Source organism: Urocitellus parryii, chromosome X (assembly GCF_045843805.1).
Source record: "Urocitellus parryii isolate mUroPar1 chromosome X, mUroPar1.hap1, whole genome shotgun sequence".
Lineage (NCBI taxonomy): Eukaryota > Metazoa > Chordata > Mammalia > Rodentia > Sciuridae > Urocitellus > Urocitellus parryii.
The window spans coordinates 30,027,307-30,171,485 of NC_135547.1; the positions used below are offsets into that span (position 1 = coordinate 30,027,307).

The window sequence follows — 144,179 nt, forward strand, 5'->3', positions numbered from 1 at the left end:
ATACCAACGAGAGGACACCGCCAGCGTCTAGAGCAGCCCGGCTAGGAGCGGGACTGAGTAGCAAGAACGTGAAAGGAAGCCGTGCCTTCCTATCCCCAAGCCATTCTAGACACGGGTGAGTGCCAAGGTCTACCTCCCCACCCCAAACTCACCCCGGAGCGGCTGGCCCCCTCCGTTTCTCCGGGGGAGGCCTGGGCCCTAGCTTGTTCCCAGCATGCTCTATGCGGGATGCCCGGGCAGGTGCTGAGGGAGGACCAGTGAGTTAGAGAGATGGAGAGCCACCTTCTTGGTGGCACTCCCTTAGCACTAACATGGGGTCTTGGGGTGACCCTGTCCTACTCCTCACTTCTGCATTTTGTGGTCCTCCCTTTTACATAATCCACCTCACCCACCTTTACCTTCTAAAACTACCACTTGGGTAGTTTTTGCCTTGTTTCCGTGCGCAGTTTTAAGTTTCCGTCTGTCATGTTAAAAAATTCCTATCCTGTGCAGCCCCCAGTGTTACTTTTTTTTTTTGCCTCCCCAAATAGGAAAAAAAATCCTGAAATAATTGGTGAAAATAATCTTGTAAAATTTGTAGATTTATTGCGTTTTAATTAATATTTTCTCAGCCAGAAGTAGGGTCCCCACCAAGAAGAATTCCGACACACGTATGCCATAATCAAGCAAGAGGCATGTGAATTAGCATATATTGGCCAAATGAAAACTGTGTAATACAAAATGCCAAAATCCTATATAAATTAAGTTTAGAGTGTATCTGACAATTCTTTAATTAAGCAGACCTTGTTTTTTGTTGCTTCTCACTTCTTGGAATTGTTTATTGATCAAGTTCTGTGAATGATACAAGAGAACCAACATCCTTCTTCTTTCCCTACCTCACACTCAGGAATTACATCTACTAATCTATTCCACACCTTGGCCTGATAGCAGTCAAAGTCCATTTCCTTTAGAAGAAAACCATGGGAATGGTTTCCTTGTAGCAGTGTGGTGGTGTTGGGTGTAAAACGTCATCAGAGGGCTGGGGTTGTGGCTCTGTGGTAGAGCACTTACCTTGCATGCATGGGGCACTGGGTTTGAGCCTGAGCACCCCATTAATAAATAAAATAAAAAGGTATTGTGTCCATCTACAACAAAAAAAATTTTTAAAGTCATTAGATGCCACATTTTTTAAATTTATAGGAAAACAAGGTTATTCAGGAACTCATTTATTAAATTCTCAATAATATGGTAGAAGCATTGTTTAGATTATTAGTCTTTAATTGAAAAAGAATTAAACAGGTCAGGAGATCTGAGTTCTAGTCTGCTAACACTGACTAGCTTTGTAAGTTTGGGTTACTTAACCGTGCAGTCCTCCATTTCCTATCTGTAAAATGAGAAAAATGCCATTATGTACCTTCTAAGGTTCCTTTCAACTTTGAGAAACAAGGGGGAAATCTAAATAGCTCACTAGAGTATTTTGTGGAGATAGAGAAGAGATTGGGGGAATTTTCAGCCTTTGGTAGCATAGACGTGTGCATACAGTTTTCTCAGTAGTTATATTTAATGTTTTCTTTTAATTTCTAATTGAAATGTATGTGTAGACTTTTCCCATTTTACTTCCCCAAAGAAGAAAATGCCTTTTGAGGAAGTACTAATGTTTATCAATGATCCCTATGCCTATATTTATTCATTTTTTCATCTAGATAGCTTCATTTTCATTGGGGGCTTTTATTCCATCATTAGTTGGGATGAGGCGAATCACAACCTCTGGGACAGGAGTCTCCTGTTTCTCCTTTGCTAGCAAAGCAATCAAACTTTTTCCTTTTTCTCAGAAAGAAAATGGCTGGGATGACTTATTGGAAACCCATAATCTTAGGAACGGGAGGGTAAACATTAACAATATACATTGAAATCTATCAATCTCAAGAAACTTGATTTAGATGTACTCAAAACACATAAGACATTACCCATCAGTTAAACAAAGCAAAGGTTGAAAAGAGAAATGTTAGCACAGATGCCATTGGTGATTTGCCAATTATAGGTGATTTATCTGTTCAATCTAAAGTATTGATCTAAAAGTCCATTTATATCTTCAGAGGTACTTAAATAATATAGTGCAAGATTGGGGTACAAAATTATTTAAAGAATGATGGACAGATAACCTCTGTAACATTGGTTTCCAGGGCTAATACCTCGATTTAATGCTTGGTTAATTAAATCCTTATAGATAAAGTACAAAAATAACCTTCCCACAGCAAATCCTCCATAGAGGAATTTCTGCAGAATTATATTCTATACTGAATAGAAGTCAGATACCATTGAAAACTAAAGATTCTGAAAGTGCTTAATACTGACTGCAACTAAATTGATTTCAAGCTTGGGATTTTTTTTTTTTTTTTTTTTTTTTTTAGCATTAAGAGCAAAATGTCAGAATAAAGTAATACCAAACCAAATGACTAGACTAAGTGTTTTAAGGGTCTTTTTCTTCTTTATAGGAAAAATGCTTTCTGAAAGCAGTTCATTTTTGAAGGGTGTGATGCTCGGAAGCATTTTCTGTGCTTTGATCACTATTCTAGGACACATTGGAATTGGTCATGGAAATAGAATGCATCACCATGAGCATCATCACCTACAAGCTCCTAACAAAGAAGATATCTTGAAAATTTCAGAGGATGAACGCATGGAGCTCAGTAAGAGCTTTCGGGTATATTGCATCATCCTTGTAAAACCCAAAGATGTGAGTCTTTGGGCTGCAGTGAAGGACACTTGGACCAAACACTGTGACAAAGCAGAGTTCTTCAGTTCTGAAAATGTTAAAGTATTTGAGTCAATTAATATGAAAACAAGTGAAATGTGGTTAATGATGAGAAAAGCTTACAAATATGCCTTTGATAAGTATAGCAACCAATACCACTGGTTCTTTCTTGCATACCCCACTACATTTGCTATTATTGAAAACCTAAAGTATTTTTTGTTAAAAAAGGATCCATCACAACCTTTCTATATAGGTCACACTATAAAATCTGGAGACCTTGAATATGTGAGTGTGGAAGGAGGAATTGTCTTAAGTATAGAATCAATGAAAAGACTTAACAGCCTTCTGAATATCCCTGAAAAGTGTCCTGAACAGGGAGGAATGATTTGGAAGATATCTGAAGATAAGCAGCTAGCAGTCTGCCTGAAATATGCTGGAGTGTTTGCAGAAAACGCAGAAGATGCAGACGGAAAAGATGTATTTAATACCAAATCTGTTGGGCTTTCTATTAAAGAAGCAATGACTAATCATCCCAACCAGGTAGTAGAAGGATGTTGTTCAGATATGGCTGTTACTTTTAATGGACTAACTCCTAATCAGATGCATGTGATGATGTATGGGGTATACCGTCTTAGGGCATTTGGACATCTTTTCAATGATGCATTGATTTTCTTACCTCCAAATGGTTCTGATAATGACTGATAAGTGAAAAAAGAGCATGTATTACTACAGCGGTACATTTTTTTTTTTTTTAATCTGGTGGCACTGGTATAATTAGACATTAAAGTTTATTAGTATGTTTTTAAATAGGGTGGTATTTTTTCCTTAAAAGACAATTTAAATGTGTTAAAATGTTTTAAGAATAATTTTGCAAATAAAGGACATATTTATAAATATTTATGTGATAAATTCTAAACATTAAAAATTTGACATATTTTTGCTAATTGGTTAGAAAAATTTAACATGTCTTTTTAACTTTCTAATATATTCAAGTGACATATCTAGTTGTGAATTTGTGATTAAAGCAAAACTTTTAGCTCTGTATTTCCTTTACTCCTAATGTAGATTTATGTTCTAAGCCACCTCAGGTGCCAGTGGATTTGCCCTCACAGAATACACAACCAAGCAACCAAGGAAATGTTCCTATCCACTATTAAAGAAAAGTTGAATTCTATCCTTTTGAGAAAATTTAGTGGTATTCCTCAGCACACACAGTTTCTATGTGACTCTGTATTTTGGCATGCAGATACTGAAATTGGAGAGGTGACTATAAAGAATGTAATGTCATTTAGTTCTCGGTGGACACAACATCTTTGTTGGTATGTGGTGCTGAGGATCGAACCCGGGCCGCACGCATGCTAGACGGGCGCGCTACCGCTTGAGCCACATCCCCAGCCCAAATGTAATGTCATTTAACTGTTGTTTCAGTTAATCAAGCTCTGAGTAGAAACTTAGATAAAAGTGAATCAGTTAAAATTTATATATTACTGTTAGGCAAATGAGTTCTGTGGAAGTCTGCAGAATTTGGGCCACCTGATAGTTTCATTTTAACTGAGTCTGTCATATTTTTTATTTTTAGTTTTTTTGTACTTGCTCAAATTCTGAAAATTTTCTCATTTAGTGGTTGCACCACACATAACTGTTTTTGCTGTGGAGGCCCTAACCTTGCATCCACATTGCATTACCATACCATTTACCTAATATCAGTGGCTACCCAAAATCTTTACACAGTGGTACCAGATACAGTTGTTCCTGCATTACAAATGTGTGAAATACGTGGAGCAGATTTGTCCAATAATCTGGCCAGCACATGCTGAATTAAGTCAGATCAATAAGCCCCCATAGGGGCTGGGATTGTGGCTCAGTGGTAGAGCGCTCGCCTAGCAAGAGCAGGACCCGGGTTCGATTCTCAGCACCACATAAAAATAAAGGCATTGTGTTATATCCATCTACATCTAAAAATAAATAAATATTTTTAAAAAGTAAGCCCCCATAGGGTATGAGACCATTACATTTTAGGTATCAGTATTTCTTGTAGGGCTGAGGTTGTGGCTCAGAGGTGGAGTGCTCACCTAGCCTTTGTGAGGCACTGGGTTTGAGCCTCAGCACCACATAAAAATAAAATAAAGTGGGTGGGGGTTGTGGCTCAGTGGTAGAGTGCTTGCCTAGGATGTTTGAGGCACTGGGTTTGATCCCCAGCACCACATAAAAATAAAAACAAATAAAGGTATCATGTCCATTTACAACTAAAAAAAAATAAAGTTATTGTGTCCACCTATAACTAAAAATTAAATATTAAAAAATATTTCTTGTAGCAGACATCATGATGCTAATGGTCTCCCACAGCTTTAGCAAACTAGAAAGAGAATTTCCTCAGGAGGGCTATGGGCTTCAAATTATTGATCCTCATAGTAGTGTGTCAAACCCTTTGTTTTAATTACTCTGATCTTCCTCACTGGGACGTTTGGTTAAGATGAAACACTAAAAAAAAAAAAATTAAAAAGATGAAACAATAATTTTGAATAATAAAACTTTTTTATCAAGCACCCTAATAATATGTGGTTCAGTTGAATTACTACTGATCAAAATCATGCTCAGCATGGGTACAATGATAAACAATCTCTCTCTGAATGTGACACCCTGCTCCCAAAACAAATACATTAAAATTTCCTAATTTTTTGTGTTGCCTTCCCTAGAACAATACTATGTTAAAATTTTTCATCTTAGTTACATAAGTATATCAATTTATTATAATAAATATCAGGATGCATTTATTATTTGATTTGCTAATAAGTGCTAAGGTAATATATTCTTCAAACCAAATCGAGGATCATAATTTTGAACATGAGTATTTTTGTACACGTAATTCTTTGATATTGCCACAAATAATGTGCTGTCTCAGCTGGGCATGGTGGCACACACCTGTAATCCCAGTGGCTTCAAGAGGCTGAGGCATGAGGATGGTGAGTTCAAAGCCAGCCTAAGCAAAAAGCAAGGCATTAAGCAACTTAGTGAGACCTCGTCTCTAAATAAAATACAAAAGAAGAAGGGGGCTAGGGATGTAGTTCAGTGGTCAAATGCCCCCGAGTTCAATCCCTAGTACCAAAAAAAAATTGTCATTCAACTCATGTATATACAGATAAAATCTGAATCACTGACATAGAAAATACTACTACTGAGGTCATGGTTACAGATTTGATTTCCATATATGTTAGTTTACACAGAAAAATAATACATTCAATAGCCAAAAACCGACCCTAACCCCACTCTGTTAATGGGCGAGAATTGGGAAGAATAGATGTTTAATAGAACTTGAGTATGTAAATATACTTCACATATGCCTAGTGGCAAACATTAAACAGCACAGGTCTAAACCAATTTTAGAAATGAAAGACACATCGCCTATCCTTTAGGTGAGATGTGAAGGTGAGAAAACTTGAAGTTTCTTCCAAAAATTATTTTTCACCTGTCTTGAATGCAGTGGAAACTGCAGACTGAGTTTAAGTAGGCCCCAGGCCATCTCCTTGAATGAGTTCAATTATTGGATTTTCCTTCTTAAAATTAAAACACTGGATCTGGGGAAAGATAGATTAGACTCCTCAGTGTTTTTTTTATTTGATGTAGCAAAAGGGTTGCCGTGTATCAAATCTGATTTATGATGCCCAAATTTTTCTATAATGCATTTAAAGAAACATGTCTATTGGATTTTCTCAAAGCAGAACACACCTATGTTGGAAACAATGCTGAAAGCAGTCTAGTGATCATGTATCACTAATTTGCCCTTCATTTGTTGGTAACATTCTGTTCCTTTTGGTACAAGCAGACTTAGATGCATTCAGTGCATGCCTGAGTGATTATGTGAAGAGCATATGTTTACAGAAATTGACTTTCTTTTGGCATACAAAGAATTCAGGGGGCTGGGACTGGGGCTCAGAGGCAGAGTGCTCGTCTTGCATGCGTGTGGCCCGGGTTCAATCCTCAGCACCACATACAAACAAAGATGTTGTGTCTGCCGAAAACTAAAATAAATAAATAAATAAATATTTAAAAATTCTCTCTCTAAAAAAGATAAAATGCGCTCTCTTCCTTCCCCTCTCTCTCTTTCCCTCCCTCCCTCTTTCCCTCCTTCTTCCCTTCCCCTCTCTCTCTCTCCCTCCCTCCCTCTCACTTTCCTCTCAGCCTGGACACTCTGCAAGCTGAACCTTCTCCTGACTCAGTCTGGGATCTGGTAACTCTGGCTGTCCTAGCTGTCCCCGTCTGAGTCAAGGCAGGCCCTGGACACTGAAGGGTCTCACTGAATTGCCCAGGATGGCCTCGAACTTCTGATCCTCCAGCCTCAGCCTCCCAAGTATCTGGGATTACATCAGACCCAGCAAAACAATTGATTTTTAAAAGTGTACAAGAATGAACAAGTGGAGTAACGAGGTGAAAAAAGAAAAAAGATAAAATGCTTCTGGGCCTATAATCCCAGTTGCTTGGGAGGCTGAGGCAGGAGTATCATAGGTTCAAAGCCAGCCTCAGCAAAAATGAGGTGCTAAGCAACTCAGTGAGACCCTGTCTCTAAATAAAATACAAAATAGGGCTGGGGATGTGGCTCACTGGTTGAGTGCCCCTGAATTCAATCCCCCCCCCCAAAAAAGACAAAATGCTATAAAACATTTAAAGGGTGATGGGAAAATGACTTGTTTGGAAAATAAAAAATGGTGTTTATCTAGGGCTCATATAATTTGTTTGTGTGGTGCTACAGATTGAACCCATGGCCTTGTGCATAATAGGCAAGCATAGTGCCATTTGGTTACACCCCCATCATAATTTTTAAAAAGGAAAATCCAGCTGGGTGTGGTGGTGCACACTTGCAATCCCAGCAACCCAGGAGGCTGAAGCAGAAAGCTCACAAATTTGAAGAAAGCCATTTGCAATTTAGCAAGACAGAGTACTGGAGATGCAGCTTAGTAATGAAGTGCTCCTGGTTTCAACCCCCATATCAGAAAAAAACAAAACCAAACAAACAAAAAATATACACCTTTATTAGTATGGAGCATATACACTAATTTCCTTGTATATCTATGAGTTCAATACAAGGCCTGGTAATCACTTGGTATAAGCTTTGCATGATCATAGTTTATTAGAATACGGTGGTCCTTTTGCCTTAAAATTCCTAGATCTGATAAATGCCATTTTTAACTTGCATGATTTCCATTTCTTTGGTAGTTTTCATTAATTCCATGCAATAATAATCACATTGGTTATGCCATTGCTTTGGCAGTTGGGCAAAAGTGCTAGTGGTAGGAGGGCTTAAAAATATTTAAAATGCTTTGATCTAGCAAGTGACTGATAGAGACATTCACCTAGGTACTCAAAAGTACTGAATTAATGGAAATATTCTAGTAGAACACCAGTCGTGTACCAGCTGAAGGGGAGAGGGGAAACTTTCTGGCTTCATGTAAGACTTTGATATGTTGAACATGTGAACCACACATGTAATTTTAAGTTTCCTAGTAACCACATTAAAAAAGTAAAAAGAGGGGCTGGGGTTGTGGCTCAGTGGCAAAGGGCTTACCTTGCACATGTGAGACACTGGGTTCGATCCTCAGCACCACTTAAAAATAAATAAACAAAATAAAGATACTATGTCCCTCTATAACATTTTTTTTTAAAGTAAAGACAGGTAAAATGATCTTAGCGAATATATTTTATTAAGCCCAATATATTTAAAAATATTGCCATTTCAACATGTAATCAACAAATAGTTTACATTCTTTTAATTCTTTGAAATCCAGTTTGAATTTAACAGTTACACAACATCTCAATTCAGACTAGTCACATTCCAAGTGCTCAGTAGCCATATATAGCTAGTGGCTACCATGTTGTACACCAGTTCTAAACAATTCCAAAAATGTGAGAACCAACCGCCTCCCCCCTCCAAGGGTTAAATGTGAATGGGAGAAAACAAAATTTTCTTCTACAAGTTGTATTTATTTTTCTGATTTTCTTGAATGTAATGGAAACTGCAATCTGATTAAGCAGGCCCCAGGCCATCTCCTTGAAAGAGTGCAATCACTGGCTCCTCCTTCTCAAAATTAATCATTGTACTTTGGAACAAAATATAGACCTCTCAACTTTTTTACCTTGAATTATAACTGAATCAAAATTGCTCCTCTCATTAATTTTACTATTCACTAACCTCCCCACAACTATCTTCAAAGCAACGTCAAGTCCCGTCCTTGCGTATTACACTGTATATTGTATAGACTCGTTACCCCACTTCTTAACAAGCCCTCCCCTTTGTGTTTTATAGATCAAGCAAAGGCTTTTAACCTTTAAAAAGTCACAAATCACCTGGCTCAAAGGTGAATAATAGGAAAAGTTCAGACCTGAGGACTGTTCAACTTCTAAAGATTCTTCTAGCATGCCCTGTTGAAGAGGGAACAGAAAAACATTGCCTCGGCAGCACAAGACTGTGTGCATTCCACGACCTGCATGCATCCCACACATCTCGCTGAAATCCTATCCATATTTTTCCCAATTTGGAACAGAGGCTTGCCAATTCACACATCTCTCCAGTAATCCAGAAAGATGGAGATTTAACTGTTGGTCGAGATTAACACTTTACAATATACAAAAGAAGAGATTTCTGCAAGACAGGCTTTGCACTCAGGTGGACCTAAGTTCAGATTCCAAACCTGTTATTTATTAGCTAACTTCTCTGAGCCTTAGTTGTTTCTTCTTCTTTTTGTTTGGTGTGTGTTTATTGTAACTGGGAATTGGATCCAGGGACAGTTTACCACTGAGCTATATCTCCAGTACCATCTTATTTTGAGGCTGGTTTCAACTTGTGATACAACTGCCTCAGCCTCCTAAGTCTCTGGGGTTACAGGCATGCATCACCATGCCTGGCTTAGTTTCCTCGTTTGTAAAATGAAAATTATAGTCTACCTCATGGAAGCATCATAAAGATTAAGCAAAATATGTAAATAGAACTTGAACACATAGTAGGCACTCAGAGAATGTTATTTCCCTTTAAAGAGTTAAATATCAGACCTTTGTATGAAATCTCTTGATGGTAAAATATTAATACTGATGTAACAGCTGGTAGTGAATATTCAAATTCACAGGGAAACACCTTAATAGTTTTAAGATAACATCTGTACATTTAATCTGTGTTGTGTGATAAAACAGCTTTTTTATAAATATTTGGAGAAATTTATGAACTGCTTTTTAAAGGACATTAGCTTAGAACATCCACCTTTCACAGTGGATATTACTGGAGCCAAAATGCCCAAATCAATATGGTTTCTATCTCCCCACACTTTAACCAAGATGTTTCTCTTCATGTTTGGGAAAAAACTGCTTGAGTGAGACTCCTGCATCCCAATAAATGCATCTGGGCATTTGGTACATGAGGGAGAATTGTGTTTGACAACACCCGGAGGCTAATGAGATCATGTGCCTCCTCTCAGACCTTTGCATTCAGGAACAAGAAAGCAAGATTACTTTTTGGACTCCTTTCCAGACATTTTACAAAATATAGAATTTTAACCTTGTGAAACACAACATGAAATAGTGCAGTATAAGCATCCAAGTTTTAAATAACATTTCAGTCCCTACTATTTTTAAAACAATAAAGCAATGCCAGTGAAAATTTTTTCTAGTCATGTGCTTTTTGAAAGCTATTGAGGAGATCTTAATGGGTTCAAAATAGCTATTATCCCATTAAGTAAAGCTATTTCTATCCTATATTCAAATATATTTCAAGTTGAACTTTCTTAAATCCAAAATGCTTATAGCAGCAAACTTTATAAAGAACTTAAGTCATACAAAAGCATACATCTCCCTAACCTTGTATAAGTCAACTCCCTAAGAAAGTAGTCAGGAGCCTAAAGTACAAAAAAGACTCTCCCCCACCCTGACCAGTCAGACAAATAAGAGTGAATTCTGGCTTCAAAAATGAATTTTGAATGGAGCAGCATTCGCATTGATAAATACTGTATTCAGACTAAAGTACATGCAAAATCTTTCAGATAATGAGAAATTAAAACTTAGTTAAAACATCAATATGCAGAAATAAACATTTCAAGGGAAGCAAAATGAAAAGTACCTGATATTTTCCAAAGTTGCCTCAAGGCTGAGGGGTATTGTTCAGTAGTCTAGTGCATGCAGAGCATGCATTACGCCCTGGGTGCCACCCAAGCACAGCAAAAAATAATTAAAAAAAAAAAAGGTGCCTCAAATTTAAGCTCATTCAGGACTATTAATAGACAGTGTCAGAACAACGTGCAGTTTCATCATGAAAAGCATCTTACTTGTTTATAAGCCTCAGGGCTCCATCAGGCATCAGTGTAGGACAACCAAAGATTTTGGGGACAAAGACAGAAGGCATTCCCTTTCAAAACAGAAGTTGGTAAGAATAAAACTGGGTTGCCAGATCTCTGAAGACTCCCCAACATGGCTTCCCCTGAGGCAAAAAAAGAACTGGATTTGTTTTCAAGACACGTTTGGAGAAATGACACTTTCTCCAAACAAGTGCTTAGTTAGAACCAATGATTTATTGCTGAAAACCAAGTCTTTTGCTTACATGCTTGTAAAAACTCAGAAGAAATCACTTGTTTTATCATCGGAGATTACATGATAGTTAATAAGTATCATTGACAATCAAGTCTTGTGATTAAAAATTAAAATAAGAAAAAATAAATCTTGGTTATCTTTCTTTTTTTTAAAATTTATTTATTTATTTATTTATTTTGTAGTTGGACACAATACCTTTATTTTATTCATATATATTTTTTTTTAATGTGGTGCTGAGGATTGAACCTAGGGCCTTGCACGTGCTAGGCCAGCAGCTCTACTGCTGAGCCACAATCCCAGCCCCAGCTCCTGTGTGTGTGTGTTTTTAAAGAGAGAGAGAGAGAGAATTTTAATATTTATTTTTTAGTTCTGGGCAGACACAACATCATTGTTGGTATGTGGTGCTGAGGATCGAACCCGGGCCGCACGCATGCCAGGCGAGCGCGCTACCGCTTGAGCCACAGCCCCAGCCCCTATCTTTCAAATCTTTATGTTCTTGGCGGAGTTTTGAGAACATTTACAATAAACTTGAAGGAAGTCAAGTAATTCATTATGCTTTTTAAGTCTTCCATGTTCACATACTGGCTGAAATTAAAGTATTTGAAAAATTGGGGAATAAACAAAAGTAATAAAAATTATGATATATAAATTATGGGGTTTCCCCTATTTTTAGAATGTGATTTTAAAAAAGGTTTGAGTGGTTTGGTAAATTTGATTTTTTTTATTTTCTGTTTTTGCCTAAGAGATAAACCAATTTGGTATATGGGGACATGAAGAAGTTTGCTATATTTTGGAAATCATAGCCTGTTGAATTACAATCTTCCACATAAGACTGATGCCCACAGCCCAATTTTTAATTAACTACTTTTAATGGTTACCCATCTTTTACTTCGTTCCTCTAATCCAAGTCTAAATTTTAGTCATCTGAAACATCAGTTCTGTTTGGAATATTTCACAAATTGCCAAAACAATCCATCTAATTAATAATGAGGCATGCCATTCTTTGTTACAACTAGGATTTTAAGTATAAACTACTTTACTAATGCATCTCTCATTTCTCAAAGTCTTCAAGGATAAAATTTGGAATTCTTTAATTTTCACTTCAAGAGGCAAATATTAATTGTACTAATGAGTTTTTCTTTAACTTTTCCTCCTCACGACCTATTCTTAGTAAACATGATATTATTAGAAAAAATTCCATTCATCCTTCTTATTTTTTCTATGAATAAATTATATTCTCTAAAAGGCTAGCCTCTTAAACAAAGAAACCTGCCTTATAATCTCAACATTGATTTAAAAACTGGCTTCAAATCTGTTCATTCACCCCTGATCTGATGGCCTTGTGGTCCTTTACTAGTACTTAATTGGTTTTAATCAATATTGAACAAATTGATGTTATTGTTGGTCTTTCAACTCATTATTTTACCTGCCATTAAAAGTATACATACAAAGTATAAAATACATACAAAAAATAGAATACATTTACATGCATCAGCCTCCATGTTGTCAGGTATGGTTTCTTTAGGAACTGCTGCTTAAAGGCTGATATTAAGAGTACAATTATATTTAGTGTAATCTTTACTGCCTTGATACGACTAGTAACATATTAAACATAAGTGTTCTATAGGGCTTCCAAAATATTCTAACTGCCTAATTCTTATAGTTATTGAATAACTTGAGTAAGTTTCTGATTGCTTGAGACCTCAGATGTGGTTATATTGACATAGGATGCATACATTTTCACTGCTTTTCTTTCATTACAAATCTGTTTTAGTGGATACTCCTTTAGATATTGGAATCATTTTGAGTTTCTTGAAGAGCTTGAGATATATTCTCAAAATTAAGGAACCTAGATAAACAAAGTTAAAATATTTACCACATTTTGTTTGGGCATACAGTCATTTCCATTAATATATACTTGCTACATAAATATTTTCATGAATAACAAAAAGTGAATTATAATGAAATACTTCAGCAAATTTAGTGAATTGCCATTGTTATGTCTTCTTCTGAAGTACTGTACTTAGAAATAATGTATCCTCAGTTGCTGATTTGTATAGAGAGGGAACTTGGCTGGATGTAATCATTGTTTGATAAACACCATATGAACTTCTGTTTGGGGAATATCAAATCCCTCAAATTGGAAATGTTCACAATTACCCCTGGGATAAACCCAGCTGCTTTTGTTTGGGGTCCAGAAAACACAAAAAGACAAGAGAGAAAATGAAAGAAAAAAATGCAGCTGCCAACAGAATGCCACCAAACCACTGTTAACAGTCTGCCAGAGAGGACTGGTCAGGCAGAGGCTGGACAATGGGACAACCATCAGAACTGGAACAATGAATTGTTGCAACTACAAAATATTCGGACTTTTTAGCCTCATATTGAGTACAACCTAAGGACTATTTTTGTGTTTGGTTCATGTGTAATTTGCAAGTTTTGGTGACTGAAATTGTAAAAGCATTTATAAATTCCTACTGACTTCATACTGGTGTTAGGCTGCCACCATTACCCAGATTTTTTTAAAATATGAATTTTCTTTCTTTCTTTTTTTTTGGGGGGGGGGGTAACAGGGATTGAACCCAGCGGCACTTAACCACTGAGCCACATCCCCAGCCCTTTTTATTTTTAGACAGGGTCTCCCTAAGTTACTCAGGGCCTTGCTAAATTGCTGAGGCTGGCTTTGAACTTGCTCAACCTCCCAGCCACCGTGCACAGCTTAAATTTTCTTTACTAACTAGACTGGAAGCTTCTTAAGGGCAGCTACTAGTGTATTATTCATCTTTGTGCCACATCACCTAAAATCTAGTAGATAATAAATACCCACTGAGCTAAATTGACATTGGCTAAGTAAAAGTGATTAAAATACATAGGCATGGCTAGCTGGTAAAGTGGTTTGACACAAAATTAATTTTGAAACTTAAAATGAACTGGAAACACATTGCTTGAGAGAAAACAGGCTCTCCCTGTATTCCTACTCTTGGGGATATGGGTAAACAAGTTTCCTTCAACCACAGTATCTAAAGAGGCTGATATACCTGCTAGTTTAACCTCTCTGAATCGGCTTCCATGCATGACCTAATGTTGAGAAGCTGAAAAAGCCTGTACATTTAGAGTGATAACCCTGATTAAAACAAATGGATGAGCTGAGGACTCAGACCCAGGGGAGGTAGGGAACATACATATTTAGTACACATCACCAAGGCAACATATTCAGTGTACCTCAGCATAGTAGAAAAACAAGCACAGATGTTGATGTTGAATATTTAAAAAGTGTTCTCTATACCTCACTGTACTAATGGTTAGATACAAGGATAAATCATTTCAAAAACCAGGCAATAAAAAGTTGTAACTTCTCCAATATGTGTTTGTGTGTACTTTGTTTTTCATTGCTAACTCTTCACAGGTAATCTTGGCCAATTAATGTTATCTAAGCATCAAAAACAAAAGTTCAGGGCTGGAGTTGTACTCAGTGGTAGAGTGCCTGCCTGGCATATATGAGGCCCTGGATTCGATCCTCAGCACTGCAAAAAGATACAAGTTCAAAACTTGGCTTTGATACAAATGATACATATATTCTTTTTAGGAATATAAGCTACAGATCTCAAATAGTGTGTTTCCTCCCCCAAATGGGGAGACAACAGATTCTGAAACCAGTAAGCTGGCATATATCTGATGAAGACACCTCTCCTGAGAGATGATTTCTAACTATATTACTGATGAGACTATTTATACTTTTATATACCAGGAATAATAAACCAAAACAATATGCTAAGTTCAAGAATATAACTGGTATACCAAAAGGAAAATATTATACATAGAACTTGAAAAGGATACAGGAAGTAAAATATCAGGGCATTTTTACAGAAATATCTTAGAAAAGATGAGACTTTAGCAGATAAGCATTCTAAGTAATAATGAAGCAGGAAAAATTCTCCAAAACTTAAACCAGCCCAGATGAAATATTATCCCAAGTTATCAACCTTTGTTTACTTTTTCCATGTTTACCAAGAAATGTTCTAGTTACTACTGTTTACCCTAGGTAGACCTATTGCTATAAATCAATACATTTACATTCTACCTGGGAAATCTCCAAGTCTTACAAGTTTCATCAGTGAGAAATGATTTCTTAATCTGAGGGTCAGACTCTGGATCTATATTCACCTATGTGAGACCCAGAGAGGCTGAGCTGGAACAGCCAGCAGAATAATCTCTCTCTTTTTACTATCCACCCTCACCTTTCTCACCAACTTCTAACTGTAACACGATTCACCAAAATCTTGTAAATGTCTGTATCCATCTGAAAAATAAAATCACATGTCATCTATTGGTAAACAACCAAATGCAGATGGCTGAGACACTAATATAATAGCAAGGTTATGAGGAGGAAAGGCCTTTATCACTAAACAAATTCACAGCTGCTTTTTAAGCTCTCAAAACAAATTACTATTCTTATTAAAGTAGATCCATGGCCCTTAGGAAAGGAGATTCATAGTCTTTGGGGAATAAGGTGGGGACCCGAATGTGGAAGTTGTGAGTGTCCTTTGGTATGATTTTACTTAAGGCACTAAAATAATTGAACCTTAATCTGATTCAGCCTTCAATGTGTACATAGGATACATAGGGGACATAAAACTTATGTTATATGACTTCATAGTGCTACAAAATCCAGAATGTATGGGAAAACTTTACAAATGAACTACACTTCTTAAATAATTACTTCAATGGATAGGGCTGGGAACAGAGCTCAGCAATAGAGCACTTGCCTAGCATGTGCAAGGCCTTTGGGTTTGATCCCTAGCACTATAAACCAACCAAACAAACAAAAAGCTGAGATGTAATTTAAAGGATAAAAGGAGAGGAATTTACAACAACGATATGCAACATACACATCTTATCTGTTACCTACTTCAAGCAAACCAACAACTAATAAAATTTAAAGAGAGACAACTGAGGGAATTTGAATAGTTTAGATGATCATATTAGGAAATAGTTAAAATTTTTTAGGTGGGATCATGCTATTATGGTTATTTTTATCTTTTAAAGATACATATTAATGTAGTTATTGATGGCCAAAAATTAAAGCTGGGTGATGGATAAAAAGGGCCCATTATACTATTTCCCATGCTTTTGAATATGTTAGGAACTTTCCATAATGAAAATTTAAACAACAACAAACAAACACACACAGGAATACACACACAGACACAAAAGTACTGCTGGGTGACCTGGGATAACAGTATAAAATTCCCAGTCTGGCTTTTAGCCCCATTAACTTGACAAATTATTTGGGGGTCACCATAAACTGGCAAGTTCAGTTACCAATTCATCTTCTATCATTAACCTTATAGGACATTAAGTTGTCTGTTTAGTTAGTTACCAAATACCCTTTAATGTCCAAGTGTGCTACCCAATTCTGAGTTTAAGAAAAATTAAAATAATTTCTGAAGCTAACAGAATTTTAGCATCTGTAGAATTTATTCAGCATAACCACAGAGGCATTGTCTTCATGCTGTCACACACAGACACAAACACAGATACAGCACAATATCCATATTTAGCCCAAGTGCATTCCTTCTGAGGATCACTTATATGTCTTCATATGCCACAGCCCATCATTTAAATAATGGATATTTTCAATGCCAATTCCTTTGTTGACTTTCTCGCTGTAGAAGGGGAAAAACACATAAACACATTTTTATAGTTTTATTCATGGCAAACAAAGTGCAATGTTATTTTCTAGTTATTGAGACACATGTAGGGAATTTATTTTTGTTACACTTATTATCTATTTTAGGCTCATTACTCTGCTTCAGTTCATGTTGTAAAGTGATTTAAGCAATCTAACTAGTGAGCCTATACAAACTCAGTAATCATATCACAAGACCAGGAGAATATCAAAGTATTAAACCTTAAAACAAAATTAATAGTACTAATTTTGCTCATCAAATGGGTTCCAAACTTTTAAAATATATTGCCTATATTTTGGTAAAATACATTTAAAAGTTCTAATATTCTACATTTCATATACTACCAAGTTAGAATCTAAGACAAATATTACATAGTGCTGAACTGTGTCACTTTTAAAAGCTAGCAGCAAAACATATTTTCCCCTCTCAATTTGTAAGATATTAAATAAAAATTCCTAAAGTACCATATATACATATAAAACACCTGTGTAGGCACATGGGTTCTTTTCATAGTACTTAAGAAAGAATGTGGGGGCTGGGGATATAGCTCAGTTGGTAGAGTGCTTGCCTAGCATGCATAAGGCCCTGGGTTCAATCCCCGGCAACACACACACACACACACAAAAAAAAAAAAAAAAAAAAGGAAAAAAGAAAGAATGGGGTTGGGGATATAGCTCAGCTGATAGAGTGCTTGCCTCACATACACAAGGCCCTGGGTTCAATCCCCAGCACCACAAAAAAAAAAAAAAAAAAAAAAAGAAGAAGAAGAAGAATGCAATACTGAAGACAAAAGAGGCTTCAGTGGCTTTCTAAATGTTAGGAAACATCAAAAATTAGGCTTCTGTGCTTAGTAATTTGTAAGATGTGGTATGAATGAGCAAATTTCATCTGTAATTCTGATACCTCCTAGGCTCCATATCTCAAAAGCTAAGGGGGCCTAAAGTGAGACTTACATATCTTCTGCAGACATCTTCATGACTCCAACACATAGAGCATGCTGTTTTCCTTCTGCCATGATTGCCTGAAAACACATAGCTAAGAAAACTATCTCTCAAAATGCCTTGCAGGGAGGGAAATGTGTCAAGTATTACTTGTGTTAATAGTTAGCCACTTTGAACCCATCTTGTGTCCTCTCCTGACTACTGACTCCATGAGGGCAGGGGATATGAGCACATTCAAGAAATGTTAAATAAAAATGTTCTTAATTATCATTTTGGTTAAGTCAAATATTAATACTACATACCATGCTAACAAAACCATGTCATACAAAAAACGATAAAATTTCTTGCACATAAATAAATATCAATTATTTTAGTGTCTGTCTTGTTTTTTCTTTTTTATTGGTGCATTATTACCAAACAGTGGGATAACTTGCATTCTACTATTTTGACCATTGAATGGTGGCTTTATGTAAAGTACACATTGAAGTAACAATTGTAGCTGGGTATAGTGGCACGTACCTGTAATCCCAGCTACACAAGAGCATCACTAGAGCCCATGGAGTCCAAGATCAGCCTGGGCAACACAGTGAGACCTTGTCTCAAAAAAAAAACAAATAAAGTATTAAGGAGCTGAGGATATACAGCTCAGATGGTAGAGTGCTTGCCCTGCATATACAAGGGCCTGGGTTCAAATCCCAGCACCCCCACCCACCCACCAAAAACAATGTCTAGTACTAGGAAAATGTTCCACTTAAAGGAAAGTCCAAAACTAAAAACCTACCAACACTTAGAGAAATCATACACATGAAAAAGAATACTTTTCTCCATTAGTTTTCAATTCATTCAATGTTCCACAAATATTTGAGCACCCATTATGTGAATAGTATCTATAAAACACAAGTTGTTCCTAAAAGAAAACACACAACTTATTCTAACCTTTAGCTAAAACTGCCAAAACAGAGGATAGCCTCTTTTGAGCACAGGACATACTCAACAATTTCCCTATTTCTTAACCTGAGGCAAATGGCCACTTTGCCTATGGCAAAGGAGATGACCTCCTGGTACAGACTCGTTGACAAAAATCTATTTAATCCAGAATATAGTTGAAATAGCACTACATAGAGAAATACAAATAATGCAGAATTATTCAACTATGTCAGGAGTTGAATAGATCCTTATATCTACTTGGGAGCTAGGTGTAGTGGTGCATGCCTTTAATCATAGCTTCTTAGGAAGCTGAAGCAGTAGGATCACAAATTAATTTGAGGACATCCTGTGCAAATTGGTAAAACCCTGTCTTAAAAAAAAAATTAAAAAGCTAGGGACAGGGGGCTGGGGATTTGGCTCAAGCGGTAGCACACTCGCCTGGCATGCGTGCGGCCCAGGTTCGATCCTCAGCACCACATACAAACAAAGATGTTGTGTCCGCCAAAAACTAAAAAATAAATAAATAAAAAGGCTAGGGACATAGCTTGGCGATAAAGTGCCCCTGGTTTCAATCCCCAATAAGAGAGGTAAGTTAATGTCCAAAATACTAATCCACTCATATCACCTGTATTCTTCTGATTAGTAATCAAAAGTTAGATTGTATCCTGAATCTAGTAACAATAAGCCCTAACTGGGCTGGGTTGCAATGCAGCTGTGATTTTTGTTTCTCTGCACTGGGGAATGAACTCAGGGGCACTCTATCACTGAGAAACATACACCCATCCTCTCCCCAGACACATTTTTTTGGGGACAGGGTCTCCCTAAGTTGCCAAGGCGGACCACCTTGTGATCCTCGCACCTAAGCCTCCCAAGTAGCTGAGATTACAGAATGCACTGCTACCCAGCAGCTGTGACTTATAATATATAACTTGATTCCATTTAATTTCTATGAAACTACCTCAAATGAAACAATTTCGAATCAAGAAATAAAAAGTTACTCTCATTACTTCTACTATAATCAGAAAGGCATGAACAACAGGAACAGTATCCTCTAAAAAAGTACATATAATGTGTTCTCTTAGATGATAGATCATTCATTAATGACAAGAACACAATGAATACATTTTTTAGCAGTTAGAGCCTGGGAAGGATACAACAATGGTATCTACTGCAGCAGGGTAAAGCTTAGCTCCAGGAGAAGTTAAGCCTGGACACATGATATTTGCTCCACTGAGTACAAATTTGATGGCTCCTTTATCAACCTGCTGGTGTGGCAGAATAAAAGGATCTAGAAGAGAAGAAATAAATTATATAAATTAATAAGACTGAAATAAACTGAGATCAACCTAAATGTCTAACAATAAGGTAAAGATAAATGACTTAAGGTATGTCTATGAAAAAGTCATACACATATATAATAGAACATTGTTTTTAGAGAACACTGAATGCCCTAGGAAATGTTAATGATAAATGAAGAAAGCAGAATAAAAAACTGAAAAATACCAGAGGTTACTAGGGGTCAGGGTAGGGGAGAAGGAGGAAGGATGAATAGGTAGCATACCAGGAATGTTTTACTATATGATGCTGTAACACTGGATACTGGACACTATGTATCTGGCAAAACCACAGAACTGAACAAAAGGAAGAGTAAACCTGAATTTAAACTATAGACTTTCATTAATAATAATGCATCAGTATCCGTTCAGAAATTGTAACTGTATAGTACCAATGTAAGATGTTAGTAATAGGGGAAACTACATTTAAAAAGAGCCCAATCTTGGGCTGGGGATGTGGCTCAAGCGGTAGCGTGCTCGCCTGGCATGCATGCGGCCCGGGTTCGATCCTCAGCACCACATACCAACAAAGATGTTGTGTCCGCCGAGAACTAAAAAATAAATATTAAAAATTCTCTCTCTCTCTCCCCTCTCTCACTCTCTCTTAAAAAAAAATTTTTAAAAAAAGAGCCCAATCTTAAGAGGACAAACAGGCTGGGGGTATAGTACAGTGGTGGAGTGCATACTTAGTATGCACAAGGCCTCAGGTTCAATCCCTAGCACCAAAATAAGCATTTACACATATTACAGAAAATAATTGGATGTAAGTAATAATTGGATGTAAGTAATCCAACATGCTAACAATAGTCAACTCTAGGTCATAGAAATAAGTAATTATTGGTTATTTCTGTATTTACCAAAATATGTGCACATATCCTCTTGTAATCTTAAAAAAATGCATGTGTGTGATGTCTACTAATAACTCATAACCAAGTAGTTAAAGGATCCCTAGAGGGTTTCAAACAATGGGAGAAAAACTTTTTAAGCTTTTCAGCACTCTCTAGAAATGACAATAATAGGTAAAATTTCTTAATTTTAATGTCTTACCACTAGATTTCTCACTAGTGGAAGAACAGATTAAGTCTTTTTCTTATTAAGATCACAGATTAGCCAAGCGTGGTGGCACATGCCTGTAATCCCAGCAACTGGAGAAGCTGAGACAAGAGGATAGCAAGTTCAAAGCTAGCCTCAGCAACTTAGTGAGGCCTTAAAGCAACTTAAAGAGACAACATCTCTAAATAAAAAAATAAAAAGGGCTGGGGATGTGGCTCAATAGTTAAGCACCCCTGGGTTCAATTCTCAGTACTAAAAACAAAAACAAAAAAGATCAGATTAATTTAAACATAGCACCAAAGTAATTGAAATAACTATTGTTAGTGTATTGGATTACTTACATCCAATTATTACTAAAGTACAAAAACAAGGGAACCTGACTGAATGTATTCACTACTCACAAACCATAATTTGTTTCTTAGATCTTCAACCTCATTAATAACAGTCCCTTGATGATGATGATGATAATCATGATAAGTAGTAGTAAACACTTATTGAACAATTACTACTTCACTGTAATAGTTGTCATATAATGAATGCCTGCTGCTTTCCAGGCATTATGTTAGGTATATTATATGCACTGTCTCATTTAATCCTCACAACCCACAGGAGATACACAATTTTTTTAAAAAAATATTTATTTATTTAGTCAGTCAGTCTTAGGTGGATACAATATCTTTATTTTATTTTTATGTGGTGCTGAGGATCGAACCCAGTGCCTCTCACGTGCTAGGCAAGTACTCTTGAACCACAATCCCAGCCCAGGAGACACATAATTATAGTATCCGTTTTGTGTCTATGTGTGTGGGACTGGGGATTGAACCCAGGACCTTGTGCATGTGAGGCAAGCACTCTACCAACTGAGCTATATCCCCAGCCCACTTTAGTGTCCCATTTTTAAAGATAAGAAAACAAAGCTTGAAGAGGGTAAGTGACTTGCCAAATGATATGTACCCGGAATAGAATCCATGTTCATGTTTTAAACCACCATATTATTCTATTTTTTACAAAATATTTTTAGTTGTAGATGGATACAATATCTTTATTTATTTATTTTCATGTGGTGCTAAGGCTCGAACCCAGTGCCTCATACATGCTAGGCAAGTGCTCTACCAGTAAGCCACAACCCCAGCCACTTATTCTACTTTTTCTTTTTTGGGAGGGTATCAGGGATTGAACTCAGGGGCACTCAGCCACTGAGCAACATCCCCAGCCCTATTTTGTATTTTATTTAGAGACAGGATCTCTCTGAGCTGCTTAGCACCTCACTAAATTGCTGAGGTTGGCACTGAACTCGCAATCCTCCTGTCTCAGCCTCCCAAGCCACTGGGATTACAGGCATGCTCCATGGTCCCAGTCCTTATTCTACTTTTTGCATAAAAATAAGAAAGATGTTCTAAAAGGCTGATCCCATACAATACTATTAAATAGGAACATCCTTTTCCCCAAATTTATGATAATGCTCAATTTATAGAAAAATTGAAAGAATAGCTGGACACTATCCACCTACATCTAATAATTATTCATTAACACTGTGCTTTATTCGCTTTATCTCTATTTATACACACATATTTTCTTCTATCATTTGAAAGTTAGTTCAGACATAATGCCTCATCATAAATAAGCAAACCTAAGAATAAAGCCATTCTATACCACCACAATTCTATCGTCATACCTAAAATTTAATAATTCTACTTTACCATTTTAGAGCCAAACCATATTCAAATTTCCCCAATAGTTCAGGAAAGTCTTTTACATTTTGGGGGGAGAGGCTTGAATTTTTGTTGGTTTTTCAAAACAGAAATACATCTGATTTTGTCTCTGCTCATAGTTTAATAGCCATATCAAAATGTCTTAATGTCCCCAAAATATTCTCATTTAAAAATTTTTCTTTGGGCTGGGGATGTGGCTCAAGCAGTAGCGCGCTTGCCTGGCATGCGTGGGGCACTGGGTTAGATCCTCAGCACCACATAAAATGTTGTATCCACCGAAAACTAAGAAATAAATGTTAAAAAATTCTCTCTCTCTCTCTCTCTCTCTCTCTGTAAAAAAAAAAAAAAAATTTCTTGTTGCATCAAGACTTGATTTCACTCCATCAGTTTTTTTGTAACCTGACAAAACCAATACTTAATCAAATAATTCTAACTATTCCCTTGGTTTTTTGTTGCTATTTTTGTTTTTGGTACCAAGGAGTGAATCCAGGGGTAGTTAACCACTGAGCCACATCCCTAGCCCTTTTTTGTATTTTATTTAGAGACAGGGTCTCACTAAATTGCTGAGGCTGTTTTGAACTTTGAACTCAGGATCCTCCTGCCTCAGCCTCCTGCTGGGATTATAGGCATGCACCACCACACCTGGTGTAACTATTCCCTTATAAAGACTTGCCTAACAGATTTCTCCTGACCTCTGTACCACTAAGTAATTTCAAATTTATCTCCTCTTACCAAAAAGCCAAATTCATTCAGTCAACAACAACAGAGCCTGCCATTCATTCCCTTTCCTTCTGCCTCTTGGCCAGAATACCAGACTAAAAAACAGAAATTTTGCTTCCCATTTTGAAAACCTCTTATGTACACTGACATTATATCTTCCATGATTTTCTTCTGTAATATACTCAAATAACTATAAATGTGGGTATGAAATAAACAGTATTTGGTTTCACAACATCTGATCATGACACTCAACTAGTAATAACTGGGACTCCCACATTTAGCCAGTGCTCTCCTATATACAGAATTATCTCTACTGACCATTATCACAGTTTATGGCTACATATTTGTGTGATTATCTAATTGCTGTCTATTCTCTCAGCTAGCTTCATAAGGACAGGACCATGTTTGTCTTTGCTTCAAGTAGTATTCTCAGATCCTAACTTAGTGCCTGGCATATAGTAAGTTCAATAAATATTTGTTGAATGAATGAAGGCTTTTTTCTTGGGCTTTCTGGAATGCAAAATTGGAGATTTTGCATTTTTCTGATTTACCGCAAGATGGGCATTCACTTTAGCTTTATATTCCTTATTATTTAGTATTAATAAATAACAAATTAACTATCAGCAGTCACTTTCAACACCTTTCAAATGTGCATTTCTAATGAGACTTACATTTGTGAAGTAACCTTAGGGTTGGATAAAAAGGTCCTTCTCTTTGTCTAAAAAATAGTAATTCTCCGTTTACTGTAAGGATTTCTATATGTTCATGGCTATAAGACAAATGTCACAAAGTACCAAGTTAGATATTCTTTCGAAAACGAATGTAAATAAAATATCCTTTAAAATTTACAACATGAAATAAGCATATACAGAGATATAGTAAACTTTTAAATAAAGATCCTGGCCAAAAAACATTGTTCACACTGTTTTTCCTATAGTATCAGTCCAGTAGAGAAAATATGTCCTGCTACAACCAATTTTATTTTACATTTTATTATTTGAATTCTATTGTTAGATAATAAAACATATCTCTAAAAAAAAACAAACAGGAATAAGTTCAACTCTAAATTTACAATGTAATCCTTTAATAAAACAATCAATACATAAAACCACACTTTTCATGCATATAGGAAATATCTGAAAATACAAATACATGATATTTTATTGTCACTGTGTCTATTATTATCATTAATCTATCAATAGTTAATGTGAAAATAATTTCATTTAGAATAAGAGCAACATAAACATTAAACATTCAGCTACTCTAAGCTTTACACAGAGAAAAGCAAAGACTTACCATCGCACTATTTTGACAGGATCTTTCTTAGGCATGATTTGATTAAGCCATGGTTCAATACCTGGAAATTGCTCTATCAACTGGTTCTTAATACCCTTAATAACAGATGTTTTCAGCTGGATGCAGTTGGACACATTTTCTTTTTCATCAAACCTGCCAAGTGATTTTTGCAAGAAAAAAAAAAAAGGCATTGCTAAGCAAAACTATTAGAATATCTAAAGATTACTGTTCTAATTGGGTAATCTATTGGCCATCTATTCCCAAGATAGTATTCAATCCTTAGAATAACTATGAAATAAACTGTTTTTTGAAACACCATTTCCCTTTTTTGCCCAATACAAAACCATGTTTTAATAATAAATTGTCACATATATAGCAATTAGCTGGGGGAAGGGGTTATGGATAAAACACAGTTTGCACTATAATCTGTAATCAGCTACCTAATCTTACTCAAAGGAAGAAACATATTCCCATAAATAATAAAACCTGTTAAGAAAAAAAAAAGCCTTAAGCATTAAGTTGCAAAAGGCCAAAACCAAGCATAACACAGAAAAATCAGCTGTTCTTAGGCAGTGTAATCTGCTAACATTTTTTTAAAGTGGTGAAGATGATATAATTTTTAAGATCCCTATCTATTTTTCTCAAATTTTCATGCACAAAACCCACCTTCCTTTGCCCATGTTCCCCTTTGCTTTTTGCCTCTACCAAATGTGGAAGGTAAACCCACTAGGTAGGTTCCCAAGGAATTCTGTCTTCCTTACACTGAATAGCCTACGGGGCAATCACGTTATTTCCAAGACAAGGTTAATCTGGCAGCTAGGCAATAGGCATGACAGGCCGCTTGCTTCCTGTCACCCACACTCCTTCACTCCCATGACCCAGGAAGTCAAGCCTTCCTTTATTCAGTTCATAACTAATAAACATATGGCAGCGAGTGCAGGGCTCCCCTCTCACCTAAAGAGGATATGCCCCTAAATCACAGTGCAAGAATGTGATTGGTAGAACCCTAGGAATGGCGATAGATTGGGGGGGGGGGGGCAAAAGAAGAGAGTTAAGGAGAAAGAAAATGGGAGTGGAGGGACCGAAGCCAGATTGAGGATTAGGGATTGAAAATTTAAAGAAGTGTTGCAAGTTGCGAGTGAGAGCATATACTATAGAAAACCTTAGGGAGTCAGGATGGCAGGGGCGGGGGAGAGAGAAAGAGGATTGTTGCTCTCGCCCTCTTCCCCACCCCACTCCCACCGCCTTTGTGAGCAGCCTATGGAGGCCACACATGTCCTTACTTCTTGAACATGATCCAAGGTGAAGGGGGCGACGATAGGGAAGGGCCCGGAAAGGGAAAGAAATTGAATTAGCAAGGGTCCGGCAGATCCCCTTACACGAGGAAGGCCGGCACTGAGAGTCGGAGCTGTTGTCGTTATCCGGAAGGTGAACAAGCCAGACGCGCTTTACGGCTCTCAGTGAAATCTGACGACTTCCGCTCCTCTGAACTCCACGTCGGCACTCTCACAGGCTCCTTTTGGGTAACCGATTCTTCTCCATTGCGGACAGCTGAAAGGGCGGGACTTGAGAAGGAAGAAGTGTTAGAACAGTTCTTTCTTGTTGCAGGAAGGAAGAATGGAGGAGGCGGGGAATCCACCAAAACAGCCTTTATAACAGTTGCGTCAGTTACGGGTTCCTCAAAGGGTCAAGATTCGTCCACGCTTTGGTGGAACCTACGTTTAACTTCTTTTTTTTTTTTTTTAAAGTGGGTCTGTTTTTTTCCCTGAGACACCCAAATGGATTACTGCATACCAACCAGCACAAACTCAAGCAAGTCTCATAGCTTCATGTTAATATACTGGTATGGTTTTCAAGTTTAGCAAATAAAAATGCAAGACTCCTAAATTTGAATTTCAGATAAACAATGAATACTTTTCTAATGTAAGTATATCTGATATTTGAACATACTTACACTGAAAATATATAGTACTCAATTGTCTTAATCTAATTGAGCATCCTGTTTGTTATCTAGTAACTCCACTAACCACAGTAAGGTACCCCCATTGAATTTTTTTGGGGGGTGGGGGTACCGGAGATTGAACCCAGGGGCACTCAGCCACTGAGCCACATCCCAGCCCTACTGTGTATTTTATTTAGAAACAGGGTCTTACCGAGTTGCTTAGCACCTCACTTCTGCTGAGGCTGGCTTTGAACTCACAATCCTCCTGCCTCAGCCTCCCGAGCCGCTAGGATTACAGGCATGCGCCACCACGCCCAACCCCCCATAGAATTATTAAATAAAAGTCACCAGGTTCCAGTCCTCTACCTCCCCATACTTAAAAGTTGAACTATAAACCAAGAGAGATAATTTACTTGAAAGATAGACAGCCTCAGCTGGGCATGGGAGTGCACACCTGTAATCCTAGCGGTCTGGAGGCTGAAACAGGAGGATCTCAAATTCAAAGCCAGCCCCAGCAATTTAGCAAGGCCCTGAGCAATTTACCAAGATCCTCTCTCCAAATAAAACATAAAAAAGAGCTGGGGATATGGCTCAAAAGCCTTTAGGTGAGCACTACTGATGTAATCTGACACAGCTAAAAAACACATTTTTGTGTGTATGGTGCAGGAGATTGAACCCATGGCCTTGTGCATGCAAAGCAAGCACTCTGCCAACCCCAGCCCTAAAAAACACATTTTGATGATGTAATTTTTAAAAGAAAAGCTAGTTGAAAACAAAATTATGCCAGTTTGAGGGTTTTGGTCATCAAAGAAAGCATAGAAGAAATTGTCTAAAAATCTGAGTTAGGCACTACTCAAGAAATGGGATAGCTATGCTCTGATCAATAAAACAAATACACAAGGGAACAAATACTCTAGTTAATATTGGGGAGACGGATAATTAGAGCAATCATAGCAAATGGTATTATGCAACTAACTTACCTTGTCTTGATTCTATGGTACCAATAATCTTCAGATTGTAATTTGGCTTCCCATGAAGACCCTCCCACAGGGAAAAACTTTGCTATTTTCAAATCTGTGTAAACAAATATGTTTGTCTTTATAAAAAACTGGCCTTCTGATTTATATATCAATCTCTTGTGAAAGTCCTTAGTGTGAATCCACATTCCCAGCATCAATCAACTCTGTGACATTTACAATATTGAGTTTATGAACATACAAAAAAGCCCAGACCCCAAGCTGTCAGGTTTCTTACCAAATATCCTTCCTTTCCTGGCAATACTCACATTACCCTGGGAGCCTGTCATTTAATAACAAATACATTATAAACAGATATTGTTACAGTTTGAGATGAGTGAAAGTAGATAATATGCTTTAGATTATATACAGTGCTCCTTGACTTACAATGGGATTATGACCCCTAAAACCTGTTCATCATTATTTATCATAATGTATCATTAAATTGAAAATGCATTTGACACACCTAACAAACTTCATAACTTACTAACACAGAACTTGGTGGAGTATGGATTATTTCCTTATACCCCTTATCACATGGCTGACTGGAAGCTGCACCTGGCTCACCAGCATTGCCCATCATAGCTACAAACTATCATACTGCATATCACTAGCCTGGGAAAAGATGAAATTCAAAATTAGGTTTCCTACTGTATATGTATTTTTTTGCCCTGTTATAAAGTAAAAAAAAAAAAATTTAAAGCTGAAACATTATAAGTCAAAGACTGTCTGTATATGCTAACACTATATGTAATAAGTATATATTCCACTAGTAAATAAAAGTTAATTTTATGGACCCAGAAATTAATAACACCTGGATGGTCCTCCTAGTTTCTTGAGGTTATTGTTTCTGAAACCTACTAATTTTAGACTTATTAAAAAGTATTGAGGGGGCTGGAGTTGTGGCTCAGCTCTAGGCTGGGGTGTAGTTCAGAGGTAGAGCACTTGCTTAGCCAGGTGCAAGGCCCTGGGTTCCATCTCTAGCACCAAACAAAGAAACCAAAAAAAGAAAAAAAGAGAGAGAAGAAAAGAGGGGGAAAAAAAGAAAATTTAAAGTTGAGTCTAATTGTAATCCCTGTATCATTTGGAATCTTCACTTGTTCCTCATTGCTTACATCAAAGATTATTTCCCTGCCTGGTATAGTGGTACACCCCTGTAATCCTAGCTGCTCAGGAGGCTGAAGCAGAAGGATCATAAGTTCAAAGACAGCCTCAGCAGTTTAGAGAGGCCCTAAGCAACTTAGCGAGACACTGTCTCTTAAAAAAATATATGGCTGGGGTTGTGGCTTAGCAGTAGAGTGCTCACCTAGCACATGTGAGGCCCTGGGTTTGATTCTCAGCACCACATAAAAATTAATAAATAAAGGTACTGAGTCCAACTACAACTAAAAAATAAATATTTAAAATAAAGTATGGGGTGGCTGAGGTTGTGGTTCAGCAGTAGATTACTCATCTGGCATGTGTGAGGTCCTGGGTTTGATCCTCAGCACCACATAAAAATAAATAAAATAAAAGTATTGTGTCCAACTACAACTAAAAAAATAAACATTTAGAAAAAAAAAAGTATGGGGGGCTGGGGTTGTGGCTCATAGGTAGAGCACTTGCCTAGCATGCATGATGCACTGGGTTCAATCCTCAGCACCATATAAATTAAAAAATAAAGATATTGTATCCACCTATAACCAAAAAATAAATATTTTTAAAGTATGGGTGCTGGGGTATAGCTCAGTTGGTAGAGTGCTTGCCTTGCATGCACAAGGCCCTGGGTTCAATTCCCAGCACACACACACAAAAGTATGATGAAAATTTGTACTGCTAGAAATAATAGCTAACTTAATTCCATAAAATTATACATAGCTAGGGATGTAGCTCAGTGGCAGAGTACTTGCCTAGCACGCACCCTGAGTTGGGTCCCTAGGTTCCGATTTGGATTCCCAGCACACAAAAAAAATTATCTAAATTATAAAAAATGTAATACACTCTTGATGTTTACAGAATCTAATATGAATTATGAGAAATGCCCAGTTAGGTCCTTAATATTAATGAGATATTCAGATCTATATGTGTACATAAGTATGTTCATTCATGATCCACCTACACAGATACATTACCAGTGCCCACTTTTCACTTCAATGAATTTCTAGATATTGTGTTGTAAATGGTATAACTTTAAAGTGGATTATTTTTCCAAGATAATTATTGGGGCTTTGCTCCCAGAAAAGATTCAACTTTAAGTAAAATCATGACTACAACAAACCATGTCATAAAATAAATAAATGTCTTCACAAATTAAAAATGAACTTCATGTATTCATGTAATAAATAGTTATAAAGGACCTTTATGTCCTAGACATACACATTCTTTATCCTTCTTTTGTGCATAAATGTTTTGTGCAACTTATAAGGGCCCCCAATGCACATGTAGCACAAGATCCAGAAACCCCAAGTCTATCATACACTTTACTAAAAGAAGTAACCCAGGTATAAGAAACATTAAATGTTTAACAATTGTGTTTATCTTCTTGGGATTTTGAAAGTTTGACACAAGGCTTTAAAATGCTGCCTAGGGAAGTTTGCAGTAGGTCTCTTTTTCTTTTTTATAAACTTCTTGAGCACTAAGCATGGCACCCAAACCCCTTAGAGAGTGCATGGAAAAAAGGTTTCTCTAGGAGCTGGGCCACAGCTTTGAACACTGGAGTAGCTTCATTCACTGCAAGAAAGATTTGGGCCACTACCAGATCCCTGCTGGGCCTCACATCTCTCAGAATCTACAGCTTGTGAAGTCTTTGAATAGGCTCACATTTCCCACAAATTGCCTCTCAGCCTAACACTTTAGAGGTAGCTGCAGCCTGGCTTTAGATCCACTATCACTGCAAAACATACCTGAGAATCAAACCACTCCCCACCCCCACCCCCAAAAATCAGTCTCAGAGCAAAGATGAGAAAATGCATTGGTCTGTCCAATTGCCTGGCTCCTTTCACACCAACAAAACAGCTGCTCCCAACTCCAATCCCAAATATAGCTAAAATCTGGGACCTAAGACCCTCTTTTTATCAAAAGACTATCAAGATTAACCATCTAGACCAAGTTAGTAATAAGCCAAACCCACTATCCCTGTTTTCCTCTATTATTGCCAAGCAAGTAAATATCCAGTTTGACTTATTTGTTTTGTGACCACGGGTAACTTATTTAAACATTGTCTGTATTCTCAACTGTACTCTACTCTACTTCATGAGGTTGTTATGAGAACTAAAGATAATCCATGCAAAATACTGTTAAATTGTTATTTTTATCAAGATGGGGAGATGATACCTCTCTAAATTCATGGTTGCTGGCCTCAACTGAACCTTTCATTTATCTGGAGATACATATCATGTTTTTAGCTCACTTTCTCATTCTCCCCAGTGACACTCCCCAAGCTTCTCCATTCTTCTCAAAACTCCAATTCCTGCCAGGTGTGTTGGCTCATGCCTGTAATCACAGAAGCTCAGGAGGCTGAGGCAGGAGGACCACAAGTTCAAAGCCAGCCTCAGCAATTTAGCGAGACCCTGTGACTTAGTGAGACCCTGTCTTAAAATAAAAAATAAAATGGGCTGGGGATGTGGCTCAGTGGTTAAGTGCCCATGAGTTTAATCTCTGATACCAAAAAAAAAAAACCTCCAATTCCTGGACAGCCCTAAATTATGGACACTCTAAAAATAAGATAGAAGTCTCTTGATAGACAACCACTTCCTACTACCAAACTAGAAATATTTTCACAGCCACTCTTTCCTACTGTTAAAAAGAAAGATATCACTTTTCCAATCTAGGTCTAACTCCTCCAGCTGCATTCCAAATACCAACCAAGTATGGGTCTCTCAATAACCTTACTTAACCTATTATTATCTCTTTTATATTTTAAACTTCTCCCTCTCTATGGGCTTCAGCTTTTTCAAAGGAAACGCTTGATGATTTTCACATTATGTAATGTTCAAACAACAAAGAAGTATACTAACAATAATAATAGCTAATGTTTATGGAGTACTTACCCTAAGCCAGGCACTGTTGCAAATTCTTTCATATATTAACTCACTTAATTCTCAAAGTGATGTAAAGTCGATGCTAGTTAGTATATCCACTTTATAGATGAAGAAACTGAGGGAGATTAAGTAACTTGGCCCAAGATTACCCAGTTATGTAGTACAAGAATCTGACTTTGAAACCAAATACTTACAACTTTCTCCTCTCTACATTACAACACTTAGTGCATTGATGCAGGCCTATAATCCCAGTGACATGGGAGGCTGAGGCAGGAGGATTGCAAGTTTGAGGCTAGCCTTGGCAACTTAGGGATACCCTCAGCAATTTAGAAAGATGCTGTCTCAAAACAAAAATAAGAAGGGCTGGGGATGTAGCTCAGCAGTAAAGTGCACCTGGGTTCAATCCACAGTTAAAAAAAAATTACAACATGTAATCCCCACCTCTTCCTTCTATGCCCTGCTCTTCTATTCCTCATCAGCTCTTCCCTTCCAACCCCATAGGTAATCAATGATAGTTTTATGTATAACCTTCCAGAAACTTTTTGGTGCATCTACATATATATTATACATATTTGATTTTAAAAAAACATAAATTAGCAGGGCACAGTGACACATTCCTGTAATCCCAGCTATTCAAGAGGCTGAGGCAGGAGGATCACGAGTTCAAAGCCAGCCTCAGCAACAGTAAGGCACTAAGCAACTCAGTGAGACCCTGACTCTAAATAAAATACAAAATAGGGCTGGGGATGTGGCTCAGTGGTCAAGTGCCCCTGAGTTCAATCCCTGGTACCCTAAAAAATAAATAAATAAATTGGATCATACTATGCATGCTATTTTCCTTTTGCTTTTTTTCACCTCATGGGTGAAATTCATATTGGAGATCTTTTTGTGTCATATAAGAAATGGAGAGAGAGAGAGAGAGAAAGAGAGAAAGAGAAATAGGAAAGTGATAGCTTTTGAGGGCTACAGCACACCACAATTTATTTAACCATTCCTCCTCAATCAGAAATCATTTTGTCACCTATGGGTAGATTGATGGGTAGAGTAGAGCCATGGAATTTCAGTGCTCCTCAGACTTTTGACTAGCCTCCCATCATCAGGTATCAGAGCCCTGTGCTCTAACACCTATCTTACTTTAGAAGTTCTCAATTGCATCAACAGAGGATTCATTTGGGACCCCATATATAGCCCTTCCCCTGGAAGAAGTCAAGAGCAGAATAATACACTGAGACTAAAACCACAGTTCCTTGTTATTCTGTCAACAGCAGTCAAGAGGGGGCCCATGCATCTCAAGTAAAAGCTCAGAGTGGAGAAATATCAAGCTTCCTTAAACCTTTACTTCTATCAACAAGAATCAAGGAGGACCCCAGGTGCCCACTCCTCCCTATTACCTGACTATCACTACCTCAAGTCCACAAGGGACTATTCTCATTAGAACATTTGTCCATTTATGTCAGACACTATAAGAAGCCCCAGACTCTTAAGCCAACCCTCAAATGGAGATTAATCTCCATTTGGCTTTGTACATTGGCCATTTTGACCCCATCTCTCAGGTTTCCCCAACTAATGAAGCCTTTCCATCATACCTCCTGGAACTCTGGACCTTCTATATTCTTAGCCTCCTTTCTGTGCGCTCTCTTCTTCATCTTCTGATTTTAAAGGAAATCTGGATCTTCTGTGAAAACATTTCTTTCCCTACAGACCTCACATAATGGCTGTTTATCCTCCCACAGGGTGAGTTGGTTGTCCAACTTGTTCCTTATCACATTTCTAGACCACTCCCCTCCCTAAACTTCCCTGTTCTGAATTTCATAACACAGATTATATAGTATCCATCCACTGCCACTCATTGCTGCTGTCATCTTATGGTCTCTGGATTATTCCCCTTCATTGCTCAATTTTAACTCTAGGATATAGTCACCCCAATAAAATACTATTATAAATTCTGAATCTTTCAATATGCGTTTGCTTGATCCTTCCAACACCCTTTTCTTTTTTTATAATTGATTTTATTTTTTAAATACATGTCAGTGGAATGCATTACAATTCTTATTTCACATATAGAGCACAATTTTTCATATCTTTGTATATAGAGTATATTCACACTGATTCATGTTTTTATACATATACTTTGGGGGGTTTTTTTGCATTATAATTTTATTACACACATATACCACCAAAGTACATGTATGAAGTCACGAATTGGGTGTCAACATACTTTATATACAAACAGGGATATGAAAAAATTGTGGTATATTATGTCCAACACGCTTTTCTCTTAGTTCCTCAAACTCCATTTTCCCAATGATCTTGCTTGCCCTCTACCTTATCTCAGCCACTCTCTTCCTTGGTCATACCCTAGTCTTTGTCTTCAGCAGTAATTGAAACCCCATTGTTATCTCATTTTCATGTAGGCTATTCTGTTTTTTAAAAATTTATTTATACATAACAGTGGAATGCATTATAATTCTTATGCTATTCTGTCGTTGTTGAGATAAGGCATCAGACATTGCCTGTGCTGGCCTCAAATTCCTGGCCTCAAGCAATCCTCATGCCTCAGCCTCTCCAGTAGCAGGAAGTACAGATGAGTGTTGCCACACAGTGCTCATATTTCACATTCCGCACCACCTCCTTTCTTTATATCTCATTCCCTGTATACCCTAATGCCAACACTCTTTTTACACCACACTTAAAGCTCTAATCCATTGATCCTACCAACTGTCCACTGTCTCTCACTCTTCTCACCCTCTGAGTTCCCTCCTTACCCAGCTTGTATTCCGTAGTCAATCCTTGTAAACACTTCATTCCATATAGCCTCAATTCCCTTACTTCCTTCACTGTCATATACTCACACAGCAAAACCTTGACCTGAGTTGAACCCAATCTTTCTGCCTTTATCCATTTTCTGTCACTGTAACAAAATACTTGAAACTAGATAATGTATAACAATTAGAAGTTTATTTGGCCCACAATTCTGAATGCTGAGAAGTCCAATATCAAGGTGTCATCATCTGGGGAGGACCTCCCTGCTGCATCATGGCATCAACATATGACTTTGGACATTGTTTCCAACACATGAATTTCATGGGACATTGCCTGCTATGATTTAAACACATCTGCCAAATTTCATATATTGGAATTTTAATCCCCAGAGTCAAATATGATAATGGTACTTGGATATGGACACTGAGGAAGGTAATTAGGATGAGATAAGGTCATGAGAGTGGCACACCCATGATGACATTTGTGGTTTTATAGGAGGAGGAAGAGAGGTCCAATTTAGCCAGCTTGCTCTGTCTCACCATGGGATGCTCTCGGCCATGACATACATGACACAGTGGGAAGTCTCTCACCAGATGCCAAGCACCATGCTCTTAGAATTCCAGAATGATGAGTTAAATAAACCACTTTTCTTTATAAATCATACAGTCTGTGGTCTTCAGTTACAGCAACAAAAAATGGACTAAGACATGTCTAAACCATAGCATCTGCCTACTCGATTCTCTCTCTCTCTCTCTCTCTCTCTCTCTCTCTCTCTCTCTCTCTCTCTCTCTCTGTGCTGGGGATTGAACCAGGGCCTGTGCATGTGAGGCAAGCACTCTACCAACTCAGCTATATCCCCAGACCATCTTTTTTTATATGTATTTTTTTAATTGTAGGTGAACACAATACTTTCATTTTCTTTTTATGTGGTACTGAGGATCGAACCCAGTGCCTCTCATATGCCAGGCAAGAGCTCTACCACTGAGCCACATCTCCAAACCTTGTATTCTATTATATCTTGTTCCAGACTGCTGAATGTGGCTGGAGAAAAACCCAGAAACAACTTGACTGGCTTCATTTTAAATTCATGAATGCTAATCTTAAATGGAGCCCTTAATGCTTCCTGGTAATCATGTTATATATTCCCAGACTAGTGCTTCCCAATACAACTTTATGAAATGATGAAAATATTCTATAATGTGTGCCATTCAAAATGGTAGCCATTAGCACATATGGGCTACTTATATTTACATTTAAATAATTGAGTGGAAATTTTAAGTGAGTTCCTTAGACATATTAGCCACAATTCAAGAGTCCAGTAGTCACATGTGGCTAATGCTTAAGTGTTGTGCCTCCCAGCACCAGCAATCCTTTGATCCCTACACAAACATCCAGTCCATTGATCTTATCGACTTGAAAGAAATTCATTTGGCCCACATTTCTGGAATTCTGAAGTTTTGTGTTTTTTTTTTTTTTTTTTTTTTTTAATGTGGTGCTGGTGAATGAAACCTGGTGCCTCATGTTTGCTAGGTAAGCACTCTACCACTGAGCCACAACCCCAGCCCAAGGATTTTTAAAAATATTTTTTTTAGTTGTCAATTGACCTTTATTTTATTTGCTTATATGTGGTGCTGAGAATTGAACTCAGTGCCTCAGTGCCTCACACATGCTAGGCAAGCACTCTACCACTGAGCCACAACCCCAGCCTAGCCCAAGGATTTTTTTGAAGTTTGATGTCAAGGTGCTAGCATTTGGTTAGGTCCTCCCTGCTTCATCCCAGCATGTATATTATAACCCACATAAATAGCATAGGCACTTTCTCACTCCTCTAGCACATTATTTCTCTTCTAACCCCCAACATCTTCTAAAGACTCCCACTCCATCTACCCACTTACACCAGCATCTGTACCCATATACTCTGTCTTCTCTACAGTTGCTATGAATAACTGTTTCTCACGGTATGATCTGATCAAGAGGTCTTCCTGTTTCCAACTACATATGTAGAGGTTTGTGTTTATCTTAGTCTATTTGTGCTGCTATAACAAAATATCTGAGACTAAGAAGTTTATAAATAATAGAAATCTATTTCTCACAGTTCTGAAAGTTTAGAAGTCTAAGACCAGTGTGTCAGTGGGTTCAGTGTCTGGTGAAGCCTATTCCTCATAGATGAGGACATAAGTGTCCTCAACCTGCAGAATAGATGGAAAAGTGAAAATAGGCCTTCCCTCCACCAAGCCCTTTGATAAAGGCACCTAATCCTAGCTAGGCAGGGTAGCACATGCCTGTAATCCCAGCACCTTGGGAGGCTGAGGCAGGAGGATCACAACTTAGTGAGACCCTGTCTCAAAATAAAAAGTAAAAGGAGATGGTGTATAGCTCAGTGGTAAAGCACCTCTGGGTTCAATCCCCAGTACCAATAATAATAACAATGACATATCATCTTTCATACATTTGATTCAAGTGAGTTATGAACTCCCATTTTTACCCCAAATACAAATTGCAGAATCACATCAGTTACACATTACAATTTTTACATGATGCCATATTAGTGACTGTTGTATTCTGCTGCCTTTCCTATCCCCTACTATCCCCCCTCCCCTCCCCTCCCATCTTCCCTCTCTACCTCATCTGCTGTTGTTCAATTCTCTCCCTTGTTTCCCCCCCTTTCCCCTCACAACCTCTTATACATAATTTTGTGCAACATTGAGGGTCTCCTACCATTTCCATATGTTTTCCCTTCTCTCTCCCTTTCTCTCCCCCCACTCGTCTCTGTTTAATGTTAATCTTTTCTTCCTGCTCTTCCTCCCTGTTCTGTTCTTAGTTGCTCTCTTTATATCAAGCTTTGTAATGTTTTGAACAACCAATAAAAAAAAAATGTTTGAATCAGTTCCACTCTCCCATCCCTGGGGAAAGGGAGAATACTGGTAGACTGAGTTAATACCATGTATACTGGAACAGTAACTCTGCTTTAGACATGTTCAAGCCTTGCCTTATATACTTCTTCATCTGCCTGTCCATGTGTATTCTTTGTAATATCCTTTATAAGAAGACATTAAGCACAAGTAAGTGATTTGCTGAAGATTGTGACCCACTCTAGCAAGTAATGAAACCCGAAGAGGAGATTGTAGAAACCTCTTATGTTCAGCTTGTTGGTCAGAAGCACAGGTAATAATCTGGACATAGGACTAGCACCTTAAGTCAGAGACAGTCTTATGGATCTGAAACATTAAACTGTGGGTCTGCACTAACTTCAGGAGTATTCCATCAAAATTAAATTGAATTTAAAAATTATAAATACCCAACTGGTATCAGAGAATTTGCTGGTATTGGAAAAATCCACACACTTCTGGTGATAGAAGTAAAGGTGTTCTGAATGCTTATAATTATGATATCTAGATGGAGAAGCATGTTTACCTATATATAATGTACTTTTTCATCTTAAAACTCTTTTTATTTAAAGTTTATAAAAAAATAATAATAACAATGATAATAATAATAATACCTAATCCTATTTTTAATTTTTAAATTATTTTTAATTTTTTTATCTGTTCTAATTAGTTATAAATGACTGTAAAATGCATCTTGACACATCACCTAATCCTATCAATGAAGTCATAGCCCTTATGATTCAATCACCTCCTAGAGGACATGCCTATTAATATTATTGCATTGGGGATTAAATTTCAATATGAAGGATTTTGTTGTTGTTGTTGTAGATAGATACAGTAACTTATTTTATTTGTTTGTTTGTTTGTTTAGTTGTAGATGGACACAATATCTTTATTTATTTTTATGTGGTGCTGAGGATTGAACCCAGTGCCTCACACGTGTGAGACGGGCACTCTACCACTGAACCATAACCCCAGCCCTTAACATAAAGTTTTGAGGGGATTAACAACATTGAAACCATCATATATGTCATTCACACTTCTATCTAAAGTAATCCCTTCAGTTTATAGAAAACAACATATTGTGACAGGTTGAATAAAGAAAATATAAAAATTCAGCTTCTATTAAGTCAGATATTAAAAATATCTGCAAAACTGAGACAATGCCCCTCTACTCAACAGGTTTGTTTTATTTTGGAATTATTTTTTCATTAAAATGTATTGTTTATCTTAACATTTAATAGTTTATCACTGCTGTTTTGGAATTGCATTAGTCCATTTTCTGTTGCTAATAACACAATACCACAGACTGGTAAGTTTTAAAGAAAGGAGGTTTATTTTGGCTCACAGTTCTAGAGGTCCAAGGATTGAGGGGCTGCATCTGATAAAGGTCTTTTGGATAGTAGAGTCCCAAAGACAGGGTAGGACATCACATGGCAAGAGACAGGGAGTGTGTGTGTCTGTTTGTCTTCTGGTCTCTCTTATAAAGCTTTGGGTATTCAATCATGGGGGCTCCACCTTAATCACTTCCAAAAATCCCACCTCTAAACACCATAAAGTCAGATTAAGTTTCCACCTGGCTTAATTTAATAAACTTGTTAAGAATATTTTGAGGGCTGGGGATGTGGCTTAAGCGGTAGCGTGCTCGCCTGGCATGCGTGAGGCCCGGGTTCGATCCTCAGCACCACATACAAAGAAAGATGTTGTGTCCACCGAAAACTAAAAAAATAAATATTAAAAAAATTCTCTCTCTCTCTCTCTCTCTCTCTCTCTCTCTCTCTCTCTCTCTCCCCCCTCTCTTAAAAAAAAAGAATATTTTGAGAGGGCTGGGGATATAGCTTAGCTAGTGTGCTTGCCTTGCACACACAAGGCCCTGGGTTCAATCCCCAGCACCACACACACACACACACACACACACACACACACACACACACACACTCAGTTTGACATTTGCAAAAAAAAATGAAAGTATTGTAGAGCTTGCACACACTGTACACCAAATTTCTCCTGTTATTAACATTGCTATGGTACATTTGTCCCTACTAATGAACCAATATTGATTATTCACTGAAGTCCATATTTTACTCAGGTTTCCTTAGTTATTTGCTGACTGTTCTTTTCTCTGCTCCAGGATCCCATGCAGGACATCACATTATATTTATTCATTGTGTCACTTTTGGCTACTTTTGGCTGTGAAAGTTTCTCAGACCTTTCTCATTTTTGATGACCCTGATAATTTTAGAATCTGTTGAGATGTTTTATAAAATTTGGGTTTGCCTGATGCCTTTTTGATGGACAGGGCTTATGGATTTATGGAAGGAAGACCAGGAAGGCAAAATCCCATTATTATTACATCATTTCAAGGGTACTTGTTATCCACATAATCTATCATGATGATATTAACCTTGTTTGTGAGCATTGACAACTGTTGCCAGGATTGTTTCTATAATGGGAAGCAGGGAACTTTAACAGAAGCGGTTACAACATTTTGTTTATTCATTCAACAAATAGTTATTGACTATGTACCATGTGCCAGGAACCTGAATACAATAATGAACAAATCAGGCAAATTAGGCCTGGCATGGTGATGTACACCTGTAATCCCAGCAACAAACAAAGCTGGAAGGAGGATTGCAAGTTCAAAACCAGCCTCGGCAACTTAGTGAGGCCCTAAGCAACTCAGGGAGACTGTCTCTAAATTAAAAAAAAAAAAAAGTGCTGTGATGTTGCTCAGTGGTTAAGAATCCCGGGTTCAATCCCTGGTACCAAAACACACACATATACACACACATACAAACAATGAAACTTTCTCTTTTTTATGTGTTGCTGAGGATTGAACGCAGGGACACTCTACATTCAACTACATACCCAGCCCTTTTAAATATTTTGAGACAGGGCCTTGCTAAATTGCTGAGGCCCAGGTTCGATCCTCAGCACCACATACCAACAAAGATGTTGTGTCCGCCGAGAACTAAAAAAATAAATATTTAAAAAATTCTCTCTCTCTCCTCTCTCACTCTCTCTTTAAAAAAAAAAAATTAAAAAAATATTTATTTTTTTTAGTTTTTGGCGGACACAACATCCTTGTTTGTATGTGGTGCTGAGGATTGAACCCGGGCCAGACGCATGCCAGGCAAGCGCGCTACCACTTGAGCCACATCCCCAGCCCTAACTTCCCATTCTTGTGGTTGTACCTGATGTGCAGTTACACTGGTTATATGTGAACACAGGAAACTTATGTTCAATTCATTCTACTGTCTTTCCTATTCCCATCCTTCTCCCTTCCCAATTTCTGTGCTTTTAAAAGAAGTGATTCCCTTTTGAAAATGTTCAATGGATATTTGCAAAACATGATTCTATGTATAAGGTAACTTCTTAATTTATATATGACATATGTGTATGTATTGTCAATTTTATTAAGTAGTGCTATGAATTGGTTTATTTACTTGCTTATTCATGTAACATGTTGATTTTTAGAGAAACATTTTACTTCAAATGTGCCAAAAAGTCTGTCTAGCTATCCTAATTCATATTATGGCAGATAACAATATATTTGGTCAACAATATCTTTTTTCATTCTATACTGTTTCAAAATTTCTCCATTTTCCTCAACGTACCCCTGCCCCACATTACATACTACTTTATACATAAAATGGAAGAGAAAGTGGGATTGGCCTCATCTACTTGTTGCTTTTTAAGTTTTCTCATCCTTATAGCAATGGAAGAGCTGTCTGAGACCAGTTTTCACACCTGGATTCCATACTTTTGATTTCTATACCCTTTTACTTTCTCAGAAATCATAACAGTGATTTATTTTCCCCTCCCCTTATGTCCCCTCCCCTCTCCTCTCTTCTCTTCTCCTCTTCCATTGGAGTCTAATTCCTCTTCTCTTCAGTCTGGGCTGCTCTTAGGGACTTGCTTAAACAAAATACAATAGAAGTGATATTCAGGGATTTATAAGACTTCATCATAAGAATCCTGATTAGCATCCACCTGGGCTTTTTGGAACACTCACTATGGTACCTTCAAGGCACAATATAATAACTCTCTGCTCAGAGTCTGTCATTCTGTGAGGAGACTTTAGCTAGCCAGATGGAGAAGCTGTCTGGAGAGAGATGTAACCAGTCTGCCCAGAACTGTTCTACCCAGCCTGGGACCCAGAAAAAAAGAAGCAGAAATGAGCCATCTTTTATATGCCATGTCTGAATTCCTGACCCAAATAATTGTGAGATATAATAAGAATAAATTGTTTCAAGTCCCTAGGTTTTGGGATTGTGTTATGCAGAACTAAGTAACATTACCATCCAAAAATGACCTTCAGGAACTGGTGGGTATAGCTCTGTGGTAAAGGTTCACCAGCATGTGCAAGGCCCTGGGATTGATCCCCCAGCCCTGCAAAATAACAGTAATAAAATGATCTTTATTTTGCGAAATTTAATAGACACATTTTAATCTTCATTTGTTTGACCTGTCGTAATTCTGCTACAATTAGCTATTCCCTTTTTTTGTAGCATTCTTGTCATGTGGCATATCTGATAATCCTAGTTTTCCCCATCTATCATTCTCTGGTTCTTCTTCACTTTTTTTTTTTTTTTTTTTTTTGGTAGTAGGGATTGAACCCAGGGGCACTTAACTACTGAGCTACATCCCAGCCATTTTTATATTTTATTCTGAGACAGAGTCTTGTTAAATTGCTTAGGGCCTTTCTAAATCACTGAGGCTGGCTTTGAATTAATGATCCTCCTGCCTCAGTCTCCCAGCCACTGGGATTATAGGCATGCACCACTGTGCCCTGCGCTCACTCTCCTTACTCAACAACTGAATGTTAACAGTCAATTTGATTATAGATTCTCCTCTCATTTTGTAATTTCTTTTTAGGAGATCTTACCCATGGCCTATTTTTTTTAAATACTGGGGATTGAACTCAGGGGTGCTCTACACTGAACTGCATCCCCAGCCTTTTTTGTGTGACAGGGTCCTGATAAATTGATGAGAGTCCTACCCATTGTCCAGGTTGGCTTTGAACTTGTGATCCTCCTAACTTGGCCTCTCCAGGCACTGAGATTATAGACATGTACCATTACACCCTCCATAACTCCAGCTTTTCCTGAGTTTTAGATATTTTTATCCAAATACCTGCTATATAACTTGTGATGGTTAATCTGAATTGTCAACTTGATTGTATTAAGAGATGCCTAAGATTAAGAGACTTCTGAGTGTGTCAATGGTTCCAGAAATGATTGGCATGTGGGAAAGCAAACTCAGGGGGAAAACCTGCTCTAAATGTAAACAGCACTGTCCAATAGGCTAGGGGCCTGCATGGTACAAAAGGTAGAAGAAGAGGAAGCCAATATAGATACGAGCAATATTCATTCAAGTGGGTGCTTCAATTGCTGCTGTGATCATTCAAGGACATTGGCTCCTTCACTCTTTCAAAGAACACTCTGACCAGCGATTCTCACATATTATGTGTACATATGCATATATATGTATGTATGTATATGTATGCATATGTGTGTATATACATGTAAATATCCTGTTGGTTCTGTACCAGGAGTGGTTCTAGAGAAACAGAATTGTAAGAATGGATTTTCATTTTCTCCCTTGCTTTTGTAATTTTTGGAATTCTCTCTCTAAATTGGTTGTGTCTAAAGTTTCTAAAGTCCTGCTGGTAGTAAGGAGAGCACTGATAATTGATGGTGTGAACTATTTAAAGGTATTTGTGAAAGGGTAAAGTTTCTAAGCTGCAAAGCCTGAGTTAAAATGTAAAGGACCAGGCATTGTAAAGCTGCTTCTAAGCTGCAAAGCCTGAGTAAAAATGTAAAGGACCAGGTATTGTTAAGTTCCTATGCTACACTCAAAACCTGAAATTCCTGTAGCTGTTAGGACAATTCCCGGGACTGCCCAGTAGATATTCCCCCTGACCATTTAGTTGTTTAATAACCTAGGACCCTGTGCAGCTTGGCACGTAGGCATCTCAGGGCCCAAACCAATCAGTTTGAATGTACCCCCCTTCTTAGGAGTGACCTATCACCCCCGCCCAACCTGTTCCCGCCAATGAATGGACTAATCATGTGTGAGAGTTGTTGTTCAATTTTCCCACGCCTCATGATGATTTGCTCTGATGTATGCAAAGCCCCTGCCCTTCCCAAAAAGTTACTTAAGCACTGCTCAACCCCTGCTCGGGGCTTTTTGGCCACTCTCCCTTCTTGAGTGAGCCTGGAGCCCCAGCGCGCTGGATTCTCAATAAACCCCCTTCTGCGGTTGCATGAGTTGGTCTCTTGGTGGTCTCTTCCTCTGACGACGTTCGCCAGATCCTTACATTTGCAAAGTAAATGCATTTCATGCTCCTAATTCACCACTTGTGAGAAGTAAGTTGTTTAGTGACTATGCATGATACTTTTGAATAGTTCTAGAAAACTAAGGAATATAATTGTTGCCAAAAGCTCAGTCCTTATCCCTGATGCTAATGTAATAACGAGTACACGGTTTTGAACCAAAAAAAAGGAAAAAGAAGAATTATTGTTCTGCTAGCAAAGGAGAAACAGGGGACTCCTGTCCCAAAGGCTGTGACTCTGCTCATCAGCAGGAACATGGGGCTTTTAAAGAGGTGACTCAAAGGCTACATTCCACGTGATCTGTTAGAGTTGTAATTCACATGTTAATTTGCTAAATAGTCATTTCTGAGATCTTCTTGTGCTATTCTCAAAGTATGGATTACTTCAGTCCCATGGTGGGTATTCTCAAAGATAGATAACTGCCTAGGATGGGGAAAAAAAGGTAATCCTGATTCTCCTGAGATTAGGGAGGAGCAAGGAGAGAGGAACAGAAAGAAACATGTTCATTTTACAAATAAATTGCTGTGGCAGAGCAGCAAGGGCTACATTCAAAGCATAAAGTGGACCACTGTTACATAATGATGTTGATTGGTTGCTTCTGGCTTCACTGGACAAAGAAACAAAGGAGAAGGAACAGTTCCAGATGCACATAACTAATCTAAAACTGCTCAGTGTGCTGTGAAGGAGAATTTATTTTCTCTAGCCATAGGGCTGAGGTTACCAAAAACCAAACACAGACCTTCATTTTGCAATTTGCTGAATTAGGATGCCAGCTTAACTCTCAGCCTGAGAGGGTACCTGCAGTTATAGAGTGAGGGCACTGCTTGGAAAAGAATGGGATCATGTAATTTGGGACGGAAATGTGTGGGAGGACCTCAGAGACTGCAGACATTAACTCCTACATTCAGATGAGTTTATTTTGCCTGAAAAAGTGGCCTTCCCACCTTAAAGGACACCCCACCCCCACCCTCTGAGAGTTAGCCCCTCAACCTGCCCCTGAGGGAACTAATGCTTCATTGCCCTTACAAACAGTTTGACCTTTCTTAATGAGGTTGCTGAGCATGACAATGCTGATACTCTTCAGGATCCACCCTTCCCATCCAAGTTTGCCTCTAGGCTATAACTAGGTGCAAGTCTAAGCAGGACCTTAAAGTGAGGTACTCAGTGTGACCTAGGAGGAGACTGCCCTACTCTCCAAAGGAACTTGGGTGAGTTTTCTAGTTTTCTAATTCATACCAGTAGAAGTCTTGGGGTACAGATGTGATAATGAATTTTAAGGGGTTGGGATAATGGTGGAAGAAACATAAAATTAGTGCAGGCTGAATTTATTAATATGACCCCATTCAGCAGAGATTCTGGATTTAATGTAACAGCTTGCAATGTAAAGAAAAAGGTATTAATATCCAGGTGTGGTGGTGCAAGCCTGTAATCCCAGCAGCTCAGGGCTGAGGCATGAGGAACTGGTGATCCTCCTGCTTCAACCTCATGAGCTGCTGGGATTACAGGCATGCAACACCGCACCTGGCCATCAATAGAGTTTTGGCCAAGATCCAATTCACGGTGTGTCCAGTGGGTCCCCCAACTCATCCTGTGGTTATTTTCCCAGTCCCAAAATGAATAATTGGGATAGATTTACTTAGCACTTGGCAGAATCCCCACACTGGTTTCCTAACCTGTAGAATGAGGCCTTTCATTTGGAAAAGCCAAATGAAATCCATTAGAGTTGGCTCTACTGATAGACCCAACCTGATCTTTTCTTAAAATCGGGAGCCATCTCGCCACAAAGCCATGAAAGGATAATTTTGGCTTTACTATAAATTACTGCAAATTCTGAACCTGCTTGGAATGCCTGCCCGTGCCTTGAACTCACCCATGCCTGGCTCTCTGACCAGATAGCAGCCCTCTCTGAAACTTTAGTGACACCTCATAAATATTGGCCTTCCCTGGCCAGATAACGACCCTCTCTGAGGCTCTAATGGTCCTCATAAATTCTGATGTTGGGGCCAGCAAAAAATGTAAACTAACATTAGTGTGATGCTTGTCAGAGTTCTGTTATCTGTAACTTTCTGGGCTATAAAGCTGGGCTGCAGGAAAGCTGCTGCAGCTGTCTTGTTTCCTGCAGTTTGGGGTGGGAGAGGCAGCCCAGCCGGTCGAAATAATAAGCTTGCTTTAATTTGATTGTAAATGGAGTCAGTGGTCTTTTCTTGTGTCCTGGTCTAACATCTACCTGTGAAAAAAACAATATCACATCCCTTGGAGGGATCACAGAGATTAAAGCCATCACCAAAGATGGAGTCAATAGCCGGTCAGAAGTTACTTTAGAGCCCAGCATGGTGGCACACACCTATAATCCCAGTGGCTCGGGAGGCTGAGGCAGGAGGATGGCGAGTTCAAAGTCAACCGTAAAAATGGCAAGGTGCTAAGCAACTCGGTGAGACCCTGTCTCTAAATAAAATACAAAATAGGGCTGGGGATGTGGCTCAGTGGGTCGGGTGCCCCTGAGTTCAATACCCCATACCCCTCCCTGAAAATTCTTCTATTTTCTACAAACTAACTACTACTCTTTGTTTTCTCATCTACTCTGGAAATAGTTTTTAAAAGATCCTGAAGTAATTTAAAGACCACTTGTGACCTTGCCTGCATTTCCCTGCTCATTGCTAGCTACTACCTAAAGGTTTCTTTGCTTGAGCAGATTAACACATGTCCTGATACCTGATAAGCAGCTATTGATCTGGTAAATCCTTTTTTCCATATCTATTCATAAGGCCCTTTGTACCTATAATAATATACCTGTTCATAAGCAGTTTGCTTTCAGCTGGAAAGGCCAGTAATATACTTTCACTGACCTTCCTGAGGGGTATATCCACTCTCCAGCCCTCGTCATAATTTAGTTCACAGAGACCTTTATTCCCTTTCTCTTTATTTTTTTTTTATGTGATGATGAGGATTGAACCCAATGCCTCACACATGCGAGGCAAGCACTCTACCACTGAGCTATAGCCCCAGCCCTTGATCCCCTCTCTCTTCCACATGGTATCACACAGGTCTATTACATAGACAACATTATGTTGACTAGACCAACTGAGCAAGAGGAAGCAACCACTCTGGACTTTCTAGTTAAGCATTGGTATGTCAGGGGACGGAAAATAAATTCCATTACAATTCAAGGGCCTTCAACTTCAGTAAAATTTCTAGGAATTTAATAGTGTGGGGCCTGCTGGGATACCCCTTCTAAGGTACAGGATAAGTTGTTGCATTGGCACCTCTTATAAACAAGAAGAAAGCTGTGGCACAGGTCTCTAATCCCAGTAGCCCTGTAATCCCAGTGGCTCAGGAGACTGAGGCAGGAGGATCAAGAGTTCAAAGTTAGCCTCATCCATTTAGTGGAGCCCTAAGCAACTCAGTGAGACTTTGTCTTTAAATAAAATACCAAAACAAAGGGCTGGAGATGTGGCTTGTGTTTAAGCACCCCTTAGTTCAATTCCTAATACAAAAAAAAAAAAAGAATCACAATATATGGTGGGCCTATTTGGATTTTAGAGACAGCATGTTCCTTGCTTGGGTGTGTTACTCCAGCCAATCTATCAAGTGACTTGAAAGGCTATTAGTTTTCACTGGGGCCCAGAACAGGAGAAGGCCCTGTAACAGGTCCAGGTTGCTGTGCAGGTTGCTCTGTCCCTTGGGCCATATGACCCAGCAGACCCTATGGTACTTGAAGTGTCAGTGGCATATAGGGATCTTGTCTGGAGCCTTTGGCAGACTCCCATAGATGAGTCACAGAAGAGGCCATTGGAATTTTGGTGCCCAACCACTTAGTAGCCAGTTGATTATATTTGACCACTTCCATGATGGAAGGGACAACAGTTTATCCATACTGTGATAAACACTTGTTCTTGCTATAAGATTTGCTTTTCCTGCACATAATGCTTCTGCCAAAACTATGATCTGTGGACTTACAGAAAAATCTTATCCACCATCATGGTATTGCACACAGCATTCTTCTGACCAAGGAACTTGCTGCACAAAGAAGTGCAGCAATGGTCTCATGCTCATGGAATTCACTGGTTCACCACCATCCTGAAGGAGATAGTTTGATAGAACTGTGAAAGATGAATTTTTGAAGATGAATTTTTAAAGATGACTTTTGAAGATGAATTTACAGCACCAGGGGCTGGGGATGTGGCTCAAGCAGTAGCGCGCTCGCCTGGCATGCGTGTGGCCCGGGTTCGATCCTCAGCACCACATACAAACAAAGATGTTGTGTCTGCCGAAAACTAAAAAATAAATATTAAAATCCTCTCTCTCTCTCTCTCTCTCTCTCTCTCTCTCAAAATAAATAAATAAATAAATAAATAAGCAAAACACAAAGAATTTACAGCACCAGCTAAGTGGAAATACCTCACAGGGTTGGGGCAAGGGTCTCCATAAGGCTGTATATGCTCTTTTAAATTTTTTGGTAGTGGGGATTGAACCCACAGGTGCTTTATTAAGCTATATCCCCAGCCCTTATTTTTATTTTTAGACAGGTTCTCACTAAGTTGGTGAGTCTGGCCTCAAACTTGTGATCCTTCTGGCACAACTCTCAGCCTCTGGAGTTGCTGGTATTAAAGTTGTGCACCACTATGCCTAGCTTATATATGCTCTTAATCAGCACCCACTATATGGTACTGTCCTATACTTAGGATTCATGGGTCCAGGAATCACAGGGTGAAAACAGGAATGGTACTACTCACTATTACCCCTAGTATCCTACTAGCTAAACTTTTGCTTCCTGTCCCCAAAGTTTTATGCTGTTCTGGCCTAGAGTTATTGTCTTATTTCCAGAGGAGAAATGCTTCTACCAGAAGGCACAACAATGATCCCATTGAACTGGAATTTAAGACCTCCCCCTGGCCATTTTGGGTTCCTCAAGACTCAGGCTAAGAAGGGAGTTATGGTGTTGGGGCTCTTGATCTAGATTACCAAGCGGAAATTGAATTATCACTCCACAATGGAGATAAGGAAGAATACTCCTGGAGTGCAGGAGATTCCTTGGGGTGTCTCTTAGTATTAATCATGTTCTGTTATTAAAGTCAATAGGAAACTACAAGGTCCCAGTCCAGGGATGATTTCAGATGTCTCAGACCCTTCAGGAATGAAGGTGTGAGTTACCCATGCAGGTAAAGAATCAGAATCTGTCGGGGTACTTGCTGAAGGCAGACAGAATACAGAATGGGTAGTAGAAGAAAGTGTTTATAAATATCAATTATGGCCATGTGACCAGACACAGAAATGAGTATTGTAATTGTCATGGGTATTTTTTCCTATTTTGTTAAGAACATGATTGTGCATATATATATACATGTGTTAAGTGGATATGTTTGTTTCCTCTTATTCCTTTATCATATAATATAATATTGATTAACTTAATATCAGTAAAGTGATATCAAATAGACATTATAGTATTTAATGCATTAGTTATACTATTTAAGAGTAAGGCATCATTTAAGTTTTTCCTCCTATTTTGGGGAATGAATTAGTATATTTTTGGTTGTACGAAGGACAGTTATATCATGTTAAGTAGACTTATGACCTTGCTTTTTGATTTGTTTGTTTTTGGTACTAGGGATTGAATGAACCCAAGGGTTCTCAATCACTGAGGTACATTGCCAGTCCTCTTTATTTTTTTTTTTTTTAATATTTATTTTCTAGTTCTCGGCGGACACAACATCCTTGTTGGTATGTGGTGCTGAGGATCGAACCTGGGCCGCACGCATGCCAGGCGAGCGTGCTACCGCTTGAGCCACATCCCCAGCCCCTCTTTATTTTTTATGTAGAATTAAATTTTTAAAAAAGTTGCTTAGGTCCTTGCTAAGTTGCTGAGACTGGCTTCAGATATGCAATCCTCCCACCTCAGCCTCCTGAGTTCCTGGGATTACAGGTGTGTGCCAACATAACTGACACTTAATAGAATATTAAGTAGGATTTTTAAAAATCAGTTTGGGCTGGATACAGTGACCCATACCTGTAATCCCAGAAAATGGGGAGGCTAAAGTAGGAGGACCGCTTATTATTGTTAAATTAACAAAGGGTAGGGCTGGGGATGTGGCTCAAGCGGTAGCGCACTTGCCTGGCATGCGTGTGGCCCAGGTTCAATCCTCAGCACCAAATACAAACAAAAGATGTTGTGTCTGCCAATAACTAAAAAATAAATATTAAAAAATTCTCTCTCTCTCTCTCTCTCTCTCTCTTTCTAAAAATAAATAAATTAACAAAGGGTGGACTTGTACTGGTTAATCTGGATTGTCAACTTGATTGTATTGAGATGCATAAAATTAAGATACGGGCTGGGGATGTGGCTCAAGCCATAGCGCGCTTGCCTGGCATGCGTGCGGCCTGGGTTCGATCCTCAGCACCACATACAAAACAAAGATGTTGTGTGTCCGCCAATAACTAAAAAAATAAATATTAAAATTCTCTCTCTCTCTCTCTCTCCCTCTCCCTCTCTCACTCTCTCTTTACAAGAAAAAAAAAAGATTAAGCAACTATTGAGTGTGTCCATGGTTCCAGAAATGATTGGCATGTGGGAAGGCAAACTGAGTGGCAAGACCTGCCTTGAATATGGATGGCACAGTTTAATAGGGTAGAGGCCTGGATGGAACAAAAGGTGGGAGAAGGAGGAAGTCAACAAAGGTATGAGCTGGATTCCTCTCAATTGCTGCTGTGATCACTCAAGGACATTGACCTTCACTCTTCCAAAGCACACTCTGACCCATGATTCCCCAGGGAGTTTCCAGGCCTTCAATCCCAGACTGAGGCTGCCTTATCAGTTCTTCTTCTTAGGCTCCAGCTTCATGGACTGAGCAGTTACTTGTTCTTTGGCCCTCCATTCTGTATATAGACACAATGGTATCATCTGGCTTCTGATCCTGTGAGCCAATCTAATAAATACCTTTTTACAACATATATATATATATATATTACATATATATCTATCTCTTGTTGGTTCTGATCCTTTAGAGAACACTAATACAGACACGTAGCAACGGGGCTACTACAGGGTCTGGAACTGAGTTGGGGGTTATTTGGGGCCGCTGGAGGTACAACTGCTTCCGCCGCTGCCGACCCCGCGTTTGATCATTTGCAATGTCGGGCTTTGAGAACTTAAACACGGAATTCTACCAGACAAGTTACAGCATCGATGACCAATCTCAGCCGTCCTATGATTATGGAGGAAGTGGAGGACCCTATAGCAAACAGTATGCTGGCTATGACTATGCGCAGCAAGGCCGATTTGTCCCTGCAGACATGATGCAGCCACAACAGCCATACACTGGTCAGATTTTCCAGCCAACTCAGGCATATACTCCAGCTACACCTCAGCCATTCTACGGAAACAACTTTGAGGATGAACCACCTTTATTAGAAGAATTAGGTATCAATTTTGACCACATCTGGCAAAAAACACTAACAGTGCTACATCCATTAAAAGTAGCAGATGGCAGCATTATGAATGAAACTGATTTGGCAGGACCAATGGTTTTTTGCCTTGCCTTTGGAGCCACGTTGTTACTGGCTGGCAAAATCCAGTTTGGCTACGTATATGGGATCAGTGCAATTGGATGTCTAGGGATGTTTTGTTTATTGAACTTAATGAGTATGAGGGGTGTTTCATTTGGTTGTGTGGCAAGTGTCCTGGGATATTGTCTTCTTCCCATGATCCTACTTTCTAGCCTTGCAGTGATGTTTTCTTTGCAAGGAATGGTAGGAATCATTCTCACTGCTGGGATTATTGGATGGTGTAGTTTTTCCGCTTCCAAGATTTTTATTTCTGCATTAGCTATGGAAGGACAGCAACTTTTAGTAGCATATCCATGTGCTTTATTATATGGAGTCTTTGCCCTAATTTCCGTCTTTTGAACTGAACTTACTGGGATGTGGACGTCAGTGGGCCAAATACACAAAAAGAACCTTGAACTCTTAAATTGGACCAGCACACTGCTGCAACACAATTCTCGTGCAGATTTACAATAGACTATTGGAGCAGTGGAAGTAAACATGTATCTTTTGTTCATTTTTATAGAACTTTTGAATACTGTATTGGATTTACCTGCAGTGTGACTAGCTTTAAGTGTTTGTGGTTATACAAATAAGAAGTACTATTTCTTTCCTGTTCTGCATTCTTTGAAAAACAACTTTTCTTCCTTACAAATTATATTACGATGTTTTTGATAGATTTTTATCAACTGTGGGAAACTAACCACAAAGCTGATAATCTTTCTTAAAAACAACCCAGTTATATATAGTAAACAAGATACAAAACTTATTGCAGAAATATTTTTCCAAGGAATTAGGAAAGAAAAATTACCTGTATTCTCAAATTAAGTACAGTGAAACAATAAAAACTGGATCCAGGCAGAGTGTTGTGAGTTTGCACTCCAAAAGAATTGACAGTCCTGTAAATTATCTCATAAAAATTATTTGCTAAAATTCAAAGATATGGGAAGTTCACAATAGACATGAAACATGAACGGCTGTGTAGATATTAATATTATCTAAACTTGAACTGACCACATTATTGCTTAGTTGGGTCTCCACATTTCCCAGGAGAAAGAAAATTGCTAACTTTTTTTGAGAAAAATATTTAAAATTTCACAATTTGAGTATTGCATTTATCAATGTAAAGTACATTTGATGCTTAATAATTAAAGTTTTCCCAATTAAAAAAAATAGAGAACACTAATACATACTTCCTGTTAGATGTCTCAAAACTTTCTCAAATTGAACATATTGGAAAGCAAACTCTTGTCGGGCGCGGTGGTGCACACCTGTAATTCCAGTGGCTCGAGAGGCTGAGGCAGGAGTTCAAAGCCAGCCTCAGCAAAAGTGAGGTGTGAAGCAACTCAGTGAGACCCTGTCTCTAAATAAAATACAAAATAGGGCTGGGGATGTAGCACAGTGGTCGAGTGCCCCTGAGTTCAATCCTCAGTACCAAAAAAAGAAAAGAAAGCAAACAAGCAAACTCTTTCTCTTCTCCCCAAAACTAAACCCAAACCCATAATCTGGTCCTCTTGCAGTGTTCCTTAACTCAGTAAGTGGCACCATTTTTTATTTCTGAAACATTAAACACAGGGGTGCTCTACTAATGACATACATCCTCAACCCTTTTTATTTTATTTTATTTTGGTGGTGTAGGGAATTGAACCCAGAACATTGTGCCTGTGAGGCAAGTACTATACCAACTGAGCTATATCCCCAGCCCTTCACATTTGTATTTTGAGACAAGGTCTCACTAAATTGCTTAGGGCCTCACTAAGTTGCTGAGGCTAGCCTTGAACTTGTGATCCTCCTGCCTAAATTGAATTTCTGGGGTTTTGTTGTATACCACTGCACCTGGATTTCCTGGTATTTCTAATAGACTTTGTTTTATATGTCTCTAAGTCATGTTGTTGTATGCATAAAAGTTTACAACATGTTTTTGATGGCATACTATGCTTTTTATGAATATTAAATATCCATTTATCTTTTTTCATATAATTTTTGGCTCTGAATTATATTTTTCCGATTCAAACATTACTTCTTTTGCTAGCATTTGTATAATTCAAAGTTTTACTGTTTCTTTGCTCACCACTATTTCTCAAGTTCCATGTTTCTCCTTTCAGATTTTTTTTTTTTTTGGTACCAGGGATTGAACCCAGAGGCACTCCACCTCTGAGCCACATCTCCGGCCCTATGTATGTATGTATGTATGTATGTATTTATTTAGAGACAGGGTCTCACTGAGTTGCTTAGGGCCTTGCTAAATTGCTGAGGCTGGCTTTGAACTCGTGATCCTCCTGCTTCAGCCTCCAGAGCCCCTGGGATTGCAGGCATGTGCAACCATGCCTGTCTCCAGATTCATTTTTTATTTTGCAGTAATAAATACTTGAGCAGTTACTAGAGGTCCTGAATATGTGTGAAATGTGTTGTGAATCTGTCTGAAAATTAGAATTGGGAAATCAGAGTTTTGTTCCTCCCATCATTTCACTTCTTCACCCCAGTGCCTTTTCCCCATGCAGGGTCAACTGTTCTACTTATTAGTTTTGTCCTTCTCTTTTGTGCTGTAGATTTTCTCTACATATTTCTGGAAATCCTTTGTTGACTGTGCCTATTAGTGAAGAAGGGACAAACTGATGAGTAAACATAACTTGCCTAGTTCCTTTCTGCAGTTCTGTCAGCCTGTGTTCCTGGACTGGCCTGTCTGCTCAGGGAGAGAGCTTTGTGTAAGTGGATTGAATGTGTTGACCTGTGAGACTTCACTTTAAAGTGGGTGGATACAGAGGAGACAGAAAAGCCAGTCCCTTCCCTCCCTGCAAATTGCCCAAATAACTACTGTGGCAGTGGGAGGACTTCAGTATATTTCTCTTCTGGTCAAAATTGTGTCTATTTTTTCCCGTACATTTTCTGCTATATCCAGATTTTATTGAAGTTTGTTATTTTTTTCCCTAGGATCATACACTCACACTAGCAAACTTTGGAAAATATTTTACTTTCTTTAGTGTGAAATTCTAGAATCAGTTGGGGGAAGGTGGGGCAGGGCAGTCACAGAGGCACCCAAGTGGCCTTTCTTTTCTGAATGCAATTCTTTAATTATCTACAGGGGTCCCTTGATCTTTGCATTTATTCATTCTGAGATTTGGTTTTCTCTGGATTTGCTCCAGTGATTTGTTCTTGTAGGTTTTGGACTGAAATCCTCCTCCTCTCTTATCAATATAATTCCATCTGATTTCTATCCTCAAGGTATTCTTTATACTTTCTGGATGGCTGATGGTACACTTTCCTTAGATGATACCATTCTTGTTCATTTTGCTTTTCTGATATTTTAAGGGATTTGTGGGGGTAGGATGGGAACAAAGTTACAAGTGTTTATACTGCCATCTTAATCTAATCTGACAAAGTAATTTTCTTATTTCGATTTGCCTGTGTCAAGGACACTGGCCAGGGCTCACAAAGGAGGAAAGTGATTTGAGGTCAAGGGTATAGCACTTGGGTAGAACACTTGCCTAGCATGCACAAGGCCCTGGATTCCATCCCCAGCACCTTCCCTTACTCCAAAAAAAAAAAAGAAAGAGAGCAAAGGGGAAATCCAGTGTCACCTGATTTTAGGACTTCTGATAAAGGACTCTTCTTACTTAGAAATCTAGTATCTGTATATCAGTGCTTCTGAGAGCCAAATCTGCAGTTAGAACATAAGGCCCCTTGGGGCAAATTAGAAAAGTGCATGACCCTCAGAGCAGAAACTTTGCAAAACATAAAAACATAGTTCCCCCATCTCTGAATTAGAGCTAAAGGCTTGGTTGACCAGCAGAGTATAGGCTAAATTTCATTCCCCTACAAACACCCCTTGTGTAGGGCTGAGAGTGTTGCCGAAAGCTCAGTCCTTGTCCCCAATGCCAATGCAGTAATGAGGACATGGATTTGAGAAAAAAGAAAAAGAAGGTGTATTGCTTTGCTAGCAAAAGAGAAACACGGGGCTTCTGCCCATTGGCAGGAACAGGGGGATTTTATAGAGGTGATTCAGAAAAAAAATAAGCTTAGGGAGAAGACATCAGGAAGGAGAAGATCAGGGAAAAGAAGATCAAGGGGGAAAAGTAGATCGGGGGAGGAGAAGTTTAGGGGAAAGAAGACTGGGAAAAAAAAAAAAAACACAAGGGATATAGTCAAAACATCAATGAATCCCTGTTACAAGAGGGCAGATTGCAGCTCAGAGAGACTTTGCTAAAGTACAAAGTAGGCCTCCTATGATCACAACCTTTGCTGCCCACCATTCACCACACAAAAAGAGAGGCCACTGACCTCGCTAAGCCCTTGCAGAGCAGCCTAAGACCATCCTTCCAACAATCAGGGAAATTGGGTTTTAAGGACTAGACCCACGGGACACAGTGGCACATGCCTATAATCCCAGTGTCTCAGGAGGCTGAGGCAGCAGGATTGCATGTTTGAGGCCAGCCTCAAGAACTTAGTGAGACCCTGTCTCAAACTAAAAAATAAAAATAGCTGGGGATATAGCTCAGTAGTAAATAACTCCAGGGATTAATCTCCAGTACATAAAAAAGAAACTAATTAATTAAAAATTAGGGCCTTGGGGTTGGGGTTGTGGCTCAGTAATATAGAGTGCTTGCCTGGCATGTATGAGGCACTGGGTTCAATTCTCAGCACCAGATGTAAGTAAGTAAATAAATAAATAAATAAATAATTTCATCAACAACTAAAAAAATATTTTAAAAAATTAGGGCCTTCTCACTCAGGCTTCTAATAGAGTCACTCTGGGCAACAATAAGAGTTTTTGTTTTTTTTTTTTTTACTTGGTTGGTTGGTTGGTTGGTACTGGGGATTGAACCCAGGGGCACTTAAATACTAAGCCACAACCACAGCCCTTTTTTTGTATTTTATTTAGAGAAAACTCTCTGAGTTGCTTAGGGCCTTGTTAAATTACTGAGGCTGACTTTGAACTTGCAATCCTCCTGTCTCAGCCTCCTGAGCTGCCTAGATTACAGGCTTGCACCACCACGCCTGGCTGAACAGCGTTCTTTAATGCAAATGACACCAACATCCCTCAGCAATCATCAACCTCCACTAGGCCTCTCCAGGAATTATCTTTAATAACCAGAGACAAGGCCTCTATCCACCTTGCAAGAATACAACCTTACACATGCCCACCCCAACTTATCCCAGTGGCCCATCTGGGCCATTCACCAAAAGACAAATGCTTATCTTATTTATACTTTTAAAGCAAAAAAAAATGGGATTATTCAATAGACATTGGGCTATAACTTGTTTTAGTTCCCAATTAACACACCAAGACACATTTTACATAAAATTATGTTACTTTCCTGGCCCCCAGGGCCTTACACATGCTAGGCAAACACTAAATTATACCCCCCCAGCACATTTTATTTTTATTTTGAGACAATGTCTTACTAAATTGCAGAGGCTAGCCTCACACTTGCTATCTTTCTGCCTTAGCTTCTAGAGTAGCTGGGATTATGTGTATGTGCCACTATACATAGCTACATTTTCTTTCCTTTTTAAAAATGTTTCCTTTTCCTTGGTTTAATCATTGTTTCTCCTTTCTATTTACTTAGAAAAGAAAAACTTTTTTTTTTTTTTTTTTTTTTTTGGTACCAAGGATTAAATTCAGGAATGCTTAACAGGTGAGCCACATTCCCAGCCCTTTTTTATATTTTATTAGAGACAGTTGCTCAGGACCTCACTAAGTTGCTGTGGCTGGTTTTGAACTCAGGATCCTCCTGCCTCAGCCTCTGGAATTGCTGGGATTATAGGCGTGCACCACCACACCTGGCTATTTAGATTTTTATGATCCTCTTTAAAGTCATGTACAATTACACACAGCAGTCCTATTTGTACCTATGGCTAAATCTTCCCAAACTATCCAATATATTTGGTACCAGGGATTGAACCCAAGGGTGTTTAACCACTGAACCACATCCCCAGTCCTTTTTTATTTTTTTATTTAGAGACAGGGTCTCACTAAGTCCTTAGGACCTTGCTAAATTGCTGAGACTGGCTTTGAATTCATGATCCTCTTCCCTCAGCCTCCAGAGTTGCTAGGATTACAGGACTGCACCATCACAGTTGGCTCAATATGTTTTTTTTTTTTTTTGAGAGAGAGAGAGAGAGAGAGAGAGAGAGAGAGAATTTTTTAATATTTATTTTTTAGTTTTCGGCGGACACAACATCCTTGTTTGTGTGTGGTGCTGAGGATCCAACCCGGGCCGCATGCATGCCAGGCGAGCGCACTACTGCTTGAGCCACATCCCCAGCCCCTCAATATGGTTTTGTATGCAGTTAAAGTAATAGATAATCTGAAAGTTCCTTTTTTTTTTTCTCAGAGCCCTCTGTCCTCCTACTCTCATCTCCTAAGTCAGTTCTTCTCCCATGCTTCCTCTTTCTTGGTTTACTCTCTAGTTTTAGTGGAACATGCCCTCTAGTTACTTCCTGAGAGTGTATGCATAGGAGAAAAAAATTATTAAAGTATTTTTTCTTTTTCTCACATTTTTATTGGCACATACTGATAAGATTTTTTTGTTACATATTCATATATGTACACAACACACAATATATAACATAATTTGGCCAATATCACTCCCCAACACTTGGGAGGAAAAAAAATTTGAGCACTGTGTGTCTGAAAATGTATTTGTTTTACCCTAATAATCAATTGATAGGTTAACTGAATATAGAATCATATGTTGTAAATTACATTTACTACAAATTTTGAAGGCATTGTCTTTCAGTGTTACTGATTTCTTTTTTTTTTTCCCTTCATACTGGGGATTGAACTCAGGGGGCACTTGTTCACTGAGCCACATCCCCAGCCCTATTTTGTATTTTATTTAGAGACAGGGTCTCACTGAGTTGCTTAGTGCCTCTCCATTGCTGAGGCTGGCTTTAAACTCACAATCCACCTTCCTCAACCTCCTGAGCCACTGGGATGATAGGCATGTGCCACCACGCCCAGCTCCTGATTTCCTTTAAGAAGGCCAATGTCATTCCTAGTCCTGATTCCTTATATGGAACCTTTTATTTTTTTTCCACCCCTGGAAGCTTTTAAGGTCTTTCCTTTAACTCTAGTATCCTGAAATTTCACATTGGTATGTCTTTATGCAGGCCTTTTCTCACTCATGTTTCATGTTTTACAAATAAAACAGTTTCTTATTTCTCTGACTAAGCTTATTGGAATAGAAGCACAGTGGGTTTTTATTTCATTATTTCAGTCTGTTCCCTTCACTGCCTATTTTCTCCAAGTTCCCCTTTTCTTTTTTTCTTTTCTTTTTTTTTTTTTTGGTTGGGGGGAATGGGGTAGCCTCTGGCTTTCATGCTGAAACTTCCCTTGAATTGGCTGAAGTCCCTGGTGACTAGTTTATTTTTAAAATAAGGCACCAAATACCTGACTGGAAATTCTGTGTACCTGTGAGAGGGGATGGGCTTGGTTGTACAATGAGTGGATGGCAGGAATGTTTTGTTGGCTATTAGGGATTGAACCCAAGGACACTTTGTGCTGAACTACATCCCCTGTGCTTTTATTTTTTATTTTTTAATTTAAAGCTAGGGTCTCCCTAAGTTGCATAGGGTCTCACTAAGTTTCTGAGGCTGGCTTTGAACTTGCAATCCTCCTGCCTCAGCCTCTTGAATCACTGGGATTACAGTTGCTAGTGCTTTTACTGGTGTTAGCTACTCTCATTCAGCTTCCTATCAGCTTTCCATCTTCACAAGTTGTGCTTTCAGGTAAGATTTTTCTCCTAGTTTCATGGAAGTTATCTGTCAATCAATCAGTAGGTGTTTAGCATGTGAGAGGACCTGGATTCAAACTACAGCACCAAAAACAAATGCCACTGATTATTCCATTAAAAACTCTAAGTACAATGGGAATAGAAAAATATTTTCTAGCCAGATACAGTGGGTGCACATTTGTAATTCCCACTGACTCAGAAGGCTGAGGCAAGAGGATCTGAGTTCAAAGCCAGCCTCAGCAAGTTAGTGAGGCCCTAGGCAACTCAGTGAGACCGTGTCTCTAAATAAAATATAAAAAGGACTTTTGGGATGTGGCTCACTGGTTAAGTACCACTGGGTTCAATTCCTGGTACCAATGACAAAATAAAGAAAAATACTTTCTAAACATAATAAAGGGTATCAAGAGGCCATCTCCAATGATTGTAATAATGTCATTTCTCCTGAAATTCAGAAATAAGGCACAGATAGATGTCCACTATAGTGTTATGAAGGTTCTGAAATATAATAAGACAAAGAAATGAAATACACTATGTAAGTTTAAAAGAAAAAAAATGCAATTATTTGCAGATGATATGATTATATGCATTCAGAATCTAAGAAATGCAATTCCAAAACATTAAAACTAAGTCTATGTTGTGGATATCTGTTGTTTGTATTTACTCAGCATTCCTTCCTCTCTGCTTCTAGCAATAGCTCTCTTCTTCCTTTGATTTTTCTGCTCCTACTTCACTGTCCTTCTGATGTAGTCCTGATGGAACAGGCAATCAATTTCCCCTACTCTTCAGGGCAAAGCACCTAACCTGCAATGGATATATATAAAATATGAAACCTTGCTGGACCCAGTGGCAGTTTCAAAAGGTAGGCATGAGAACCAGACAGGAGACATAAGACTTTCCTTGGAATTTTCCAAAGCAGAGGTAGAGAAGTAGTGTTTCTCTCTCTCTCTCTCTCTCTCTCTCTCTCTCTCTCTCTCTCTCTCTCTCTCACTCACTGTAAGGATGTACAGAGCAGTTAGAAGCCATGTTGTGTCTCTACCAAATAGAAGACTCTTAGAGAATGAGGCAACACAAGAGAGAAGTTGAGATGAAAGAAGAGATGGAGAACCTAGAGAGTATTTGAGTCCCTGGATCCAGTTGCATCTGCAATCTGTCCTGACCTTCCCAATTACATAAATCAGTCAACTGCATTTTCCTGTTAAGTTTATTCAACCTGGGTTTCTGTCACTTGCAAAAAAGCGTTGTAACAGAAGCTGGGTGTCAGATAAATATACAGATTCCCATAGCTTTCATTTTTTTTTATTTTTTGAGGTATCTTTTCAAGTATTATAAAATAGCCCCTCTCTTTTTGTTTCATTTTCCAGCTTTTTATTTTTTAATTTTTAATATTTTTTAGTTGTTGATGGACCTATATGTTATTTATTTGTATGTCGTGTTGAGAATCCAACCCAGTGTCTCACACATGCTAGGCAAGCACTCTACCACTGAGCCACAACCCCAGCCCTCATTTTCCAGCTTTATTATAAAATTTTTCAATCATTCAGAAAACATCAAAGTGAACATCAGTATACCCAATACCCTTTTACTGTTATCATTCTATTATTATATTCCAATAAATTTCTCTTTTTCTAGTATAACAGAAACAAAACCAGAAATATTATATCCCATTCACAACAGTGATATGTGAAACACCAAAGGCACAAATAAAGTCGCAACAAAATTCTCCTTCTAGACAAAGGAGTAGAAAGGAGCAACCTAGCAACACAGAATTCTAATTTTAATTGATCTACCGAAGCCAAGTACCAAGGAAATAATTCACCAATGCCTGCAATGGCCTAGTGGGGAGCCTAGATTTTCACTCTTGGCAGTCTCTATGAGACTACCCTTTGTGTCCCCCCAACCCTAGACTTTCACCCTTGGCAATCCATAATGAGACTCCCATTTTGTGTTCCCCCAACCCCTCAGTAGAGACCACTTAGTGAGCCTGATGCCCCTCCCCCTCCTGGGGTGGTGTCAGAGAACTTTCATTACTTCTGCCCCCACCCCACAGTAACAGAGTCCTCCCCTCCTCAGTAATGCCAGTTTAGGAACTGTGCCAGTCAGCACAGAACAACCTTGGCTTACTAGTCGACTTGCCATAGACTCTGGGAAGTATATTGCTATTAAATCTTTTTGAGTTTTTATTTTATGCTTTTGTTGCCAAGCTGCGAGCCAACTGGTTATTCCCCTGCGAGGATTGGTCAGGCCTGCTGTCAATCATCTAAAAGTCTGTTAACTGGTCGGCCTTGGTGGGCGGGACTAGAACAAAGGGCTTTAGGTATTAGCTTCTTGTTGGAAGGTCTCTTCAAACCTCTGGTTTAATTGAAGGGATCCGACGTTAGATGGAACAAAACAACAAATTCCTGCGGTGAGAGTGAGCCAAACCACCTTTCTGAGATTGTGAAATGTGGGGAGGGTTATCATTTAGAAACTTCCTGAAGGTAGGCCTGGTTTGGGGCCACAAAACTAAGGGAAGCCGTGTTATTCTCATGTTCTCTTTCTTGTACTAAATTTCATTGTTCCCAAATATTTAGAAGAGGTATGTTAAAAAAAAAATATAGGCCTTACTCACCTGTGATGTGAAGGGAAAAGCATATTAGAATCGATTGTAATTACATATGGCGAGAACTACCCAGTAAAGTGATCACAGAAGGCCCCTTAACCAATGGTACTGTGACTTGAAGAGTTTGGCATAAAACAAATTTAGAGACCTGGTTCAGCTTTCATATGAGATGATATTTTAGATAACCCGGATAAATAGCTGGAGGACACTTTGAGGGAAGTCAATTTGTTTGTTTGTTTGGTGTTTTGGGCATTCAAACCAGTGGGGGCTCAAGCCATTGTAATTTGAAATATCATTTCAGGCTTCTGACTTAGATGTTAGTCTCAACAATGTATTTTCTTTCCCTGATTAGCTTCAAATGGAAGATGAAAAATATAGGAATAGTGCTGGGGGTGGTGGCGTCTGCCTTTAATCCCAAAGGCTCAGGAAACTAAGGGCATAGCAGACTAAGGCAGGAGGATCCTGGGTTCAAGGCCCCAGCCTCAGTAATTTAGCGAGGCCCCTAAGCAACTCATTGAGACCCTGTCTCTAAATAAAATGTAAAAAGGGATGGGGATCTGGCTCAGTGGTTAAGCGCCCCTGTGTATGTACAATCCCCAGGGGGTAAAAAAAAAAAAAAGCCGGTTGTGGTGGCGCAAGCTTCCAACAGTTCAGTAGGCTGAGCCTGGAGGATTCTGAGGCTCTGGAGAGGCGCTTAGCCAATCAGTAAGACCCTGTCTCTAAATAAAATGTAAAAAGGGATGGGGTTGTCGCTCAGGGAGTCAGCGTCCCTAGGTACAATCCCCAGTACTAAAAACAAACAAACAAAACAAAAAAAAAAACAAACCGGCTTCGGCGCACGCTCCAAACGGCTCCGGAGGCTGAGGCTGGAGGATCCGGAGTACAAAGCCAACCTCAGCAACTGGGGAGGCGCTTATCAACTCAGCGAGAGACCCTGTCTCTAAATAAAATGTAAAAAGGGCTGGGGATATGGCTCAGTGGTTAAGCGTGCCAGGGCTCAATCCACAGTACTAAACAAACAAAAAACAAAAACAAAACAAAAAACCGCCAGTTGCTGTGGCACAAGCTCCCAACGGCTCAGTGAGGCTGAGGCAGGCGGATCGTGAGTTCCAGCCAGCCTTAGCAACAGGGAGGCGCTTAGCAACGATGAGAATGTAAAAAAGGGCTGGGGATGTGGCTCAGTGGTTGAGTGCCCCTGAGTTCAATCCCTGGCACCAAAACAAACATGGCAGTATAATTAGAAGGGGTAAAAGAGAGGAGTGTGATTAGCAATCAGTTGGTTCAGAAATTAGTCAATGAATCTATAAAACCATTTAGATATGTGGGAGAGGATTGCTCCAAAAGTGAATTCTCTGTTTTCTAACATAGCCCTAAAAGATAGAAGATGTCTCACTCATCTGAATCAGGAGAAATGAATGAGGATCGGGCACCTTCAGAAGGCAATGGTGAGTAAATTGGCTAGTAAAGCTTAGAGTTAAATGTGAAAATTGTTGACAATAGGTTTAGGAAGCATAAGTAAATTATAAAGAAATTATACCTAAGAAGATCAAGCACAGTGAAACAAACATAGCAAGGTGGAAGTAAATTTCTCCAGAAAAATTTGGCATGAGGCAATGGTGGTCAAGAGGGCACTTTTTGTTTTATAATGAGTTATTCTTGTTTTACAATGAGAATGAAGTCATGTAACATTTTGGCAAACTCAAGTTTGATAAAATTTAGTGTTGCTAAGGGTGTGGAGCAATAAACATTCATTCAGAAGATGAGATTACATATTGGGACAATATTTCCAACAGGTGTCATGGCAGTCAAAATTTTAAATATATATTTCCCTCAAACAAATTCTACTATTTTGAATATATGCTCAGAAATACTTTTGTACATGCACATAGATAGATGTTGCAGGATACTCATTGCAGCATGTTTATAGTCACAGAATATTGGAAATAACCAAATATCCCCCAATAGAGGAATGGTAAAATAAAATGTGGTATATCTTTACTATGAAATAATATGCAGCCCTTAAAAAGAATGAGGTTGATCTCTATACACTGTTGTGGAAATATCTTCAATTTCTATTAAGTGAAAAAAGCAAATGATATAGCTATATATATATAGTAATGTTACCATTTTTATCTAAAAATACCAAAGCTTCCTGTTTGTGTATGAATACATGTGTATACACACATATATATGCACATGTATATAAATGCCATAGATGGTGAAGGAAATGCACCAAATTTAACAGGGAAAGGACACTTATGCTTTTTATCCTATATTCTACTTTTTTTTTTTTTTTTTTTGTAGTGGGGATTGAACCCAGGGTGCTTAACCACTGAGCCACATCCACAGCCCTTTTTATATTTTATTTTGAGACAGGGTCTCATTAAGTTGGTAGGGCCTCACTAAGCTGCTGAGGCTGACCCCAAACTTGTGATGCTACTGCCTTATCCTCCTGAGTCACTGAGATTACAGGTGTCCACCACCATGTCTAGCTTTGATTTTTTTTTCTTACAAGAAGAATGTTTATGCATCATTTGTACAAGTAAACAAAAGTGAAAGGTATGTACTATGTAGGAAGTATATACTATGTAGCACTTTCCAAACACAATTAAAAGGGAAAGTCAGTTCAGCAAAAGTAAAGAAAAGGGGAAAAGAAACAATAAAATTTGATAGACTTTTATAAAGTGATAATTTTTTAAAAAGTGATTGGATAGGGCTGGGGATGTGGCTCAAATGGTAGCGCGCTCGCCTGGCATGCATGCGGCCTGAGTTAAATCCTCAGCACCACATACAAACAAAGATGTTGTGTCGGCCAAAAACTAAAAAAATAAATAAATAAATATTAAAATTCTCTCTCTCTCTCTCTCTCTAAAAAAAAGTGATTGGATAGGATACATACACACACACACACACACACACACACACACATAGTATGCTCTCCCTAGAAATAATAAGGTAGATCTATGTATACTAATAAGGACAGATATTTGTGATAAAATATTAAGGAAGGAATAAATAAATAAAGTCATAGAACAGTTCATATAGTGTGAAATCTTTTAAGGGGTGCCAGAGATTGAATCAAGGATCTCACACATGCTACGTACACATACACTAGCCCCCACGCCTTGTTTTGACAATTCTGGGGATTAGACCCAGGGGCACTTTATCACTGAACTACACACCCAACCATTTTTTAAAAAATTTGAGATAGGGGCTGGGATGTGGCTCAAGTGGTAGCACGCTCGCTTGTCATGTGTGCGGCCCGGGTTCGATCCTCAGCACCACATACAAAGATGTTGTGTCCGCTGAAAACTAAAAAATATTAAAAATTCTCCCCCTCTCTCTCTCTCTCATATATATATATATATATTTATTTATATATATTTATATATATTTTATATATATATTTATATATATTATATATATATTATATATATTTATATATATTTATATATATTTTATATATATATTTATATATATATATATAAAATCTCTTAAAAAAATTTGAGATAGGGGCTGGGGATGTGGCTCAAGCGGTAGCGCGCTCGCCTGGCATGCGTGCGGCCCAGGTTCGATCCTCAGCACCACATACCAACAAAGATGTTGTGTCCGCCGAGAACTAAAAAATAAATATTAAAAAATATTCTCTCTCTCTCTCTCTCTCTCTCTCTCTCTCTCTCTCTCTCTCTCTCTCCCTCTCTCTCTCCCTCTCTCTCTCCCTCTCTCCTCTCACTCTCTCTTAAAAAAAAAAAAAAAGAAATATTTTTGGCTCTGCGGGGTATATTTGATCTCCATTAAAACTCTGAACTTGGGGCTGGGATTGTGGCTCAGCGGTAGAGCACTCGCCTAGCACAGGTGGGACCTGGGTTCAATCCTCAGCACCACATAAAAATAAAGGCATTGTGTTGTGTCCATCTACACCTAAAAAATAAATATTTTAAAAAAATAACTCTGAACTCTGTTGTTTTAGCACAAAAGCAACCACAGAAAATATGTACATGAGGGGGTTGGGGATATAGTTCAGTTGGTAGAGTGCTTGCTTTGTATGCACAAAGCCCTGGTTTCAATCCCCAGCACCACAAAAAAAAAAAAAAAGAAAAGAAAGAAAGAAAAAAGAAAAGAAAATATGTACATGAATGAATATGGCAGTATTCCAATAAAACTTTACACAAACAGGCTGGGATTGGTCCATGGGCTATAGTTTCCCCACCGCGGTCTAGTTCATGTAAATTTGTATAGTATTGTCCAGTATTATGGTCATATTATCATCCTTGTCTTAATTTCCCATGTTTCAGCACCTCTTCCCTTTTGTGGGTCTCAGCAATTTCTTTTTTTTTCTTTCATTTTTATTTTTTGTAGTTGTAGATGGACAGAATACCTTTATTTTATTTATTTTTATGTGGTGCTGAGGATTGAACCCAGTGCCTCAGGCATGCTAGGCAAATGCTTTGCCACTGAGCTATAGCCCTAGGGGGGGTGTGTGTGTGTGTGGGGGGGTGTCTCAGCTATTTCTATGGCTGAGCCCACCCTTAAGTCTATTTCTTAAACCAGTATGGCTCAAGGCAGGAAGTATTATCAATAGCCACAGCTCCAACAGCAAATATGGTATGAGTAATATTTGGTACTAAGAGGCCTAGGAATTGATGTGCAAGATTTGAGACTTGGATGTTTTCTTTTTAAAATTTTTTTTTGTAGTTGTGTATAGTCAGCATGCCTTTATTTTATTTGTTTATTTTTATGTGATGATAAGGATGAAACCCAAAGCCTCAACATATGCTAGGCAAGCACTCTGTCACTAAGTTACAGCCCCAGCCCTTGGATGCTTTCTTTTTTTTTTTGGGGGGGGGGGTTTACCAGTGATTGAACGTAAGGGCACTCCATCATTGAGCCACATCCCCAGCCCTATTCTGTATTTTATTTAGAGACAGGGTTTCACTGAGTTGCTTAGCGCTTCGCTTTTGCTGAGACTGGCTTTGAACTCGAAATCTGGCTGGATGCTTTCTTTATTTTCCTCTTTAGCTTTCCAGAGTCTGGATAGGACTGAAGCTATGTCCTAATAAACTGGTCTCCTTACAATTTCCTGAATATGACTCTTTTACCCTTAGGACTTAAATGCACTCCCTGTCTTCCTTCTTTGTGCTCTAGGCTCCATTTCACTTCCTTTACTTACCTCTTTAGCTTTCCAGAGTCTGGATAGGACTGAAGCTATGTCCTAATAAACTGGTCTCCTTACAATTTCCTGAATATGACTCTTTTACCCTTAGGACTTAAATGCACTCCCTGTCTTCCTTCTTTGTGCTCTGGGCTCCATTTCACTTCCCTAGCCTTCTAATTCCTGCCCACCCTCCAGGCTTAAAATTGAATTTCTTTTTCTGGAAGTAATTCTTAACTCCTTTCCCTTCCCCCCCCCTTTTTTTTTTACTTTAATTTAATTTTTTTTATTGTTGGTTGTTCAAAACATTACATAGTTCTTGATATATCATATTTCACAGTTTGATTCAAGTGGGTTATGAACTCCCATTTTTACCCTCCCTTCCCCTTTTCTGCCCCACCCTCTCTACTAGGCTGGGCCAGGTGTCCTCCTTTATGTTCCCATAGTAGCCTTTATTACTCTGTCTTGTAATTGTCTGCCTCACCCACTAAGCTAATTGAGAACCATTGAGGTCAAGGGTTGTCTCTGTATGCTCAGCGACTGGATCATAACGGGTCTTCAGGCAAGGTTTGTTCAGTGTTTGCCTGGATTTAGCCAGGAGAAGGAGCTGCTTTCTATGTCCTGTGAAGATCAGCCACGGAATGGACTGATACTCTAGAAACTGATACTCCAAAATGCTCCTCTATCCTGAAATGTTCATTGCCTGCTACTTTGTCCTGCCTTCTAGATGATGGCCTGAACTTCATCTAAGCTTGATTTCCTTTTGGGCCTTGTGATTTGGCTCATCTCAATAAAGGATTTACTTTATTCCTCATTTTTGTTCTCCTGGTGAGTGGGGCTCTGAATGCCTTTTCCTAACTTTCTGCCACTTAAGACTGTTATATGACATGTCTTATTAAATTGTAAGCTATGGAAGGCACTATATTTGAAGTTAGTGAATAACTGGATTTAAGACTGTACATTGCTTTGTGACTTTGGTAAATAATTTGTGTGTCCTTTGCTGAACCTGTTTCTCATCTGTAAAATGGGGATGATACTTCACCTTATCTCATGTGTTACTATGAGGATAAAATAAAATTGTATGTGAAAGTGCTTTGAAAAACTAACATCAACTACCAACGGAATTTTGTATTGGTTCAGTATTTCCTCATGGCATCTAACACCATGCCTTGCTGAGAGTACTTGCTCAATACATTTTTGTTGAATGACTAAATGAATTGGCAAGAGAAATAATGCTGTTTGTAGGAATAAAGGGCATTTAACAGAATCAGGAAAAATAGATAACTTGGTAATGGAAACTTCCATATGGTGAGTGGTAATTCAGAAGGTGGGCATTTATCAGAGAGCTCTAAACCTATATTCCTAATGTCTATTCTTTGCTTATGAAAAATATGTAAAATTTACTTTAATTTTGGCAGTTGAGATAAGCTGTCAGACTTGACTAGACCTTTAAGTGTATACTCATTACAGAGCAGGCTTGGCACTAGGCAGTAATACTGTGAGGTTAGCAAAATGGACTCTCAGAAATCCTTCCTTCCTTGTAGGTAATCTTACTTTTCTCCACTCTCCATTGCAGCCCCTTCTACTAGGGTTTACCCTCAGGCACTCAGGACTGTTTTTCTAAGGGGGTCTCACAAAATTGCCAAAGATAACCTTGAAATTCCAACCCTCCTATGTCAGCCTTCTGAGTAGCTGGGATTATAGGCATGAAGGCTGTCCAAATATTTAGAACTTTATTAGCCAAGAGGCATTCACCTTAGAGGGAAGAACTAGGTCCCTTGGCTAATTTAAATTTGAGAAAGATTCCTAGAGAGGGAGACATTGTTTTACCAAAGGGGTGAATAAGTAATTGTGAAATTTTGGGCATTAAATTATGAAGTTTTAGGTGTGAAAGGGTTTATCAGCCCCACCAGGTTTTCTTATTTCACCTGCAGCTTTGTTCTTTCAACCTTGGAGGCACATGGAATCACCTGGCATTCTTAATACTGATAATTGAGGCCCTACACATAAGAGATTCTGGTTGAATTGGATAGGTTTGGACCTGGGCATTCATTTTTTTTTAATACTCCCCAGGTGATTCTATTGTGTAGTGAGAGTTGGGAACTACTGATTTAAACCTAAATTGGCCTTGCTTTTGAGAAAAAGACCTTAATGCCATTAGAAGATCAAACATTAAAGCAGGTTTCGGGGAGGGGGACTGAAAGTCCTTGATAAAGTGTACAAAAGGTTAAAAATAGGCCCTGCAACTCCATAATAAGTGTTTGGTAGCACCAAAGTGAGAAGTAATCTGTGGCTGGTCTGGTTCCCCACTCCCAGACCCCTGGGGAAAATGGCCTTTCCCTAATTTTTAGTTTTAAAATCTGCTTTCTAGATGGTTCAGAGGTATAACAGTTAAAATCTCTGAGCTAAAGGTCTAAGTACTCAAATGGTTGATGTACCAAGTGAGTCTTCAGTTGATGCAGTAATTTTCCATAGACAATAAAATATTTTATTAAATATGAGTTCTGTGTTATGTTTACATTTTATTTAGTACCATAGGTTCAGTATTTGTTCCTTTTTATAAAGCAACCTCAGGATAGGAAAATGATGTTTGACTTCCTCAGCCATCTCATAACAGTCCACTGCTGTTGGTAGCACATAACAAACCCTTATTTTGATATACTATCTCAGTACAGCTTGGTTACCGTCTGTATTTCCAGGCTTTAAAGATGGTCCTTCAGAAAAATTGATAGCGAAACACCAACTACCTTTTACCCAGCAGTTCTTTTTATCTTGACACATTAAGTAACTGGGGATTGAGCCCAAAGAATCCAGGGGCATTTTACATTAAGCTACTTACACACCCAGGCCTTTAAAACATATTTTAAAATTTTGAGACAGGGTCTTGCTAAGTTGCTGAGGCTGGCCTTGAACTTGCTATCCCCCTGCCTCAGCCTCAGATTTGCTGGGATTACAGCATGTGCCACAGTGCCTGGCTGTCTCTCCCATTTTTAAGGAAAATCCCACTCACTGGATAACAAGCCTTCCAGGAATGTCTGTTTGTTTTAAAACCTGCCATGAGAAGTTTGGAGAAGAACTAAAACCTAACACCCTGGGGGAATCCCTGTGATCAAAAGAGGAAAACATTTTGTACTCTGCCTTTTTTAGGGAGATGCTTATAGAAATGGACATCAGGAAAACCAGTCCTCATTTGCATTCTTTCTTTATGCAGATATTTACCTTTATAAATAGGTTGGTTAAAAGAGAGCCAATAATAACTATGCCTCATCTGGCCACATTGTAAACTTTAATTAATGTTTTTGAGGTATGAGTTGAAATCACAAGATGAAAAGATTCTATATATGGAATATGTATTAAGTGTCCAATCTGCTTTACTCTGATAATGACTATAATTGTATGGTGTTCTATATTATACATCTTGATTATTTGTGGGTTCATGGGTTAAACCTTGAAAAATATATTTGAATTTGAGTGTTGAGAATGCATTTAAGTCTATTTGGCAAATGTTTGGGTATATTGCATATATGCTTATGTGTTTGCTGGCCCCAAGCAGTTATTCTTGATGTAAAAGGTGTTTTCACAAAACAACATGGGAAGTTATCTTTTTAAATTGGTTTGAAAATATAAGAAAAAAGTAAGTTCTGGTCCTCACACATGTATCTAAGTTGTTTTGTGCCACAAAATGTGAATGTTAAATAAAAATCATCAAAATTACATAAATTAAATAAAAATCATTAAAATTACATAACTCATAAATATGTGAAAGTTGATCTGGAATGAAATAAAGTGAGCTTGTAAAATGTCAAAAGGAATATAATTATTAATCATTTGAGAAAAAGAGAAACAGTTATTCTTTCTACAAAATTCTCCTAAGGATATTTCATGGAGAACTTAAATAGTAGTTTACACTACTGGGTTGTTGAAAGTGAGCTATAGCTCAAGAGCCAAAAGGATCCAGGATTTTCAAATGAAGATGTAACTCAGAAGACTGAAAGGGCTTTGATAATCATTTGAGTTTGGGAGCTATTATTACTAGAATATGTTGAATATTAACAAGACTCAGCTATCCTTTAGGTCAATATAAAAGCTTATCTTTGTATGGCAAACACAACTTTCTCTCATCTTTGTCCATTCCCTTTCTTTTTTTTTTAAATTTTAATATTTTATTTTTTAGTTTTCAGCAGACACAACATCTTTGTTTGTATGTGGTGCTGAGGATCGAACCCGGGGCGGCGCGCATGCCAGGCGAGCGTGCTACCGCTTAAGCCACGTCCCCAGCCCTGTCCATTCCCTTTCAATTGCACCAATACTCATAAATTTAAAAATAGCACTTCCATATGCCCTTCTAAGGAATATAACTACATGATTTAGAACAACCTTGTGCAGTAGGTCCTGAAAATTAGACAGTTAATCCTCCTTTGTAGAGACACAGCATTATTTCTTTCTCATTCAATAAAGCATTTAGTAAGTTTTTACCCTGCATTTACACAGTTGTTCAGCATTATGTGAAATGTAAGACACAGCAAAGGGAGGCTTAATGTTTTAGGTCATCTTTCCTGGCCTTAAGAGCTTACCATCTCATTTTGGGCAGCAAGAACAACATGGTATATTCAAAACAAAAGTGCTTCCATATGTCCTCTTTCTGGCCTTTCTCTCTCTCTTCTTCCTGGGCCTAAGTTCCTTTAGAGCCTTCCTCTCAGCAGGCTGTCACAAACAATACAAAGGTAAGGGCTGATAATCCCCAAGGTATAACTTTCCAGGAAGATTTGCATTTTAACCAGGACTTTTCAAGACAAAAACATAATAATAATAATAATAAATAAAAAAGGTGAGTCTGTTTAAACAAAGTTGGAAAGGTGATTTATTTGCAGTATTCAGATTTCCCTGTCACATGTTATACCATGTAAGCTGCTTTTGGTCTACCACAAGCCTATCACTTCCCTTACAAAAGCCCCACTTGCTTGTCTCCCTGTTGTCTACCTCTGCCTACCAGGTAGACTCCAAAGTTCTTGGCTTAGTGGGCCAGGTACCTTGCAGCCTCTCATCTTCCTCACTTCCAAAGAGACATCCTGATTTTTAGCCTCCCTGCTCTTTCCATGTACCCATAAACAGGCCAAGCCCTTTCACAATTCATTGCTCTGCCCACATTTTCATTGTCCACAGTGCATCCTCTCCCCTTGTTGTCCTTTTTTTTTGGGGGGGGGGACAATTCCCATTTTGAGACTCAGCATAAACATCAGCTGGATGAAACCCTGACTATTCCAGATTTCCTCCAAACTTCGTTTCCCACAGCACATTGTACTTTTGTACAATGTTGTGGAAACTAGTTTGGAGACTATCTTCCTCCACTGGCCTCTCAGAGGCAGGGTCCTGGAATAGCATCTGGCATATAAAGCCTTTGGATATGTGCTTATTCAATGTTTCTGCAGCTAGAATGATCAACAGGTTAGCAAAATTTACTTTTGACATTATGTTCTCTCCCTCTGAGGATGCCCTAGGATTAAGTAGAAACTTCCAAGAGGGAATTTACAAGGTTTATTGTTGCTAATTTAACTATGTTTCAAACTTTTTTTTTTTGGGGGGGGTACCAGGGATTGAACCCAGGGGCACTTAATCACTGAGCCACTTCCCCAGTCCTATTTGTTTTTTGAGATATGATTTCTCTTGCTGAGGCTGGCCTGGAATTTGCAATCCTCCTGCCTCTGCCTCTTGAATCACTGGGATCACAGGCATGTGCCATTGAGCCCAGCTGTCCATTTGATTATTGATAAGAAAAAAAAAAATCCCCCCCCCCCCCCCCCGCGGATTGTAATCCCCGGCCCGGGTAAGAGGATGGCAAGTTAAAAATCAGCTTCAGCAATTTAGCAAGGCCCTAAGCAATTTAGCTCGATCCTGTCTCAAAATAATAAGGGCTGAGGCAGTGGTTCAAGGTTTAAGCGCTGCTGGGTTTAATCCCTGGTACCAGAAAAGATCATCAAATGTACAACTTTGGCTCATGGAACACATTGAGCTGTGGTGTTTGTTTTGTTTTGAGACGGTCTTGCTAGGTGCTTAGGGTTGAGAGCTTGGAGAATTTTGCTGAGGTTGACCTGGAATTTACAATTCTCCTGCCCCAGCCTCTGAGTTGCTGAGATTACAGGGGTGCACCACCACTCTGGGCTAAAACATTGACTTTTGCCAATATTGTTCTCCTAAAAATGTCTTTTTCCATATGGCGTATAAACTGAGATTTGGTAAAAGAAGTGGGTCTTAGCTTAGGTCTACAAATTGCAGAGTTAATGACTAATGGGTTGGGAGTAGGGAGTGTTCCTTGGATTTGGGCTGGGTGGGGGCTGTTTCTTGGCCTTAGATCGCACCTTTGACTCTGGTCGGCCATGTTAGAAAATGTTCTGGTAGGAAGGTAAAAGGATTTATGCCTTTATCACAGAGAAAAGAACAAAAAATTCAGACTCTATTCAGCATTGGGTCTTTGGTGTCCTTGACACAAAAGAGAAACAATTTGTTGCTACATGGAATCAAAAACTCCTTTGCTTCCTAAGATTTTCTTTCCTATCTTAAAATCGTGACGTTCTGTAGCAGCAGGCATAATAGCATGATTATGTTTTCTTCTATTTCGGGTTACTCCCGTCACCTTGCAACCCCTCCTATTCCTTTATCTCTTTCAAAGTTTCCATTCTTCCTTACTTTTTACTCCCTACCTCCTCCCTCTCTTCTCTTTTTTCCCAGCTAGCTTACCCCGCCCCTCGCCGTCACCAACTCCCCTCCTCTCCAGGCTCCTTCCCGCTCCTTCTCCCGCCACCCCCACCCCTTGCTCCCGCCCACCTCACGGTCAGAAATCTCCAATCAGGAGCTCTGAAGGTGTCTCAAAGGCCCGCCCCTCCTCCCTTTCCATTTCTCTTCCCCCCCTTGTTCCCTCCCCCATCCCCCCCCCCCACTGGAGTCCTGCGGACCTGGGGGCTTCGGGATCTGGGCGCTATGAAAAGTGTCTGCCCAGTCACTTCCGGTAAGGGCGCTGCGGCGCGAAGCTCCCCGCGGGACCGTTAAGGAAGGGGTGGGAGTTATGGGTGGGTTTGGGGAGGAAGATGGCAGGGAAGGGGAGAGAGAACAGGAGCCGGAACGAACTAACAAGAGCATTTGAGGTGCTTTGGTTGCCCCTTTCCCGCCGCCCTACCACTAACCAGCTCCCCCAACCCCCGGGTGGCCGCAGTGTTTCTCTCCACCCCCCACTCCTGGGGAGAGACGCCGCCCCTCCTTTGGTGCCTCGTGACCGGAAGTGGCGCCATCTTTAGCCTCTTGTGCTATTGACAATAACAAGCTCTGGTTCGCTCCCCCTCCCCTCCCCCCAACCACAGCATCTCCCCTCCCAGAGAGAGGGAGAAAAGGAGGAGGAGCTGCAGCCTCACAGACTCTCTTGAGTCGCTCCTGCAGAAAAGGGGGGGGGGAGAGAGATTGAAAAGCAGGGGAGGGGGGACGGCACGGCCGTTTACCTGTCTGCCTCCTCATTCGCTCTCCCCCCTCGTTCTCCTCACTTCTGGTGTCAGCCTATCCGCCTTCCCAAACCCTCCCATTCCCCCGGTTTGCCCCCCCTTCACTTTCCTTCTTGTCCTCTGTGTTTCTCCTCTGTTCTTTCTTCCCTTCCCCCTCTAGCATTGCCACCTTCTCTCCTACACGCACGCAGGCATATAAACGTAGGGTTTTGATGCTCCTCTGCCTGTTGACCCCGCTATTTTCATGTTTCCAACAGGTTTTTCTTCCCCCAATCCCTCAGCTGCTGCTGCTGCTCAGGAGGTCAGATCTGCCACTGATGGTAATACCAGCACCACTCCGCCCACCTCTGCCAAGAAGAGAAAGTTAAACAGCAGCAGCAGCAGTAGCAGCAGTAACAGTAGTAACGAGAGAGAAGACTTTGATTCCACGTCTTCCTCCTCCTCCACTCCTCCTTTACAACCCAGGGATTCGGCATCCCCTTCAACCTCGTCCTACTGCTTGGGGGTTTCAGTGGCTGCTTCCAGCCACGTACCGATACAGAAGAAGCTGCGTTTTGAAGACACCCTGGAGTTTGTAGGGTTTGATGCGAAGATGGCTGAGGAATCCTCCTCCTCCTCCTCCTCATCTTCACCAACTGCTGCAACATCTCAGCAGCAGCAGCAACTTAAAAATAAGAGTATATTAATCTCTTCTGTGGCTTCGGTGCATCATGCAAACGGCCTAGCCAAATCATCTACCACCGTCTCTAGCTTTGCTAACAGCAAGCCTGGCTCTGCTAAGAAGTTAGTGATCAAGAACTTTAAAGGTAACCAAGGCCAAAATCCATAATCACCTAAGGATTTGACACTTGAGCGGTCACGTGCTCTGTTTATGTTAATATATTAAACAGTATAGAGGTGGCCTAATGTTTTATGCATAATCAATGAGATGGAGGGGAGGTCCTTTTTTTGGTGGAGGGTTCATTTTCCGGGGGTGGTTAGTATCCTTGTGCTGAAGCATCCACCGGGTGTTTGCAGTGTTTCGAGGTCTTTCTCAACCTATTGTATCTAATCTGTTATTCCTTATAACACTGACAATCTACAGTATGTTTGATCCGGATTTTACAGGTGAGAAATTGTATTCTAAAGAGGTTTATTTAGTTCAGGTGCATAGTGAGCCTTGGCACTGCTGAGATTTTTATTTTTCTGCTTCAGTAGGCCACATTCTATCCGTAGAAATAAATGCAGGTAGCAATGGTGATCTTTCCATGCTCATATAAGATTTATAATTAGATGTATAATGTTGTATTATATTCAAGAAACTCATTGTGGAAAAAATATTTGGAGAAAAATATATAGGGTCTCTGAATTTCTTTCCAAAAGTAGGGTTTGGAAGTGAAAAAATATTGTGTATACACAGAAGTAGTAACTCTGTGTACCACTAGTCTAAAGATAGAAACAATTACTACATTTTTTTCCTCACTTAAGTAGGTTTTAAAGTATTGACCTACAGATTTTAGGAAAATTTGCTTGTATTGTGTTTGAGATATGTAGTTTCGTATAATGAATGCCTTGATGCAAGTACAAAATCAACATTTAAAATGTTTTTGAGCTGAATTAATTTTTATCTGTTGAATGTGTTTCTATTTTTTCTGACTTACTTTTTTACCACCCCTAACTGACAGGTAATAGATGTTAAAATACTTGTTAAAAGGAGAAGTAAATGAATGAACTTAAGTAATATTTATCAGACAAATGTCTTGTGGCTAAATTTTAGCATTGAGAAAATTAGATTCTCTGTGCTTGTGTTTTCAACATTGGTATAGAAATCAGGAATATGCTCTATTTTGTCTCAAGCAGAAGGTTAGGATGTTGTCTGTTTTTAACCCTTTTTTATATCATCTCCTTCCCATCTCTAGGCTCTCAAGTGTTTTATTCTTTGTGATTTAATAGTATAGTTTTCTAAAGTGGATATGAATTGTAATTATTAATATGTTCATTATTTCACTTAAAAATGCATCAATAACCAATAATTTTTAGGAAATGAGCTGTTATCCTAATTTCATTTGCAAATTAATTCCAGAGATTTTGTTCATTTTTCTCTCTCTAAAGTAAAAACACATTATTAAGGCATTTGGATGTTTTAATTAATTTTTTTTTTCATTTTTTGCTGGCCAGTGAAGTTTAAAGCTTACATTAAAAGATTTCTTTACATTCTGAAAATGCTGCATAGATTTTGGAGTCATTTTGGAGTCATTTGTTTTAATATTTAGAATTCATTCTGCTCATAAAGGTACTTCAAACACTGAGTTAAAAGATATTTCTTTCCATTTATGTAGATGTTGCATAAATTTGGGGGGTCACACAGACCTGGATTAGAATCCCAGCTTTGCCATTTTACTAGCTATGATGACCTTGGGCAAGCTCACCAAATGAGTTCCCACTTCAGTTTCCTTTTCCTCAGTTGTAAAATAGGGATGATAATATTTACTCCAGAGCATTGTTGAAAAGATTAAGAAGTTTATAAAATACCTTGCACTTAGTAGATACTCAGTATTTTAAATCTCATGTACAAGATTCATTCATGTTGATATAGGTTTTACACAAGATGATCGGGATTGTTATTTTTTATCTGTCATTCTTGAATTTTTATTTTTTTTTGAAGCAATACAATCAATAGGAGAAAAAAACCCTCACCTTCAGTTTTAATAGGTGAGTCAAAATGCCTTAAACAGTATTCTGGCATTTTAAATTTTATTTATACTGAGCTTAAATACAGTGGTTACTTTAATATTTAGCTATAATAGTTATGAAAATCATAACATCCTAAAAATTGTAATGCTGTGTTATAGATCTTTGGTTACTATATCCTACATATTATTCTAATGCAAATCTTTTACATATCATCTAGATAAACCTAAATTACCAGAAAACTACACAGATGAAACATGGCAGAAACTGAAAGAAGCAGTGGAAGCTATTCAGAATAGTACTTCAATTAAATACAATTTAGAAGAACTCTACCAGGTATGTATTAGTGCAGATAACCAGATGTAATGAAAATAAATTGTAATGGGATGTGTGTGGATTTTACACATAATTTCTCAAATGGGTTCTTGAGTAGACTTTTGGTTCACTTTTGATTATAATTTATTAATTAGTGTACTCTTATAATCAGACCACATATTCTCACATAAACTATGGGTATGTACTTAGACCCTTCTAATAAGGATTCATTTAGGTATATCTTGGTATATTTGAGGTTTCACCTATTATGGAATCCTGTAGCATAGATCCCAAAATAATTTCTGGTGACATGTCATTGTATTGTGACAATTCTTGCTTAGTCGTGTCATCCACATATAGGAAAGTCCTCAAGACATGCAGATATTATTCACATTCTTTATTCTACCTCACATACTAATATGAAGTAGCTTTTTTAATGTATTTTTTAGGTGTGGTCAGAACAACACCTTTATTTATTTATTTTTATATGGTGCTGAGGCTCCAACCCAGGGCCTCTAACGTGCTGGGCAAGTGCTCTACTGCCGAGCTACAACCCCAGTCCCTGAAGTAGGTTTTTGCCATTGTTTTTGTTGCTCTTCATGTTTGTTCTATCTCCTGGTCTACAAGACACACCTTAACCTAGACACGTGCAGCAGGTTATAGCCCAGCAACTTAACCTGAGGTTCACATTTGTTTTTGTTTAACAAATGAAAGATTTAACTTAAATATAATGTCCAGAGCAATTACTGATTGAGACTGCTAACTTCCAAGAGAGTTGGCCCTGTTTTTTTTTTGACATAAACAGCCAATTCAAAAACTAATTTTCTATTACAGCATCAGCAGTTTGGTGTTAAAAAATACTTCTGAATACACTGGCTTGAGTTTGATAAATCTTGTAAGAAATTACATTGGTTCAGTGTATCAGTATTTATAGTTTTCATATTTTAGTTGCAGAGGTAGTATGCTGATGGATGAACCATGGATTAGGAGTCAGAAAACAGGTTTGGGATCTAATTATCTAATTTGGGATCTATTTTTTTCTTTTTTGGTACTAGGGATTGAACCCAGGGGCATTTCACCACTGAGCCACATCCCCGGCCCTTTTTTGAATTTTATTTAGAGCAAAGGTCTCATTGAGTTCTTATGGCCTCACTCAGTGGCTGAGGATGGCTTTGAACTTGTGATCCTCCTTCCTCAGCCTCCAGAGCCTCTGGGATTACAGGCCTGTGCCACTGTACCCTGCCCTCCCAGCACTTTTTCATTTTTTTTTTTTTTTTTTCATTTTGAGACAGAATCTTGCTAAGTTGCTTAGGGCCCCACTCTAAATTGCTGAGGCTGGCCTCGAATTTTTGATCCTTGTGCCACTGTGCCTGGCAAAGTAGATGTATTCTTTTTTATTTAACATTTATTTTTTAGGTGTATTATTTACAATGCCTTTATTTTTATGTGGTGCTGAGGATCCAACCCAGGTCCTGCCCATGCTAGGCGAGTGTTCTACCACTGAGCCACAATCCCAGCCCCTAGATGTATTCTTTTGTTTGTTTGTTTGTAATGGGGATTGAACTCAGGGACAATGGACCACTGAGCCACATCCCCCAGCCCTATTTTGTATTTTATTTAGAGATGGTTGCTTGGCATCTCACTTTTGCTGAGACTGGCTTTGAACTCATGATCCTCCTGCCTCAGCCTCCCAAGATGCTGGAATTATAGGTGTGTGCCACCATGCCCAGCTACAAACATCCAATTCTTCTAAGCAATGTTGAGAGATAGATAAGGCAGGTATCCTTTTATCTGTTTTACAGAGGAGGAAAGGTAAACAGACAGGAGTTTTAGTACCTAACCTAAGATCAAAAGGGTAACAGGCCAGGCGTAGTGGCTCACACCTGTAATCCCAGAACCTCAGGAGATTGAGGCAGAAGGATCACAAAATCAAAGCCAGCTTCAGCAATTTAGTGAGACCCTGTCTCAAAATAAAAAGCACTCCTAGGTTCAATCCCTCATATCAAAAAAAAAAAAAAAGTCCACTTGATTTTTTTTTTGTTATATTACATTATGTGATTCCTAAATTGCACATTAATAAAAATGGAGTTATGGAATTAGAATTTAAAAGGCCTTAAGAGATCATGTGGTCCAGTATTTTCTTCATACAGTGTGTATAACCACCTGCAAAGTGGATTAATCTTCTGTTATCTCATTTAATCATTACAGAAACTCTTTCTGAATAGATAAGGGTAGTAGTTATTATCCCCATTTTATTGACAAGGAGACTTGAGTCTGAGAGAAGTTAAGTAACTTCCCCAGGGTCGTGTATTGGAAGAATAGGGGTATTAAACTGAGATGCTGAATTCCTAGTCCACGTTTTCACTTCCATGCTACTTCATTAATAATACCACAACACTGCAGATACTACTGTTGTGCAGTGTTTGTAGCAATTAAATTGTTTTACTTTAGGAAAAACTGTCATCAAAGCTGGTCAGTTTTTTTTTTTCTTTTGTGTATGTACGTGGTGTTTATTTTGATATGCTGCTGTACAACATTAATTTCAATAATGTTTTGCTTTGTATGTTTTACATGTAGAACAACATTAATTGTAATTGTTAACCCTGTTTACCTTGAGTATTTGACTTAAAAATACTTTACTTGATACATTGATTCTGTTAATTTTTTTCTTCCAAGAGCTTATACATTGTTTTTACTGTTTTTGCTTTCTTGTACTTTAAAAGTTTTACCTGCTGTTCTTCATTTGAGTTCTTTACCCTAGTCACAAATATTACAACTTTTCTGTTTCAGTACCTTATTGCTTCTGCCATAATAAATTCAAAAGCATGTTTGTAGCTCTTTTACTGTTTTTGACCTTAACTTTATAAATGCTGCTTTGGATTATTAGATTATTTTGAGATGTTCAAGTTCAAAAGGAGGTAATATTATTTCATAATGTTATATGAAATGTTACATGTAACAATGTGACTTCATATGTAATGTAATTTTATAGTGCTGTTTGATTTTAACTCAGTGTAATTAAAAGTTTCTCCTAAAAATGAGCAATAATAGAAATATGTAGATACACCAAACAATGTCTCCAAACCCCTACTCTCCCTTCTTTCCCTGATGTAAACACTTAACTGGCACATAACTTTTTTTCTACTTGAAAAACCATTTTTGCTTTAAAGTTGAAATGTGGAATTCCCTTAGGTGGGTTGCATGTGTTACTTTTTAAGTTTTTAATTTCTAGAACAGAACATGCTGCTCAGAGAGCATTTACAAGCAAACATTGTCTTTTTTTTTTTTTTTCCTGATACTAGGGATGGAACCCAGGCCCTCAGCAATTTTAGGCAAGCCCTCTACCACTGAGCTACATCCCCAGCTCTGCAAGCATTGTCTTTTTAAGTAATCTAAAATGAGAATTATGCCTCAGTTTTAAGATTACCTTTCCTTGACAACCTTGAAATCCTGAACAAGTGAGGCAGTGGTTAATGTTTTGGTTTTGGTTCTTTTGTTTGTTTGCTGCTTTCTTTTGTGGAGGAATACTGGGGGTTTAACTTTAGGGGGTGCTTTACCACTGAGCCATGTCCCAACCCTTTTTATACATATATGTATACATATATATAATTATATATAAATTTTTTTTGAGGCAGTCTCAGTAAGTCACTTAGGGCTTCACTGAAGTTGCTGAGGCTGGCCTCAAACTTGTGATCCTCCTGTTTTACCTCCCAAATTGCTGGAATTATAAGCATGTACCTCTGTGCCTGGCTGCTTGTTTGTTTTTGATCAATTACAGATGGGATTATGTTTAAATGAACTAGCTTGAAAGTTGATTTGTCTGCCATAGAGTAGAGATTTGTCACTGGTCATAAAACTTTGGGCCAGTTACTTTGCTAAGTCTTAGTTTTCTCATTTTCAAAATAGGTTAGTGACCCTAACCATATAACCAGGTTGTTTAGTTGTAAATAAATATTGCAAAAAGTATTTAACGGACACTCTGATATGTATTAGTTATCAATTATAATATATGTTGGGTCATTAAGAAAAGAAGCCTTTATTTAAAAATTACATTTTATTAGAGTAATAAAGACATTTTGAAATTCTAAATCCACACTAGGTTAGAACAGCTGGTTGATAACTAGATTACATTACAAATAAATATGCTTCAGCAGACACCATTAGTGGAATTGGAAAAATAATAGGACCTCTCTAGGAACAGTATTCGTATGCACCACTTTTTGTCCTTGTTGTTTTGTGGTACTATGAATTAAACCCAGGGGTGCTCTACCACTGAGCTGCCTCTCTGAACTTTTTTTTTTTTTTTTTTTTTTTTTTGAGACGGGTTCTTTCAAAGTAGCCAAGGCTATCCTGGAACTTCCTATCCTCCTGCCTCAGCCTCCTAAGTTGCTGGGATTTCAGGCATGTGCCACTATACTCAGCTAAAAATAATTTTGTATGTCATTTGTAATGGGAACTTTGGTTAGCTTTCTGTGAAATGGATCTTAAAATAACCTTTCTATTAGTGATTCATTTATAGAGTAGATGACCACAAGACTGGAAGCAGCCAGGTACGTTGGTGCACACCTGTAATTACAGAGACTCAGGAGGCTGAGGCAGGAGGATCGTAAGTTCAAAGCAAGCCTCAGCAACTTAGCAAGGCCCTTACCAACTTAGTGAGACCCTGCCTGTCTTTAAATAAAAAAGGGCTTGGAAAGTGGCTCAGGGTTAACAGGCCACTGGGTTCAATCCCTGATTTCCCCCCCCCCCAAAAAAAAAAGACTGGAAACAGATTGTGCATCCATCTGAGTATAGGTTATTATTTATTGTAAATCTGGTTATTTAAGCAGTCAAGGATTGATTATAGGAGAATAGTGAGATTCTTAAGTGTTCATCACTAGCTGTAGTATTCTCTAAGTAAAACTGTTGTCACTCTATTGATGTTTTAAGCTTAGTTATATATTATGTATTATTTTTACTAAATTGTTAATCAGTACTATCACTGGTGTTTCAAAAAATGTGCAAGACTGAATTCTTAGTCCTGCTAATTCTCAGTCTTATTTAAACCCTGTTGACTAGATATAAAAAAGAAAAGTAATTTAGGTTTCATTGCATGATTGGTTTATTTTCTGCAAAAAGAGATAATTTATATTGTTGTGTCAGATGTTGAAAAGTTGTGGTGTGCTTTTCTTTCTTTAAATACTCTTTGGAAAATGGGACCCACTTCATTTAGGTCTATGACTATAAAGTTCAGCACCATGGTGGGAATTTAGTAGTTTTCTTATTGTCTGTTAAGTGAACATTTGCAACTCATTTGCTACACATTTATATTTTCTTGGCAGTGTGTGGTGGGTTCTTTTGTATACCTTTATTTTTTTAAAATATATATATATTTTTAGGTGTAGATGGACACAACACATTGCCTTTATTTTTATGTGGTGCTGAGGATCGAACCTGGGTCCTGCACATGCTAGGTGACTGCTTTACCACTGAGTCACAACCCCAGCCTCAGTTTTTTTTAAAAATTTTCAAACAAGATTTTTTGTTTTTAGTACTGGGGATTGAGCCCAAGGGTGCTTTGCCACTGATATACATTCCCAACCCTTTGTTTATTTTTATTTTGAAACAGGGTCTCCCTCAGTTTCTTAGGCTTCACTAAATCACCGAGACTGGCCTCAGACTTGGCAATCCTCCTGCCTCAGCCTTCTGAGTTGTTGGGATTTGGAGGAATAAATATTAAAAGCTTGATAGAATGCTTATATTTTATACCCAACTGTCTTCAAAGAATTTAAGACTGTTTACCACTAATGATTGGAAGCTTAATTAAAAGATAGTTTTATTTAGAGGACTTGTCAAACTAGAATCTGTTTAATACAAATAGGTGCTTGTGAGATAAGAGGTTATTTTAGCAATAATTATACTACAACTCTAAGAATTACCAAAGTGTTATTTAGTGAGATGTAAAATAATTAATACATTTCCAAAAGTACATTTCAAAGATATGGAATAAAATAGAGCTTCTCTCAAACTTTTTAAAAAATATTTTATTCCCTGGTTTTAGGTGGACACAGTATCTTTATTTTATTTTTATGTGGTGCTGAGGATCAAACCCAGTGTCTCATGCATGGTAGGCAAGCATTCTACCACTGAACCACAACCCAGCCCTCTCAAACTTTTTTAAAAAATATTTTTAGTTGTAGATGGACACAGCACCTTTATATATATATATAATATATATTTGCTGAGAATCGAATCCAGTGCCTCACAAGTGCTAGGCAAGTACTATACCACCAAGCCACAACTCCAGCCCCTCAAACTTTTCTTCTTTTTTTTTTTTTGGTGATTCTGGGGATAGAACCCAGGGCCTTGTGCATGTAAGGCAAGCACTATACGGACTGAGCTAATCCCTACCCCCATCCCATCCCCAAACTCTAAATTAGTAATTTATGGTACTATGGATTGAACCCAGGGGCACTTTTTATTTTTTTGAGATAGGGTCTCACTTAAGTTGCTTAGGGCCTTGCTAATAGGGTCTCACTTAAGTTGCTTAGGGCCTTGCTAATAGGGTCTCACTTAAGTTGCTTAGGGCCTTGCTAAATTCTTGAGGTTGGCCTTGAACTTCTAATCCTCTTGCCTCAGCCTCAGGAGTTGGTTATTACAGGTGTGCACCATCATGCCTGGCTGTGATTTAACACTTTCTTATTCCTGTTTCTATCCCAGCACCTAATAGGATATAGTAGTACTTAGTAAACACTCATTCCTTTTTTTCCCCCTTGGTACTGGGGATTAAACTCAGGGCCTTTTGCCTGCTAGGCAAGCACTCTATCACTAAGCCAAATCCTACCTAGTCCTTTTATTTTTATTTTGGGACAGTTTATGACTGATTTGTCCATGTTGACCTCGAACTTTTTGATCCTCTTCCTTCAGCCTCCCACGTAGCTAGGATTACAGGGTGCTTACTGTCTGCACATTTGGATAGACACCTCAGTGATATAGAAATCTCTTAGTCCTTGCTCCTAAAGTGTTTATGTGCTAGTAGGTTCTTGAAATTATTAATGTGTAGCTGGGCACATGTAATCCCAGTGACTTGGGAGAATGAAACAGGAGTATTGCAGTTTCGAGGTCAGCTATGGCAATTTAGCAAGACCCTTATCTCTAAGTAAAACATAAAAAGAACTGGGAATGTGGCTCCATGTTAAAATGCCACTGGGTTCAATCCCCAGTAACACCCCCCCCCCCCCCCCCCCCCCCCGCAAAGTAAGAAGGTAGTAGTTTGTGATTAACAGTTTTTGTTTGGTTGTAGTGCTAGGAATTCGAACCTAGGGGCTTATGCAGCATAGGCTAGTACTCTACCACTGAGCTACACCCAGCCCCTTAGCATTTTTTTTTGAGAGAGAGAGAGAGAATTTTAATATTTATTGTTTAGTTTTCGGCGGACACAACAACTTTGTTTTTTTGCATGTGGTGTTGAGGATCGAACCCGGGCTGCACGCATGCCAGACGAGTGCGCTACCACTTGAGCCACATCCCCAGACCCCCTTAGCAAGATACAATGGAAGATAATTAGTGTATCGATGTGGCAGCATCCCTGTAGCATGCTCTTTTAAGGTCTTCAGGGAATAGTCCGAGAAGGGCAATAGCAGGGTCAAATGGTGGTTCCATTCACAGCTTTCCCAGGAATCTCCAAACTGCTTTCCAAATTGGCCGCACCAATTTGCAGTCCCACCAGCAATGTACAAGAGTACCCTTTTCTCCACATCCTCGCCAGCACTTGTTGTTGTTTGACTTCATAGTGGCTGCCAATCTTACTGGAGTGAGATGGTATCTTAGGGTGGTTTTGATTTGCATTTCTCTGACTGCTAGAGATGGTGAGCATTTTTTCATGTACTTATTGATTGATTGTATATCCTTCTCTGAGAAGTGTCTGTTCAGGTCCTTGGCCCATTTGTTGATTGGGTTATAGCAGCACAATTCACAATAGCTAGACTGTGGAACCAACCCAGATGCCCTTCAATAGATGAATGGATAAAAAAAATGTGGCATCTATACACAATGGAGTACTATGCAGCAATAAAAAATGACAAAATCATAGAATTTGCAGGGAAATGGATGGCACTAGAGCAGATCATGCTTAGTGAAGCTAGTCAATCCCTAAAAAACAAATACCAAATGTCTTCTTTGATATAATGAGAGCAACTATGAACAGAGAGGGAGGAAGAGCAGGAAGAAAAGATTAACATTAAACAGAGACATGAGATGGGAGGGAAAGGGAGAGAAAAGGGAAATTGCATGGAAATGAAGGGAGACCCTCATTGCTATACAAAATTACATATAAGAGGTTGAGAGGGGAATGGGAAAATAAACAAGGAGAGAAATGAATTACAGTAGATGGGGTAGAGAGAGAAGAGGGGAGGGGAGGGGAGGGGGGATAGTAGGGGATAGGAAAGGTAGCAGAATACAACAATTACTAATTGGGCATTATGTAAAATTGTGGATGTGTAACCGACGTGATTCTGCAATCTGCATTTGGGGTAAAATTGGGAGTTCATAACCCACTTCAATCTAATGTCAAGAGCTTTGTAATGTTGTGAACAACCAATAAAAATTAAAAAAAAAAGATAATTAGTGTATCATGCATGGTAATGATTATGTACTTTTATGAAGATATTGTTTCAAGTACATACATTTATTTTATGTGCAGGAGATTATTATATATATATATATATATATTTCTTGCCATGTGTGGTGGTACTGGGGAGGCTCAGGTAGGAGGAATACAGGTTCAAGGATAGCCTGGACAACTTAGGGAGACCCTGTCTCAAAATAAATTTAGAAAGGGCTGGAGATGTGGAGCTGGGGTTGTGTGGCTCAGTGGTAGCACTTGCCTACCATGCACAAGGTCCTGGGTTCAATCACTAGCACTGCAGGTAGATAGATTGATTTCTTTTTTTAAGATTTATTTTTTAGTTGTAGTTGGACACAATACCTTTATTTATTTATTTTTATGTGGTACTGAGGATCGAACCCAGGGCCTTGCATGTGCTAGGCAACTGCTCTACCGCTGAGTCACAACCCCAGCCCCACAATATCTTTATTTTTTTATGTGGTGCTGAGGATTGAACCCAGGGCCTCACACATTCTAGGCGAGCACTCTACCGCTGAGCCACAATCCCAGCCCCAAGATTGATTTCTTTTTAAAATTTTTATTTGTTCTTTTTAGTTATACATGACAGTATAAATAAATTTTTTAATGTGGCTTGAAGTTAAAGTTTTGGAAGCTACTGTTCTTGGCACACATGACTGCTTCAAACAAACCTTGTTCAAAATCAAGAAAATAGTGCTTAGATCATAGGGTTGTGTGGTAAGCTTATTAATCGTAAGACTAAAATGTTAAGGTGGGGGTCTTGGATGTCATGTTAACAAGTGTGGTGATGGGGAAGATGGAAAGGTTTTTTTTTTTTTTTTTTGGATAAGGCAAATATTTTAAGTCTTTTGTTCCTAGTTGTGGTGGGACACAATACCTTTATTTAATTAATTTATTTTTATGTGGTGCTGAGGATCAAACCCAGGGCCTCGCACGTGCTAGGCGAGTGCTCTACCGCTGAGCCACAACCCCAGCCCATATTTTAAGTTTTTTGAATGATGTATTTACTTGGTTTAAAGCCCCAAGGTTTTACAGAGCATGTATTGAAAAGTCTTATTTCCAACCCATCTACCAATTCCTTAGCTAGTTACCCTCTTTAGTAATATTATTAGTATCTTCTTTTTTTTCCTCATAATATTGGGAATTGAACCCAGATCCTCATACATGCTGTGTAAACACTGTACCACTGAGCCCCATCCCCAGCACATTATTAGTTTTTTGATCATCTTTCTAGAGATGTTTTATCTATATAAAAACTACTGGCATATTTGTACCCTTTTTTTATGTTTTAACATAAATGATAGTAGATAATGAACCACTATTCTGTCCTTAGCTTTTTGGTTGTACCAATTAGGAGCTTTGTTCATAACAGTACATGAAGATTACTTGATGGATGATTGTTGAGGAAGGAAAATTATTAGATTTGCTCTACATTTTAAGTAGCCTCCAAAGCTGAATTAGAGAAGCAGTGTTCCCTTTGAAATTCACCTTCAAAATTCACCTGCCTTTCTTGAATCAAACCTTTTTTGCAGTGTTGAGATTGGAACGCAAGTCCTCATGCTTCTTAGGCATGTGCTCTGCCACTGAGCCATACCCACTTCCCACCTCAAACTTCTAAAACTACCTTTCAGCTAAACCCAGATGAAGCTATATGCACATAAAGTCCAGCTTAATTCTCACTCTTCCCTCTAGCTCTTTATCCATTTCCTTCTGAATCTTTAGGACTCTGCCAGTTTTCCTGACTTTCTGTCTTAAGTCTGGGTTAGAAGCACCATCTCTCTGCGTAACTCCACTATAGCACCTGGCATACTCTGTTGGAATTAACATGTTTTCTGGTTTTATAAGAAGTCCCTTTTATATGTGGGACATATTGTTAATTGTTGTAGATACATGCTTTTTTTTAATAGTTAATGTATTCACTTGGTCCAAAGCCTAAAAAGTAATGAAAAATTTATAGATACATGTGAAGGGAAAGTAAGAAAGCAAGAGATAGGCGAGCGAGAAATGAAGGGTGGAGACCAGGCAGAGATCCACATGAAAGTTTATTTGTCAAAGCTGACAAATAAAGGTCATCCCTCTATAGAGTGGAGAGAGGCGCCTGAGATGTTCGGATGTTCAGCTTTTGTCGGGTAAGGGGTTTGGAGTTGTAGTGGTGGTACTATGGATAAGCTGGGGGGGGTGCTTGCATCAGAGGTAGGTGGGTGGGGAATAGCATAGGATTGGCTTAGGTAGATGGCACCATGGGGCTTTCCAGGGTCAAGGGTAGTGTTCTTCTGGGATTAACTTAGGTTTATGGTACCATGGGGTAGGCCACTAGTGGGGGTGGGGGGAATTCTTAGAAAAAGTATACTGGTTAACATTTAAGATGGCTGCTCAAATGTTAAATCAATACCTTATATTCCTCCCTTTTTGTTTGTTATTGGGGACCTTAAGGGACAGGGGCGTAGGTCAATCTTCTGTAGCTTCTTCCTGATGGGAAGGGGCAGCATCTGGACCCTTGTTAGGGGTGCGGGATGTTATTGAGGTAATAGGGTCAGGAGGTGGTGGTGATGCTGACCCTGGATAGCCCAATTTTGGTGAAAGGTTGGTAGTTCTGTAACAGAAGCTGGTTAGAGATTTTTTGAGTCTGGTCTTGAACAAATGTAATGACACAGAGGGCAAGCATTCTCAGAAGGCCTATGACAAAGGGAAGGGTCAGGAAAGGAAGTGCCCACTCAAGAAGGGGGTTATTTAGCTGCCATCCTCCAACAGAGGAGAGCTGTTGTTTCCAACATTCAAGGTCCTCCTGGAGTTGTTTTATCTTGTCTTTGACTATATCAGCATTGACAGCATTCCTCCTGTAGGTATAGACGAAGTCCACCTTTCTCTGCTGTTAATAGGTCCAGTCCATGGCGGTTTTATAGGACCGCAGAGGCTAAGGAGTCCAGTTGATTCTGGAGGGTTAATATAGATTCAGGTACTTGTTGGTTACCCCCTATCAGCTGATTGGAGAGCTGATGAAAATAGATAATGGGTGTGGTTATTCCTGTGGCTAGGCTTGCCATAACCCCAGGGCAGCTAGTAGGGAAACAAATTGAATACCCCATTTGTGTCAAGGGCTCACATTAGTAGGGCCTTACCAAGGAGCTCTTCAGGCCTACAAGACCTGCTATTAAATGAGAGAAGCCAATAATCTCTCATTAGGAGGTGTGAGGGCTGAGGCTTTTTTCCATAATAAGGCCAGAGTGGACAAGGCCTTTATTTGGGAATGTAAATCTTTAACATCCCAGAGTTATCAGGAATGTAAACACAACAGTTAACTTTTAATGTTTGTAGACCTTGAACTAAAAACTTCTGACTTGACAGTTTCACTTGATAGTTATTAGGCATTCCTTCCTAAGAATTTCTCTTTTGTAGTCTCTAGATCTTAATTATTTGGGGGGGCTAACACAAATGTATGTCCTAAGTTATACTAAACTAGTATTTTTTTTAAATGCCCAGGAATGGCTGTGTTTTGATTTTAACTGTTTTTGCTAGGTGTTTAAGATGAAGCAGGTCAAACTGACTTTTGTTTCTGTCTGCTGTTAAAGAGTCATTTAGAAGTCACTCTTGGAGAACTTGAGCAGATAGATTTTAGCTCTGCTAATGCCATTTGTGCTAGGATGGGTTCAGATCTTACTGACCATGTGGCTTTCCTTGGAATCATTAGGGATGTCTCCCTTCTCCAATGACCCCTCCTCTTCATAGCAAGTTCACTGATTGGCTTTCTGTTCTCCAGGGACCTTACTAATCTCTCTGATCAGAAGGTTATATGGCCCAGAGTTACAAAGCTTTTTAGAGGAGTTCCCTGTTCTATGGATTCAGACTGACTCATGGAGGGCAAGAGCCAAACATTGGTTTTCTTGGCCCTTTTAATTTAACTTTAATCTTTAAAATCTTCGTCTTAAACATCTAGCAAATCAGTTTCACCAGTCTTAAACAGAGTACTGGGCTTTAACTTTAATGTCCACAACCCTACAGTCATTTGCCCTTTTTATTAATTGGGATCTGAATTAGTATACTATCTAGGTGATAGCTTATTATATTAAATTAACCCAGGTTGTGTGTTCTTCAAGTAATACCTCTGCAAAACAGTAACAGGCAACATTAGACAGTTTATAAGGAAAATACAAAATAAAATTAACAAGAGTAAAAACATTACAGTATTCCAAAATAGCAGTTGTTGTTTAACCACAGTTGTATAGTCCTTAATTCTTTCGTGATTACTTGCTCAAAAAAAAAAAAAAAAAAACTTAACACAATGTTATGGGTAAATTAATGTTTTAAGAAATACTTGTCCTTTTAACACATAGATTAAACTTTGGTTTATATCAGTATATTAACATTTGGCCTTATGGAAAAAAAAAACCTTAAATAGCCTTGACTGATTGTTTCATATACATATATAACTAACTTAGATAGACCTTCTTTATCACTTATTTAAACCCTCTTATTTACTTCATCACGTAAGGACTTTCTTATCTAGAAACACTTTCTTTTCCTTCTATTAAATATGGTTTCCATACCTAGAACCTTCTAATTTTCTTTTCCCCATCTGTTAACCCTCTTTTCTGTTCACATTCTGAAACAATCCCTGTAAAATTCTGAATTTAGATAAATTATTTCATTTTAATAAAAAGGAATACTTTGTTATTTATAGTACTCTTAATTGGAGCAATTAAAACTTTTGGGCCTTTGTATACAGAAATCTTCTATAAACCTTTGTATAGAGAATCACATCTGTTTACCATTTCATGAAAACACAATATTCAAGTATATAGAATTATACCTGTTGGGACTTTAAATTTTTAGTAATCTTTTTCCAGGAATGACAAAGCAACTTTAATCCCCCCCACTTTTTTTCATTTACCAATTTATAAAAACATCAATAATATTACCCAATGGAATGCAAGGAGTTAAGGGTACTTGATGGTGTACTTAACAGTTAGCATTTTAACCTTGTAAGTTAATCAGATATCTAACAAACACATTGATGAGTAATCCCATGTCAAATCTACTTCACTTATTTTTACCAAGATAGTAGACAAGTGTATTGAACAGTAGTAGTTATTTCTTCCATGTTGAAGAAAAGTCCTAGAAACAATGGGTATTAGACATTTTATAGACATCAACATTTTATTCTTTGACCACCTAGAGAGACTTGTGAGTTAAGTTTAATTTTAAAGACATCTTTACTTTCATCTCTTTACCCAGTTTAGATTGAACCTTCTTAAATCATGTGAATTAAAGGTATTTGGATCCATTTTTTTAAATTTATGAGCTTTCAATTTGCCAATCTTGATGTCATATACATGACATAGACACATTCACAAAAGGACAGATAACGCAATACACAGTGTGCACACATACAAAAGTAAGGGCGTTGTAGCTTTTTGCAGGTGAATCTCCATTGCAATGTTACAGATGTTTAAAAACTCCAAAGTTGAGTAAAAAACAGGACTGATAGGAAACAAAAAACCAAGAGTACCCTGAAGGATTGGAAGTGAAGGATCCCAGCCTCCTTTCGATTTGAGAGTAGTCACTAAGGGAGAAAGGAACGTGTACCCTGGCAACTTCCTCCAACTTTGCTACTTAATCAAAGGGAAGCAGAGGTGCAGGGTGGGTAGAGGGGGACATGCAAGAGCAAGTAGCGGTTGGACTGAAAGTAGGTGAGGGAGGTCCCAGAAGAGTAAGAGCAGAAAGTGGAGAATGGTAGGGAGGGAGTTGGACAGTGGGGTTGAAGTCTAGGGTTTCAGAGAGGGTCCTGAGGTCGAGAAGAGAGGGTTTAAGAGCTAGCAGAACCTAGGCCAGAGAACAGGAAGAGCAGAAGGATGATTTGTAAGGAAGGAAAGAGAAGGTCTGAGGATAGGGGATCTGTTTCCATTTTCCTGAAGGCGTATAATAGTTGAAAAGATCCCTAATAATATTGGGATCTAGAGTGCCCTTAAGCAACCCATTTAAAGTCGTTATCCAAAGGATATTGAGACCAGATCTAATTGTACAAGCAGATAAGTTTTTGGGGCTTTAGGTCCAGGGTGAGAGAGACCCTAGGTTAGCCAGGAGGCAGCCTAGGGGACTATGGGAGGGAATGGACGAGGAATTGCCCATGTTGAGATGTAAAGGAGGTGAGTTTAGGGTAGGGTGTCCTCAGTCTCTAGTATCACCTAGTCAGAGAACAGTTACACTCAGAGGTCTTCACCATAGAGGCACTTGGGCACCTGGTTTTGACTATATAGTAGGGACAAAAGCCCATAGAGATTAACCCAAGGCCTACAGGTAGTCTCACCAGGAAAACTCCCAATCACCCTCGGTGTTTTTTTTTTTTCCCCCAAAACCCAGGACCCAAATAAAAGACCGCCTATAGATGCCATTGACCGTAGGGATGAAAAGTGAAAGCTGTGGCTGGGGGTGCCCCCAACCACATGGTAACCCTGGGAATGCCAGACTATCCACAGTCATTTCCTGGGATCACCGTAGGTCGTTTAGGTCAACCAGAGACAGGGATCTTACCTGATATGTCTGGTGGTGGGTGCAGAGAGGGTGTTTGGCAGAATGGAGGGCCTGATCCTACGATGGATTTCAGATCAGGGCCTGGGGATGCTCAATGACCCTCGAAGAGGGGAGCAGGCATGCCGGGGAACCTGATCCTGGGTTTTAGCACCAATGAAAGGAAAGCGAGGAACAAGAAAAATGGAGACTAGGCAGAGATCCACACAAAGGTTTATTTGTCAAAGCTGACAAATAAAGGCCATCCCTCTATGGAGTGGAGGAAGGCACTCAAGATATTCGGATGTTCAGTTTTTGTGGGGTAGGGTTTTGGAGTTGTAGCAGTAGTGCTATGGGATAGACTGGGGGGGGTGCTTGCATCAGAGCTACGTGGGTGGGGAATAGCATGAGATTCGCTTTGTTAGATGGTACCTTGGGGCATTCCAGGGTCAAGGGGTCATGTCCTTCTGAAATTGGCTTAGGGTTATGGTACCATGGGATAGATCACTAATGGGGGTGGGGGAAATTGGGGTAAGAGGAAGTACAGGGAAGTGAAATTTATCTCATAAGATGGTGGTTAACATTTAAGATGGCTGCTCAAATGTTAAATCAATACCCTATAACATGTTCATGTGATTGTTTTCTGTTATGTAGAGTCAAGTAGAGAGAGGATATACACAAAAAGATGCATAGTACTGACTTATGGACAAGTCAGTGCGGTATGAATGGTGGAGTTTTATGTGAGTCACTGGCAGCTGATGCAGTTAAGATTATTGGAAGAAGTGGGACCTAGTTGAGTGGTAAGGAAATATAGTCTTATTTGAGGAGATAAATAGATATATCGAGGGGGCTGGGGATGTGGCTCAAGTGGTAGCGTGCTCGTCTGGCATGCGTGTGGCCCAGGTTCGATCCTCAGCACCACATGCAAAAACAAAGATGTTGTGTCTGCTGAAAACTAAAAAATAAATATTTAGATATATCGAGAACTGTTTTATGGGAGAAAGGCAAACACAGCAGAAGGAAATGAGATAAATAAGATTTGGAGAAGTACCTGAAGTGGGAAAAGTGGAGAAGATGAGGTATGCACTAAGTCATATGACAAAATCTAAGGAGGGAAATGAGAAATGCTGAGAAAATGAATCAGTAATTCAAAAGGAACAGAAATACAATGAGAGGAATAATGAGGGAGGAAGAGGGACAGTACTTAGAGGACCTGTATGAGTGGGGAGGCTCTTTAAATAAACATACCCTTAGGCATTTGTGGCCTAACCCCAGGTCATGTGGATTGTGGCCAGAGGAGACTGGCTTTCCTGTTCCTCCATGGCTGCTGAATCTAATTGGGTTGCTGTTTCCTGGTAAGATGTGGTGACTTCTCTCCTGTGGGTTCCTTTAAGCTTTCTTTTCATTTGCTAATATATTTACTTACCTGCATAATTGGGAATGTGACTACCTAGTACATATTTATAAAGTTCCACTCCAACCAACAAAACTTGGATGCTCCCCTGAAGTCCATTTTAATGGATTTTTTTTTTATCTTCTGTTGTGGTGAGAAAGGAATCTTGGTGTGTTACACATAAGTCATCACCAGTTATAATTGTAGATTTATTATATCAGAGTTCACTAGTTTTACCATGCTTTTTATGCTTATACTAGGAATTGATCTCAGGAATGTTCTACCACTGAGCTACATCCCCAGCCCTGTTTAAAGTTAATTTTTAAGTGGGTTCTCACTGAATTAACCAGGGTGGCCCCAAACTGCAAATCCTCCTGCTTCAGCCCCCTCCCCCCAGTAGCTGGGATGACAGGTATATGCCACTATACTCAGTGGAGTCAACCATCAAGCCACAACCCCAGCTCTGTTTTGTATTTTATTTAGAGTCAGGGTCTAACTGAGCTGCTTAGCAACCACTGTTGGTGAGGCTGGTTTTGAACTCTCCATAGTGTTTGCCCCTGAACCTAGCCCCAGCCCTTTTTTATATTTTATTAGAGACAAGGTCTCGCTGAGTTGCTTAGGGCCTTGCTAAAATTGCTGAGGCTGGGTGTGAACTTATGATCCTCCTGTCTCAGCCTCCCGAGTTGCTGGAATTAACAGGTGTGCGCCACTGCACCTGGCTCTAAAGTCTTTTGATATATGTAAGAAGCTTGTCCTTTTGGGATCTGAGTATAATATGGTCTAATTCAAATATTAGTATAAAGTGAAAATGCAGTCTTTTGTAATTGTTTATTCAGATTGCAAATTTTAAAACCTCTGTATTTAACTATTCTTTTAAAAAAATTTTTTAGTTATACATGGGCACAATATCTTTATTTAGTTTATTTTGATGTAGTGCTGAGGATTGAACCCAATGCCTCACATCTGTGAGGCAAGCACTCTGCCACTGAGCCACAACCCCAGCCTGGTTTATTTAACTATTCTTGAACAGAAAAGTTGGACAAAACTCCTTGGTATTTAATTATGTCATATTCATTTTAGTACTGCTAGCAATAATGACTGTTTTGTTCTGTTGAGAAAACCAATAAAGTATAAATGAGTTTTAATTCAGTTACATTAGGAGTACCTAAGCCATCTATCATTTTTTTGTTTGTTTTTGATACTGGGGATTGAACCCAGGTGCACTTTACCACTGAGCTATATCCTCAGCCCATTTTTATTTTTTATTTTGAGACAGGTTCTCACTAACTTCCTGAGGCTGGCTTTGAACGTGTTATCCTCCTGCCTCTTGAGTTGCTGGGATTACAGGCATATGACACCTAGCCCAGCACAACCATAATGTTTTAAATTTAAAATGGAAACTGGGGGGTCTGGGGCTGGGGCTCAGTGGTAGCACACGTGCCTGGTATGTGTGAGGCACTGGGTTCAATTCTCAGCACCATGTGTTAAAAAAATAAAGATCTATCAGGAACTTAAAAATATTTTTTAAATAAATAAATAAATAAATTGGAAACTGGGTGTTTGTGGCTCATGCTGTAGCTCAACCCCAGCGACTCAACCCTGGAAACTGAGGCATGAGGATTACAAGTTTGGGGCCAGCCTGGGCAATTTAGGGAGAATAAGTCTAATAAAAAGGGGTGGAATGTAGCCTAGTGGTCAAGTGCTCTTGGGTTCAATCCCTAGTACCATAAGAAAAAAACATGGAGTTTTATTTGTGAAAATGATTAACATTTTAGAGAACAGGACAATGTTTATTTTTTTAGTACCAAGGATTGAACCCAGGGGCATTTTACCAGGGAAAATCCCAGTCCCTTTTTATTTTGAGAAAGGGTCTTGCTAAATTGTTTAAGGCTTTGATAAATTGACGAGACTGGCTTTGAATTTAGGATTCTCCTGCCTCAACCTCCTGAGCGGCTTATAGACATGTGCCACTGTGCCTGGCCAAAACAAGACAGTTTTCATACCTAGCAGTGGTATTCTTTTTTTTTTTTTTTTTTTAGAGAGAGAGAGAGAATTTTAATATTTATTTTTTTAGTTTTCAGCGGACACAACATCTTTGTTTGTATGTGGTGCTGAGGATCGAACCCGGGCCTCACGCATGCCAGGCGAGCGCGCTACTGCTTGAGCCACATCCCCAGCCTGATCCCTTCCATTCTTAACCTATACAACTATAATAAATATATTAATTTGGTTTTTATTTTGGTACAGTATGTTGGTTATAAAAAAAATTCACCACCCACATTAATATGTTTTGTCTTTTTACCTCATGTCTTAAATGGATGAATAATCCCTCTTAATAAGCTGACAGAGTAAAAATAACAAAATAATAAGAATTTCATATAAATAATTGAGAAACATTCCCAATGCTCTCTAACAAAATGTGTGTTTATTCTTTTAGGCTGTAGAAAATCTCTGTTCTTACAAGATTTCTGCAAACTTGTACAAACAGCTGAGACAGATTTGTGAAGATCATATCAAAGCACAGATTCATCAGTTCAGAGAATATCCTTTTAAAAACAAAAAATCCTAAAATTTTTTCTTCTTCCTTCCTGTCCCTTACTGTTTAACCCAGCTTAAAGTGGAATGCCTATGACTTCTAGATTCATTATTTTTGTCCTCCTGTGTTTCTAGAGAAGAAACAAAATTTTAACTATTCAGCTTTAATTAGATCCAAATCTACATATGGTATTCATGTAAATAAAATTTCTTTGTCTTTACCATTTTTGTCCTAACGAATTTCCATTAGAGGAAAGATGATTTAAGGGAAATCATAGACTAAAAACGTGATGCTCATTTATGTTTGATTTGTTTTTAAAGGTGTATTTTAGTGGGATTAAGATTTTTTCTGTGGCTTAAGAAATAGCATTTTGTTCTATAATTAAGTACTCTTTGATTTCATTTACTATATATTAAGTACTGTTTGGTTTCATTTGCACTTCATATTTAAAACAAATGCACATTCACACTTGTGTTAAACCCTTAACATATATCTCATGGATTCATTGGATAGTGTTCTTTTTCTAAAGAAGATTGACAGATGCTGGCAGAATCATTGTAGGCAAATGGTGAGTTGAGAAAAGTATTACATTTCAGCTAAACATTGTAGTTTACACATTTCTTTACATATAGGATGTTAGTTTTAAAAATTTTGTAATAGGGAGACAATCTCAGTTGCTCTTTTTCTGAGTTAGAAACAAATTTTTTAAATTTTAAAACTCTGAATTACAGGTAAATCAGCAGTTTTTTGAGATGTTGATGAACCTTTATTTTATTCATTTATTTATATGTGATGCTGAGAATCGAACCCAGGACCTCACATATGCTAGGCAAATACTCTACCACTGAGCCACAACTCCAGCCCATAAACCAGCATTTTTAGAGTCCTTTTTATTTTTTGTCACACTGAAGGGTATTATTTTCCCTTCTCCCTAGTCTGGCATTAGTTTTTTTTTTAATGCATATATTTTTTAGTTATAGATGGACATAGTACCTTTTTTATTATTTTTATGTGGTGCTGAGGATCAAACCCAGTGCCTTACACATGCTAGGCAATTGCTCTACAACTAAGCTATAACCCCAGCCCCTAGTATTACTTTTATTCCTTACGTTCTGTAAATTAAAATCTTAAAAGTCCATCAACCCACCACACCTAGACTGATACAGGTAGAATTTAAGTTAGCTTCACCCCCACCATTGTTACTAAGGAAGACTTGAGTGCTTGATTCCATTTCTATTTTCAATTACTTCTCATGTAGCAAAGAAGTCAAAGGACCATTGTAAGTGTCTCTTTTTTAGCAACCACAACAAGGATTAAGAAAATAGAATGGTTTGATGAAAATGGTATGGACATAATCTCAGGTAGATATGTTCAATCCTAATAGTCTATAGTCTAGTGTAAAAACCTTCAGTTTTCTTATTTTATTGAGCAAATATTTCAATTTTACTAAATATAAAAGTTGTTTGATTTATCTTTTTCATTGACAGATCATGATCAGGAGCATTTTTTTGTTTCTGGATAGAACTTATGTTCTTCAGAATTCAATGCTACCCTCTATTTGGTAAGGATACCAGAAAAATGTAATGAAGATTTGTTACAAATCATGGTATAAATCTTAAGTATACTACTGAAAGATAGCGAGTAGTGCTGTGACTGTTCTCTTAAAAATGCCCATTTGGCTTCTAGCCTTTTATTTATAGGAAGTTAAATTATATTTTGCCTGTCACTAATGTTGAAGATAGTATATGAAGATGACTTTTATTAAGTAAGAAGATTAAAGTTTGCTCTGGAATATTAATTAGTGAATCATGTTTGCTACTTATCATCAAGTGTTTACTCATTTTTAAACAATATTTTGGAAAAGTCCATGAATACATAAAAATAGAAGAGTATAATGAACTCTTTCCCCTACCATGTGCCTAGCATATAAACATAGCAATATCAGAGTACACTGAGTTTGGAGTACTGAAGCCAGTTAATAAGTGAGTAAATAAGCTTTCAGTACCAGTCAGTGAAAATTATTTTGTCTTTGAGCTAATTTTATCTCTTGCTTTGACCAAGGAAGTAATCCACTAGAGGAAGTAGTACAACAAAACTTAGTTATGGGGAAAGACAAGCATTGAGCTTTAGTTCTCATTAAAGAGAAAATGAATGTCCTTGTATGCTTTAATCTAATAATGTTGTTCAGAAAACCTGTGTGGATGTTATCCTTTTACAATTGCTACTTCAAATCCTAGAACCATAATTAACATGGGTAACATGTTAAGCAAGTGTCTTCAGAAGTGGTCTTGTCATTTAACCCAGATTATGTGTTTTTTTATTTTAGGGACATGGGACTGGAGTTATTTAGGGCTCATATTATAAGTGATCAGAAAGTCCAAAATAAGACAATTGATGGCATTCTTCTCTTGATCGAGAGAGAAAGAAATGGTGAAGCAATTGATAGAAGTTTACTCCGAAGTCTTTTAAGTATGCTCTCTGATTTGCAAGTAAGTTACTTTACTACCTACAGAGCTGATTGCTATCCCTAGTTTGGTGTTTTGTTTTGTTTTGTTTTAAAAAAAACATTCATAGTACTGTTCAAATTGAGGATATTTGGTAAATATTTATTGAATAAACAAACTGATTTATTTTATTACCCGCTCCCAGATTTATCAAGATTCTTTTGAACAACGATTTTTGGAAGAAACTAATCGGCTCTATGCAGCTGAAGGCCAAAAGTTGATGCAAGAAAGAGAGGTATTTTTAAATCATGATTAATAAAACTACTGCCTCTTACAATATGTCTTACTTTGTAGAACATAAACTTCCCTTTGCATTTATCTTCCCAACATTATAATGCTCTTCTCTCACTTAGGTGCTCCTTTCTTTTCTTTCTTCTTAAAGGCCAGAATTCGGGATCATAAACTCTACCTATAATTTTACATATGATTCAACCCTGTCACATTTGACAGGGCTGCTCCCAGGATCTTTTGGACTTGACATTTTCTGAATGATTTATGGGGAGGAAAGCAATAATATAAAAAACTATCTTTGTAGGTTCCTGAATATCTTCATCATGTTAACAAACGTCTAGAAGAAGAAGCAGACAGACTTATTACTTACTTAGATCAGACTACCCAGTAAGTATTACATGCCTAATAGTCTTAAACTGTTGTTAAATCACTTAAGGCACTTTAGGCATGTTAGTAACTATTTTCAGATATGATTTAGACTTTTAACAATTGATTTCATAATGCAGAACTCAAGTTATTATTTTCCCTACCTAATTAGATTTAGTCAAGAATTTGGTTATTGGTTTGGTGTGTGAATTAGGATGTAATTTTAAAATAGTATTAGAGGCTGATGTGATCTTTAGGCTGATTAAAAGTCACTGGGTGTTGATAGAAGAAACTGTTTTTGTACTTTCCTAAATATTACCAACCAAGTGGTTCCTATAAGTAGCTTAGATGACTTCTCTACCTTCCTAATAAAAGCAGAGAAACTTTGGAAAAGGCTAGCCACAGCAAGAGCATTGGAGACATTTCACTTCATTATATAACTCAAATTCTGAAACAGTTTTTCCTTTTTTAGGCATAGAGTAACTCTACGTGCTCTTAAATTTATACATGGAATCAAAGTATGGAAATTAACATAAAATGAGACTATTTGATTTTTTTCCCCCAGAAGACTGTTTACATTTTTAGAACCGTCAACTGTCAATAATTCTAACTCTTTTTTCCTTGTAGGAAGTCATTAATTGCTACTGTAGAAAAACAACTTCTAGGTGAACACTTAACAGCTATTCTTCAAAAAGGTAATTGACAGGGGTTGGGGATGTGGCTCAAGCGGTAGCACGCTCGTCTGGCATGCGTGCGGCCTGGGTTCGATCCTCAGCACCACATACAAACAAAGATGTTGTGTCCGCCGAAAAACTAAAAAATAAATATTAAAAAAAAATATATCTTTAAAAAAAAAGTAATTGACAATTTATAAATAAGATAACTTTAAAATTGGTAATGGAAAACTAATAGGGATTTTTTAAAAATTCCATTTTTAAAGCTTGATAGCATGTCCCTGTATTTCTAAGGATAAAAACAATCCTTTCTGGGCTGGGGATGTGGCTCAAGCGGTAGCACGCTCGCCTGGCATGCGTGCGGCCCGGGTTCGATCCTCAGCACCACATACCAACAAAGATGTTGTGTCCGCCGAGAACTAAAAAAAATAAATAAATAAATGTTAAAAATTCTCTCTCTCTCTCCCCCTCTCTCTCTCTCCCCCCCTCCCCCCTCTCCTCTCTCTTTAAAAAAAAAATAAAATCCTTTCTCCCTACCCATCATAGTAGGCTTTCTAGAGGTGCCAGATCCCTTAACGGAAAAGGAAAAGTAAAGGAACAGAGAAGAATGGTACATAAACACTGGTAAAGAAACAGTGAGGCAGGTAGCCATATAGGTTGATGGTAGGGCACTCGCCCAACATGTACGAGGCCCTGGGTTCAGTCTCCAGTGCCACATAAAAAAAGTGAGAATTTGAAATTCTTAATAGGTAAGACTACAGCAAGGAAAGACATTCTTTCAGCACTAAAGTAGTTTTGTTGCTGATTTACATAGTAGGTAAAATCAAGCACTTCTAATAGATGATCTTATAGAGTATACCCTGAATTTTAGTTTGATAATGCCACAATGAGTAGGCAAAATTTTTTTCTTTTGTATAAAATGGGTACTTTAAAAATTTTAATGCAGGTTATTTTATCTCATTCTGAAAATCAAATAATTAGAACCACATTTAAACCTATCTATGCTTCCTTTTGATTTGTCATAGGTATATTCATAGTTGTACCAGATATAATATGGCTATTGCATATATGAAGAATTTATAATGTATATTTATGTATTATAAATATGTAAAAGTAGGTTTTTATAAATTGTTTTATCTATCTAATCTATCATGTAAGTGGTAAACCATTATACACTCAACTTTTTTGTAGTGACCCTATGTTTAGTTTTCACCCAGAAAGGTTGGTTGTAGTTGGGCATAGTAGCCTACACCTATAGTTCTAACTACTGAAGAGGCTGAGACTGGAGGATCACAAGTTCAAGGCCAGCCTTGGCAATTAGTGAGACCTTTTCTCAAAAAGGGCCAGGGATTAGCCAGGTACAGTGGTACATGCCTGTTATCCCGGCAGCTCAGGAGGCTGAGGCAGAAGGATAGCAAGTTCAAAGCCAGCCTCAGCAAAAGTGAGGCGCTAAGCAACTTAGTGAAACCCTGTCTGTAATAAAATTCAAAATAGGGCTAGGGATATGGCTCAGTGGTCGGGTGCCCCTGCGTTCAATTCCTGATACCCAAAGTGGGGGTAGGGCACAAGGTTGTAGCTCAATGGTAGAGCTCTTACCTAACGTGAGGCCCTGGGCCATGGGTTCAGTCCACAATACTGAAAAGGAAAGAAGGAAAGAAAGAAAAGTTATTGTCTATTTGGGTTTAATTCCAAGGAAATCTTTGTATTGCAACTCACAGACTAGTCATAGTTTAAACCAGCATCATAGTAATATTAACTTAAATGTTCATCAAAATATCTGACAATTTGTTTACTTTATTGTGTATTTTAATGCCAATGTTTAAAATTTCAGGTTTAAATAATCTTCTTGATGAAAACCGAATTCAAGATTTATCTCTCCTGTATCAACTCTTTAGCAGAGTTCGAGGTGGCGTTCAGGTGCTCTTGCAACAATGGATTGAATATATCAAGGTATTAACAATTTATTTACCTGTGATTTTTCATTTATAATCTACATACCCAGAGTGAGTTTCAGTAAGCATTTGTTTGTTAGATACACACTTTTTTCAAATAAGGGAATTTTGAATTTTTTTTTTAGAAAAATGTAATGAGGACTAGGGATATAGCTCAGTTTGTCAAGTGTTGCCTAACAAGCACAGGGTCCTGGATTCAATCCCCGGCACCTACACCCTCCCTCAAACAAAAAAGAAAAATGCAATGAATGAAGGTTTGAGAAGTCAGCCTGAGAATGATAGCTGTGTGGCACATCAGCAGTAAAACTTGGTATCGGATGTGATTTATAGCTCCAGTACTTAGAGCAGTGAATGTTTAGGAAGAGAATTTTCTTGGAACCCAAAATTTCATTCTTTCCTTTTACAGTAAAGCAAGATTTCCATTTAGAAAAGATTCAAAGCTAGCTTCTTTAAAAATAAGGAAAAGATCCTGAAGCGTAACACATTATTAAGATACTGTATAACCAGCCGGGTGTGGGCACATGCCTGTCATCCCAATGGCTCAGGAGGCTGAGGCAGGAGGATCCTAAATTCAAATCTAGCCTCAGCAATAGCAAGGTGCTAAGCAACTCAGTGAGACCCTGTCTATAAATAAAATACAAAATAGGGCTAGGGATGTGGTTCAGTGGTTGAGTACATCTGGGTTCAATCCCCAATACTCCTCCCCTCAAAAGATATTATGTAATCAATAGCCATTCCTTATTATTTTTGTGATTATAGATTAATGGTATCAGTTTGAATATTTTATCACATTCCCTTCAGAAAAGCTTTTTTTTTTTTTTTTTTTTTGTACTAGGTATTGAACTCAGGGGCACTCAACCACTGAGCCACATCCCCAGCCCTATTTTGTATTTATTTATTTATTTTTTAAGAGAGAGAGAGAGAATTTATATTTATTATTTATTTTTTTTAGTTTTCAGCAGACACAACATCTTTGTTTGTATGTGGTGCTGAGGATCGAACCCGGGCCACACGCATGCCAGGCGAGCGTGCTACCGCTTGAGCCACATCCCCAACCCTATTTTGTATTTATTTAGAGACAGGTTCTCACTGAGTTGCTTAACACCTCACTATGTTGCTGAGGCTGAGTTTGAATTCACAACCCTCCTGACTCAGCCTCCTGAGCCACTGGGATTACTTTTATGCCACCACGCATGGCTAAAAAAGCTTTATTTTTTTTTAGCATCTTTAATTAAATACATGTACCAACTTAGAATATTATTTGGGGATTTTTGTGTGTGTGTGGATAATCAATTCAGTAAAAATGGCAATTTTTGTTTTTAGGCATTTGGGAGCACTATTGTTATTAATCCTGAAAAAGATAAAACTATGGTTCAAGAATTGCTAGATTTTAAAGATAAGGTTGACCATATAATTGATATCTGTTTTCTGAAGAATGAAAAATTTATCAATGCTATGAAAGAAGCTTTTGAAACATTCATTAACAAAAGACCAAATAAACCTGCTGAACTTATAGGTATGTTTCCAATCCTTTTCCCAATTATTTGATGTTCTTTTGTATTCATGAACTCTCAATCTGAAATTTTGACAAGGTTGTATTATACCAACACCTCATTTATTTGTGATTGCTTAGCTGATAATACCAAGTCTAAAAAGTGTTATCTAAGTACCTGGATGTAAGGAAATAGAGTCCTTCAAGCTAAGTAATGTCTTAAAGCCTATTTGTAAGACAAAACTTTGGACCCCATTTCTTTTTATTGATAACAAGCTTGATTATCTGTTTTCCATGCTTATAGTGTTTTAGAAATGGGGCAGGGTGCTATTTCTAGAGGTCCAAAGTTAGGGCTGCAGGAAAGGTATACCTGAAATTAGTTGCCAGTGAAAAAGGTAAAAGTCTAGAATGAAAATAAACCTAATAATCTGGGCCCATTTTTTGTACATGTCTGGTATATACTGCAGTGCTTCTCAGGTCATCCCATTCATGTACCTATTAATGTCAGAGGAGGAGTAATACCCTAAGAAGGTCTAGGGTCCTCTGCCAAAAGGATGGAATTTGCTGAAGTCTATTTTTGTTCATTGTTACAAATTTTTCCTTCTTTGTAGTGTATTTGGTTTATTGTAATAGCAAGTAAGTTTTAAGAATGCTTATCAGTGCAAAATGGAAACTCGCAAAGATGTTCTAAGTTTTTTGTTTTTTTGGTTTTTGGGTTTTTTTTTTTTTTTGGTAATTTCAGTTACCCCACACATGGTTTTATGCAGCCTCCTCCAGGGTATTCATATCTCATTTTAATAAACATCATTATAGTGGGAAATACACTCAATCTGGAATCAGATGACTTGGGTTTGAGTTCAGGTTCTAGTGTTTAATAGCTCTGTGACATTTAACAGGTTACTCAATCTCTCTGACATGGGAGACCTTTTAAAAATGCATCTCAGAAACACTCTAAAACTTGGTGTATCATATGCCTTTTTGTGTATGTATAGTACCCGATACTTTATAGATCCCCATGGCCATTAAACAACAAACTCTTCCTCCTTCATTTTAGCTAAGTATGTAGATTCAAAGCTTCGTGCAGGAAACAAAGAAGCTACAGATGAAGAACTTGAGAAAATGTTGGATAAAATTATGATCATATTTAGATTTATCTATGGTAAGTATAACTGTTTTAATATTTTTCTTTTAAAATAATGCATTCAGAAACTAGCAAGTATAAAATCTGGAGGTACTATTTGGAAATTAGAGGGTGAATAATGTATTTTATTCTTTATATTTAATTCATTAGGGATACTTGAGGAATGTTATTTGTCTTAGGCTTTGACTTTTCTGCTATTAAAAGCCTGGATTTTTGCTACTTGTTTTAACCTCTTGAATTTTGTTGTTAAAGCTACCCATCATCTAAAGTTTTTCTTAAGTTACTGCAATTTCAATTTTTAAAGAACTTTTGAAATGTCTGTCAGAGAAATTAACTTCTAATGTTCTTGCATTTAACAAACTTGGATAAAATATATGAAATAAAATAACCTGGAATGCTGCTGTTATTGATTAAGAATTTCAAAGCCATTTGTCAGAACTGTAGTTAGAATATTATGAGTGTTGTATTTTTTATTTAATATAGGGAAGGATGTTTTTGAAGCCTTCTATAAGAAGGATTTAGCCAAGCGCCTATTAGTTGGAAAGAGTGCATCCGTAGATGCTGAAAAATCAATGCTGTCCAAACTTAAACATGGTATGTTTTCCATTCTCTCTATTTCTTCTCTTTAATTTCTAAGGGGAAATGTTAGCTTAATTTTTACCCTTGATTGATTGCTTTTTTTTTTTTTTTTTTTTTTTTGGTCAATCATGTATGTGTGGTGAAGACAAATTAAGTAAGCTCATGAGGTTTCCATCCTCATGTACATGTCCACTGCTATTGCATTTTTTAAAAATAAAGCATTGTTCTTGTTTTTTAAAAAAGTCCCCATGTATCTTATATATAAATAATAGATAGGGTTAGTACAGTTTTTAAGAATTTGACACTGAATTAGTGGGGCATATACTTTGGTTAAGGATTTCTTTTTATTCTTATGAATAGCTATAGATTATATGTCAAGCTAAATTTTTGTTTTTCATTTAAATTCTTTGTTTTTATTGCCTTAAAATATTATAAATGGGGCTGGGGATGTGGCTCAAGCGGTAGCGCGCTCGCCTGGCATGCGTGCGGCCCGGGTTCGATCCTCAGCACCACATACCAACAAAGATGTTGTGTCTGCCGAGAACTAAAAAAAAAATAATAATAAATATTAAAAAAAAATTCTCTCTCTCTCTCTCCTCTCTCTCTCTTTAAAAAAAATATTATAAATGTACAAACATCTTTAATAGAATGTGGAGCTGCTTTTACCAGCAAACTTGAAGGAATGTTTAAAGACATGGAACTTTCTAAAGACATCATGATTCAGTTCAAACAGGTAAAAGTGAGTTAAACTCTTACTTTATTCCTCAAACTTGAATACATGTAGTTATTTCCTTGTGGCAGTTTGTACTAAAGGGAATAAATAGAAACAAATTTCTTATAAGTACTTTATAGAAACTTAAATTATATTCACAGTAGAGGAAAAAAGATCACCAATGAAATGTAAGTATATTTGACCTACTTTAGGATTTATTCTTAATAAATTCCCAAGATAACACAAAAATAGAAATAAAATGTGTTGAACTGAGTCAGCACAAGAAAATTGTGGTTATTCAGTGGAAACGGGGCTTTCCTAAGCGTCTAATCGCTTCATGATTTGCATGTTCAGAACTCAACAGTGGGGTTGGGGGAAGAGGTGATAAAGTGGTTGTATAAAACTTTTGGGGACCTCAACAATGAAAAGGTAGATCTATAGTTTTGAAGATGTAGGTTGAAAGTCTTTTTTTAAATATTTAATAACATAGTCTGGCATAGTGTAGTGCATACCTATAGTACCAGCCATTGGAGGGTAAGGCGGGAAGCTTACTCAAACCCAGAAATTGGAGACCATCCTGGGTAACATAGCAAGACCCCATCTCAAATAACAACAGCATAGGTGATAGTGATGACAAGTTAGATTTGCTTCTCTTAGGGTTTTAGTAATAACTTATTTACCATTATATTGATAAAGGTGGAAAAGAAAGCAAAAGATCAAAGCGAAAGATCAGGGATAATAGAATCTGTATCCTTTAACAGCTACAAAGTAGGGTTTATCTGCTTTGCCCTTTCCCCCTCTTCTTCCTTTCTAACTTCAGGTCATCCCCTGCAAAAAGGCAGTGGAGCAAGTGAAAAACCGGAGACTTGGGCTGGCTGGTGGGGTGAGGAATGGGGGTTGCTACAAGGTGTTCCAAACCACATAGGGGTCTCCAAAGGTGGGGACTGCTGGTGGTATTGGGGGAAAGAAAGGAGAAGAGATTCTAAGCCCAGCTTTATGTGAAAAATTATTTGAGTTAATGATGCCTAAAACAATGGTCTTGGATTCTTGTATGCCAATGTGTTGAGATATTAACTTATGCACCTTTCCAGTGCATTTTGTGTAGGCTTCATTTAAAGTTCTCTTAATAGTTGCCCTTTATTTTCAGAATGGTCAATATTTGCATGTATATTTGTAATGAGGAACTTCTTAAATGAGTCATTATTGTGACATAAAATGTATGCACTTATATTTTAAGATCTCAGTGTATGTGTTGATCTTATTATAGTATATGCAGAATCAGAATGTACCTGGGAATATTGAATTAACTGTGAATATCCTGACAATGGGTTATTGGCCAACATATGTGCCTATGGAAGTCCATTTGCCACCGGAGGTAAGATTTACTATTTATGACCTGAGTTTAGGCACAGTAATCATGATACTTTTGTTTGTTATTTTAAAGTAGATGCTTTGTAGGGGCTGGGGTTGTGGCTCAGTGGTAGAGTGCTCGCCTAGCACATGTGAGGCCATGGGTTTGATCCTCAGCACCACATAAAAGTAAATAAACAAAATAAATGTATAAAAAGAAAAAAATAAATATAAATAAATAAAGTAGATGCTTTGTAAAAGCCTATGTCAGTAAACACACCAACAACAAATGCCAAGTCTTTTAATATTCTTGTATATCTATTTCAAAATCTAGTTTAGCACTTAGCTAATGATGTTGGGTTTCCAGATTGAGGGCTAATTGCTTTGACTCTATCATTTCCCCAGATTATATCCCTCACTTCCTAGCTGTCAAAAAATCTTGTCCAGGGGCTGGGGTATAGCTCAGTTGGTAGAGTGCTTGTCTCACAAGCACAAATCCCTAGGTTCAGTCCGCAGCACCACAAAAGAAAAAAAAGAAAAATTCTTGTCCATTTTTCACCTGCAGGCAGGATTACTGAATTGATGGCTGCTTGAATAAATCCATCCTAACTCCTGGGAAAAATGTCTAACTCAGGAATGAAACCTAGAAGATGGGTTAAAGCTAGAAAGGGAGATATTTAGAATTCTCCATAGAGATAATTATGGAAGAGAGTAGATTTCCCTCAGTAACAGGGAGAATATGGAGAAGAGGAAAAAAAGTGTAGAGGCAGAGCTTTAGAAAAAGCTTTAGAAAAGACTTAACATTTGACAGATGGTAGGAAGAGGTAAGAAAGAAAACCTGTCAGTAAACACACTTGGCAATTGTTGTTGGTGTGTTTACTGACATAGGCTTTTAAGAGCAGAAGCAACAGTGGTAAAGGAATCAGCATAGTGTGGAGACACAAAGCTACTGGTGATAAATGTATCATAAGAGTGGATGATTAAATGGTACAGAGAGATTAAAGAGTAAGAAGGCTGGCAAGTGCATTAGATCTGGTGGTTGGGAGATAATTACTGTATATCAAAGTGATTGGTAGACCCTACTGGATATAGTGTTTAAAACTTCAGAAATTCTTACATATGAGGTAAGTATAAAGAGTGATGAATGTGGTATTAGGTACAGAGCTTAAATGAAGCCTTATTTTATTTACTTTAGATGGTAAAACTTCAGGAAATTTTCAAGACATTTTACCTAGGCAAACATAGTGGCAGGAAACTTCAGTGGCAATCAACCCTAGGACACTGTGTGCTAAAAGCAGAATTTAAAGAGGTAAGTACATGTTCCCAAAACTTAAGTTTTCATTTTTATCTTCAGTATGGAGGTCATCCTTCTTCTAGTATTGTTGTATAAAGGCATCCTAGTCATCTGCTTGACAGCAGTTATTACTACGGTTGTGTGTATATTTTAAGATTGTGATCTTTTTCACAATTGATTTGGTTCTTCTTCAAAAATCAAAAACAATAATTTTCCCCCCACCCTTTCCCACCTGTGGATGAAGAATTCACATTGTGACTTCTTGACTGAAATCTTCCTATTGGCCAGAGCTAAAGAATAGAATAGGAGTTTAGGGGAGCAGTTCATGTATCTAAATTTCAAAAAACTTGCTGGGCGAGGTGGCACACATGGATCACTAGTTCAAAGACAGCCTCAGCAAAAGCAAGGTGCTAAGCAACTTAGTGAGACCCTGTCTCTAAATAAAATTCAAAAAAGCTCTAGGGATATGGCTCAGTGGTCGAGTGCCCCTGAATTCAATCCCTGGTACCAAAAAAAAAAAAAAAAAAAAAAATATATATATATATATATATATATATATATATATATATATATATATATATACACATACACTCCCATAGTCCTGCAGCTTTTTAAAATTAATCCGAATCAAACAAGTCAAAAAATGCATTTGAAATAGTGATGTGTTACTGCTTGTGATGAATGTCTGTAAGGACAAATGGGCTGAGTTATTAATTTTCATTACTTTGCTATTCTATTTTAATTATAAGGCTTAAACTGTTAAGAGATTAACTAATCCTTCCCCTTATTTTAGGAAGGATCATACCTAAACCCTACACTGAACATACTGTATTACCACCTCAAGTGGTTTTTCTGAATAATGTTAATCCGTTTCTAAACCCACTAATTGAAAAATGCTTTTCCTATGAGAGATTTTTAGTTTGATTAATATTTTATGGTTTTTTTTTTTTAAATTGTGGTTAAACATTGCTGTTTTTCCAACAGGGTAAAAAAGAACTCCAGGTCTCTCTTTTTCAAACACTGGTGCTGCTAATGTTTAATGAGGGAGAGGAGTTCAGTTTAGAAGAGATCAAGCAAGCTACTGGAATAGGTTTGTATTGAACCAGTTGTTTAGCAAGCATTATTAGGTATCCACCATGTGCATACAACTACATTAAAGTCTGTGGAGGATACAAAGGAATAATCTCTCTCTTCCATACTCTTAATGTAACCATGGGGAAAGAGAGAAAAGACATTTGAAATAATTTCAAAACAAAGCCCAGCATGGTGGCTCATGCCTATAATCCCATTGTTTTGGAGGCTGAAGCAGGAGGATCAGGAGTTCAAAGCCAGCCTCAGCAAAAGTGAGGCGCTAGCTAAGCAACTCAGTGAAACCCTGTCTCTAAATAAAAAACAAAATAGGGCTGGGGATGTGGCTCAGTGGTCAAGTAACCCTGAGTTCAGTCCCCACTACCACCCACCCCAAAAACAAACAAACAAAAACAAGAGATAACTTGAGACTGGCACGGTTGAGAAAGCCCTCATGAAGGAAGTAGAACTTGAGCTGGATCTTTAAGTTTTGGTCAGTGAGAAGGCATATGAGGCAAGGGGAAATTGTGTGAAAAAACTTGGTACTTGGGAGTGGGGACAACATGGCAGGAATCATGAAGAGTTTAATTGTAGCATAGAATAGTGAGCTACAAAATTCAATTGGTAAGATAAGGCCTGGTGAATCTAACAAATGAAATGTACATTATAGGGTCTCATGTGGGATGTAATAGAAGTAACTTACTTGGACAACTTACCTGGAATCAGTAGACAGGGGAACTTGGAGGATGAAGATATTTTAATCTAGAAGCTATTGTGATAATTCAGGCATAAAATACTAAGGGGCTTTGACTAGAATGAGGCCAGTGAGAACGGAGAAGAGGCATCTCAAAGGAAGCAGCTGTTACATGCATGGTGGAATGAAGAAGAGGAGTTAAAAGATGATTTCAGAGTTTTTCATCATAGTATGTTGGTAGTTAGTATGTTAGTGGTATCACTACTAACAGTTGGAAAGAGAATGCAGTTTTATGGGGAAAGAAGGATGTACTGGAGTTATGATAGTAAGACAGCCTGGAGAAGGTATCCTTTAAACGCAGGACTGGAGAGAAGTCAAATGTCATTTCAGATTTGGTATAGTTATCTACATGGAATGATAATTAACACCTTTAGACGATGACCAGGAAAAATACTATTAGATAGGACATGGACAAAGTATTTGGTGACCTTGGGTGGGGGGAGAAGTTTGAATAGAGGGATGTGGATGGAAGCTAGATTGAGCTTGAATGTTCATGAGGTTCATGCTGATGAGCTGATAACAGATAACTAAATTGCTGTTTCTTTAGAGGATGGAGAGTTAAGGAGAACACTGCAATCATTAGCCTGTGGCAAAGCTAGAGTTCTGGCAAAAAATCCAAAGGGCAAAGATATCGAAGATGGTGACAAGTTCATTTGTAATGATGATTTCAAACACAAACTTTTCAGGATAAAGATCAATCAAATCCAGATGAAAGAAACGGTAAACCTTTTCCTTTGCTTTCTCCTAGTCCTAATACATAAGAATTCTATATGTTCATAGTAGAAATTTACAAAGATTGTATACCTTAATACATTCTCTGTGCCAATATCTAATCTTCCATATTTGATTTGGGGTTTTCTTTTTGTCCGGGAGTATTCATGATTGGGTTGATAGCCAGTGTAGTTTTATATCCTGCTTATTTCATTTAATTTTCAACCTTGAGAACTTTTAAAAATATTTTTAGCAGTAGGTGGACATAACTTTTATTTATTTTTTATGTGGTGCTGAGGATCAAACCCAGTGCCTCCCATGTGCTAGGCAAGCATGCTACCACTGAGCCACAACCCCAGACCCAACCTTGAGAATTTTTCTATACTTATAAATATCTTCAAAAGTGACAACTGATTGCATAATATATTTTTTTTAGATTGCCATTATAATTTGTTGATTCTTTGGCACTGAAATTCATGACTTTTTTTATGTGGGGGTTGAGGGGGGTCTCACTGTGTTGCCCAGTCTGGTCTCAAATTCCAAATTCATAACTTTTTAGTATTATAAACAAATCTGCAAGAAATGTCCTTGTACCTAAAGCTTAATCTCTCTGATCTTTCCCTTATGATAAATTCATGGAAGTCAATATTTTTAGGTCAAACAATGTGAACATTTTAACAATCTTAGCAAATAATGCTATATTCCCCACTATTAAGTATAACTATAATATGCTAATAAAAACATAAAAAATAATGCCATATTGTGTTCTGTAAATTCTAGACCAATTTATTCTCTGCCCAGCAGCATAAGTGCCTGTCTTACTGTGCCCTCACTAGCACTAAAGATTATATTTTCTTTCTTTTTTTCATTCTTTCTTTATATGTGGTGCTGAGTATCAAACCCAGCGCCTCACACATGCTAGGCAAGTACAACCGCAGCTCAAGATTATATTTTCTTTTTTAAATCTTTGCCAACTTGCTTGTTGAAGAATCTTAATGATTTAGTTAATTATTTCTTTGATTAACAGTGAAGTTAGATATTTTATTTTTGCCATTTGAATTGTAAGATATTTTATTAAGGAAACCAACCACAACATCCTGAACAGGTTGGCTTCAGTTCCAACCAGGTATAATGCAATACTGGGGGAAAAGTTTTAATGTGAGACCAGGGTCAGTATCCTCAAACAAGTTCCTTTTTCACATATACATCAAAGCATGATGTTAATGTAAAAGAATACCTTGTCCTGGGGCTGGGGATGTAGCTCAGTGGCAGAGCACTTACCTAGCATGTGTGAGACAGTGGGTTCAATCCTCAGCACCACATAAAAATAAGTAAAGTAAAGGTATTGTGTCCATTTGCAACTACAAAAAAAAATGTTTAAAGAAAAAGATTACCTTGTCCTTACTTCCAAACCATTTATGCTGTACCAGAAATTAAACTGATGCAAAAAATTCAAATCGTTCTTTCATTTTAGGTACTAAAGGTTAACATTTTTACTTTAGTATCTGGATTGGCAAACTGACTCCTAAACACCTAAATTTGTGTAAATCTTGAAGGGATATAAGCACTAATGGAATGTATTTGAGGTTTATATATTACCAAATGAAAATTACTTTTCAAAGACTGACTTATTTTTCTTCAGTCAGAAACTGTTATACAGCTGTTTTTATACAGAAATCTGGTGAACAAGCTCTTGTACTGGTACTCATAAGTTTATCAGGAAGAGAGCAGTAAAAGAAAATGGTAACTGATAGAGCATGCTAATAATCCCACCTACTTGGGAGGCTGAGGCAGTAGAAAAGAATAATATGTTAAAATCTGCATCAGCTCTCTGTACTTCCAGAGAAAATCAATTCAAAGACAGTGTTATTCTATTTTTTTTTAAAGAGAGAGTGAGAGAGAGGAGAGAGAGAGAGAGAGAATTTTTAATATTTATTTTTTAGTTCTCGGCAGACACAACATCTTTGTTGGTATGTGGTGCTGAGGATCGAACCCGGGCCGCACGCATGCCAGGCGAGCACGCTACCGCTTGAGCCACATCCCCAGCCCGAGTGTTATTCTATTAACTGGTATTGGCTTTACTCCATTAGTACAAGGCAATATAATTAAAATAGGGAGGAGTTATGTGAGTTTTTTCTGTCTTTTCTGTGTTCATAATCACTGGGATTATCACTTATTTAGATAATTCAGTACATGTAAAACCAGAAGAATGTCGTGTCCCTAATTTGCAATTTTTGTGAGTCATCAAGTTTCATTTTTTGTTGTTTTTTTTTTTAGGTTGAGGAGCAAGCAAGCACTACAGAAAGAGTATTTCAAGATAGACAGTATCAAATTGATGCTGCAATTGTTCGGATTATGAAGATGAGGAAGACACTTAGTCACAATCTCCTTGTTTCTGAAGTGTACAACCAGTTAAAATTTCCAGTTAAGGTAGGTACTTATATGTTTTCATATTAAGCTTGCTATAAATAAAAGAAAATATGTTCAATTTTTGAACACTAATCTTACAAACTCAGATTAAGGCCTTAAGGCCATTTAGAGAAACAAGTTTTAATTTCCTGTGCTTATGCATATGATTAAAAAGAAGACTTTGTTGGCATATGTGAGCAGCTATGAAGAAAAGGAAGCAACAATTTATAGAAGCCTCTATACCTGAAAGTTTAATGGCTAACTGTATTATTGACATTCTCAAGTTTATTCAGTGTATTTCTCTTGAACTTCTTTTCTCCTTGAAATACCTTGGTGCCAGGCATGGTGTTGCACACATGTAATCCCAGTGGCTCAGGTACTGAGGCAGGAGGATTACAAGTTAAAATCTAGCCTCATCAAAAGTGAAATGCTAAGCAACTCAGTGAGACCCTGTCTCTAAATAAAATACAAAATAGGGCTGGGTATGTGGCTCAATGGTTGAGTGCCTCTGAGTTCAATTCCCAGTAACCCCCACCCAAAAGAAAAAGAAACACCTTGGTATTTGGCAGGTTTGATTATTTTTTAGGTTGCATTAAGTCTTACATTTAGTTAGCTTATATAAATGTTTATTACAAACTGTACAGGGGATAGCATATAGTTCATTGGTAGAGCACTTGCCTACCACATGCAAGCAAGGTCCCTGGGTTCAATTCCAAGCACCAAACAAACAAACAAACAAAAAGAAGCCAAAACAAACAAACTTGTGTATAGATAACTAGTTATCATTAAGTGACTTTTTCATATTTCACATTTTTATTAACATATATTAGTTATACATATTAATGGATTTCAGTGTAGCTGTACCATTCATGCATGCAGCATGCACTGATCAAATCTAACCTCCTTTTAGTGTCTTATAAATTTCTAGCTAGCTGGGCATGGTGACACATGGTTATAAATCCCAGATACTCAGGAGGCTGAGGCAGAAGGATTCCTCAGCAAGTTACTGAGACCATATTTCAAAATAAAAAAGGGTCAATGATTTGTTCAGTGGTAAAGTACCCCTAGGTTCAATCCTCAATACTGCCCCAAAAAAAAAGAAAAAGAAAGAAAAGTCTGGCTGTAGTTCTGGTAAACTGAAATTGGCAATTAAATGTATATGTTTTCATGTAAACACCCAGTAGTAAAGATGCTTAGACATTATGATATTCTGAACTATTATCTTAAGTTTTAGAAGATTCCTAAACATTTAGTATAGTTTGAATAGACTCCTGGATGTTGGAGTTCTTAAGAGCTTTGGACTTTGATAAATCACTTGACCTTATTTCTTCTTGTAAAATGGAAATAATAATTGTATTTATCCTGTAGGATTATTGTGAGGCTTAAAGGAGATCATGAATATAAAAACAAATTTAGCGTGGATTTGGCATATAATAAGCACTCAATAGCTATTAATTCTAATAAGATAGGCTTTTTCTCTTCTCCAAACCTGATACTGCCTCATTACCACACTCCACCCTCATGCTCTGCCTAATAGTCATTTCATCTCCAGCCAGAGAGAGATCACTGCTAGGAAGGTAGAAGTGTCGTCATAATGTGGCAGTAGTCTAGGTGTCTCATCATAGTTAACAGAAAAATCTCTTGATATTCAAACCTTGGGATTACTAGATGGAATTTTTAAAAATATTTTGAGAGTTTTTCATTTTTTTTTTTTTTTTTGTTTTGGTGGTACTAGGGATTGAACACAAGGGTTCATGCATGCTACACAAGCACTCTACCACTGATATATATCCCTAGCCCTCGTTTTGTTCTTGAGACAGGGTCTCACTGTGTTGCCCAAGCTGACCTTGAACTTCTAGGCCCAAGGGATTCTGCTGCCTCAGTCTCCTGAGTAGCTGGGTCTACAGGTGTGAGATACCCTGCATGACTTTTCTCCTCTTTATCCAGTGTTCATGGTCTGAAAAATCCCCTTATTAACAAGCAAGATTATAAAGTTAGCCTCCATCTATGGGCTCTACATCTGTGGATTCAACCAATTGACAATATTTTTTTTTTTTTTTTTGGTACCAGGGATTGTACCCAGGGGTGCTTAACCACTGAGCCACATCCCCAGCCCTTTTTATTTTTTATTTTCAAACAGGGTCTTTCTAACTTGCTTAGGAACTTGCTAAGATGCTGAAGCTGGCTTTGAACTTGAGATCCTGTTGCCTCAGCTTCCTGAACCATTGGGATTATAGGCGTGTGCCACCATGCCCAGCTTGAAAAATATTCTTTAAAAAATTACATTAGCTGGGTGCAATGGTCCGTGCCTGTATACTAGCTTCAGGAGGCTGAGATAGGAGGAGCCCTTGAGGCCATCCTGGATAACACAATGAGGCAGGCCCCCATCTCTAAAATAAGCAGAATTGTATCTGTACTGAACACAAACAGATTTCTTCTTGTCATTATTCTCTAAACAGTACATGAACTGTATAATGTAACGACTATTGGCATAGTATTTGCATTGTATTAGGTACTGTAGATAAACTAGAGATGATTTAAAATATACAGGAGCTGAGTATGGTGCACACCTGTAATCCCCAGTGGCTCAGGAGACTGAGGCAAGAGGATGGCAAGTTCAGGGCCAGCTGCAACAATTTAGCTAAAATAGAAATTTAAAGGGCTAGGGGCTAGGGATGATATAGCTCAATGGTAGAGCACTACTGGGTTTGTTTCCCAATACCACAAAAAAAAATACAAACATACACAAGTTTGTGCATAAGTTGTATACAAATACTGCAGCATGTTTTATAAGAATTTGAGCACTGGCAGATTTTGGTGTTTGGGGGTCCTGAAACCAATCTCCCACACATAATAAGGGACAAATTAGTATTCTTTTTATAGGCTAGATACACAAGACATTAGTACAATTTTGTCATCTCAAGAGCTATGTACAGTCAGCCATGAACACAAGCTGTATAAACATTATGGATAATATTTTTGTTGTTGTTATTACAATGCTGGGGATTAAACCCAGGGACACTTTACCACTGAGTGAAATCCTCAGCCCTTTTTATTTTGAGACAGAGTCTTGTGAAGTTCTTAGGCCTCACTAAGTTGCTGAGGCTGGCTTTGAATATGCCAACCTCCTGCCTCAGCCTTCCAAGTTGCTGGGATTATAGGGATGTGCCACTGTACCCAGCTTTCTTGATTTTTTAAAAAATATTTAATGTTGTAGTTGGACACAATACCTTTTATTTTTATGTGGTGCTGAGGATTGAACCCAGGGCCTCGCACATGCTACGACGAGTGCTCTACTGCTGAGCCACAACTCCAGCCCCCCCAGCTTTCTTGATTTTTAAACCACAAGTTAAGATTCTAACTAGTTAGAACAAATTTTTAAAAGTATCAAAAAAATGAAGATTCTGAAATCCAAATCAAGTATAGGAGTTGATAGTTAAATTAATTACATTAAACCTGAAATACACATGTGAATGATGATACTTCGTTTATTGAGCCATTTGATATAGTATTCTTTTAAATAGTGATTTCCCCTATCCATTTTAAAATTTAATTTATATTAATGAAAACTAACTTGGAGACCTAGCTTTTATCCAAAATAAAGGTGTATTTATCTTTTCAAACTACATTGCTTAGAGCTAAGTATTTTTATAAACTCTAATGTGTTCCTCATGGGAAGTTATGAGAAGTTTGGTTTTGTATTTAATTGTGCAGAGGGTAGTTGCTTTAGGGAAGATCTCTTTAAAATAGAAAAGTGTTGGTGGGTTGGGGTTGTGGCTCAGTGGTAGAGTGCTCACCTAGCACGTTGGAGGCCCTGGGTTTGATCCTCAGCACCACATAAAAATAAATAAACAAAGATGTTGTGTACAATTAAAAATAAACATTTTTAAAAACGGAAAAATGCTAGAAAGTATTGTATAATGATATGGGTGTGATGATTTAAAAGGACTGGGGATGTAACTTAATGGTAGAGTACCCCATCAGTGTTCTGTCCCCAGTAGGTCACCCCACCACCACCACCAAAGAAAAATATTAAGGGATTTATGTAAATAAAAACCCAAAAGTAAGTAAATTCAATATATGAAATCTGTTATCCAAAATAGTTCTCTCTTTTTTTTTTAAGAGAGAGGAGAGAGAGAGAATTTTTTTAATATTTATTTTTTTAGTTTTCGGCAGACACAACATCTTTGTATGTGGTGCTGAGGATCAAACCCGGGCCGCACACATGCCAGGCGAGTGTGCTACCGCTTGAGCCACATCCCCAGCCCCAATGGTTCTCTTTTTAATGGGGGTATTGCTAAGTGGGCTTTTGCTAATGATAATTAGCTTTGCATTTAAAATTTGCCTTCTCTTACAGCCTGCTGATCTTAAGAAGAGAATAGAATCCTTAATTGACCGGGACTACATGGAAAGAGATAAAGAAAACCCAAACCAGTACAACTATATTGCATAGAATGTTGACCTTGGTGTCATATGCAGTAGACAGTGGATAAACTAACTTGTTGATCCTATATTATTTGACTTCTTTTATACTACCGATGACCAAATGAAGCATTGTAATGGAAATAGTTGAGTGGACTTTTTCTCAGTGGTTAACATGCCCATTTAAAGAGTAATACTTACCTTAAGAAGAATGTTGTTGAACTCTTTGCATGTTATTTAGTATGATGTGCAGAAAACTCTTAAGAAAGTACCCGGTCTTCGTGATTCCTCTTTGGAACTGGGGAAGAGGTCCCTATGGCTATTATAAAGGGCGGGGGGTTCTTATACACCATTATGAAGCAAAATGTTTATTTGCTTAAATTCTCATTTAAAGATACTTAAACTGCATGCAAACTTTATTTACTGTACAGAGTTCTGGATGTATTTATCAAATAGAAAAACCACCCTGGACTTGGTTGTTCACCTGTTTTGTGATTTCCCTTGAAAAGAAAAATAAGTTGTCATAGCTATTGATATTTTACTAGGTAATGTTCTGTTACACTGAAGGGGATGTTTTAAAAAAAGCTTATTTGGAAACAAGTTTTCAAGTAGGGTAACAGTTGCTTACATAGTATCTTGTATATTCACATCCTAAAATTTTCCATTTATGAGTATGGGATGTGTATATATGGTTTAGCCCCAAGTTTACTGTGCTGATTAACAGGTACTTATAAAATAGCTAAAATTAAAAGATCGCTGATCAGTCATATTAGAGGAACATCAGAGGAAAGAAAAATCCAACTCTTTCTTCATATTAAAAGTGCATACAATATAAAAATTGCAAAAGAGACCAAAATCATCATGTTCTGTAAATTATTACAGGAGTGAAAATTCATCAGCTAGTTTTCAACTTGATTTAGACTTTAAATGTTTTTGGACAGTTCTGTCTTTATCTTGGACCAATTGTAGATTGTTACAGGCTTCCTAGGATTTAGCATTCCAATTTTCTCTACCAAAGTGTGGATTTTTTTTTTAAGCATCCCAGTTCTTCTCTTTGATAAATGAGCCTTTTAAACCATTTTGCTAACATCTTAAAACCCTAGATATAAAGGTCTTCCCTCATTTTCCCCACACAACCCCTATTTGGAAATTTCAATTTCAAGTTCTGTATTCCTTTCAAAGTTGCTTGAAGTTAAAGAGTTCTCATAGCCACTGGACACCTTTTCAGGGAATGTCCCAAGACTGTTCACACATAGTATTGTTCTTCAATTGATAATGTGAGTAAAAGGCTTCATTACCATCAGTGGGATTTTGTTTTGTCTCCTCGTTTGTTTTTTCCTTGAAGGGTATCAGTCATGGAAGATGCAGAAAGTTTTTGTTTTTTTTTTTTTTTTTTTTTTTTTTTTTTTTTTTTTTAATTAGAACTTCTTTAATGCTTTTGGCAACAGCATATTTCCTTCCTGTTTGGAGCCATTAGGAAAGAAGCCTAGTTCCTAACCTTCAATTGAGGAGACTTGGGACTCTTCTGTCTACTATTGATTATTTTATTGAGTTCTCAAAGACCTGTGGCCAGCTATATATATATATATATTTTTTAAGTTGCCTCTTTTTTCTCTAATTGCGTCAACTTGCACACTGTTGTCTAACTGCATATAGTATTTTAGAATTCCTTCTTAATTCTTTTTGAGCTGCCATTGCCTATATTTTTTCAGCCTCACAGGAGCTCATCTGACAAGGAAATGTGGCTATTTTGTTTGCCCCCTCTCCGTACTGAACCATCTATCTCCATCAGTGTTCTAACTCACCCATGATGGTCTTTTGAGATATGTAGACCATTACACCAGAATCACTAATTACTCTTGAACGATTTTTAGAAAGAGTTGGTCCTATTAGAAGGAGACTCTTGATGTCACCTTCAGTATCTTGAAAGTGGGTCCCTTCCTTGAAGTTCTTAATTCTTTGAAAACTTGATGCTGTTTCAGCTGAAAAATTAGCAAGACTATTAAAAATTAAGGGGAATTGTTTAAGAAAACTAAAAAGTAATTGCAGACTACATTGGATAATTGTGACTTTCAGTTGTTCTGTATCAGTTGAATTTTTGTGCTCTTTTCCCTGTGTACGTGGTGGTTCTATTTTTCTCCAATAAAACTTTTATTTAAAAAAAGTTTCTGGGGAATATCTTTAAAATTCACATATTGTAAGAAAGTTATAAAACCACAGTTTTGAGATGATGCTGAGGGACTATCAGGAGGGAGGGTATGGTAAAAGTAAAATGCCCCAAAATCTTCAGAGTAGGTAATTGTTCTTAAATGCCATTTTAGAAAAATCAAATACAAGTATAAATATTGTTTCATTCCAATCCTCACAGTCCAGTATTTTTGTGAAGTCAGTATAAAACTAAGGCCAAAATTGAGAGGACAACAAGAGATTATGCTTATTTTACTTGTGGCACTCGTTCTAACTTTTCTGTTAATAATTTTGTGTTTTGGGCCAACTACTGTCACGGAAAAATGTTCCTCAAAGTTTCTCGAATGCTGTTTCCTGAGTTTGCTAAATGGTCTTAATATGATGTCTTTGTCATACTCTTGAAATTCATACTCTTTGTGGGTATAGTTCAGGAAATCAAGTTTTTCCATTTAGGCATCTGTATCTAAAGCTTGGAGAAGTTTGTTTTTAAAACTTAACATCTGTAAATTCTTTTAGTTAAACTTTTTGTTTTAATTACCATTATTTAATACTGCAAATGAAAGGAACATATTTTGTTTTCTTATTTACATAAAATTGGCAAAACAAATTGTTGAGTAGTGCCAATAGGAATTTGCATAATTATTCTTTATAAAATGGGGTTTGGGCTGGAGTGCTTGCCTTGCGTGCACAAGGCCTTGGGTTCTAATCCCCAGCACCACAAAAAAGAAAAAAAAAAGAAATATTGTCTTTGCTAATGCTCCATTAATATAAGACTTGCTTTATGTTTGAATAATGAACAGGTTCAAATCTAACATTGTTAATTTATTTTCGTTTTTCCCCTTGACATTAAGGATTTTCTTTTGAATGGATACATAAGAGACTTCAATATTTAATAATTCTTGGTAAAAGTTATGTGTAGCATAGTAAAAATAAAAGCCAGATTTGTTCTTCTGTAGAGCCTCTTTTTAATATCTTTATTTAGTTTATTTTTATGTGGTGCTGAGGATTGAACCCAGGGTCTCACATGTGTGGGGTGAGCGCTCTACCACTGAGCCACAACCCTAGCCCTAGAGCCTTTTTTTTCTACAGAATATGAGAATGTGCTGCATTCAACACGTTAGAACTATTTCATAGTTTCAGATCCCTTTAATTTTTTCCTCTAATTCTTGTAATAAAATCTTTCAAAGCATTTTTTTTTGGTGTGTGTTACTGGGGTTTTACCCAGGAGTACACTACCACTATGCCTCCAACCCATTTATAAATTTTGAGAGAGGGTCTCCCTAAGTTGCTGAGGCTGGCCTTAGACTTGGAATCCTGTTGCCTCAGCCTCCTGAGAAGCTGGGATTATAGGCATGTGCCATCATGCCTGGCAGAACTTTTTAAATTTTTTTTAAACACTTTTTTTAGTTGTACACAATACCTTTATTTTATTTATTTATTTATATGTGGTGCTGAGGATGGAACCCAGCACCGAGGACATGCTAGGCAAGTGCTCTACTGCTGAGCCACAACCCAAGCCCTTCAATTTTTTATCATGGTAAAATATACATAACATAAAATTTACCATTCTATCGTTTTATTTTTTCATTCTAATCATTTTTTAAATATTTATTTTTTAGTTATAGGTAGTCTTTATTTTACTTTATGTGGTGCTGAGGATTGAACCCAGTGCCTCATGCATGCTAGGTAAACGCTCTACCTCTAAGCCACAACCCCAGACCCATTCTAATCATTTTAATACATTAACAATATTGTATAAACATCACCATCATGTAGTTTCAGAACATGTTCATCAACCCAAATGGAAATGCAATACCCATTAAGCAGTAAGTCTTCAGTCCTTGTTTACCCACCCTCTGGAAACCACTGATGTGCTTTCTGTCTCTGAATTTGCCTATTTTGGATATTTCATATCAATGGGATCATGGTCATTTGTGTATGATTTTTTTTTATTTAGATTCATCCATGGTATAGTATGTATCAATACTTAATTCCTTTTTATGATGGAAAAATTCATATATACCATATTTATCCATTCAGTTGTTAAAACATTTTGGGGTGTTCCCACCTCTTGGCTATTTTGAATAGTGCTGCTGCAAAGATTTGTATACGAATATTTGTTCAAATCCCTGTTTAAAAGTCATTTGGGAATATAATCCAGAGTCAAATTGCCAGGTTACATGATAATTCTGTGCTTAACTTGCTGAGAAATCACCAAACTTTTCCACTGAGGTTGCACCGATTTTCACTCACACCAGCAGTCTACAAGGGTTCAAGTGTCTCCACATTGGTGTTTTCTAGTTTATATTTATTATAGCCATCCTAGTGGGTATGAAGGAGTAGTTCATTGTGGTTTTGAATTTCATTTCCTTAACAGCTATTGATGTTGAGCATCTTGTCATATGATTGTAAGCCATTTGTACATTTTCTTTGGAAATGTCTTCATGTCCTTTGGCCATTTTTTAAATAGACTGTCTTTTCTGTCATTGAATTGTAAGAATTCTTTATTTTCAGGAACTAGACCTTTAGCTGATAGAATGATTTGCTAATATTTTCCTCAGTTACAGAAGTGTATCACTCAACAGTGTCCTTTGGGCAAAAGCTTTCAGTTTTAACAAAGTTCTGTTAGTATGTTTTTCTTTTGTCACTTGTGCTTTTGTTGTCACTTAAACCATTGCCAAATCCAAGTTCATTATACTTTTACATTTCCCATTTTCTTTTTTTTATTGGTTGTTCAAAAACATTACAAAGCTCATGACATATCATCTTTCATACATTTGATTCAAGTGGGTTATGAACTCCCATTTTTACCCCAAATACAAATTGCAGAATCACATCGGTTACACATCCACGTTTTTACATAATGCCCTATTAGTGACTGTTGTATTCTGCTACCTTTCCTATCCCCTACTATCCCCCCTCCCCTCCCCTCCCATCTTCTCTCTCTACCCCATCTGCTGTTATTCAATTCTCTCCCTTGTTTTTTTTCCCCTTTCTCCTCACAACCTCTTATATGTAATTTTGTGTAACAATGAGGGTCTCCTTCCATTTCCATGCAATTTCCCTTCTCTCTCCCTTTCCCTCCCACCACTCATCTCTGTTTAATGTTAATCTTTTCCTCATGCTCTTCCTCCCTGCTCTGTTCTTAGTTGCTCTCCTTATATCAAAGAAGACATTTGGCATTTGTTTTTTAGGGATTGGCTAGCTTCACTTAGCATAATCTGCTCTAATGCCATCCATTTCCCTGCAAATTCCATGATTTTGTCATTTTTTAGTGCAGAGTAATACTACATTGTGTATAAATGCCACATTTTTTTATCCATTCATCTATTGAAGGGCATCTAGGTTGGTTCCACAGTCTAGCTATTGTGAATTGTGCTGCTATGAACATTGATGTGGCAGTATCCCTATAGTAGGCTTCCCATTTTCTTATCTATATGTAAATATATCTTTTTTGTGGTTCAGAGATAATTTTGCTGACCTGGAACAATGGTGCTTACCTGTAAACCAGCAAATGGGAAGGCTGAGGCAGGAGGATCTTGAGTTCAAAGCCAGCTTCAGCAACGTAGTGAGGCCCTGAGCAACTTAGTGAGACCCTGTCTCTAAATAAAATATTTTTTAAAAGGGCTAGGATGTGGCTCAGTAGTTAAGAGTCTCTGTGTTCAATCGGTGGTACCAATAAAAATAATAATAATAACCTTGCTGATATCACAAAATTTAATTTTGTGTGTTTTAGAATTACAATTTAACAGTTGGGCACAGTGGTCATGCCTATAATCCCAGTGGCTGGGGAGGGAGAGGCAGGAGGATCATGAGATCAAAGCCAGCCTCAGCAAAAGTAAGGTGCTAAGCAACTCAGTGAGACCCTGACTCTAATTAAAATACAAAATAGGGCTGGGGGTGTGGTTCAGTAGTCAATGTGCCCCTGAGTTCAATCCCCGCATCAAAAAAAAAAAAAAGAATTACAATTTAATTTGTGAAACTTATAAAATAAAGGACATTGTTTAGAAAGGAATGACAACATATTTAAAATTAAGTATGCACACAATCTTCTACACTTCTAGGATTTGTGTATAAGTTGTATGTGTTTTTGTTTTATTAATGCTGGGTATCTAGGAGTTGTCCCTACATTATAGGAGGTTATGTTTCAGTCAGTGTTTGTTCAGAGGTTGTATTTAATATCTCTGTGCCCATGTTTTGTTTGTTTTTCTAGTTCCAGAGATTGAACCCAGGGCTCATACATTCTAGGGTACTGCTGACCACTGAGCTACATCCCCAGCCCTTTAAAAAAAAAAATTTAGACATTGATGGACTTTTATTTCATTCATTTATTTGTATGCAGTGTCTAGAATCGAACCCAATGTCTCACACATGCTAGGCAAGTGCTCTACCACTGAACTACAACCCCACTCCCCCAGCCCTTTTTAAAATTTTGTTTTGAGACAGGATCTTTCTGAGTTTCCCATATTGGCCTTGAAGTTAAAGATTCTCCTGTCAACCTCCCAAGTAGCTGGGGTACAGGCATGCTTAGCTGGGCTGGTATGAGTTTGTACCCTTTGTTGAATCTAAGTGGCTTGGGAGATACTTTCAAGTCTGCCCCATGTCCTTCTTTGATTAGTCTTGAGTAGGTGCAGTTTACCATATGCATACAGGTTACCAGACCCTGGGTTGTACAGTTTCAGGAAGGTTTGTTTGTTTGTTTGGTTTTGTACTAGAGAGAGAATTGGGTGGGGTGTGGGGCTTACCCACTGAGCCACATCCCTAGCTCTTTTTTTTTTTTTTTTTTTTTTTTTGTATTTAGAGACAACTCGCTGAGTTGAATTGTTGAGGCTGGCTTTGAACTTGTGATGCTCCTCTCTCAGCCTCCTGAGTTGCTGGAATTACAGGCATGCACCACCACATCCAACCCAACTTCATTCTTTCACATGTAATATGCAGTTGTCCCAACACAATTTGTTAGAGACTTCTTTCCCCATTGAATGGTCTTGTCACCCTTATTTTCAATTGATTGACTGTAGCTGTGTAGGTTTATTTCTGGTCTCTGAATTCTGTTCCATTCATCCATATGATGATCATTATGCTAATACTATGTTATTTTAATTGCTAAACTTAATATCAGAATGTGTATGTCTTCCAACTTTGCTCTTCTTTTTTAAAAAATATTTTGTTTTAGTTGTAGTTGGACATAATACCTTTATTTTATTTTTATATGGTGCTGAGGATGGAACCCAGCGCCCTGCACATGCTAGGCAAGGGCTCTACCGCTGAGCCACAACCCTAGCCTGCTTTGCTCTTCTGTTTTAAGACTGTTTTAACCATTTGGGACCTATGTAATTCCATATGAATTTTAGGATCAGCCTTTCCATTTCTGTAAAAAAAAAAGGCCATTGGGATTTTAAAAGGGATTGTGTTAAATCTATAGGTCATTTGGGGGAGTATTCCCTTTTTAAACATTAAGTCTTCTAATCCATGAACACAAGAAAACTTTCTATTTTAAAATCTTTTAAAAATTTTAGTAAAATTCCACACGTTTTTTTTTTTTTTTTTTTTTTTTTTGGTCCCAGGGAATGAATTCCGGGACACTTGACCACTGAGCCATATCCCCAGCCCTTTTTTGTATTTAGATACAGGGTCTCACTGAGTTGCTTAGTGCCTTCCTTGCGGCTGAGGCTGGTTTTGAACTTGCCATCTTCCTGTCTAAGCCCCTCGAGCCACTGAGATTACAGGTGTGTCCTAAAATTTCATACTTTTCAGTGTATAAATCTTATATCTCCCTAAATATATTCCTTAGTATTTTACTCTAATGCTCTTATGAATGAAATTGTTTTCTGAATTTACTTATCATGTTGTTCATTGCCAGCATATACAGCCTTATACAATTAATTTTTTTTTTCTTGTTGATCTTGTTTCTGCATTTTCTTTGGCACCAGGAATTGAACCCAGGAGTGTTTAAGCACTGAGCAAAATCCCCAGCCCTATTTATTTTTTTTTATTTTGAGACAGGATCTCACTAAGTCCTTTAGAGCCTCACTAAGTTGCTAAGGCTGGCCTTGAACTTGCAATCCTCCTGCCTCAGCCTCCCAAATCACTAGGATTACAGGTGTGTACCACCATGCATGGCATGAGTAGAATGTTTTATGTCTGCTAACTCAAGTAGATTTGTACTGTTCAAGTTCTCTATTTCCTTATTCATCTCTTGTCTAGTTCTGTCCATTATTCAAAGTGGGACATTGAAGTATTCAGCTGTAATTGAAGTTGAAGTTCTTCTAATTTTTGTTTCATTTATTTTGGGACTCTTAGATGTGTGCATGTTTGATTGTTATACCTTCTCAGTGTCCTTATGTCATGTAATAGTACAAATTTTTACTTAAATTTTTATTTTGTCTGATATTGGTAGAGCCATCCTACTTCTGTTTTGGTTATTATGTGTATGTAGTATCTTTCTATCCTTTCTCTTTCAACTAAAGTGAGCCTCTTGTGGACAATCTCTCTTCCTTTTTTTTTTTTTTTTTGATACTGGGGATTGAACTCAACCACTGAGCCACATCCCCACCCCTATTTTGTTTTTTATTTAGAGACAGGGTTGCTGAGACTGGCTTTAAACTCTGGATCCTCCTACAGGCATGTACCACCACGCCCAGCTCATTTTACTTTTAAAATAAGTACTGATATTGGCTGGGGCTGTGGTTCAGTGGCAGAGTGCCTGCCTAGCATGTGCAAGGCACTGGGTTCTATACTTAGCACCACATTAAAAAAATGAAAGTATGCTGTTCCTCTAAAACTATGAAAAAATTTAAAAAAAATAAGTACTGATATGGGAAAACTTCTGCCATTTGGCTATTTATTTTCATATCTTTATTGTTCCCCACCTTTATCACTGCCTTCTTTTGTGTGTTTTTTATTTTTTTTTTTTTTTTTGTGTGTGTGTTTTTTAAACAAATGGGTTTTTTTTTGTTTTGTTTTACTAACAGTAGTAAATACATGATATAATGGATACTGCAGTTTTACTTGTACATTTGTTCTTAGGTTGAAATTTGTAATTTACTGATCTTAAACATCCGGAGATGACATACCCTTATGTGACCAGCACACGTAGGTTTCAGAGTTGTAGGTCTGCGTCATATTTAATGCTGACAACTAAAGGCATTCTCATTTTTTCTTTTTTAACTTATTATTATTTAGCAAAGATTACCAAAGTCATGTGAACTTGAAGCATTTAGGTTAAGTCCTGTATTTACTTCATTTATGTGTTTTGCTTTAAGTCAACTATCTAGAGCTTATTTAAAAATAAATTTTGGTAGTACCCACACAGAGGTTAAAAAATATCATGTATAGGGACTGGGGTCGTAGCTCAGTGGTAGAGTGCTTGCTTAGCACATATGAGGCACTGGGTTCCATCCTTAGCACCACATTAAAAAATAAGCAAACAAAATAAAGGTATTGTCTCCATTAAAAAAAAAAATCACATATATGGGGGGGCGCATACCTGTAATCTCAGCTCTGGAGGATCATGTGTTCAAAGCCAGCCTCAGCAACAGTGAGGCACTAAGCAACTCAGTGAGACCCTGTCTCTAAATAAAATACAAAATAGGGCTGGGGAGGTTGCTCAGTGGTCAGTGCCCTGAGTTCAATCCCTGGTAACCAAAAAAAATATGCATAATATATATACAACATACATAAACACAGAGATGCAACATTCACTAGTTCATGAAAGAATAACTGGATCCAAATTGTGTTTTGTGGCAGATGGAATCTCATACAACTGAACGTTATTACTAATATTTGTGGGAAAGACAAGATGTTTTACTTACCAAGTTTTTCAGTACCCCACCCCATGAGAGTCACCTCTTTTGATTTTATTTAAAATAGAGAACCCTTAGGCTTTAAGAAAACTGGTAGAAAATTGACATCTCAAAGGCACAGGCGACCAATGAAAGTTATCTTGTGGGAGTTTGGGATTGTACTTATCTATTATCAGAGATCAGTCAGGCTGTGGACTAAATTTCAGGGGAGTGACCAAGGAGACCTAGCAGGTGGATGAGTGTCTCTAAAGCCCATCTGAGTGGATAAAATACCCAGTCTATTTCCATTGAAGCTTTTTTTTTTTCTTTTCAGCCTCAGGTAATTACTTTTTAGAGGCACCTGAGTCTTCAGAGCAGGAGGCCCAAAGTTGAAGAGACTGAGGAGCTGCAGTGGGAAGGAAACCTTTCTGGCCATGGTGGACAAGAGCGATGGGGGAGGCAGGGGTTTGGAGGCTGATATACCAGCAATTCAAAGTAACTGACTCAAGACTGAAGGTGGCAAAAGGAGGAAGGAGAAGAAGTAATGGAAAGGAAGATGTCTTAAGGGAGCCAGTTTGGGGAGATCTTAAGTTTCCTGAAGGAGCCAATGAAGTTTCAAGCTAGTACATTCACAAAATTGTGCTGACACATAAAGGGTTGGCAGAGCATATAGTGTACAGAGGTTCAAGGAAAGAGTTTTAGTTGACTGAGAGGTTCCCCTGGGGGATTCTGATTTAAAAAAGAACAGCTGAACATAGTGGTGCATGCCTGCATTCCCAATCACTGGGGAGTCTGAGGCAGGAGGATGGCAAGTTTGAGACCAGCCTCAGCAACTTAGCGAGATTTTTTGTCTCAAAAGTAAAAATTAAAAAATACTCTCCTCCCATAAAAGAATATTCCTAGTAGTAGTGAACTCCTTTTTCTTTCTTTTTTGGCACCAAGGATTGAACCCAGAGGTACTTAACCACTGACCCACATCCTCAGCCCTTTTTATTTTGTATTTAGAGACAGGGTCTTGCTAAGTTGCTTAGGAACTTGCTAAGTTGCTGAGACTGACTTTGAACTCAACAATCCTCCTGTCTCAGCCTCCTGAGTCACTGAGATTATGATGCCTGGCTACTTTTTCTTTTAAACCAAAATATATATACATACTTATCAATTGACTCAGCAACAATCAATTAGCCCTTATGGCTTACCCAAGGATTAAAGAGCAATCTCCAAAGAATATCTGCTCCATATCTGCTACACAGATATGATCCTCCTAAGATCCAGAGGGCCAAAGGAAATGACTTAGCTCCCCCTAAGAGTTAGCGATAGTCAGCAGAACACTCCAGCAGCAGAGGGTACAACCCACATTTCTGTCTGGCCATATTCTTGGGGTCCCCCAAATATTGGGTTGGCTGCCAGTACACAGATCCTGACCCCCTGTGTGCCTTGACTGGCAGAAAGCCAAGTAAACTCTCAGGACACAAAATGAGACAAAAGGGAAAGCAATAGCTATTACTGTGAAAGGAGATTGGGGAGACTGAGGCAGGAGGATTGCAAGTTCAAAGCCAGCCTCAGCAATTTAGCAAGATCCTATGTCAAAAAGTAAAAAGGGCTGGGGACATAGTTAGGTGGTAATGTGCCCTTGAGTTCAACTGCTATTACCAAAAAAAAAAAATACTTTTTAAACATTTGGCAGACAGAAATTTTTCATTAAGTACAAAGACATCTATTCATTTGATTGTTGATTTGTTTAAATCACCAGTTTATGGCTACACTGTGAAAGCATTTAAAGATATAATTCAATGTCAGAAAATTCTTTTTTTTTCTTTTGATGGTGCTGGCACTCAAACTCAGGGCCTCATGCATGAGTGCTCTACCATTTGAGCTGCCCCAGAAAAATTTTCATAAAGGTTAATATTATACTTCAAAGGCAACGTGGAATTTGCAGGGTTTTTTTTTTTTTTTTTTTTTTTTTTTTGGTGGGTGGTACTGGGAATTGAACCCAGGGGCACTTAACGACTGAGCCACATCCCCATCCCTTTTTATGTTTTAAGACAGGGTCTTGCTAAGTTGCTGAATTTGCTGTATTTTTAAAATATTTTTTTGTTGTTGTTAATGGACCTTTATTTTACTCATTTATTTTTATGCATTGCTGAGAATCAAACCCAGTGTCTCACACATGGGAGGCAAGCACTCCACCACTGAGCCATGAACCCAGCCCAAATTTGCTGTATTTTAAAAAGACAATAGTGGGGCTGGAGATATAGCCCAGAGAGAGAGCACTTGCTTAGCATGCAGGAGGCCCTTTGGTTTGGTTTGGTTTTGGTACAAAGGGTTGAACCCAAAGGCACTTTACCACTGAACTACATCCACAGCTTTTTTTATTTTTTATTTTGAGACGGGGTCTCCTTAAGTCGCTTAGGGTCTCACTCAGTTGCTGAGGCTGTCCTGGTGAACTTGCAATCCTTCTGCCTCAACCTCCCAAGTCACTGATGTTACAGAGGTGCACCACCATGCCCAGTAGGAGGCCCTTAGTTTGAATCCCAGCACCACCACTAAAAAAAAAAAAAAAAAAAAAAACAAGTAATTGATGAAAACTAGTCACATATCTAAATAAGCATTGACAATCTTAAGCACTGACAAGCTTAGCAGGGTGTAGTCCCAGCAATGCTGGAGCCTGAGGCAGGAGGATCACAAGTTTGAGGCCTGTGTCATCAACTAAGAAAAGTGTTAAGCAACTTAGACCCTGTATGAAAAATAAAATATAAGTGGGCATGGGGGCACATGCCTGTAGTCCAGGCAGCCTGGAAGATTGAGGCAGGAGAATCATAAGTTCAAAGGCACCCTCAGCAACTTAGCATGGGTGTAAGCAGTTCAACAAGATAATATCTCTAAATAAAAAATTAAAAAGGGGCTGGGAATGTGGTTTAGTGGTTAAGTACCTCTGGGTTCAATCCCTTTTATCAATAAATAAATAAACATTGACTAAAAGACATTCTGTTGAAGGCAAAAATAAGAGTGGCACTAAAATATTAGATAAGCTAATATGGAAGATGGAAGGGAAAAGTTTGGAGTTCAAATGTATTAAGTTCTTTGTTTTGTTCATAAGGACAGGAACCATTAATTTTGGACTTTAAGGGTGCCCAGAAATCCCATTCCTGGGATTCACCCAAGAGGAATGAAAACTTGTTTTCACACACAAGCTTGTTTGATAAACGTTTACAGTAGTTTTATTTATAATTACCCCAAACATGAATCAAATATCCTTCAACTGATGAAGCAATATAAAGGAACGAACTACTGATACATCCAACTACTGATACAATTCGACGTGAATAAATCTCCATTATGCCGACTGAAAGAAACTATACTCAAAAGGCTACATATGGTATAAAACAAGACCCTGTCTCAAAAATAGCTGGGTGTGGTGACACATGCCTCTAACCTCAGTGACTCAGGAGGCTCAGGCAGAAGGATCATGAGTTCAAGGCAAGCCTCAGCAACTTAGAGAGGTACTAAGAAACTTAGTAAGATCCTGTCTCAAAAAATATTTTTTGGGGGATGTGGCTCATTGGTAACACATCCTGGGTTCAATCCCCAGTAGCCCCCCCCCAAAAAAAAATGTCCAACCCTTGCAAAGGCTTCTACCATTCACCTTTAACCAAGCAATGAAGAAGTAAAGTTAGTTATCTGGAAAGAAAACTGGGCTTAGACACACAAGATAAAAGTAAGTGCTTATCTTTACCTCTACCCAGTAGGACTTTGAGCGTTTATCTTTCTTCACTGTTTTCATTTGAAAATTGGGGAAACAATTTTCTTGCCTTCACTTAGTGCTGTCAGGGTAAAATTAGAAAACGAAGCGGCAAGTTGGTGTAGTGTAAAGAGCACACGGGATCCAACAAAATGGCATTTCCAATTCTAACATAAATACTTCCCAGTTGTGTGATTTGGGGGAAGTTAACCTTTCAAGGCTCTGGTTTCCCAGGCTGTAGAATGAGGTAATAGTAATATCTGTCTCACAGGGATGTGTAAGGATTAAATGAGATAATGTTCAGAAGTGCCTGGCTATTATAGTCACTCAAGAAATGGTAATACATAGTTGTAGGGACAACCAAGGCAGGGCACCAAAGATAGCAGGAAACAGTTTTATTTGGCTGCAGCCAGATTCAGAGGGCAAAGCTTTTGCTGTAATCAATCAATCCCCTGAACTCGGAGTTCAGGGAGTTTCAGAGTTTTATACCCAGCATGTAAGGGGAGGGACTCAGAAGTTCACAATCTGCAGAAGTTCACATAAAAGCAGCTTTTTCTCTCACTTTTCTGGGCAAGTTAACCCATCAAGGACAACACCTGAGAAGGGAAGAGTTTCTTCTCCCCTTTCTTTCCTCCCCCTGCCAGCTGTTACCATGGAGCCCAATTGGTAACTTCTCTTATCTTAGGAATGAAGACATCTCTGTGAATCCCAGCTGAAGGCCAGAGGCCTTGTTAAAGAATCTTTTTTTTTTTTTATCACATTTTCCATTTACAAACACACTTCTACAAACTACTATACTGGATATATGTTTGTGAAAAACTAGTAAAGAGACGTCCAGCACCTGGAGTACTGAATTCCTCCAGGCCAATGGCCAAGAAAAATAGAACAACAGGAAAATAGGAAGTTTACCTACATTGAACTCTTTTTGTAGAGACACTTTTGCTGACAGTCCTAAAATCAATTATGGTGAAGATTTCTGAAGAAGCTTAGTTAAGATTTTCTATGGAGGAGGGGGTACCACTACAACATTACAAAATCTACATAATGATGTTTTGTAAAATCCTTTACAAATGCAGCAAGTGGACACAATGGGAGGGATTTGCTATATTTTGTAGAATATGGCTCTCCTTCATAACAATTGATTATCCTGGCTCTGCTATAGCATGTTTAAATTCCAGCTATTGAAACCAGAGTTTTGAGATTGAGGCCACATTCTGTACTTCTGCTGGGGATGGGGTTTGTGCTAGGGGCTGATCTCTGAACCACCCACTTTAGTGTTAGCAGCTACACCCAACAGGAGTCCTGCTACCAGGTCAGCCCCAAAGGTTGCACCTGGTAAAGTGAGAATTTGGTGGCTCAGCAAACCCCAGTAACTCAGCGCTAATTTCCTTCTGAGTTCTCTCTTGCAAATATGAAGAATAAAGTCACGAATAATCATGGAAGGGAAGAGCAAACAGAGTAGGAGTTATTTAAATGAGAAGAGAAGAAATAGAAACCCTGCAATGTGGTTGGGGACCTGGAAGCAGGACATTGGTGTGCTAGCTTAGGGCTTGATATAGGTTTTGCATGTGAGCATCAATCAAAACAAATACAAACAAACAAAAAAACAACATTGAAAACAGCACCAAAATTATTGATTAGATTCTATGTAAAACAGGCATTGAAAACCACCAAGGTTATTGCCTTTGAGTTTTAAGCGGGTTCACCTTCACTTTCTGAGTGTTCCCACAGGTGAGCTTCATAGATTTTTACATGTGAAGAAGGCCTTGATGGTGACCACTATTGCCTTTATTGGTTAGCTTCTCGGTGTGGTTTAATGGGTGTGTTTGAATGAGACCCATTACCCTTATTGCCTGGTTATTCCACTACCTATTCTATTCTATCCTCATTCACTATCACAATAATATTTTTTTGAGAATGTCAAGGCATTAGTGTAATAAATGATTGAAAAAAAGACTTCTGGGAAGTAAGTGGAGACCTCTACTTCCACCCTGACTCCCCCCACCGCCGAAATAAAGCACTCTAAAAATTAGTCTAGAACACTCAATTCCTCAGTCAAAATACATGGTCATTGGGGCTGGGGATGTGGCTCAAGCGGTAGCACGCTCACCTGGCACGCTGGGTTTGATCCTCAGCACTGCATAAAAATAAAATAAAGATGTTGTGTCCACCGAAAACTAAAAAATAGATATTAAAAAATTCTCTCTCTTGCTCTCGCTCTTCTCTTCTTTCTTAAAAATAAATACATAGTCATTATTGACTACTTCTTTCCTTTTTTTTTTGGTTGGGGGAGGTATTGGGGATTGAACCCAGGGACACTACTTTACCACAGACCTACATCCCTAGCCCTTTTTATTTTGTATTTAGAGATAGGGTCTCAGTTGCTTAGGGCTTCACTAAGTTGCTGAAGCTGGCTTTAAACTCACAATTCTCCTGCCTCAGCATTCCAAGCTACTGGAATTACAGGCATACTCCATGGTGCCCAGCCCCAGCCCTTTTTGTTTTGAGACATGGTATCACTAAATTACTTAGGCCCTCAATAAATTGCTAAGCCTGGCCTTGAACTTGTGATCCTTCTGCCTCAGCCTCCAGGATTACAGGCATGCACCACAGTTCCCAGTTCTTACTGATTTCTGTGGCCTTCATAGGCACAGCATTTTTCACATATGACATTGATCTAGTGTTTTGCTTCAATTATTTTTGTGCTACACTGGTAATTTTCTTGTTCATTTATCTCTAATTTCATTTTTTTCTTTCTGTTTTGTGCAGTGCTGGAATTGAATCCAGGGCCTTGGGCATGCTAGGAAAGCACTCTACAACTGAGCTACATCCCCAGTCCATTTATTTTATCTTGAGACTGGGTCTCTCTAAGTTGTTGAAACTTGTGATCTTCCTGCCTCCACTTCTTCAATTGTTGAAGATTACAACATGTGCCATTGTGCCTATCTCCTGTATAGGGAAATTTCTATGTGACAGGCATTGCGTCAGGATCTAGGAATGCAGTGAGGAGCAAGTTAAAGCTAGTCACTGCTCTCACCAAACTCCCATCCTAGCAGAGAACACAGATCAGGAAATGGACAGTGTGGTGAGATGATGGGGAGCTTTTTATAGATGCAAAAAGGAAGCTCACCAAATCTACACTTGGAGAGCAGAGAAGACTTCCTAGAGGAAGTAACCTCTAAACTGAGCCAGAAGGGTCAGCAGAATTGAATCAGGCAAAGATAAAGGGAAAAAAGGTTCTATGCAGAGAACATTTCTGTTCAAGGAACTGAGTGAAGAGGAAAGTTTGGAGAGATAAGCAAGAACCAGGCTACACAGGGCTTTATAAGCCATAGGGAAAAAGTAAAGAGCAACTGGATGTTCTGGAGGGGGACCCTTGAAGTCTCAGCTGTTATTTAAGATTTTAAGCCTTAGTTTCCTCAATAGTGAAATGAGGACAATAATAATACCCACCTCATGGGCTAAAGTGTTAAATAGTGGACATATGATACCTAATACAGCTGGGAGAGGTGGTACAATCCTGTCATCCCTGTGATTTGGAAAGCTGAGGCAGGATAGCAAGTTCAGGCCAGTCTCAGCAACTTAGTGAGGCCCTAAGCAACTTAGAAAGACTCTGTCTCTAAATAAAGAAATAAAAAGGACTGGGAGGCTGGAGATATAGCTCAGTTGGTAGAGTGCTTGCCTCACATGCATAAGGCCCTGGGTTCAATCCCCAGCCCCCCCCCCAAAAAAAAAGGAGTGGGGATGTGGCTTAGTGGTAAAGTGCCTGTGGGTTCAAGCCCCATTACTTAAAAAAATACCTAATACATAGAATATGCTCAATAAACATCAGCAGTTATTTCTATATTATTTTCTCTAATATAAACTTGACATTGTGATTACTGAAGCCTTGGTGGTCTTATACATTTGTATAGGCTATATATGGGTATGTGTATAACTAGAATACATAATTAGTTACATATGTGATATTGATATATATGTATAATTTTACCATTTTCTCAGGAAGAGCCTCAGATCTATCTTGCTGCTATAATTTTATTATATTCTCCTATAATTATGTTTATTGACTTTTTATTCCTATGTATTAGAAATACATTTTTTTCACATTATGTTTTTTTCTCCCCCGCATTTATGTTTATTAAAAATTGACAAAACCTGTACAAAAAATATCCCATCATTTATCACTTTGAAATAGTAATCTTGCTGGTTATGGTGGTGCACACCTGTAATCCCAGTGTCTTGGGAGGTGGATGCAGAAGGATCATGAGCTCAAAGCCAGCCTCAGCAACTTAGCAAGGCCCTAAGCAACATATTGAGACCCTGTCTCTAAATAAAATATTTTTTTATATTTTATTTTTTAGTTGTAGTTGAAAACAATACCTTTATTTTATTTATTTTTATGTGGTGCCAAGGATCAAACCCAGGGCCTCGCAAATGCTAGGTAAGCACTCTGTCGCTGAGCCACAACCCCAGCCCCAATAAAATATTTTTTAAAAGGGCTGGAGAGCCAGGCATGGTGGCATATGCCTGTAATCCCAGCGGCTTTGGAGGCTGAGGCAGGAGGATCGTGAGTTCAAAGCCAGCCTCAGCAATTTAGGAAGGCCCTAAGCAACTCAGTGAGACCCTATGTCTAGATAAAATAAAATTTAAAAAAAGGCTGAGGATGTGGCTCATTGTTTATATGCCCCTGGGTTCAATCACTGGACCAAAAAACAAAAATCATGAAATAATAACCTTGAGAGACACTTGTCTTTTCCTCTACCTTAGCCTTGGCCTGTTCCTAAAAATTTCCTTTTTCTTTTCTTTTTTTTTTTTTAAAGAGAGAGTGAGAGAGAGAGAGGGGGACAGAGAGATAATTTTAACATTTATTTATTTTCTCTTAGTTCTCAGCGGACACAACATCTTTGTTTGTATGTGGTGCTGAGGATCGAACCCGGGCCGCATACACTCTAGGCGAGCTCGCTACCGCTTGAGCCACATCCCCAGCCCCAATTTCCTTTTTCTTAAATCTCACCTTTGATCCAATATGTACAGGTAGTGTATTCAGAGATAAGTTGTCAGGTAGAATAAAATATCAAAATAAAATATCAAATAACAAATACTCAGTGTTTCCAGCTGCACAGTCTTTTTTTCCAGTGCTGGGGATTGAACCCAGGGCCTTGGACAGAGATAGGGAAGCACCCCACCACTGAACCAGTTCCCCAGCCCAGGTTTTCTGTTCCTCAGGGTCATTTTCACAGCTTGAAGATGTATATTCATGCTGACATCTACACCTATAATTGTTCCATGATACTGTGTTCCATTCTTCAATTCAGTGATTACAGTTTTATGACTCAGTTTCTTTTTTAAATTTTGTTTTTATTATTTGTTTATTATTTTTAGTTATACATGACAGTAGAATGTATTTTGGCATTATACATACATGGAGTATAACTTCCCATTTTTGTGGCATAATCATATATGAATATAGGAAAGTTATGTCAGATTCATTCTCCTGTCTTTCCTATTCCCATCCTTTTTCCCTTCCCTTCCTTTCTCTTTCTCTAATCCAATGAACTTCTATTCTTCCTTCCCTGCCCCTTATTGTGTGTTAGCATCCACATATCAGACAGAACATTCGGCCTTTGTTTTTTTGGGGATTGGCTTATTTCACTTAGCATGATGTTTATGACTCAATTTCGTCAAAAATCTCCCAAGCTTCATTCTAGCAGAGCTATCACCCTTGACACTGTCTTCTGTCTTCCCCGCCTCCATGAAATTGGCTCATTCTGTGCCTTCCTGCTCAGGAGACTCTAAATTGATACCGGTTAGGAAATAGCGCCCTCTGGCATTCATCTTGTGTCAGTTCAAGAGATCATATTCCATTTCTATGGTCTGTGGTCCCTGCCTAAGGCCTGTGAACAGAAATCCTCAGTCCCAGAATACTGAGGCTGTTAAAACTGTAGGCTTCACAATACAAAATCTATGGCTATTATAAAAAGTCCTTGTCCCTGAATTTTCAAAGGTACCACACAGGTATTTATCCCTAAACATACTATGCTCACGTATATTAGCACAAAGGTTAGTATTCAAAAAAGAGTCTCCTAAAGAAATAGCACAAGGATCTGGGACCCAGGAATCTAGGTCTACATATCCACTGTTACTGTGTGGTCTTGGGAAAGTCCTTCTCTTGGTATAGCCTTCTTTTTCTAGACTAGAGCTGTGTTTCACAAAATATGGTGTTTTTTTTTTGGGGGGGGTGCCAGGGATTGATATCAGGGGCACTCCACCACTGAGCCCCATTCCCAGCCCTATTTTGTATTTTATTTAGAGACAGGGTCTCACTGAGTTGCTTAGCACCTCGATTTTGCTAAGGCTGGCTTTGAACTCAGAATCCTCCTGCACCCACCTCCTGGGCCACTGGGATTACAGGTGTGTGCCACTGTGCCTGGCTACAAATATGTTTTGTAGAATACTTCATTAATGTTGAGGCATCACATACATACAAGAGAAAGAAGGGAGGAGAGGCTACATTATTAAATAAACTTGGAAAATGAAGGTTAAGCAAAATAAAAGTGTTAATTTGTAGGACTGCTAGTATGTATCATGAGTTTACAAGGGCATGGCTCTAGTATCTCAATATTAGTTGGCAGCAGAACCTTTTTCTGGAAGAGCACCATGCAGTATTCTGCAACATTATAGTATTTTTTGTGTGTTCTTTTTTTTTTTTTTGCACTGGGGATTGTACCCAGGGGCTCTTAAACACAGAGCCACATCCTTAGCACCCCCCCACTTTTTAAAATTTTGAGACATAGTCTTTTGCTTTGGGCTTCACTAAATTGCTGAGGCTAGCAATCCTCCTGCCTCAGTAGCTGGAATTAAAGGTGTGCATCCCACACTGGATTAAATATAGCCTCTTAATAATAAGAATAGCAGGGCTGGGGACATAGCTCAGTTGGTAGAGTGCTTGCCTCAGGGGTGGGAACATAGCTCAGTTGGTAGAGTGCTTGCTTCACATGCCCAAGGCCTTGGGTTCAATCCCCATCACCAAAATAATAATAATAATAATAATAATAATAATAATAATAGCAGCAATGGTTTATTGAATGCTATAGATGCTAAGTGCTGTATATACATTCCTTTATTTCATCCTCCAAAGAACCTAATGAGAGAATTTCTATTATTATCATCTCCATTTTTTTTTTTTTTTTTTGGTATCGGGGATTGAACTCAGGGGTACTGGACAAATGAGCCACATCCCCAGCCCTATTTTGAATTTTTTTAATTTAGAGACAGGATCTCACTGAGTTGCTTAGCACTTCACCATTGTTGAGGCTGGCTTTGGACTTGCAATCCGACCTGTCTCAGCCTGCTGGATTACAGCCTGTGGAGTTGTCCCGGCCTATTATGCCCATTTTTTTTAATGTATTACAATTCTTATTACACATATAGAGCACAATTTTTCATATTTCTGGTTGTATGCAAAGTATATTCACACCAATTAATGTCTTCATGCATGTATTTTGGATAATGATGTCCATCACATTCCACCATCCTTGCTAATCCCCTGCCCCCTCCCTTCCCCTCCAACCCTTCTGCCCTATCTAGAGTTTCTTTATTCCTCCCATGCTCCCCCTCCCTACCCCACTATGAGTCAGCCTCCTTATATCAGAGAAAACATTTGGCATTTGTTTTTTTGGGATTGGCTAACTTTACTTAGCATTATATTCTCTAACTGCATCCATTTACCTGCAAATGCCATGATTTTATTTATTCTCTTTTATTGCTGAGTAATGTTCCATTGTGTATATATGCCACATTTTTATTATCCTTTGTCGTTTTCTCATCTTTTTCCTTTTCCTTTCTTTCTTCTTCCCTCCCCTTTTATTTAAAAATCTTTTTAGTTGTAGATGGACACAATATCTTTATTATATTTATTTTTATGTGGTGCAGAGGATCAAACCCAGTGCTTCACATGTGCTCTACCACTGAGCCACAACCCCAGCCCCTTTACCTCCCTTTTTATGATGTAAGGGAGGAATATGAGTCTCTCTTTGTGTGAAAATCATTATATTTCTGCTTCAAAATTTCTTCTCTTAATTTTCACTATAGTAACAAGTCAAACAAATCACGATGTAAAATTCTAGTTCTTTTTTTTTTTTTTTTTTTTTTTTAAAGAGAGAGAGAGAGAGGAGAGAGAGAGAGAATTTTTAATATTTATTTTTTAGTTCTCGGCGGACACAACATCTTTGTTGGTATGTGGTGCTGAGGATCGAACCCGGGCCGCACGCATGCCAGGCGAGCGCGCTACCGCTTGAGCCACATCCCCGGCCCAAAATTCTAGTTCTTAAAAGTTTTTTTTTTAATCGTCTCAAAGGCCGAGCATTGCATTTGTAAACAGTTCAGTAAGTTACATGATGTTGCAATAAAAAATTTACATGTTGTTAAAAAATAAAAATAAAAAAGAACATAGGAAATAAAATGCGGTCAGTGTAATCAGCCTGTGCCGGCTGGGTCCCCAACAGGTTGTCCAGAACCTCACACATGGGCGTAGGAGGTGCCCAGTGGTGTCCCCGACCGTGAGGCTTCCTGGCAGGAACCTCCCCGCGCCAAGTCGCGCTCCCGCCAGAGGCAAACAGAACCCGGCAGGGCCTGGGGCTCCACGTCGTTCTCCGCAGGCTTGCGGAGGTCAGAGTTCCCTCGCGCTGACCACTGGAGGGCCCATAGCGCTCGTGAGATGGCGCATCACCCGCGACGTCACACGGAAGTGGCCCTGGCGTCCGCGGGTTTCTCTAACCCCTGCATCTGAGGTGCGCCCAGGCGCCTGGGGCCGACCGCAGCGCCCGCCCGTCGCGGCCTCGCCTCCCTCCGGAGGGAGAAGCCTGGCACTAGGGAGCCCACCCGCGAGCCCCCGCCGGCCCAGCGCGGGTCAGCGCCCTCGGTGACACCTGCCCTAGACGTCGCAGAGGCCGCTCAGGACGCGTAAGTGCGGCAAGCGGCGCGGGCGGGGCCTCATCCCCATTTTAAAGATGAGGAAACTGAGTATAAGATTGAATTAGCTTAACTATGGTCACAAAGCTACCCAAGTGACAGAACTGGGATTGAAGCCCAGGCTGTCTGCTGACAAAGCTAAAGTTACTTATGCTATACTTAGTATGAATTCTTGTCCAAACTAATAAACTTCTGAGTCAAGACAGCTCTAAAAATAACTGCATAACTTCTAAAATTTTTATTTTGGACTAAATATTGATTTCTTTATGTTGGTATGAAAAATCCACCATCAAAAATACAACCCTTTCTTTAAAAAAAATGAAAATAACATCTGTTTGTTTTATTAAAGCAAAATTATATTTATATTGATTATCTGAATATTTAAAAAAAACATAGCAAAAGTAGTAGGGTGATTAGCCAGGTGTGGTGGTGCACACCTGTAATCCCAGCGGCTTGGGAGGCTGAGGCAGGAGGATTTAGAATTCAAAGCCAGCCTCAGCAAAAGTGGGATGCTAAGCAACTCGGTGAGACCTTGTCTCTAAATAAAATACAAAATAGGGTTGGGAATGGGGCTCAGTGGTTGAGTGCTCCTGAGTTCAACCCCTGGTACCAAAGGGGAAAAAATCAGTTAGGTGGAATAGACATCTGCACTTTCCATGTTCATTGTAGCACTCTTCATGTTCATTGTAGCCAAACAATGTGTACATCAGATAACTGTATGAATGTTCATGTTCTAAAATATCATTTCTTTATGGTGAAAACATTGAAACTCCTTTCTTTCAGCTTTTCGAAATGTATAGCACATTATTGTTATCTATACTCACCCTACTGCGCAATACCATACCAGAATATCTTTTTAAAATCTTATTTTGAAACAGTGTCTCCCTAAATTGCACAAAATGGCCTTGAACTTCAACCCTCCTAAGTAGCTGGGATTACAGGTGTGTGCCACTGTGCTGGCCATCTTTTTATTGTAAGTGTATTATAGTTATACATAATGGCAGGGTTAATTTTGATATTACTATACATGCATGAAATATAATTTGGTTCCAATTTATTCTCCAATATTTCCCCTTTCCCTCTCTTCTTCCTTCCCTTCCCATCTCCCTTTCCCTGTTCCTTTTCCTCTACTTGCTTTGATTTGTATAGTCTTTTTTTTTCTGAATTAAAACTTCTTGCTTCTAACTGTAATTTAGTACCTATTGATTAACCTTTTCCCATTCCTCCCTCCCTGCTACTGTCCCTAGATGCTGGTAACCACCATTCTACTCTTAACTTCTATGAGATCAACTATTTTAGGTTCCACATATGAGTGAGATTATGTGGTACTTGTCTTTCTGCCCCTGGCTTCTTTCTTTTTGTGGAGGTAGGGGGTAGGGGGTACTGGGGATTAAACTCAGGGGTACTTGACCACTGAACCACATCTCCAGCTCTATTTATTTATTTTTAAATTTTTTTTTTTTTACATTTTTGGTACCAGGGATTGAACCCAGGGGTGCTTAACCACTGCCCCATCTCTAGCCTCTTTATTTTTTTATTTTGAGACACGGTCTTACTAAGTTGCTTAGGGCCTCACTAAATTGCTGAGGTGGCTTTGGACTTGCAATCCTCCTACCTTAGCCTCCTTAGCCACTGGATTTATAGGTGTGTGCCACCACTCCTGGCCTTGAGCATATTCTTAAAATATCCAGTGCCTTCTGATGTAAATCCTTATGCTTGTCCAACAGATTGTGTCTTTTGGTTTTTGTGTGGTCAATTATAGCACTATGGCCACCACAGGTAGTAAATATCAAACAACATTTGTATGAGTTATATGCACATCATGACATTTGATATCTACATTTCCAGCAAACAGGTACTTTCATTTATTTGTGTTCATTACTACTCATGCTACTGGGCGGCACCAATACCTGCCCAGATTGGAAGAGTCTAGGATACACCATGTTGCTCCAGAAATATCTGGAGCCAAATAAGTTAGAAAAATAGGCTTATTCAAAGCCAGCTTTGCAGAAAGAGAGAAGACACTATTGTTTCAAAATTTCCATAGTCAAAATATCTGAAGGTGAGCAAAGTTTTTAAAAGAAAAGAGGTGGCAAAAAGAAAAAGGCAGAAAATACACATATGCTGTGCTAATAGGCCTGCAAAGGGAGCAATCTCCATTTTAAGCTTCCTTGGTGCCTTTGAGGCCCTGGTTAGGGCAGCCCTTCAGCTTCCATTCTAGGCAGGAGGAAGTTGCTCTCAATTTCAGAGGGAGGCCTCTAACTAAAATGGCTCATTGCAATTTTTTTTAGAAAACATTAACAATCAATAAAACAATGGGCCTGGGATGTGGCTCAGTGGTAGAGCGCTTGCCTAGCATGTGTGAGACACTGGGTTCAATTCTCAGCACCACATATACATAAACAATAAAATAAAGGTATTGTGTGCATCTACAACTAAAAATAAATAAATAAATAAAACAGTTTTGCATTTATGCCATGTATAAATTACACAACCACTGTTGCAAGAATGCTAAGACTGTTCTATCTACTCTGGCAAAGCTCCTCAGCCTGTTTCCCATACATATTTCATGTACACCTGACCTACTGACACTGCTAATTGCTGGCTTGATAGCTTCTGAAATTAATATATGGAATTCACAGGCCAGGGAAACACTGACTCGTATATGTCAAGTAGCAGGCAGTTGGATGATGTCAAAAACTTCTCCCACCACTACCTAGGATTTGCCAGCTGTCCCTATGTGTATTGGGGCTCATTTCCTGTCATCAGGGAGCTCCTTGCCTGAATTTCTTGATGGAGAGGTTAATTATGTTCTATCCAGACAGGTTTAGAAAAAGGGATGGATAATCCACTGGTTGACTTTCAGATTTAATTATGTGAGAATTAAAGGAAGAACTCTAGAAATGGAATGTTCAAAGTGGAATTCTACCAAATCTAAACCAAATTATTTTAATGCAACTGTTTGTTTTTTGTTTTGTTTTCTTTTGTTTGTAGCACTGGGGAAGGAACCCAGAGCCTTGCATATGCTAGGCAAATGTAACTGAGTTATATCTCCCGCCCTAATGCAACTATTAATTCTGATATTTAGTTCAAAAATGAAAAAATGTGGGGCTGGGGTTGTGGCTCAGTGGTAGAGTGCTCATCTAGCATGTGCTAGGCCCTGGGTTCAATCCTCAGCATCACATAAAAATAAATAAAAATAAAGGTATTGTGTCCAACTACAACTAAAAAATAATTTAAAAAAATGAAAAAAAAAGTGAGACAAATGCTAAATTGGATGAGATGCAGGAGAATGGGTATAAACTGAGAGTGTCCAGGCAAAGTTGGTTTTACTACTTCTGACTGGATTATCAT

General features: G+C 38.2%; 3 protein-coding genes, 1 long non-coding RNA gene, 1 other non-coding gene and 1 pseudogene across 8 annotated transcripts in view; 3 read left to right on the plus strand and 3 right to left on the minus strand.

Moving 5' to 3' along the window:
- Nucleotides 1-5,273, plus strand: part of C1galt1c1 (C1GALT1 specific chaperone 1) — a 5,395-nt gene extending 122 nt beyond the window's left edge. The window contains exons 1-2 of the mRNA XM_026379563.2: nt 1-115; nt 2,475-5,273. The exon at nt 1-115 is cut by the window's left edge and continues 122 nt beyond it. Coding sequence (XP_026235348.2) covers nt 2,480-3,436 — 957 coding nt within the window. The 5' untranslated portion in view covers nt 1-115; nt 2,475-2,479 and the 3' untranslated portion in view covers nt 3,437-5,273. The remainder of the gene's footprint in view (nt 116-2,474) is intronic.
- Nucleotides 5,274-13,863: 8,590 nt separating this feature from the next.
- On the minus strand, nt 13,864-26,606 carry Mcts1 (MCTS1 re-initiation and release factor). Of its 4 annotated transcripts, none has more exons than XM_026379558.2 (6): nt 26,352-26,606; nt 24,973-25,125; nt 24,348-24,445; nt 20,012-20,145; nt 17,943-18,010; nt 13,864-16,965 (listed from the first exon to the last, which is right to left on the minus strand). In XM_026379558.2, exons 2-6 carry the CDS (start codon nt 25,005-25,007, stop codon nt 16,884-16,886), a joined length of 417 nt encoding a protein of 138 aa, XP_026235343.1. In that variant the 5' UTR covers nt 25,008-25,125; nt 26,352-26,606; the 3' UTR covers nt 13,864-16,883. The 4 variants fall into 4 exon arrangements, 3 of the variants coding, with proteins under 3 accessions (XP_026235343.1, XP_026235341.1, XP_026235340.1); XM_026379556.2 differs by having other exon boundaries at nt 26,256-26,605; XM_026379555.2 differs by lacking the exon at nt 26,352-26,606 and adding an exon at nt 25,639-25,803.
- Nucleotides 22,049-22,120, minus strand: Trnav-cac (transfer RNA valine (anticodon CAC)). The gene has a single exon. It is a non-coding gene; the product is annotated as a tRNA-Val (tRNA).
- On the minus strand, nt 26,352-74,694 carry LOC144250795 (uncharacterized). Its single transcript, XR_013342567.1, has 3 exons — nt 74,449-74,694; nt 27,895-27,988; nt 26,352-26,537 (listed from the first exon to the last, which is right to left on the minus strand). It is a non-coding gene; the product is annotated as an uncharacterized LOC144250795 (long non-coding RNA).
- LOC144250800 (protein YIPF5 pseudogene) lies at nt 50,960-52,205 on the plus strand (annotated as a pseudogene).
- Nucleotides 73,898-120,280, plus strand: Cul4b (cullin 4B). Its single transcript, XM_077793904.1, has 21 exons — nt 73,898-73,964; nt 74,706-75,254; nt 77,339-77,454; nt 96,391-96,494; nt 96,988-97,057; nt 97,977-98,050; nt 98,816-98,978; nt 99,139-99,228; nt 99,529-99,611; nt 100,218-100,285; nt 102,096-102,214; nt 103,540-103,732; nt 104,763-104,867; nt 105,333-105,443; nt 106,076-106,161; nt 107,408-107,515; nt 108,686-108,799; nt 109,769-109,874; nt 111,154-111,326; nt 113,595-113,747; nt 118,084-120,280. The coding sequence occupies exons 1-21, from the start codon at nt 73,937-73,939 to the stop codon at nt 118,177-118,179; spliced, it is 2,709 nt and encodes a 902-aa protein (XP_077650030.1). The 5' UTR covers nt 73,898-73,936; the 3' UTR covers nt 118,180-120,280.
- Nucleotides 120,281-144,179: the final 23,899 nt, after the last annotated feature.

Excerpts from the sequence above, each read along its gene's own strand:
- Mcts1 (XM_026379555.2), bottom strand. Across the intron at positions 24,446-24,972 it reads CCTGTCAAAATAGTGCGATG|CCATGAACATATAGAAATCC; the intron begins GTAAGTCTTTGC and ends TTTGTCTTATAG. Across the intron at positions 16,966-17,942 it reads AAGATGTCTGCAGAAGATAT|CGAGAAAGTCAACAAAGGAA; the intron begins GTAAGTCTCACT and ends CCCCTTCTACAG.
- Cul4b (XM_077793904.1), top strand. The coding sequence starts at position 73,937 with ATGAAAAGTGTCTGCCCAGTCACTTCCG. Across the intron at positions 99,229-99,528 it reads AGTTGATGCAAGAAAGAGAG|GTTCCTGAATATCTTCATCA; the intron begins GTATTTTTAAAT and ends CTATCTTTGTAG. Across the intron at positions 105,444-106,075 it reads GCTGTCCAAACTTAAACATG|AATGTGGAGCTGCTTTTACC; the intron begins GTATGTTTTCCA and ends CATCTTTAATAG.